The sequence below is a fragment of the Bos javanicus genome, chromosome 8, assembly GCF_032452875.1.
Source record: "Bos javanicus breed banteng chromosome 8, ARS-OSU_banteng_1.0, whole genome shotgun sequence".
NCBI lineage: Eukaryota > Metazoa > Chordata > Mammalia > Artiodactyla > Bovidae > Bos > Bos javanicus.
Window position 1 is genome coordinate 76,817,817 of NC_083875.1, and position 133,495 is coordinate 76,951,311.

At 41.5% G+C, this 133,495-nt stretch overlaps 1 protein-coding gene and 1 long non-coding RNA gene across 4 annotated transcripts; one reads left to right on the forward strand and one right to left on the reverse strand.

The window, feature by feature from the left end:
* Positions 1 to 10,711: 10,711 nt before the first annotated feature.
* Positions 10,712 to 19,454, forward strand: LOC133252960 (uncharacterized). Of its 2 annotated transcripts, none has more exons than XR_009738128.1 (2): positions 10,712 to 10,838; positions 18,947 to 19,454. It is a non-coding gene; the product is annotated as an uncharacterized LOC133252960 (long non-coding RNA). The 2 variants fall into 2 exon arrangements; XR_009738129.1 differs by lacking the exon at positions 10,712 to 10,838 and adding an exon at positions 10,852 to 10,976.
* A 5,393-nt stretch (positions 19,455 to 24,847) lies between these two features.
* RASEF (RAS and EF-hand domain containing) lies at positions 24,848 to 115,612 on the reverse strand. Of its 2 annotated transcripts, XM_061426012.1 has the most exons (17): positions 114,823 to 115,564; positions 79,265 to 79,411; positions 76,188 to 76,278; positions 71,133 to 71,228; positions 65,763 to 65,840; positions 63,563 to 63,678; positions 60,544 to 60,612; positions 57,511 to 57,595; positions 56,328 to 56,416; positions 45,646 to 45,880; positions 45,185 to 45,322; positions 44,921 to 45,068; positions 43,196 to 43,277; positions 41,640 to 41,754; positions 37,915 to 38,034; positions 34,192 to 34,268; positions 24,848 to 28,450 (listed from the first exon to the last, which is right to left on the reverse strand). In XM_061426012.1, exons 1-17 carry the CDS (start codon positions 115,251 to 115,253, stop codon positions 28,345 to 28,347), a joined length of 2,223 nt encoding a protein of 740 aa, XP_061281996.1. In that variant the 5' UTR covers positions 115,254 to 115,564; the 3' UTR covers positions 24,848 to 28,344. The 2 variants fall into 2 exon arrangements, with proteins under 2 accessions (XP_061281996.1, XP_061281995.1); XM_061426011.1 differs by lacking the exons at positions 24,848 to 28,450; positions 34,192 to 34,268; positions 37,915 to 38,034; positions 41,640 to 41,754; positions 60,544 to 60,612 and having other exon boundaries at positions 43,096 to 43,277; positions 114,823 to 115,612.
* Between the last annotated feature and the right edge of the window lie 17,883 nt (positions 115,613 to 133,495).

The following is a 133,495-nucleotide window of genomic DNA, read 5'->3' on the forward strand; positions in this document are numbered from 1 at the left end:
CACTTCTAGGAATTTATCTTAAGGAAATAATTAAGTGTATATAAAAATCCCATGGACAGAGGAGCCTGGTGGGCTACAGTCCATAGGGTCGCAAACAGTCCCACAGGACTGAAGTGATTTAGCACACATGCACACAGAAAACCTTATTACCTAGTATGATCATCAAAAGAAATCATTAAATTTTACACTAGAATACTAACAGGAGGGAAATGGACAAGGCACAACTTTTGAAAGCATGACATAGATAAAACATAAACTTATTAGAATCAAATGGGTCCAAGATGGAAGACAAGTTGACTTCAACTAGACCTTGATCCTCAATCAGCAAGCTAATTGACACACTCAGAGGTGCCATGACAGTTCCAAGGCACTGTCAAAAGACCAAGCAGTGGGCAGTGGCCCAATTCCTGGAAATCCCCATCCTTTCCCCAAAATAGTTGGAATAATCCTCCCACTCATTAGCATATGAAATTACCCAGCCCATAAAAACTAACCATGCCACTGTTTGCCACTACACTTAGCTGTGATGGCCCACACTCTTGTCTGTGGAGTGTGTTTCTCTCTAAATCCACTTCTTACCTATCACTTTGTCTCTCACTGAATTCTTTCTGCAGTGAAACATCAAGGCATCTTGTTGTCTGTTTTTCAAGACAAGAACCTGAGCTTCATTAGGTCCTGAAACCAGGTACTATGGGTTTTGGCTGGGTTTGAGTCCCAGCCATGTGGATTAGAGTCCCAAGCAGGGTTTTGGCTGGGTTTCATTCCCATACACGTGTGTTCAAGTCCCAGTCTAAGGTAAACAATTTCAGAATATATTCACTTAATGCAAAAGAAAGCAGTAAGGAGGAAAGAGCAAAAAAGATATGAAACAGAGAAAACAAACTCAGAATGGCAGAGATAAATCTAACCATATCAATAATAACAGTAAATGTGAATGGACTGTGTAACAGTATCTTAGATGGTAAGAAAGCTGATTCTTTAGCTCCTGTGTTTGATCTGGCTGCCCACTATAAAATTGCAAAACTTGCCTCAAAAAATAAACTTATAGTCCTGAGAGTGAGAGAGCTTTTCTGTTTCACTTTGACCTTTACTGACTTCATCCAAAAATCCTCCTCAAATGACCTATCTGCAGACTTCCTGCCATCAGAATTCTAATAGGTCTCTGATTCAACATGAACAAACCTTTGTTTTCTCATCCACTCATCACATTCTCTCAGTATGCTTCACACTGCATCTCAGGGGACATGCATATCCCATGCCTTAGCAGTGAGCCATCTGAAAATATAACCTATTTTTCAAATATAAACCAGGTTACAAAAGTGGCCCCTGGGGAACCTGGAGTATGTTCAGGTTGCCAATCAAGAACTATTCCAAATATTTTCTCCCATTCTGAGAGGTGTCTTTTTGCCTTGTTTATGGTTTCCTTTCTTGTGAAAAATCCTTTAAGTTTAATTGGGTCCCAGTGGTTTATTTTTGCTTTCCTTTTCATTATTCTAGGAGGTGGGTCAAAAAAGAAGCAACAGACAAACACAAAAAGAAGCAACAGATAAAAAAGAAGCAACAGACAAAAGGTCCAAAATAAACAGCTCATAGAGCTCAATATAAAAAAAAAAATCCAATCAAAAATGGGTGGAAGACCTAAATAGACATCTCTCCAAAGAAGTCACACAGAACATACAGATGGCCAAGAGATATGTGAAAAGATGTGCCACATCACTAATTATTATCTAAATGCAAAACAAAACAATGAGGTATCACCTCACACTGCCAGAAAGGCAATTATCAAAAAACCTACAAACAATAAGTGCTGGAGAGGATGTGCACAAGAGGGAACCCTCTCAAACTGTTGGTGGAAATGTAAATTGATACAGCCACTGTGAAGAACATTATCAGTTCAGTTCAGTTCAGTTCAGTCGCTCAGTCGTGTCTGACTCTTTGCGACCCCATGAATCGCAGCACGCCAGGCCTCCCTGTCCATCACCAACTCCCGGAGTTCACTCAGACTCACGTCCATCGAGTCAGTGATGGAGGTTCCTTAAAAAACTAAACACAGAACTACCATATGACCTGAGGCCCGAGTGGGCAGCTGGCCTTGACAGGAGAGGCAGACCCCGGCCCAGGCCGCTGGGTGAATCATTCCGACCTCCCCAGGAAGGTGGCGGAACTGGGAGCGGCCGCAACCCCCGAGGAGGCCCCTCTCAGACTGTCTCCTCCAGGCAGGCACTAACCTTGCTGCGGAGCTGATGGGGAGCGCCCACAGGGACCCGAACACGCAGCTCATAGGAGCGGGCCACCAAGCCCGGGCCGAGCCACCACCCTCCAGTGGTCCCTCGGCGCCTCATTCGCACGCGCCGTGGCTAGCTGCCGCGCGAGGGCCGAGCGTCGAGGCTCAGGAGGCAGGGCAGGGCGCGCACCTCCCTGCCCGCGGAGGCCGTTGCTCGCGTGCGCACGCGCCGCAGGCGCGCGGCCAGAGGGTGGTGTGCTCGGGCCGCGCGGGCACCCTGAGGCCCCCTCCATCGGCTGCTCTGCCTCAGCGTGCTTCTCTGCCTGTTCCGCCTGCTCGCGTCACTTGGCCAGCCCCGGCAGGCGGGAGACCTGCAGCCCCGGGCTAGCGTCCCGCAGCCTGACCGTCCGGTAAGCGGGGACGGGGGCGGCGGGGAACGGGCAAGCACCATGAGGGGCTGGTCTGCGGGCAGCGGACAGCCCTCCGTGGACTCTGAGGTGTGGTATTGCGGCCGCCCCGGAGCGGTCCCTTTGTGAGTGGATGAACCTCAAGTGAACCTCAGGGGTCCCTGCTTCTACCCTCTGGGAGCGTGCCAGAAGCAGAGCTGCCACACGGGGAAGACCTCGTGTGAATGGAAACTCCGGGGTGCTCTCTGCATTTGCTGCCATGGGGAGGCCCTGTGTGGAGGACGCTAGATGGAGACCTGTGAGAGGGCAGGGGTGGTCTCTGGTGTTGTTTCAGTGGAAGACGATTCGGGAACAGAAGGGAGCCTCAGGACCCTGCACCGTGGGGATGGACCCCGCAGAGGACTGGTATACAGGAGGACCTGAGTTCTGCCCCAGAACTGCCTGGAAGGAATCTAAGTGGTGGGAGGGATTCAGGAGTACCTTCCCTTATGCCCAAAGATCTCTGGCCTTGATCTCCTTCAGGGTTTAATGTGCCCTAGGTTGTGTCCCTCCAACATGGTCGAGAGGCAGGAGCCCTGTGGGGCTGGACTTTTGTCCATTCCTCCCCCAAACTCTGTTAGAATGAGTATGCTCTGTGGTAGCTCAGTTGGCTCCAAGCCGGATGTTAGTGTGGAGGCATTAACTTTGATAAGAGAACAAGGTTAGGGGAGTTGGGGAGGACCAGCGAGTCCTCTGAAACAAAGAAAGGAGATTTGAGACCCTAGACTTGACCCTCAGGAAGAAAACGGTAAAATCAGGTAGAATAACTGACTCTGGCAGGTCCTGTAAAGAAAGTACTTTGAAGGAAAAAAGAAAGGAAATAAAGGTTTATTGAGCACCGGTGTGCTAGGCACTACACTAGCAATGTTTAAACCTATAACTCTTAAAACAACCTTGTGAAATTATCTCTTGAGGGATAATTAAACTGAGACAGATTAAGCAATTTGAGAAAGGTTATAAGGATTAGAATCATGAAATATGGTTTTCAGATTTTATTTGGAAAGAAATATCAAGAGACTGCAACGAGAATGTATGTTTGTCTAAGATCTAGAACTATAAAACTCTTAAGCGAAAGAAGGAGAAAATCTTCATGGTCTTGGATTTGGGAATGGTTTCTTAAGTATGACATCAAAAGCACAGACAAAAATAGAAAAAATAGAAAAATTGGGCTTTATCAAAATTTAAAACTTTTGTTTATCAAAGGACGCTGTTGTGAAAGTGAAAAGACAACCATGGAATGGGAGAAAATATTTGCAGATCTACAGCTGACAAGGGGTTAATATCCAGTTAAAAACAGAAACTTTACATCTCAACAAGAGCAAAAAATCCAACCTAATTCAAGAATGAGGAGAGGACAGGACATGAATATACATTTCTTCAAACAGAAGATATACAAATGGTCAACTAGCACATGAAAAGATGCTCAACATCATTAGTCAGTAGGGAAATGCAATGAGATATTAAAAAAAGTCAAACTGTAATGAGATAGTCACATCCACAGAAGGCTGTTCTTGAGAGAAAAAAGGAATATAATGTGTCTGCAAGGATATGGAAAAATTCGAATCCTGTTGCATTGCTGGTGGAAGTGTGAAATGGTACAGCTACTGTGGAAAATGTTTCATGGTTCTTCAAAATATTAAAAAGAACTTCCATATGACCTAGAAATTCTACTCTAGGATAAATATCCAAAAGAAATGTGATGGGTTATGGAAACTGACTAAATTCCAAAATTTAGTAGCTTTCTCCCATGAGCAGAGAAATCATATCTGTTGTACTGGTTACCTAACATCATCCCTGCTAACCTTCAGATCAGATCAGATCAGTCGCTCAGTCGTGTCCGACTCTTTGCGACCCCATGAATTGCAGCACGCCAGGCCTCCCTGTCCATCACCAACTCCCGGAGTTCACTCAGACTCACGTCCATTGAGTCAGTGATGCCATCCAGCCATCTCATCCTCTGTCGTCCCCTTCTCCTCCTGCCCCCAATCCCTCCCAGCATGAGTCTTTTCCAGTGAGTCAACTCTTCACATGAGGTGGCCAAAGTATTGGAGTTTCAGCTTCAGCATCATTCCTTCCAAAGAAATCCCAGGGCTGATCTCCTTCAGAATGGACTGGTTGGATCTCCTTGCAGTCCAAGGGACTCTTGAGAGTCTTCTCCAACACCACAGTTCAAAAGCATCAATTCTTTGGTGCTCAGCCTTCTTCAAGGTCCAACTCTCACATCCATACATGACCACAGGAAAAACCATAGCCTTGGCTAGATGGACCTTTGTTGGCAAAGTAATGTCTCTGCTTTCGAATATGCTATCTAGGTTGTGCTAAACTTAGCTCACCATTTAGCCTCCACCTCTGAGGAAACACAATGGATATGATGAGCTTGTGATTGCATAGTTTCTAGAAATGAGTTCTGAAGAATCGGTCTTCTCATCCCCCTTTAGCCCACATTGAACTAGAGAGAGGGTCTGACATTGATATAAAAAAAAAAAAACAAACTTTTAGTTTTCCTTACTCATCTTTTCAACATTTCTTCAAGAAAAATTTATTGAATACCTACTCTATGTAAAGCTGTGGGAACTATCTCGATTGTTCCTCCTTCCTGAACTGAAAAATCTGGGGCTCATTTTTCTCTCTGTAAAACCCTTTGTTTTGGGTTGCTTCCCTACTTTTCAAAAGTTTCTTTTGTGTTTTCATTTCTTGGAGAACACCCCTGTGTGGGTGTGCTAAGTCACTTCATTCATGTCCGACTCTGTGCAACCCTATGGGCTGTAGCCTGCCAGGCTCCTCTGTCCATGGGATTCTCCAGGCAAGAATATTGGAGTGGGTTGCCATGCCCTCCTCCAGGGGATCTTCCCAACCCAGGATTGAACCCAAGTCTATTATATCTCCTGCATTGGCAGGCAGGTTCTTTACCAGTAGCATCACCTGGGAAGCCCTGGGGAATACCCTTCCACATGTTCTAAAGATCACTGTTAATTATAATTTTGAGCCTTTTAGGAATGTGTGCATGAAGGCACAAAAGGATAACTTACATTTAATATGCAGGATGAGATGTTTCCAGCCCTATAAGGAGGGCTGCAGGCTCTCCCTAGCTACACGTCTTTATAGAATAAGCTGAGGGAGAGGAGTTCCCTAGATGCCTTTTCCTCTATTTCTTCCCTGGCTCATACTGTGGAATTAGGGTGTGCCTTGCTTATGCACAAATTCCATACTGCAGACATATGCCTTACTGCCTTACAGATGCTTCTCTTTCGTGGTTACAGCAGTGTATTTTCTATTACTGGGTAACAAATTACTGTAGATGTAGTTTAAAACAGCCTACAATTTATTGTCTCATAGTCTCTGTGGCCTCAGAGGATAAGATGGTTAGATATCATCATTGACTCAATGGATATGAATCTGAGCCAACTCCAGGAGGTAGTAGAGGACAGAGGAGCCTGACATGCTGCAGTCCATGGGATTGCAAAGAGTCGGACATGATTTAGTGACTCAACAACAACAATTTCTGTGGGTCAAGAGACCAGCTTGGTCCTCTGCTTAGGGTCTTACAAGGCTGCAGTTGGTGCAGTGTTGTCTGGGCTGTGTTCTCATCTGGAGGCTTGACTGGGGAAGAATCTTCCAGGCTCACTCAGCTTGTTAGCAGAATTCATTTCTTTGCAGTTGTGGTACTGAGAGCCTAGCTTCTTGCTTGCTCTCAACTGAAGACCACTCTCAACAACAACTAAAGGCCACACACAGTTCCTAGAGGCCACCTACAGTTCTTTGCCACATGGGCTTTCCCAGCATGGCCACTTCATCAAGGCAGGAGGTAGTCTGTAGAGTGAGTATGCTAGAAGACTGTCTTATGTAATATAATCATGCAGTGGCATCCCATCACCTTTGCTGTGTTCTGTGGATTAGAATCAAATCACATGTCCACCCATACTCAGGAGGATGAGATTACACAAAGCATGAACACCAGGTAGGAATCATGAGGAGAAGCCACTTCAGAGACTTTTGCTTCTAACATGGAAAGGTTTAGGTTGTCATTGGCTCTCATTTTTTCCATTTCATTCTGCCAAATGGACCTATTCAGCTTTCAGGTTCTACTGTTATTTGCCACCACCTTCCCCTGCCCCTTGAAGATTTTTCTGAACTATTCTCAAGTTACCAGTTTTTTCAGTATTCACATTGTCCCTATGATAGTATCTTCTCTCTCCCTTGATAAGGACCAAGACAGCCTCAGTTGCACCTGTCAGTTAAAGAAGTAACAAATAAGCATTCTTTGTTGAGGCTTTGTTAATTGATTTCCTTTTTAACTGGAGTATCTCCCCTGGGACTTCTGGTATAGATAAAGCTGGTTGGTTTTGTTTCGTGTTTTTTTTTCTCCTTCACCAGCCATTTATTTTTACCCATTGCTAATCACTGTTGAGAGGCAAACCACCTTAGGCCTTTAGGATTCCTGAATGTTCTTACTAGGTAGGCCAAGACTGCAAAACCCTGTTTCCCAGACCATTTCTCACAATTGAATTTGCAACAAGCTGCCTTGACAGATAAAGCAACATCTCCCCTGGACAAAGATTAGGCCTGATTCTTCTTACTATAAAAGCAGTGAATCACCAAACTTCATTGCCACACACATTTGCCTTACTGCCTTACAGATATTCCTCTTGTAACACAGCCCACTGTATGTGCAGGCATCTACCATATATCCTGTGCCAACCCCTTGGTACTTGGTAGGCATGGGAAACTGATGCACAAACCTATGTTAAAGCTCTTGCTATGCCTGTGCTATGAGTAATAAAATCCTTTACATCAGACCCAGGAGTCTTGTGTCTTCTACCAGCATTCATGGAACAGTAACATGATAGCTAGTTAACTTACAAATAGAGTAAAATCTCACTCTTTGTGCAGTACTTGGCAATCATGTTTATCTAGATGGTAAGCTGATTTTGTTAATTTCTCAAGCACCTCATGTGCATATCATGGAGCTTGCAGCCCTGAACCAACCCCTCTCTTGGTCCTGCAACCAACCTGGGTGTAGACATTAAGGAAGGTGACACAGAGACTCGAATGGCTGCACATATGACATGTGAGTAGCCACTTAAGTGTTCTAGTCTGTTGGGTAAGATTTGGGCTTGATGAGCTCTTGATGGAGCCTAGGTGGTATTGGACAGTCTCTGCAGTGGCTGAGGTACAGAGGTGTGTTACACCAGACGTCCTGTGCTGAGGGTGAGGGTGAGGGTGAGGGAGGTGCATGTGACTCCCTTTAGCTTTACTTGCTGATGAGCACAGAGTGAACACACTCTGTGACCAGATCGAGACCTAGAGGAGAGGTGGGGGATGTGCTGTCCATCCCTACTCCCCCAGTGTTGGCAGCCACCTCTTTAGGACAGGCACACGGGCCAGGCTCTGGGGTAGCGGTCCTAGTTGTGGGTTCACCAGTCTGGAAACCCCCACATTGGGAAGAGCCCGCATTCCCTTCAACCCCAGGCCCATTCATTCCTGCTTGATGGGGGTTCCAGGACAACAGATGCTCCCAGCTTGGCAGGCAGGAGCCAGGAGGGGTATGGCAGGAATTTTAGCCCAGAAGCTGAGCTAGTCCCAGAACAAGGCTGGGGGTGAGCTGGGCTCCTGAGGGCTCATACATCTAACAAGGGTCAAAGGACCTGGGTGCACTGGTGCTCCTGAGCTCCCAGCTGAGTACTGAGGCCTCTAGGGATTGGGTGCCCTGATGACTGTGCAGATGTTATTGAGGGAACTGTAGGGTCCCTGGACTGCAGATGACCCTTTCCTTCCTCAGTGTGTGAGGTTTGTGTGCTCAGTGTAGTTGCAGACATTACCCCATGTGTGGCTGCCTAGGGTCAGGGTTAGCGTTAGGACTATGCATGGAATCACACTGACATATCATCACAGATTGCAAGTAAAGAGTGGTAAGCATAAGGTAATGTAAAGATTTTTTTGGTAAAACCTACTAGTATTACCTTGATGGAGTAGGTCTGTTTGGTTGACTCTTCCTTTAGATTGTTTTTCTGCTGCATCGGAGAGACTGACTTAGAGTCAGGGCCCTGCAGCAAACTGGGGACGCTCCTGGGGGTGGGAATGGGTGTGTAAGTGAAGGATGGGGCTGCTGAAGAGGACTAGGGACTCACTTGCTGATTGTGACATTTCTTCAAAGCACACAGCCAAGTTGTTGAAGGCAGAGGTATGCACGTGGATCCAAGACTGTCCTTATTAAAGGACAGGCAATGGGACAGAAATTCCAAATTGGAGTTTAGAGGTGGATGAACAGGCCTGGGCTGAGGTGGCCTAAGAGGATTTATGGAGGAGAAAGACTTTACAGGCTGGATTTGGAATGCATTTGTGTTTGTGGCCTGCAGGATGGGGGCTGTGTCTGTTCCATGTGTGTGGTGCCAGGGTCTGTGGAGCATGTCTGAGGCTGGGTGTTTATGAGTCTCTGGAGGTGTGTTTTCTGAACGTGTCTCTGGCTACTCCGAGTTAGTCTCTGAGTGGCGTCACTGAAATTATGTCCTCTTGTGTCTGTAACCGTGTGTCTTTAACTGCAGTGAGGCTCTGCTCTGGCCTCTCACTTTCCCCTGCCCCTCTCTAATGCACCCCAGCTGCCAGCGCTGTTTACCGCAAGAGATGGTTTCCTTTCCCTTCCTGCTGTCTGGATTCCCATGTGTCCGGCTGCCTGCCCGGGGCCCTGCCCCTGGGGCCTCAGTGTGGGGCCTGACCTTGGGAATGATACACTCTGGAAAGCCCCCAATATGCTCTCTGCCTGGCTGTGGACCCAGAGACGTTCCAGTGGAGGAGGGGGACAGGGTGGGAAAGGGGGGCAGCTGGCAGCAGGCATCCCTCCTTCTGGAAACAGATCGCCTTCTGGCCCCTTCTCAGGCCCCCTCTCTCCTCCCGTGCTCCCATCAGAGCAAGTACACAGGGTCCTGGCCTCACTGTGTCTGTGCCTGGGAAGGGACAGTCTTATCCAAGCCCCGTTAGGGATGGGTCCTCGGCCTCCCCCAGCACCTTGTGTGCCTGCACTGTTCTCACTCCTCATGTCCCCGCCTGCACTCGGGGCTGTCCTCCCTTCTTTCCTCTCCCTGCAGTGGACTCTGTGCTTCCTTCTCCGACAGCCCAGGCCTCTGCCCTGAAGCAGGTGCAGCAACAGGCTTGGCTGACTGGGGAAGAGCAGAGACTCAGCTCCTGTCACATGGCACAGGAAGCAGCATCTCCAGTGGTGTTTATTCCTGTGCCCACCCCGTGTTTGTTGAGGTGGTACAGAAACGAAGCAGCCACGGTCCCTGTTTGCTGAGACTCAGTGTTTTACAGGAGAAGTGATTCTGTGGAGAAGCCATCCCCCCACTGCAGAAAGTTGGTTGCCTGAAATCCTCTCTAGAATTCTGAAAGGCTCTCTGCAGAGATCAGGCTAAGGGCTCCATGTCAGGACGGGGTGGTACCTCAGAGCAGAGAGGCAAACTCCAAAGTTCCCAAGCAAGCACCACTGTATTCCTAGCATCTGCCAGCAGTTCTGGAGTTTGTGCTCTGCCATGAGGGTTTTCATTCTGATTTTAGCTCTTGAGCCAAGGGGGAGCTGGATGGTGGGGCTTGTGCTAGGGTTATAGGATGGGATGAGTGAGACTTCATCCCACTACACCATCCTGCATAAATCCTAGGCTCTGAGCCTGTCTTCTCTCAGCTCTTGATTTTGCTGAGAAATTGAGAATCCTGAAGGTCATCTCTCTGCCCCCAGCCCTTTGTTGCAGGACTTGGTCAGCAGCAGATGCCAGGGCTGGCATCCAGCAAGTAGGATACATCGGAAGGACCTGCTCCACCTAAGCCAGGATGTTTGCACACTAACCTCAGCTTCCCAGTTGATGCTTAGTCAGTTCCCTTCATTTGGGCCTCCCTCTCCTCTCCTCTGTGGCTCTCTTTTCAACTCCCAGCAGGCTGGCAGGATGTGCCTGCCACAAGACCTCCTCTGATCTTTGGGGATGCTTTAGGGAAACAATGGAGGGTGTGGCTCAGCAGGGCTGAGCCTTGTGCCTCCTCCCCTTGGGGGCACAGTATCACCATCCAGAGGGACACTCTTGCTTCTTCCCACCCTGGCTTTTCTGCATCCTGCTTGCAGGACACATTTGTGCTGCATGCTGGGTCCTCACAGAGGAAGTCCTGCCTCCACCTCCTGGTCTGATGTATGTTGAGCCATCCTGGATTTCCTTGGGAATCAGTGAGGCAGGGGCACCCCACAGAGCCCCACACCATATGGCAAGGAAGCTGCAGCACTTCCTGTCCTTACTGCAGCTTTTGGCTCCTCTGTGGTAGGTCAGAAGGTGAGAATGCAGAAGTGTCACCTTGTGAGAGAAACGAGGTGTGCAAAGCAGAGGTCCCTCCCATCCACTCAGGGCAGCCTCTCTGTCTTTCTGTTTCCCAGTTCTCTCTTCCCACCTGCAGACATCCCTGGTTTCTGGCTGGACACTAGGATGCCACGCCTGCAATACTTCTGTGTCTCTAGCCTCATGCCCGAGGCTGCATGCATCTAGAAGATCTCTGCAGTCTTTCCTGCTGCTCCTGCTTCCAGGAGCATCTTCTTCACACATATGATCAGCAACTCAACCACCTTGGACACCTAGTGCTTACGCTGAAATAGTAATTTCTCATGGTAACTTCCAGAATCCATCTCCACCTTTGACATTCAGCTTTGGTTCTTCATACTCCCATCCTCTACCCTCAGCCATGGTCCCTTCCCAGTTCCTCTTTTAAGATTGTAAAAAAAACTTTAAAAAAAAGTTTATTTATTTATTTGGCTGTGCTGGGTCTTCATTGCTATACTCGGCTTTCTCCGTTTTTGGTGAGCGGGGGCCTACTCTATCTTTGCAGTGTGTGGGCTTCTAGTCGCAGTGGCTTCTGTTATTGCAGAGCATGGGCTTTAGACTGTGAACTTCGGTATTTGCTGCATGTGGGCCTAGTAGCTGCAGCACATGGGCTTAGTTGTTCTGTGGCACGTGGAATCCCTTCAGCCTATGAGTCAAACTCTTGTCTCCTGTGTTGGCAGGTGGATTCTTAACCACTGGACCACCAGGGTAGTCCCTCATTTACTCTTGAAGTCTTTGCCCAGGCTGTCTTACATGTGGGAGCAACCTTTCTTCTAATGTTCAAAGTCTATCTCATTAATGGCTTCTTCTCTCTACTAACCACCAGCCAACTGTCTGTGCTTTTTCCAAGACCAGCTCCAGGACTTGGATATTTGCTCCTATCTCCTCATCTCTACACCACCACAGGACTCCAGCCTTCTCTCCTTCCTCTCCTGCAGTATCAGTTTATCACACCTCAACTGCATCATTGATGCTAGCATCCAGCACATTAAGTCTCAGGGTGCTTAGTCTCTCAGTTGTGTCCGACTGTTTCTGAACCCATGGACTGTAGCCCTCCAGGCTCCTCTGTCTGTGGGGATTCTCCAGGCAAGAATACTGGGGTGGGTTGCCATGCTCTCTTCCTGGGGATCTTCCCAATCCAGGGATCAAACCCAGGTCTCCCACACTGCAGGCAGATTCTTTACCATCTGAGCCACCTAGGGGGGTTGCTCCCCCTTTTAAAAAACCCCTCCCAACCTCCCTGGGTTGCATTTTCTCTTATAGCTATATCCTTGTTTTTCTGCACCTCTGTGGAACAAACCTCCTTGAAGGAATTAATTACACTTGCTATCACCAACTGCCCTCCTTTCATTCTCTTTTGAATCCACTCCAGTCATGCCGTCACCTCCATCACGTGTGAGTCTGTTCTCAAAGCTGTGAGTGATCTCTGTGTTGTTAAATCTAGTGGTCAACTCTGCATCCTCATCTTACTTGGCCAATTTGCAACTTTTCATGCAGTTGACCAACTTTGTCCTTGCTATATTCCCCGCTCTTGACCTCCAGTATGCCACACTCTTCTGGATTTCCTTCTTCCTCCCTGGTTACTGCTTCTCAGTCTCCTCTGCTTCCTGGTTCTTCTTTTCCCTTCCAATTTCTTAATGTCAAAATGTCCCAGAGTCCAGTCCTCAGATCTGTCCATTTACACTCTTTCCTTTGGTGACCTTATCTGGCCTCATGGTTTTATATTCCTCTATCTGTCCACCCATCATCTGTAGCCAGTACCCTCCCTGAGCACATAGGGCTTCTGTGTTGAGAATAGACTGTATGGTCTCAGGAAGAAGCAGGGTGATTAGTTATGAAACTACTGCTGCAATCATTGTAGCAGAGGAAGCAAGAAGGGGTTTCATTTTGTTTCTGATTCTGGTTTCATTTTGAAGGCAGGGACAATAGGATTTACTGATGTATTGGAAGCTGATTGTTAGAAACGTAAGTCAGGGATGACACCATTATCTTTGGCCTGAACAACTGGCAAAAGACAGATGCCATTAACTAATGTGGCAAATACAGTGATTGGAGCAGGTTTAGTATGTATGATTGGGTGGTGGGGGTGGTGGGACAGGGATAAACAGTTTTGAGATAAACATTGGACATCCAAGTATATTTTGATTAGATGGTTTGTGCGTATGAGACTTTCTACCCCATAAGATAATGACCTTGGTCAAGGCATGTGTCTTGGTGACTGTTATGTCTGACACAGTTCCTGGCACATGGTAAGTACTCAGATATTTTAATTGTTAAGTGCAAGATGCCTCTCAAGGTCGTTTTTATTGTGACCCCTTTATGCCACCCTACTTTATTTTTTGGGCTCCGAAATCACTGCAGATGGTGACTGCAGCCATGAAATTAAAAGACGCTTACTCCTTGGAAGGAAAGTTATGACCAACCTAGATAGCATATTGAAAAGCAGAGACATTACTTTGCCAACAAAGGTCCATCTAGTCAAGGCTATGGTTTTTCCAGTGGTCATGTATGGATGTGAGAGTTGGACTGTGAAGAAGGCTGAGCGCCGAAGAATTGATGCTTTTGAACTGTAGTGTTGGAGAAGACTCTTGAGAGTCCCTTGGACTGCAAGGAGATCCACCCAGTCCATTCTGAAGGAGATCAGCCCTGGGATTTCTTTGGAAGGAATGATGCTAAAGCTGAAACTCCAGTACTTTGGCCACCTCATGCGAAGAGTTGACTCATTGGAAAAGACTCTGATGCTGGGAGGGATTGGGGGCAGGAGGAGAAGGGGTCGACAGAGGATGAGATGGCTGGATGGTATCACTGACTCGATGGATGTGAGTTTGAGTGAACTCCGGGAGATAGTGATGGACAGGGGCCCTGGTGTGCTGTGATTCATGGGGTCGCAAAGAGTCGAACATGACTGAGTGACTGAACTGAACTGAACAGTCATCCTCATCAGCTGAGTACTTCCTTCTGTGGCAGGACAAGACATACCATAGGACTCATCACACTGATGTATTAATTGCTGTGCTCCCTCAGTCCAGACTTTGCATCAAGTACTATTAAGGTATTGCTATGCATGTACCAGCCACTATTCTAAGCCCCGGGGATACTGTAGTTGTTCAGGAAAGAAAGAGTGAGAAACTGAACTATAAGCAGAGACAGTAAAAAATAGAGGAAAGGGGGGCAACTTGATATCAAAATTAGAACCCAGTGACTGACTTGGTGTATGGTCTGAGTAGATGTATAGTGGCATCCATTCCCTGACATTAGAAAACAATTTGGTGGTGTGGAGGATGTTTGGAAAATTTGGCTTAGTTTGCACTGTCTTTGGAGCAAGACAGAGCTTCCCCTGGCTATTGACTGTACAACTAGAACCCAGAGGAATGGCTAGTGCAGAGAAGTGGCTTTGGGAATTACCAGCACATTAACAGTGAATGATGTTTTGGGTTTGGATATACTGTTATTCTCTGTTTCTCAGATGAAGAAATGGGCTCAGAAATATTAAGTAACTTGTCAAATGTCAGATTCTGACTCTGATGATTTTTTCCACATTCCATTCTTGTGAAATTGACCTTAAAGTCTGCGTCCTCTCCAAGGGTCACACATTTGGCCTGAAAATTGCAAAAACACATGCCCAGGGATTTTGTAATGTTTTCCTTGTGTTGTGATTTTGCTGCCCTTTATTCATGTTTATCATCGTTGTCTGAAATGATTCTCTGGCCACTTTAGCCAGAAGTTTCCTTCCAGAGGGAAAGGGGTGATCCAAATCTTTTACTTATACTTAACCTTAAATTGAGTAGAACAAGTACAGCCTTGAGCTATGCTGTTCTGCCATGAACTTCTTAATGGTCTGTTGTTCCAGTCTTCCTTCCAGGGAGACCAGTTCCTGCTCCAACCTAGTTAACAGGAGAAGCTAGGACAGGGTCCACTTATGCCTCCTCAGGAGGTCAAGGGAATATGAGTATGATGGCCACCATTAAGAGGTCCATTCTGGCGCTTCCTTGGTGGTCCAGTGGTTAAGAATCTGCCTTGCAATGCAGGGAACACTGGTTCAATCTCTGGTCAGGAAAGATTCCCACATACTGCAGAGCAATTAAGCCAGTGCACCACAACTACTGAGCCTAAGTGCTGCAACTACTGAAGCCTGCACATCATAGAGCCTGTGCTCTGCAACAGGAGAAGCCACTGCAACAAGAAGCCTGCACACTGCAACTAGAGGGTAGCCCCCACTCACAGCTGGAAAAATACTGTATGCAGCAAAGAAGACCCAGTGCAGTCCCAAATAATATATATATAGGCTTCCCTGGTGGCTGAAGTGGTAAAGAATCTGCCTGCAATGCTAGAGACCAGGGTTCAGCCCCTAAAAAGAGATCCATTCATGCATTGGGTGGTGGTGCTGGATGTGGGGGTGGGATGCAGGCTGACTGCACAGGAAGTAGGAAAGAGCTCTAGGAATATCTCAGTATGGCAAGTTATTCAAGAGGCTTCCTATAACAGTATGTAGGAGGAACTCCATTCAATCTAAGGGTTTCAGAGAATTTCATGTAATTACATTAATGATAAACAGATATTTCTCTGAAGTATCCAATTATTGGGCATCGTCAGAGAGAAGTAAAGGGGCCATAGACCCTCTTCTGTTCTGAGCATTTTATCTGATTTTTGAAGATTCATGTGTGGCATTAAATTCTAGATTCCTGGCCACTTTCCATGTCTGTTTAATGGAACCAGACACTTTCCAAAGCCTTAAAAGTTTTCTTTTGACAGTCAAGGTGAATCATCTGGTGCTTTCTGCAATGCAGTAAGACATAATCAAGAAATGGGGAATGATGACAGGAGTGAAGGGCTGGAGCTAGCAAGGTTATATGATGAATCTTTGGGGAAAGGACAGGAGTCACCCTCTGAGAGGAAAGCACCAGGCAAATCCTGGCAGGGCCCACAGCTGACTTGAGTTTAGCACCATATAATATACATATATAAATATATACATGAATATGCAGGGAGGCAAGGCTGGTGGGAAGGAGGAAAGTGGAGAAGGATCCCAGGAGTAGGTGGTGTAGAAATGAGACACAGCAGTAGGGCTGAGTATAGGCTGCTGGCAGTTAACTCAACCACAAGGATCTGTTTAGAAAACCTTGTGTTTGTGGTACTCTCCCAGAAGCTTCAGTGCTAAACTCACTGCTCTTTATTACACTGTGGGCAAACACTGAAGCTGAGATTTACTTGCCTTCTTCTTCCAAAAGGAGGACCTTGAGGTGGCTTCCTGGCTCAAGGTTCTTTTGAACCAAGGTTCTTTCGCTGGTTTTAGATAGCAAACCATCCTTTTGTCTTATCATGCCCTCTTCAGGAACATGTCAGTTTCTATCCCAGGTACTCAGACCCCCATCTACACGATCTTTCTTTCTGTTTCTCTTCCTGCCTACCCTTAAGGGAAGGGTCCAGCCCCTTCCCATGTCCTGCTTCCGTGGACTACTTTCCATGTCCCTGATCTTCACTCCAGGTGCCATTCACTCCATGCAGCTGATAGGCAGTGGGAGTGGGATACAGGCAAGAGAGCTACAGCAGCCTCCCAGGTGTGTGCATGCATGCTAAGTTGCTTCAGTCAAGTCCAACTGTTTGTGATCCCATGGACTGTAGCCTGCCAGGCTTCTCTGTCCATGGGGTTCTCCAGGCAAGGATCCTGGAGTGGATTGCCATGCTCTCCTCCATAGGATCTTCCTGACCCAGGGATTGAAACTGTGTCTCCTGTATCTCCTGCATTGGCAGACAGGTTCTTTACCACTGCACTATCTGGGAAGCCCAGAAATATGGAACCAATAACCAACAGGGGCAGAGAGGAGAGATTCTACCATTTGCCTTTGACATTTGATTATACTGTCGTTCAGTCCCTCAGTCATGTCTGACTCTTAGAATTGAAAGACATGACAGCAGAAATTTTTAAAAAAGTAAACAATATAGAGTTTTGTAGATAGATTTGAGGAGTCTTCCATAAAGAAAAGTTCAAAGAAAGAGAAACCAGGAGACCCCCTGGACTGCAGCACACCAGGCTTTCCTGTCCTTCACAGTCTCCCAGAGTTTTCTCAAACTCATGTCCATTGAATCGATGGTGCCATCCAACCATCTCATCCTCTTGTTGCCCCCTTCTCTTCTTGCTCTTATTCCTTCCCAGAAGCAGGGTCTTTCCCAAGGAGTTGGCTCTTAGCATCAACTTCAGCATCAGTCCTTCCAATGAATATTCAGGGTTTATTTCCTTTAGGATTGACTGGTTTGATCTCCTTGCAGTCCACGGGACTCTCAAGAGTCCTCTTCAGCACCACAGTTCGAAAGCATCAGTTCTTTGGTGCTCAGCCTTCTTTATGGTCCAACTCTCACATCCGTACATGACTACTGATTGATTATGTTATCCTGCTTTCCCTGTTGTTTCCTTCTGGAACAGCTAGTTTTGGCTATTATACTTCCTTCCTTCTCTCCTGGTTTCTCTTTCCTTGTGCTTTTCTTTCTGGAAGACTCCTCAAATCTGTCTTCAAAACTCTATATTGTTTACTTTTTAAAAAATTCCACTGTCATGTTTTTCATTTCTAAGATCTTATTTTTTGCTCTATGAATGTTCCTTATTGATACTATCTTGTTCTTGTTTCATGGCTACAGCAGTTTTGTCTGTCTCTCAAGATACATTAATGAAAGATTTTTTTTCCTCTGCATAAGCTCTATTTCCCCAACTTGATATTTCCGTTTTATTTGGTCTCCATTTTCCATGTTAGAACCTTTCCATAAAAATCCAGTGGTCCTTCGATTGTTCAGAGGAGCTAACATCCTAATTGAAAGCTCAAGTGATGGGAGCTATTAACCAATTTTGAACTTTACAGTAGGGTGATGGGGGCAGGGTCATTTCTTGTAAAGGTCTTTCCTCTTATCTGGTCAGTATTCCAGGGGAAAGTCTTTCAGTCTCTGAAAGATAAAGGCATCAATGTCCTGAAAGCTGAGTGGGTAGTATTAGCTTTTAGTGCTGAGCACTCAGATGACATGTCATTTAACTCTCCTGCTTTTTGAATAGTACCAGCACACTCAACCATGCCTTGTATAGCCCCCAATCTAGCATCCTTGTTTTACTGCAGAAAATAGATATCCATACTTAGCTCAGAGTAGTAATGGCATAGCATGAGAGGATATACTTAGGGATAAAACTTATACTTAAGGATAAAACTGCTTCTCAAATTGCTTTCACCCCACCTTCCCTTATACCCCAACCCCTAGTTCCAGAGGTACCTGCTTCTGCCAGTTCCTGAGTCTGTTGGGAAATCTGCAGTGTAAACCTAGATTGCTCAGTTTCCCCACACTACTAGCTTAAGATTCAGCCTTCTTAGGTTAACTCAGTTCCAAGTTTTCCATCTACTTTCCAGCTTCATAGTTTTGTCCCTGTTCTGCCTTTCTGGCTCTGATTCTTTAAAAGAAAAATGCATTTGACTCTAGTTTCAGTGGAGTTTTAGAGGAGAAAAATGATTGCCATCACACCCTGGAAAACATTCAATATTTCTGCTTCTCAACTCAGTTATCCCCAATCTTTATACCTTTCTTAACTTCCTCAGCCCATGTTCATGACTATAAGATAGATTAAATCAGATTTGCTTCAGAGCTGCAGTTCTTTTTTAGTTGTACTCTATTTGTAATATTTAATTTTTTAATTAGAGGGTAACTGCTTTACAACATTGTGTTGGTTTTTGCCGTACAACAACGTGAATCAGTCATAATTATATGTATATCCCCTCCCTCGTGAGCCTCCCTCCCATCCCATCTCACCCCTCTAGGTTGTCACAGAGCACCAGGCTGGGCTCCTGTGTTATATAGTAGCTTCCCACTAGTTATCTATTTTATACATGGTAGTATATATATACATATATCATTGCTGCTTTCTCAATTCATCCCACTCTCTCCTTCCTCCACAGAGCTGCAGCTATAAAAGCAAGAGGTAGACTACAACACATCCCTGCAAGGACGTCATTTTAGCCTTAAACTTCAGCACACTGGATGGTCAAGAACAATTGGCTACATACATTCTTTTTCTTCTGTGAGATCTGGCCTGCTCACATATAAATGGCATTTATAATGTTGGTATCATGCTCCTCTGCTTGGAGCCTGGAGGGGAGTATATCAGCAATAAGTGGTAGTCAGGGGTGCAGGACAGAGCAGGGGGACCAAGGCCCCCTTCCCACAGCAAGCTTCCAGGCTGAAGCAGACCTGAACTGGATCAGGGAGAGGATTGATACTGCTCTGTCCAGCTTTGAGTTTTGATTTCTATGTGAGAATTCTCTTCTAAATAGTCTATGGTTGCAACTTCTCACCCAGGGCAGGGGTTTTTACTTGGGGCCATGAACCTACTGGGTCAATGGGTAAAAAAATCTGTATTTCTACACTGAATGGGAAAAAATAATGTTTATTTACTTACTAAACTAACTGGAATTTAGCATTTCATTTAGTATAAAATGCTAGCACCAAACCCCAGGAGGATTATTGGTATCTGTGACTGTGTCACCAATAGAAATCACAGATATTTATAATTTATATTAGGTTCTTTGCAGATGTCTCAGAATACAATTTACCTTCATCATGATGTCAAAATAATGGTTGTTAATACATGCGCCATCAGTTCTTGTAATTTAATGTGCCAGTAAAGCAGCATCAATACCTGATAGCTCAGTTAGTAAAGAATCTGCCTGCAACGCAAGAGACCCTGCTTCGATTCCTGGGTTGGGAAGATCTGTTGGAAGGGATGGGCTACCCGCTCCAGTATTCTTGGGCTTCTGTGGCGGCTCAGCTGGTAAAGAATCTGCCTGCAATGTGGAAGACCTGGGTTCAATCCCTAGGTTGGGAAGATCCCCTAGAGAAGGGAAAGGCCTACTCCAGTATTCTGGCCTGGAGAATTCCATCTACTGTATAGTCTATGGGGTCACAAAGAGTTGGGCACAACTGAGAGACTTTCACTTTGATAATGTAAAATATCACAACATTTTTATTTAAAAAAAATTTATTTCTTTGAACTTGTTTCATTCTTTTCATTTGTTTTTTTTTGGCCATGTCATGAGGCTTGTAGGATTTTAGTTTCCTGACCAGGGATTGAACCCAGGCCCTAGAACAGAGTTCTAACCACTGGACAGCCAGGGGATTCCCCACAACATTTTAAATAGTTTGGGAATAATCTTTCAATATCATTGGCTTCCTTAATAATCTTATCTATTTTATTTTATTCATTTAAAAACATTATTCCAAGGGGATCCTGAGCTTCAGAGGAGTCTATGACATAAAAAACCCTTGAGACCTTGATCCAGAGGAATATGAAGTCATGAGGCTGCTGAAGTGTGCACTGAGGGTGGGGAAATCTTTACCCCTACTCAGTAAATTCTAAAGGGCTGCAGGAAACAGAAGTCATCCAGCATGTCAGGTACACAGGTAACCTGCTTATCACATGCAGTCTGACCAGGCGCTGTGATGGGCATTGGGATAGAAATCACAGGGGGAGAGGCCCTAGCTCAGATCCCAGGGTTGGGCATAGCTGCTGGGAGTCTCTGAATTGAGATGTACAGGACAGAGAGGAGTTGGGCAGGCTGATGCCGAGAACAGACAGAGTGGTGTTCCATGCAGAAAGTGGAGCTGAGTAAAGGGCTGGAGGAGAGAGAACAAAGCTTGACAGGAACAAAGCTTTCCTGTGCCTGATTGGGGGCTTTGGGGTGGAGAAAGGTGGGGAGGAGGCAGAATGTGGATCTTCTTTGTTTATTAAGTTTGTTGTCAACCCCTACCAGAATATAGTCTGCTTAAGATCTGTCTTACTCTGCTTCCCCTGGGTCTAGAATTGCACCCATGACACAGGCTCAATAAAAACAACTGATTAGTGAGAGAACAACTAGGAGTGAGATCACAGAGGGCCTGAGAGGTCGTGTTAAGAAATTTTTGGATTTCATCTAAGAGTAAATATATCTGTTTCTGAAATGACTGATCAAGAACAGCTTTGTGATGAATTAAAGAGCATTAGTTTTACTCCTAAAATTACACTGGAACTCATAAAACTCCCTTTGAAGAGATGTTTATCCAGCTCTTGAGTTCTACCTTGCTTTACAGCAATGGGAAGATGTACCAGTAAACTGAAATTGAAAAATTTTCAGAAAGTCAAAATCCTAAAGACAGTGAAGGACTCTATAAAAATGTATGCCAAAGGCCATGAAATGTGGTTCCTGAACTGTCAGCCTGAGAGGTCACAAGTCAAAGGTCCTTAGAACTAAATTCCCACTCTCTGGAAATTTAAGAAATATAAATTCTCAAATAAACCTGATCAACAAATGCAGACGAAAAATTAGAACTGGATAGTTATTCTTAAGTTTTGCACTTGAAAATTTATCTTACTCCATATTTTCAAGTTGAAGCAAGGATTTGTGCCTATTTCCTATTTTCAGCTATGAAAACGTCTTACCGTCTAGATCTGGAAAGAAAAGATATTATTTTAAGGCTTGCAAAATATGCTTTGTTGGTGATTCATTCCTATCCTGTGGACTTTTGGATATATACGCTGGAAATCCTTGTCAAGAGGCATCATAGTATATAAACATAAAGGTTGGTTTCCACTTAAATAACCCCAGTACCCACCATCATTTTTATTGTCATGTAGATTTGAAATCCCAGTTGGAGCTCTTCTTCCTTTTAACTGCTTCATCCAGTCACCCCTTAATAAATGGAGGGTCTGCATTTACAAGGATTCCATTCTAGTTTTCAGGCCCTCATTTTTCTCTCAAAAGATTTACTTCTCTTTTATGGTTCTGGTTCAAGATGATGGAGTAGAAAGACATACACTCATCTTCTGTGAGAGCAACCAAAATTGCAACTAGCTGTTGAACAACTATCAATAGGAAGACACTGGAATCCACCAAAAAAAAAAAAAAAAACAAAAAAACACCACGTCTAAAGACAAAGAAGCGGCAATAAGATGATGGAGGGGTGCAACCAAATAAAATCAAATCCCATACCTGGCGGGTGGGCAACCCACAAACTGGACAGCAATAATAGCAAAGAAGTTCTCCCACTGTTGTGAAGGTTCTGAGCCCCGTGTCAGGCTTCCCAGCTTGGGAATCTGGCAGAGAGACTGGGAATCCCTAGGGAGTCTAACCTTGAGGGCCAGTGGGATTTGATTATAGGACTTCCACAGGACTGGGTAACACAGAGACTCCATTCTTGGAGGGTACAAACAAAACCTTGTCCACACCAAGACCCAGGGGAAAGAAGCAGTGACCCCACAGGAGACTGAACCAGACCTGCCTGCTAGAGTTGGAGGGTCTCCTGTGGAGGTGTGGGTCAGCAGTGGCTCACCTTGGGGACAGGGGCACTGGTAGCAGCAGTCCTGGAAGGTGCCCCTTGGCATGAGGTCATCAATAACCCTATCATAGAGCCCACATATGCTAGGGCTGGGTCGCCTCAGGCTAAACAACTAACAAGGAGAGAGTGCAACCCAACCCATCAGCAGATAATTGGGTTAAAGCTTTACTGAGCATGTCCCTGCCTACTAGAGCAAGACCCAGTACTCACCTCCAGTCCCTCCCCCATCAGGAAGCTTACACAAGCTTCTTAGCCTCATCCACTAAAGGGCAGACAGAACCAAAACCACATTAAAGAAAGTTAATCAGGATGAAAAAGCAGAAGGTTATGTCCCAGATGAAGTGACAAGAAAAACAACTAAATGAAGTGGAGATAGGCAAGCTTCCAGAAAAAGAATTCAGAATGATGATAGTGAAGTTGATCCAGGATCTTGGAAACAGAATGGAGAAGATGCAAGAAATTTCTACCAAAGACCTAGAAGAACTAAAGAACAAGGAGAGATGAGATGATTATACTAGAAGTAATAAATAGCAGAATAACTGAGGCAGAAGAATGGATAAATGACCTGGAGGACAAAATGGTGGAAATCACTGCTACAGAGGAGACTATAGAAAAAAAGAATGAAATAAAATGAAGACTGTGTAAGACCCCTCTGGGACAACATTAAACTCACCAACATTAGCATTATAGAGGGTCCAGAAGGAGAAAAAAGGACCTGGGAAAATATTTGAAGAAATAATAGCTGAAAATCCTAATATGGGAAAGGAAATAGTCAACCAAGTCCATGTTGCTCTCTCCAAGCACAGAGAGTCCCAGGCAGGTTAAACCTTAAGAGGAACATGCTGAGATACACGGTAATCAAAAGGACAAAAATTAATCTACACCACCGTTATGGCAGAAAGCTAAGAGGAACGAAAGAGCCTCCTGATGAGGTGAAAGAGGAGAGTGAAAAAGCTGGCTTAAAGCTCAACATTCAAAAAACTAAGATCATGGCATCTGGTCCCATCACTTCATGGCAACAGATGGGGAAACAATGGAAACAGTGACAGACTTAATTTTCTTGGGCTCCAAAATCACTGCAGCCATGAAGTTAAAAGATGCTTGCTCCTTGGAAGAAAAGCTATGACAAAACTAGATAGCATATTAAAAAACAGAGACATCACTTTGCCAACAGAGGTCCATCTAGTTAAAGCTATAGTTTTTCCAGTAGTCATGTATGGATGTGAGAGTTGGACCATAAAAAAGGCTGAACGCCTAGGAATTGATGCTTTTGAACTGTGGTGTTGGAGAAGACTCCTGAGAGTTCTTTGGACTGCAAGGAGGTCAAACCAGTCAATTCTAAAGGAAACCAACCCTGAATATTCATTGGAAGGACTGATGCTGAAGCTGAAGCTCCAATACTTTGGCCATCTGATGCGAAGAGCCGACTCACTGGAAAAGACCCTGATGCTGGTAAAGATTGAAGGCAGGAGGAGAAGGGGACGACAGAGAATGAGATGGTTGGACGACATCACTGACTCAATGGACATGAGTTTTAGCAAGCTCTGGGAGACTGTGAAGGACAGGGAAGCCTGAGGTGCTGCAGTCCATGGGGTTGCAAAGAGTTGGACATGACTGAGTGACTGAACTAAACTGATCAAGGTGCCAGGTACTGTTCTCAGCACTTTCCTTACATACACTTAAGGTACTGTTATCTCTGTTTTACCAATGAAGAAGCTGGGGTACACAAAGGTTAAATAAGCTCCTTATTCACAGTTACTGACTAGAAGGTTCATGAGGCAAGGTTCAAACCCAAGCAGGCTGGCTACAGAGCTCAGACCTATGGCCACTACAGTATACTGCCTGTTATTCTGTTGTGTGTGTATGTCTCTGGGTATGTGTGTCTGCAGAAACTCTGCAAAGCCTGCCTTATTTAAACAGTTTTCTTTGATCACCCATTCAAGCACTGTGTATAGCAGAGGGGAGGCAGCAGCAAACAACAGGGATAAAGCTCAAAGAATATGTCTAGTTAAACAAATATGGGGTCAGTAAGGATGCTGACCAGTTAGAAAGAGTACTAAACAAGTGAGCAGGTAGCCGCATCCAAACCAGGATGAGCAGGGAAACTTCCTGAAGGAAGTGACGTTTAAGCTAAAGCAGAAGGAGAAGCAGGAGTTAGCTAGGCAGGGTGTGTTGCGGGGGGCGTACAGAGGGGTGTCAGAGAAGGGGCCTAGCCCAAGGTCATGAGAATGGCCAAAGTTTGTCCTGCCAGTTTTCTACTAAAGCCTCACTACTCCTATATATCACACCCCAAAGCTGGTCGACCGGTAGCCCTGCTGGTCGAGAGGATGAGATGTGCCACAATACCACACACCACCCTTTTCTTCCCCAGCTAGCTGCCTGGACCAGGGTTTTAGAGGCGCAGTTTCATGTAGGCACATCCTAGAACTAAAATTACTTCAGCAATGCCTGCAGCAAAGCTGGAGGAAATACCAGAAGACCAAAGCAAGTGTTTTTTTTTAAACTGAATTTATGATGCAGAAAATATAATGTATTCTTTAGACATTTGTACTACCATAAATTACACATTATGGGATAATTATTAATGGTTTGAAGAGAAACAGTATAAATGAAATACAGCCAATATTATGAAAATGTAAACCATGTAAATCAAAATCATAAAATAATTATTTCATTACTTAGAGGTCTTCTTAATATATATGTATGAAATTTCTTACACATACATACAATAAAAGCCCACAAAAACCATGACTCTGAAGCTAAGCACTGTACAAATATGAAAATAAATCTTTATCTTTAAGCTCAATTTTATCTTCAGCAAGAGGGTTGTGTGGTTTGGGCCTTATGAAAATCACATTTAGTATTAAATAATCAGATGTCACATATGTTATATAAAGCAGCAAGTGGAAAAAATAAATTATAAAAATGCATGAAGCTAAAAGTTAACAGGGAAAAATGTCTCTATGGCCAGTGTTCTTTTCATGTAGAAACTAAAATAACATCCAGTGTGTCAGGATACATAAAAAAGAGTGTAGTGTGATTGTGATTTTAAAATCTCTACAAGGAGTAATTGAGACAAGATGAATAGAGTAGCAAATTAAGTTCAAGTTAAAAACACTAGCTGTTTTTGTTATTACCAAAAATAAACTCTAAATTTGGGAACAGCTTCATAAAATCAAATGTTGGTAATAACTTAGTTTCCTAGCAGGGCAGTGAAAGAGCTAGCAGTAGCTTTTCTTTAAATAGGATCGCTAACCAGAGCTCTAAGTCTAATTTGAAAGTTGTAAGTCTAATTTGAATTTTGTTGCAAAAATATTTATCCACATTAAGATAGTTAAAGATGTGTGCTTCATTTATCATAGGCACCTATGTAATCTAATCGGTTTGGTTTACTGCCCATATAGTCCAGAAGCAAAGACCAAGATAATACTTCTGTATCAAAGGTATATACTATTATATACATATTGTAAGACAATATAGACACTGGGGGAAAATAAATAAAGACAACACAATAACATGTATGCTAACACAATTTTGTGCAACTGCACCAAACTCCTAAACTTGAATACCATATATCAACACACAGGTCTGTTAGGTCTGTTCTAACCTGGGCTCCACAGATGCCGAGGCAAACAGCAGTGGTAAAACTTTCATCGCACCATGGCACAAAAATAACCATCCCTCCCTGAATCAGTTTGACAGTTCCCCACCAGCAAGGTATTTCTTTTTAGTAAAAAATGTAAACTTTTTTCCCCTCTCTGGGACCAAAAAACAGGAAACAGGAATCCATGGTAGAGTTGTTGAAGACAGAACCAACTTCCCAGTGAAAAAGAACAAAACCGAACTAGATCTCACCAGTAGAGAGAAGGCACACTTTGAAAAGCTAAATGGATGTTGTGGCTATTTATAAGCTGTGTTAACATACTACCCAATTTTCATTAAAAAAAAAAAACAACAAAAAAAAACCTTGGAGAATTTAAGGTCTGATCATAAAAACTGTAAGTAGAGTTGTTTTAATTCCATAAGAGGGATGTTTTTAGCTTACATAGTACAATAAATAAGAGCTATTATTTTTTTCAGCAGGCTACTTGGGGCCTGGACCTATGAATCACGTTAAGTTCAAGTCTTTCTGGTTGGGAATAACTTAGTTGGTTCTGGCCACTGAAAATTGAAACCAAAGACCACGCCTGGCTGACCCACCCTAGGGTCAGATATTGACTCCTTTGGCTCTTGGAGACGTTTCAGTGGGGAAGTCTGGGAGGCAGCACAGCTTCTTAGGAGAGCAAGACCCCTGAGGCTGTTGGTGAGGGTGAGTCCCGAGTCACCTCAGACGAAGGACTGACTCACCTGTACCCTAACCACAATTCCTCTTCAAAAGAGATGATTTTTCAAAACTACACATAACATTTCTTTCACTGTTCATTATTTAAGATGTGAATGCTGGCAGCCAAGGTGTTAGGGTATCTGTTATAGAAAAGACATTATGCTCTTAAGCCATGGGGAGGTTTGAATTTGCATATTTTCATCTGGCAAAATGATAAACTAGTATATTTTAAAAACTATATATATACACATATATAGCTCACATACCATAAGATTCACCATTAAAGTATATAATTTAGTATATAATTTAGTGGATTTTAGTATATTCACAAAGTTGTGCAACATTAGTACAATATAATTCCAGAACATTCTCATCATCCCCAAAGAAACTATATACCCATTAGTACTGCTACTACTAAGTCATTTCAGTCGTGTCCGACTCTGTGTGACCCCATAGACGGCAGCCCACCAGGGTCCCCCGTCCCTGGGATTCTCCAGGCAAGAACACTGGAGTGGCTTGCCATTTCCTTCTCCAATGCATGAAAGTGAAAAGTGAAAGGCAAGTTGCTCAGTCGTGTCCGACCCTCAGCGACCCCATGGACTGCAGCCTTTCAGGCTCCTCCATCCATGGGATTTTCCAGGCAAGAGTACTGGAGTGGGGTGCCATTGCCTTCTCCGATCCATTAGTAGTCACTCTCAGTTACTCCCTTTCACCAGCACCTGCAGTCTCTTGCTGTTTTTTTTGTTTTTGTTTTTTAAGTGAAGTGGGACAACTTTCCTGGGCATTGTATTTTCAGTAGTATGTGGCTTTATATTTTTCGTTAGAATTTTTAGCAGTGAATTCAAACCATGGTCTTTATAAGTACTCTGAGATTATAAAACACCCTCTTTAATATACAAACTATTTTTGTCCCCCAAATGTTTTCTTTATATATAAGACAATAGATTTTTCTATCTCCACGGGAGCATAAAACATTACCATTTTTCCCTCAATTAAATTCTGTTCTTGTACAAGAAGTGAGAAAAATTGATACTTAAATATTTAAAAAGATGAACAACCAGAGTCCTTATAAACTGTGGGCCATCACACTCTCCTTCTCAGTCCTTAAAGAGCTTCAGAGCTGAGAGAGCTGAGGCCTCAAAGGCCAAGCTGCTTGTTTACAGATGAGGAAATGGATCTAATGTGGGTTGGTGACAGGTTCAAGACCAGAAGGCTAGTTTACAGCAAAGGTAGGAAGGTAACCCCCTTTTACTAGTTTTCTATTGGGTTGACCAAAAAGTTTGTTTGGGGTTTCCTGTAAAATGGAGAAAAACCTGAACGAACTTTGTGGCCAACCCAATAGTACTGAATATTGGAAGTAAATGTCATCTACCACATGAATCTAATTATATCAGTGAATTTCTTTTACAGCTTTGATCTGAGCATAAAAATACTTTCTAAAGATAAGGCAGGCATATTTAACCAGGGCGCCCAAATCACTCATCGAAACAGCAAAAAAGAGCTGAGGTTCTGGAGGGACCCAAGAACACAGTTCAGATTCCTCGCACTGTAACTCTCCACGCAAGTGTCTGTAGGATGTACCACTTCACGTAAGAAGCAAATAAGTCATATACATTCAGTACTCTGGGAATGATGGCTTCGTGGGCTGAGGATGTTTTGGAGTTAACCATTGCAGCAGTTCTTCATCTGGGTTGACTTTTTGGAACTAGTGCCACTCAGATTGGTAATGGATTTGCTGTCATCCTCATCAGTTCTTTTTTTCACTTCCCTGGAGACAGAAAGAGAGACATACAGACAGAGAAGATTACTGAGGTATAAAATAGAACCATAAACAACTCTGTAGAAATAAAACTGCACTGCTAAGCACTTGCTGTGTGCCATCCAGACAGGGTGCTAAATGCTTTGTAGGTATTGACATTTAATCCTCACAGGTAGGATTTTACTGTGTCCCATTTTATATGTGAGAAAATGAAGGCAAACAACGTTAAGAAATTTCCCTTAGGTCACATAGCTGAAGAAGTGGCAGAACTTGGATTGCAACCATACAGGTGAGCTCCAGCCATCTGCATTCTGAACAGTAGGCTACACACTCATGCATGTACACAGAAACACATACCCAGGTGCATACACACATGCACACAGGCTACTGTTGCTCTCCTGTGGTCATGCCTGGTGTATAGTCTGCCACACGCACAGCTCATTCCTTAGGACTCTGGAACCTAGCTTCCACCCCCAGCTAATGCTTAACATTAACAAAAGCAATGATGGCTTTATAACCATTTTGTAATAATACTTGATCATGGAGATAACAGCAGATGGTTAAAATCCAAAAAATCTTTTTGTCTCTTCCTAAATTTCTTTTAGAATTAACAGAGGCACTTTTAGAATTAACAGAGGAACATTTCATGCAAAGATGGGCTCAATAAAGGACAGAAATGGTATGGACCCAACAGAAGCAGAAGATATTAAGAAGAGGTGGCAAGAATACACAGAAGAACTGTACAAAAAAGATCTTCACAACCCAGATAATCACGATGGTGTGATCACTCAGCTAGAGCCAGACATCCTGGAATGTGAAGTCAAGTGGGCCTTAGAAAGCATCACTATGAACAAAGCTAGTGTAGGTGATGGAATTCCAGTTGAGCTATTCCAAATCCTGAAAGATGATGCTGTGAAAGTGCTGCACTCAATATGCCAGCAAATTTGGAAAACTCAGCAGTGGCCACAGGACTGGAAAAGGTCAGTTTTCATTCCAATCCCAAAGAAAGGCAATGCCAAAGAATGCTCAAACTACTGCACAATTGCACTCATCTCACATGCTAGTAAAGTAATGCTTAAAATTTTCCAAGCCAGGCTTCAGCAATATGTGAACTGTGAATTTCCAGATGTTCAAGCTGATTTTAGAAAAGGCAGAGGAACCAGAGACCAAATTGCCAACATCCGCTGGATCATGGAAAAAGCAAGAGAGTTCCAGAAAAACATCTATTTCTGCTTTGTTGACTATGCCAAAGCCTTTGACTGTGTGGATCACAATCAACTGTGGAACATTCTGAAAGAGATGGGAATACCAGACCACCTGACCTGCCTCTTGAGAAACCTATATGCAGGTCAGGAAGTGACAGTTAGAACTGGACATGGAACAACAGACTGGTTCCAAATAGGAAAAGGAGTACATCAAGGCTGTATATTGTTACCCTGCTTATTTAACTTATATGCAGAGTACATCATGAGAAACGCTGGGCTGGATGAAGCACAAGCTGGAATCAAGATTGCCAGGAGAAATATCAATAACCTCAGATATACAGATGACACCACCCTAATGGCAGAAAGTGAAGAGGAACTAAAAAGCCTCTTGATGAAAGTGAAAGAGGAGAGTGAAAAAGTTGGCTTAAAACTCAACATTCAGAAAATGAAGATCATGGCATCTGGTCCCATCACTTCATGGGAAATAGATGGGGAAACAGGGGAAATAGATGGGGAAACAGTGGAAAGAGTGTCAGACTTTATTTTTTGGGGCTCCAAAATCACTGCAGATGGTGACTGCAGCCATGAAATTAAAAGACGCTTATTCCTTGGAAGGAAAGTTATGACTAACCTAGATAGCATATTCAAAAGCAGAGACATTACTTTGCCAACCAAGGTCCGTCTAGTCAAGGCTATGGTTTTTCCAGTGGTCATGTATGGATGTGAGAATTGGACTGTGAAGAAAGCTGAGCACTGAAGAATTGATGCTTTTGAACTGTGGTGTTGGAGAAGACTCTTGAGAGTCCCTTGAACTGCAAAGAGATCTACCTAGTCCATTCTGAAGGAGATCAGCCCTGGGATTTCTCTGAAGGAATGATGCTAAAGCTGAAACTCCAGTACTTTGGCCACTGATGTGGCCAAAGGAGCTGATGTGCTAAACTTGGAAAACCGCTGCACCTGAGTAGGAAAGAAAAGGGAAACTAGTTCTTGCTGAAGACCAGTTAATAAATGCTATGGTACACGTTTTCACGTAGTCCTTATTACACACAACACACACACTGTCACGTGACAGGTGAGCATCACTGTCTTCACAGATGAGGAAACAAAGACTCAGGAAAAGGAGGAGGATATACAGTTCAACCCATAACACCCTATAAGACCTGGTTCAGATTTATGACCTCCTGAACTATATTTGTATTGCTTAAACCACTAGGTTAGTAGGAATTTGTTACAGTGACAACAGAAAACTAATACAGCTTCCAAATGCAAAATCTTGACTACCGGGTCATTCAACAAGTGTCCGACTTATGCCAGGCTCTGGGATCCTCAACTAGTGAGCTCTGAGAGCCAGATAATCTAAATAAATCGTTACCAGGTCCTGAAAGCTGCTAACACACAAGCACAGTGGAGCCGACCTACTGGCAGGATAGGGATTCATTTAAAGAGGAAGGGAGGTCACAGCTTGCATAGAGACAAAGAGGAATAAAAGAACCTGGCCATGACTGGAGGCAACCTTGCTGTGTCTAGAGATTATCCTTCATTTGGGAAGCAAGAAGAGATGCAAACAGAAAGGCAGGTGAGATCTGGCTCTGGGGGACTGTTAGCCACTTGCTAAAAGAGACAGGGTTCTTTGCTGTAGGTCGGACACCAATGTGGGGTGCAGGCAGGAAAGTATTAATTGGATTTTTATTTACAAAGATCACCCTGATTAGAGAAAGAATATGGACAGATTGAATAAAAAGTGCAGAGAGGTCACCGAATCATTAGGGCCTCAGAACCCACTAGAGGCAGATGATGAAGAAAAAGGAAGAAGTCAAGACTGACTCTAGGTTACTATTTTTTTTATTATAATGTTAATAGTTTCCTGAAAAGGGGAGTATAGAGTGAAGAACAATTTTATAGAAAACACATTAGGATTTAGCTATGTTGGGTCACTCAGATCTATGGAATTTCCATTTGTTGGTGGGTGGGAACATGGAATTTTAAAAAAGATGGGAGTTAAAAAAAATGGGAGTTAAAAGTATAGAAATTGGAAGTCACCTTCTAGACACAGTTTTAGGAACCATGGGGATGGAAGACATTAGGCAGAGAAAGTAAGAGCAAGAATAGAATCCTGAAATTGCCAGCATTTAAAAGGCAAATCAGAGATTCAGAGTAGTGCAAAGTCCTAATTTTGCCACTTAGCAGCTGTGTCACTTTGAGCAAGCTGATAAAGCATTCTAAACCTCAGTTTTCTTATCTGTACAGTGGGCACAGTAAACACAGCATCTTCACAAGACAACATACATCTCTCTCTCCTGGGAGGTCCAACAGGCCCCTATCAGCTATGCATCATATGGCTGCCTGGTCATAGTTTTCTTTTTTTCCTCTAATTTTAAATTGAACAGCCTATCTTACATACCCTGATATCCCTACAAGGCCTTCATGCTGAGCACTCATAATAATGCAGACATTACTGAACCTTGAAAGCAAATATTAAGGGAGAAAAACAGGCTGTATTTTTCACTTGGCCTTCCGTTTCCTTAAATCTACTCAAAATGCAGGCACTCCCACTTTAAGGGACTCAGGAAAATACAATTCCAAACATCTAAACCAGGTTTAAGGTTGGGAAAACTAAATTACCTCACCCCAAACTGCCATATGCTTAACTGCATTTTAAATGAATCAGTCTTATGGACAGATTTACACCCAGTGAGTTCAGCAATGGTGCTGAACTGATTTTTCAGCCTGAGCTTTTTATGTTTTTCTCAAATTTCAGGCCACTGACCAATTTGATGCTTGTTGTACTTGAATCTATTGCAAAATGTTTAAAGCCTGTGGCTCTAGTGGCGGCAGACTGACTTACTGATGGACAGTAGTTGGAATGAACGTCCTGTCAGCCCTACAGGGAAACTGAATTTCTAGGAACGACTTTTCTTGGAATTGAGATGTTTTTCAAGAAAAGGCAAAGGAATTCAGGTTGTTAACCAAACACTTATGGCCTCCCTTTAAAAACAAACACTGTTTCAGACAGTGAAAATCCATAAACTTTTCTAGATCAGGTTTTAAGACATGACATGGTATGAAATGGAATTATGGGAACTATCTTATGAGATCAAGTCAAGAATTTAATGTTTTGCATTATACACAACGTTTTGAAGGCTGTAAAACTTTTTAAAGTTATCTTACTGGTGGAAACGAAACCATTTTCATTTAAGACTTGGTACTCTGACAAACAATCAGATGACATGGTATAAAGCAAATTAAAGGCTCTCCAGATTTGCTTTATTTATAATTTTCCTATTTAACATATTGTTAACATAAGTAACCTAGAGGTCTCAACAACAATTTAAAGAGCTCTCTGATGAGTGATTCACAAGAAGTGACCTTGTTATCAAAATGCTTCTGCACATAGCTGTTTTAAGTAAAGCTACATTGTAAACAGGGGGGCTGCTAGGCTGACTCAACACACTTATCTATGGACTCATAGGCTGTCAGGACTAGAAAGCCTTACGGATCATTTTCTTTAGCCCCTTCCCTCATTTTACAGATTAGAAATGCCGGACTTAGTCACGACTCCACAGGTGTTCCGGGAAGATTTAAGATTGGACTTTGAGCCTCCTGACACTACACTCCTCCAGCGTGCTGGGCAGAAGCCCTCAGCCACGCAGAGCGCCTTAGCTGGAGCTTCCTTTCCTGCTCAGCTGGGGCAGCAATATAGCACCTCCTACCTGAGGTGAAGGTAGTGCTGAGCCCTTTATTCTACTAAAGTTAAGATTCTTATAAAAACCAGAATCTCACAAATGGTCAGACACAGAACTACATGCCTAAAGTGGTTTTGCTTTGTCAGCAATTAAAATTCATTGGCTGGATTTTGATAACACACGTTTTTATACTTTTTCTTTCTTTTTTTTTATATTTAAACTGTTGGATCAGTAAAGAATCATCTTTTCACTTGTGGCAGAAAACTAGCAGAAGAAATAAGTCTAACAGAAAACACTGTTATTTCCTAAGAATACTGCAAAGATTGAAATACAGTTAAATCCAAGTTCCTCAATGCTGCAGTTTTCATTCTAATCCACATCCCAAAATGTTATTTATTATTAACACCATTGTCTAAGCTTAAAAATTACCTGGATAATAATGTAAACAAAGTGCTTCCAACTGGCATGATATACAATTTGCTTTGTGAAATTTTTTTCCTTTACCTTGGAAAATGTCATAATACATAGTTATATCCATAATGGTCTCTTGTGTTTAAAATCTGGTTCCTGGAAATGATTCATACACGTCAGCTGTTAGCTTTGTGGTGACATTTTGCAGAAATGTCAACGACACCTCAGATGCACCTGCTTTTGTTTGGCAGTAGAGGTATTTTCCCAATGTTCACAGGGAACAAGCAGCATTACCAGTTTTTTCAAAAACTGTTTCTCCAACCACTACTGAAAGACAAGACAGTGTTCCCCAATATAGATTCACTTTATAGTCAATATATTTGACACATACAGCAGCTAAGTGAAAATTCAATCCTACATTCAGTTTTTCAAATATAAGGCAAAACTTTACCGAGCAAGATGGAGAACAGCTTCCACTATATTTGAACCATCTTTGGCGCTTGTTTCACAAAATAATGCCCCATAGGTCTGTAAAAAAACATATATATATGTATATACAATTAAATGAAGGTTTTGATTAGGTTTCCTGGAATGTTCACTTTTAATATCAATAAAATAAAAATATTCCCCTGTTGAGTATGCTAAAAATAATAGTTAAGTAATTGGATTCAAAGTTTCAAGACTTTAAAAAAAAAACACATTTGAGCCTAGTTATTCCAGTAACATTTCCTAGTCAAAGAATTAAAAAAAACAACTTTTTATTTTTTATTAGGGTATATCCAGTGGCACCCCACTCCAGTACTCTTGCCTGGAAAATCCCATGGACAGAGGAGCCTGGAAGGCTGCAGTCCATGGGGTCGCTGAGGTCGGACACGACTGAGCGACTTCACTTTCACTTTTCATTTTCCTGCATTGGAGAAGGAAATGGCAAGCCACTCCAGTGTTCTTGCCTGGAGAATCCCAGGGACAGGGGAGCCTGGTGGGCTGCTGACTATGGGGTCACACAGGGTCGGACACGACTGAAGTGACTTAGCAGCAGCAGCAGCATCCAGTTAACAAATAATGTTGTGATAGTTTCAAGTGAATAGCAAAGGGACTCAGGCATACATATACATGTATCCACTCTCCCTCAAATCCCTGTCTCATCCAGGCTGCCACATAACACTGAGCAGAGTTTCATGTGCTATACAGTAGGTTCTTGCTGGTTATCCATTTTAAATATAGCAGTGTGTACATGTCCATCCCAAACTCCCTAACTATCCCTTTCCCCCAACCTTCCCCCTGGCAACCATAAGTTCCTTCTCAAAGTTTGTGAATCTGTTTTTGTTTTTTAAGTAAGTTCATTTGTATAATTTCTTTTTAGATTCCATATATAAGGGATATCTTATAATTTTTCTCCTCTGTCTGACTTACTTCATTCCGTATGATGCTCTCTAGGTCCATCCATGTTGCTGCAAATGGTATTATTTCATTCTTTTTAATGGCTGAATAATATTCCACCCAGAGAATTTTTATTTTGCACCCCCTCCAAAACCCATCCCACTATACAAAATTTCATAGTTTAACATTCTTATATCCAAAAGTCACACATGCCACCAAATGTTCTCTATCAAATAATTTGAGACAGATAAAAATGATAGCTTAAGGTAACCACACAGGAATTAAATGTCCATCAGAAGTACGTCTCCTTTAGGCCAGCAGCTAACACACCCCTCTTCACCATATCATCCTTTTCTAATGAGATTCAGCAGCCTTTGTGTTGCTAAAACCAATGGACATTTTCTAGTCCTCTATTATTTAACCTCCCAGTGGTTATACATACAGTCACTGATTGTTATCACTCTTCTGCTTCAGACCTTCTGATGTTTCCCATCCCTCACAAGCAATATTGAAACGCTTACCTGGCTGACAAGGCCTAGGTATGCTTGTATGGGGCCCCAGCCAACCTCTCAGTTCTACTAGTGGCCACTCTCCCTCACAACGCTCAAGTTACCCTGGCCATCCCTCTATTTCTCCAATGCTCCAAATTTTCTCCCACCTCAGGACCTTTCTGGGCTTCCCTTGTGGCTCAGTGGGTAAAGAATCTGACTGCAATGTGGGACACCTGGGTTTGATACCTGGGTTGGGAAGATCCCCTGGAGAAGGGAAGGCTATCCACTCCAGTATTCTGGCCTGGAGAATACCATGGACTGTACAGTCCATCGGAGAAGGCAACAGCACCCCGCTCCAGTACTCTTGCCTGGAAAATCCCATGGACGGAGGAGCCTGGTGGGCTGCAGTCCATGGGGTCGCTAAGAGTCAGACACGACTGAGCAACTTCACTTTCACTTTTCACTTTCCTACATTGGAGAAGGAAATGGCAACCCACTCCAGTGTTCTTGCCTGGAGAATCCCAGGGACAGGGGAGCCTGGTGGGCTGCCATCTGTGGGGTCACACAGAGTCGGACACGACTGAAGCGACTTAGCAACAGCAGCAGCAGCAGTACAGTCCATGGGGTCGCAAAGAGTCAGACACAACTGAGCGACTTTCACTTTCAGGACCTTTGCACCTGTTGTTACCACTACCTAGGTTATCCTATATCCTTAGTAACCCACTTCACCAGGCTGACTTTTACCTGCCTTTTCAATTTTTCAGTAATCCTTCCTTGAAGTTGAGAAGGATGAAGAAGTCAGCACTAGGAATTCCTATTATAAAACCTCTTGACATGTATTTTTCCAGCACGGCACTTGCCACAATTGTAATTGATGAAGTGTGTCTTTGTCTAACAAGCTGGAAACAACTCCTTTAGGAAAGAAGGACTGTGTGTGGGGTGGGGCTAGGTATGGTTTACCTGGTTCCTGTGTGGGACTGGGAGAGGATATGATGGATACTCTGGAGCAGGGAGAAAGGAACAACCAAACAATGGGGAAACATTACTGTGAAGCTTTTACTCATGACCCCCTCAATCCACAGCAATGCTAGAATAATTCCCCAAATGAATCTTATTTCTAGTAGAAATGGATAGTTCTGCTGCTGAATTTCATAGTCAGGATGTTACCGGGTGAAATAGAGATGGCCTTAGAGGATGCAGGAGGGTGGTGGACATGAGATGCATAATAAGTAAGCAAACCTTGGGGAACCAATAAGAAATTTTGGAGAAGGAATAAAGTTGGCATGCGGCCAGGAATGATGGCTCTCTAGGGGGGACAAGTGGATTACATAGGTTTAATGTCTGTCTCCCCTAGACAGTAAACTATGTGAGGGCAAGGATGGTCTCTTTTGTTCTCTACCCTTTGCTCAGCTCACAATAAAGTACTTTTCACATGGTAAATACAATTAAATATGTGTTGAATGGATCTTGTCTGTATTTCATTGCCTAGTTTTAATGTTTATCATATTTGGCTCACAGTTATAACATTTAAAATAAGAAATAATTCCAACTTAAAATAGGGAAATTGAAACTTCTTTTTAAAGTTCACTTGTTTGTGTTATAGAGCAGTCTTTTCATTGATGATGATAGACAACAATGTAGCTATGTCAAATGAGACTGTTACGGTAAGAACTTATTTGACCCAAGGGCCATCTGATTCCTTGTTTGGGTAAAACAAATCATAAGAAGGCCACGAAGATTCTGACATAATGACAATGATGAGAGAATAAGCACTGCCCACAATAGTAATCTGAACAAAAATGAGGCCCATTTCTTATACAAGTGCGTAACCAAGAATAATTTTATACTATTCCAACTGAGTACAAATCTTAGAAAAAAGAACATGTCTACCAATTCTCTTCACCCTGTCACCCAGTTAACACCCTGCATCATCCGCTGCTCCTTGGCACAGTGACCCTCTGGAACCAAAGTCAACTTTTCAAAACAGGACACCCATTCTTATCCTTTACCTGGATCCCAGGACTAGAGGAGGGTTCCAGGAACTGGGGAAGAGTGAGGAAGAAGACAGGAGAATTTTGCCTCCTCTTTGTCACTGATACTCAGTGGGGAAAATGATCACATGATTGTTTTACCCCCACAAGGGATTTAATTCTCGTTGTTAATTATTTACATTCATGGGGTGGATAGGGGGCACTGGGAATTCTGTCTGTGTAAGGACAGAAAACCCATCACACAGAGTGGAGGTAGCACACATAGAGAAAAGTGAAAGACCCCTTCTAGTTTGGACCCACTCTTACTCTTACCATGGCCAGTTTTTCTCCAAAGTACCCTGGGACACATTTTTGTCCCTCTGCTTCAGCAGCGTCACGAAGATCAGCCTTGTTTCCTACCAACATGATAGGAATGCTCTCATGGGCTGCATCCTACCATGAAGAAAAGAAAAAATGGTGCATACATGAAACACTGGACAAGTTATGAGGATGATGACAACAGCTGCCATTTCTGAATGCCCCTTGTATACCACATGGTGTACAGACAATATCTTTAAACTTCAAAGTATCTCTAAAAGGACACAAACTTTTCCCCATTTCCAGACCAGAACACTGAAATTCAGAGAGGTTAAATAAGATGTTGTAAGGGTGAGGGCCAAGGTCCAAATGACTCCATCATCCTTGCCACTACAGAAATCGATACAAACTCAAGATGCACGACCCAGAGTTACATTTAGCTGTACTGCTCACATAATTTGCTATAATTTTCACTCCAAACAGAGGTGATAACAAGCCGGCTTCATTATCCCAGGTACAAAACACACAAATATTCCCTCAGCTATGAGGGGACAAAAAAGGAGTCTGAAAGTTCCACACTCACCGCTATCTGGCTCACAACAGAAGCAAAATACAAAGGCCCTAAAGATCAACATATTTCTTGTGAGGAGTCGATGAGCAATCATTCAAAGTACCAGTTTCTCAGGATAATGCTCCCCAATTAGCATGTGCACACTGTCATGGCCTTCACAGAGGAGCTGGCTGACTGACTGGAAGATGTGAGAGGCAGAAGTGAGTTTGAGACTCCACCTCTCCCACCACCTGGCTGCTCACCGGCTGTGACTGAGTGAAATCCAGCAAATCTCTTCCTGTTTCTGACTCCATTTCCCTGTCTGTGAAATGAAGGGGTCAGTAAGCCCCCCTCAGCAGGCTATGATGAGAATAGAAGACTACGTGACTAGAAAAACAGCCTTTTGGCTCCTAAACAAGCGAAGCAGCAGTGGTGACTGACACGTGGGGAAATGACCCTTTGCCGTGCCTAAACAGAGCCGGGTGCTCACCCACTTTGGTGCCACACCTGATACAGCATCAAAAATGAGCCTTGAAACTAAAATTATACTTCACCATTCTCCTCCAACGGAATGCATCAGAATGAAGTAAAAGCAAAGGGGAGAAGGAAATGAAAAGCCCTCCCCCAGCCTAGACCCCACCCATTAATGTGTTGAGTAATTGCATTCTGTGGGGAACTGCTCAGGATCATATGGAAGCCATTAATCAAATATTCACTTAAGCCGGCCAAGACTTCTCAAAGCCACATGGGTAAGTAATGGCACATTCAAGTCTTGACTCAAGTATGACCTCCTGGTCCGACCGGCCTGACTGCACTACCTGCAGCACGCTGCCTCCCCATAAGGCCGTTTATCCTGGCCTTGTTTTGTTTCTACATCTAGCACTTCCTGTCATTCATTTTATTTACCTATGTTGGTTGCCTTTTACATCTCCCTAACTAGAATACAAGCTCCAAAGGGTAGGGCCTTTTGTTTTTGTTAGTTTGTTTGTTTTTTTAAATGGATATACTGCCAATACATGCACAAAACTGGGATGCCCAAAATATTTTTGAATGTGTAAAAGTCGAAAAGAGATCTCATGTCTCAAGTGTCTCCATTCAACTTTTACCCACATATCCAATCAACAAATTATTCATGACAGGTATATGGCCATAATTTTAAGATTTTATAACCCAGTGGTTTTCAAGTGAAATATATTAATTATTAATTCAGAGGGTCCATTCAGCACTGACACTCCACTGCTTCCCAATCCTTTCATGCATCTGAACTATCTCACTGTTAGTTTTGACCCATATTATAGTGGCCATATAAACTGTCCCAACAGAATTTCCCCAAATAAGACAAGGTGAGCCATGGTGAAGACTCACTGAGATAAGTCAAAATCAAATGCCAAGTGACGTCTCATTTTTTCTCCAGTAACAAATTCAATATTTCATCTTGAATACAGTTTTCTCCCTTTTCTGACCCTATGAAAGATAACACCAATAGCTAAATGAATCACTTGCCACAAGTACGTGCTTACTTATCTAGCAAATTATGGCAGTAGGGCACCTGGTATAGGCCGTAACGTCACACAGGGCTTTTTCCAACCCTATGGCTGACCCTGCCTTTTGTGCCTCCTTGTCTTGAGTATAATCCAAAGTCTTAAAAGAGAGATCAAGTCCAAAAGTTTCAACAATAAACAGTTTTGCTATAGATCCTAAATATCTGTGTGTGAGTTAGTTGGGATTATCCATTCTTCTCTCGTTGGTCTCCCCAGAGCTTCCTCTGTTCCCTTGAGTAGATGCCTCTCCTCTAGGCACTACCTACCTTGGAGATCCTTTCTTGATATTGCAGGAGTTTCTCTTAACCTGCTGCTTATTCTGGAGCTTCATCAAAAGAACAACCTGTGTTGAATCAGGAGGTCTAATTCTCCCTTCCACTCCAACCTCTAAATGACTAAAAGCCAGTGTCATGTACTTTCTATGACTCAGGTTTCTCATAAAAAGTGAGAGCAACATTACATTTACTTCCTTTCTCAGATATGTTACAGAGGTGAATATAACATGGAGAAAATTTTGTGAAATAAAAATACTACATAAATGTCAACATGCTTTTGATGTATATATAATTTTCAGTCATGATTTTTCAGTTGAGCAAAATGCATATTTATCATTGAGTCTTATTGCCATTTTTCAGTCAGTCATTTCTTACATCTTTAGTTAGAAAGAGAACATTTTGGTATTTTACAGGGTATGAAACAGGCCCAACTAAAGAATCTAGAGGCTGACTTGAGATCAGACAGCAATCAGTTCTCTGTTCAGCCACCACTGCACTTAATGCCTGTTAAAAATGATAGATCATAGACATACTTGAAAAATTGTATTAGCCACTAGGTTTTTTTCTCTTCCCCCAAGAGACTATGCTGAATCATGGCTTGAACTGTAGTTTTACGGTGATTAATAATGTTGGCAGCACATTAACTGTGGTCAAAATAGTTTCCTACTTTAAAAAATTATTGACCATGAAACAAAGGATATGAAAGCTCCTCAAATGAAAGACACCATCTCATTTGAGCAAAAGAAAGCATAGATAGTAAGCATACATGTTTAAAATACCAATTAGTATGTTAGTAGTACTTTGGGTATGTAAAGACCCAAATCTCTATCAGAAGAAGGCAGAGAACACAGTTCCTATGGAATTTGGACCGGGTGGTGCCAGGTGGTGATGGTATTTCACCTATACTTCTAGCACATGTGTTGGTGTGCTTTCACCTATACATCTAGCACACGTGGAAGCCCCTATTACACCTCCAGTCACACTACACACCCAGCTCCATCACCCTCTTGTTTGTGAGAACTGATTTTCCTTGGGTTGTCTGGATTTTTACTTGCTGCCAATCGGGTTCTGATCATATTAAAACCCAGGACTTCCCCCTCTCCCAGCACCACTCAGAAGCTCACTTTGTTAGTGTCCTTGGTTCTGCGGGAACTGGCCCGCTACTGAGGAGGAGACCAGTGCTGCTCAGTACCATTAGGAACCCTGCCTCCCACAGGTTCTTTCTGAGAGCCTAGATCAGTGGATCTAGGTTCTGTCTGAGATCCTAGATCAATGGTTTCTGAGTTCATTTTTACAAAGGAGAAACAGCATTTCCTGAGATCCAGCCTATAACTCTCCCGTGTAATTTTTTTGTTGTCTGTTTTGATTTCTTACCTCAATCATATCTACCCATTCTCGTACATTAAGAAAGCTTTTCTCACACGTAACATCATACAGCAGCAAAACACCATCTGCTCTTCTGAAGTAAGACTTGGCAATGCTTCTGAATCTGGAAAAAAGCATGAAGGTAACAGTTCTAATCAGTCAGTCAGTTTGGTGTTGCCTCATTCTTCATCTCTTTTATGCTCACTTCCCCCACCCCCCTCATCTTTAAAGCAAGCCTTGGGACTTCCCTGGTGGTCCAGTGGTTAAGAATCTGCTTTGCAATGTAGGGGGCGCAGGTTCGGTCCCTAGTCAGGGAACTAAGATCCCACATGCCTCAGCGTAACTAAGCCTAAGCAAAACTGCTAACCCCTTGTGCCACAACTAGAGTGTCTGTGTGCTGCAACGAAAGATCCTGCATGACACAACTAAAACCCAATGCAGCAAATAAATAAATAAATAAAAATATTAAAAAGAAAAACCAAGCCCAATTGAGAAGAATCTAATGGCAACGTATTTCTGTGAAAGAGTCATCCCAGAGGACTAGAATGACCTAGTGAAAGGTAACAGAAGAATCTGCGCTAGTGATTTAAAAAAGTCAATCATTTTTTCCACCAAACAATCTCAAGGAAGTCTACAAAGCCCAGGGCATAGTCAGGACAAGGTTGAGAGCATAACTTCTAAAACTGTCGGCCTCAGCAACAAGCTACTGGAACCCAGGTGTGGGACACAGAGAAATATGGAAGGAGAGGCACATCCAAGCAAAATTATTTTTTGGGTGGTGGGGAGGGAATACTGTGGGTGGTTGGAAGAAGACCCAACCATGTGGAACACCACAGGTACACACATGGGGTGTGGGGGGCTTCCCAGGGGAAGAGCACACCTCAATCTATATGTCCTAACTCAACCAAGTATAATATTCTGCAAGATCTTAAATAGGGCCCTGTCAACCACACATTTTTAAAATGCTGCTGGAAAATATGAGCTCTGTGTGAGCAGGTATTTGTGTGTGTCTATTCACTGTTGAATCTGAATACCCTAAGTGGCGCCCCATTACAGAGGCTGGCAGGTACCCCCCAAATTTTTGCTCCACAACCAGATTCAGTCTGTTCCCAAAGAGTTAGATAAGATTAAGACCTATGCTTCACACTTCTGTCCATCAGCAATGACAGAAAGGGAGGGAACTGTCTGTCGCCATATGCAGCTCTGCTGTTTAGTTTGTCTCTCTGCCCTTGAACAGAAGAGCTAACAGGTCTTCTTCTGCATCTTCTCTGGAGCCCCAGCTCCCCAGCTGCTCACACTGTTGCCACTTTCAGGAGTGCTGCCTCACCAACATTCTCTCACTAGGAAAGGGTCAATGGGTCACCAGTTCAAAGGGAGCTTAGAAGGACTCACATGACTGATGATGGAAGAGTGAAGAAGGAAAGGATGTGGAAAAAAGTGAGCATTCTTAAAATTCTAACACTATATCAGAACTATATTATCATGAGCACAAAAGATACCAAACGTCCTACAAGGCCTGTCCATGTAAACCCCAGCAGAATTCAAAGCACTGGGAAAGCACTTGCCTCTCCTGGCCTGCTGTATCCCACAGCTGCAGTACTGTCCGTTCTCCATCTACGATCAGCATTTTCATTTGAAAATCAACTCCTGAAAAAGAATATAAGAGAACATGGAGAACACGATGTAAATAATTCCCTTGGATTTTACTTTTCAAGCCCTCTTTAGATGAGACAAAGCCAATAAGGTGAAGTTCAGCGAGACAGAGGAAAGAACCTGGCCATCAATGAGAGTGACCTTCACATAGTAATTATAAGCCAGATCACACTTGTAATCTGGCTTGGAGATCGGCTGGCTTGGGGAAGGATTTAATCTGTGGACAAAAGGAAAATCTATGTTCTGTGTTCACGTAATTAGATGGACTCAGTTTTATGTGTGTGCATGCACACAAATATACCTATGTATATATGCAGGTATATCCATGTGTGTATGCATATGTATATAAGTACATGTATATGGTGTGTATATATGCCAGGTGCTCTAGCAACTGAACCAAATATTTTAGGCTTTTTATGACTTGAAGTGAACTTTCAGCTTTGTTATCTTGAAGGGTTATAACAGTACCATAAATTTACAAAGACATCCATTGTGAAGAGGGTAACCAATCTGTTTTAGGGTTTCTGGTTATCAAAATAAGAGTTCTTTGCGACCCCATGGACGGTAGCCTACCAGGCTCCACCGTCCATGGGATTTTCCAGGCAAGGATACTGGAGTGGGCTGCCATTTCCTTCTCCAGGGGATCTTCCCAACCCAAGGATCAAACCTGGGTCTCCTGCATTGCAGACAGACGCTTTACCGTCTGAGCCACCAGGGAAGCCCAGATAAAGAATAATAATATATGATAATTTGCATGTCTTCTTTTACTGATTATTATGCAAATGTGGAAATGAGGAAACTACTTTTCCTTGTTCTGAGAGGTATTATTCATGTGTTCCATTGTGAGGGAGGGGAGGGAACATACACTTGTCTATAATTCTGACCATGATGACAAACTGGCCATCGGTAAGATCACTTTATCAACATCAAGTGACTCCTGATCAGAAAGGCTTTCCCTGGGCATCCTGTGCCAAAGGGCACTTCTCCCAAACCTTGTTTTTTAAAATGTGTTTCTCATCCATTTCCCTCTTTGTGGGCTGGGATCTAGCTAACTTTGTTTACTGTGTATCTGTGGTGCCTGTAGGGCTTCACTGGTGGCTCAGTCGGTGAAGAATTTGGCTGCAATGCAGGAGACCTGGGTTGGGAAGATCCCTTGGAGGAGGGCATGGCAACCCACTCCAGGATTCTCTTTCCTGGAGAGTCCCCATGAATAGAGGAGCCTGGCAGCTGCAGTTCATGGAGTCTCAAAGAATCGGATACAATTGAGCGACTAAGCAGTGCCTGTAACAGTACGTGGCTCACAGTAGGACTCCAGAAGTGCTTGCTGAATAAATGAATCCGTCATCTCTGGCATTAAACTCGGTTTGGTTGATCTCACTGGGTAAGCAGATACCTTAGTCCCTTGTTAGCAGATACCTCAGTCCCTTGTTAGTCTTCCTTTCCGAAATTTAGGCCTTGGCCAAAGCAGAGGATTATTCTATAGCGAAGGACACGTGAGCACTGACATACACATGTACATATGTATTATACACAGGGAAAAGAGAGAGACCTATGGGTCTGTGAATATAATACCTAAAGAAAATAGAATCAACCTAAAGAAGGTCATTTTCCGGTTATCCTCTGAAAAAGAACCGTACCCAGGGTAGCACTTGTGTTTCCTCGAAATTCATTCTTGCAAAGTCTCATGAGGAAACTCGACTTCCCCACTGCAGCGTCCCCGGCCAGCACAATCTTGTAAGCCTTCTGTGAGCTGGAAGATTTATGGCTTTCATCCACCATGTCTGTCTAGGGGAAGGAAGCCACAGTGGATGACAAAGGCAGTGCCCGCTTTCTTCCTAGTAAGTTATATGACATGAAAATGAAGAGTGTTCATGAAGAGAAGTGTCTCTGAAACCACATACCTGTGGTGAAAGTGCAGAGATGGGCTTTCTTGAGGAACTAATGATACTGCCTTCACTAGCAGATCCCGGGGGCTTCCAGTCCAGGATGGAAGCCACACCTTCTGAGCCATATGTCTCTTCATCCCTTATATCAGGAACCTGTATTTTTTTTTTTTTTAAAGTCGGTCATTAAAAAACAAAGAAAGTCTTTCATTACACATGTACATTGTGAAATAAAAAGAAGAAAAATATGCTGCTGAATCAACAGTCAGTGCTGTTAGGGAACAGAGTGGCCACAAAAGGAAATCTATTTTCCTTTTTCCCTAACTTGGTAGAGAAAAATGTTCTCCCAACTATGTTTCACATGTATAACCTTTAAAACAATGCCTGTGACAGATAAAGCTCAAACAGGGTGGGATATGTATTTCTGTGGAAGAAAGGAGAGCAGGCCTAGGACTTGAAGCAGTGACTTCAGGGCTTACGTCCGTGTCCGAAGCATCACCCCCAAAGCTCTCTTGCATGCCGTGCGACCTCTGGAATCCCCTCTGGTGCTTGTACTCCACCTCCGAGTCATATTCATTGGAATCCCGCAGGGTAGACAAGCCACTATCGAAGCAGCTCTCAGGCAGGCTGTCAACATCACAGTTCATCCTCTGCATGGGATCACAGAGGGCCAGCGAGTCACAGTCCTCATCCATGTAGGAAGAGCGGGATGATCTGGTAATAAAGGAGAGGACTGCTATACCTGAGGGCTAGTGATTCTCAAGATGACACAGCAATGGAATCAGAGAGCAATGCAATCAAGACCAATATTTTTGTTCTTACCAAGAGCTGTAATGTAGTCCAGGATTAAGCATCAGGGGAAATAAAAAACTCAAAGAAACAGTTCATTCTATGCAACAATCGATTAAGATAAAGACATTTAAGTCAAGTCAAACATTTAATTAAGGAAGTCATTTTAAAAAAATCACCTTCCTTATACAAAAAGAATCAGAATGTCCAGAATGTAAATGCAATCTCAAGTTGTGTTAACAAAAACGTATACAGAACATGGGAACATTTTTATTCTAATATGATCGGACCATATTCTGAACAGTGTGTTCATTTCTGGATAATATCTCTATTGTGACTTGAGACTTAAAACCCAACGGTCTGAGAAATGATTCAGTGCACTTGGCTGAAGTTGTAATTGTTTCTTCTCTCCTCAAATACTTGGAAGAGTTGACCCTAAGGGCCAAGTGATAAACTTTTCCGGGAGTCACATCTCTAATCGACATGGTGAAAACTGACAGGCAGTTAGACGTGTATGACCTGGACTGGTTTGGCATATGAGACGAGGTTTCTGCCACGAAGTGTTGACGTGTCTGCAAAGACTCTGATGGCGGGGGCGGGGGGGGGGGAGGGCGTTTCCTAAGAAGGTGCCCCAGAGAAAAACTAGAAATCCTGACTTCGATGGGTCTTTCCACTTGGGAAATGCCAATATTTTATAAATGTATATTTTCTCAGTTTATTTTGCTTTTCCATTTGATTCCCATAAGTATCTAAGTTTATATTGAAAGAAAACAACATATTTAGTCCCTACTACACATTGGGAACCATACTAGCCATTTGATATGATATCATCAGAAAGAGGAAACGGGAAGGAAACATAGATCTCCAGATATGAGAAATATTCTCAAATGAATATTCTTAGACAAGAAAGGGTAATCTTTACAGAAATGTATGCCATATAAACCTGAGAAGTCAAAAATATTTTGGTATCATTAGCAAATGTTTAAAATTAACTAAAAAGGTAATTTAATCACCTAACTTTCTGTAAATATGTTGCTCAATTATAAAGTCTTTCTCCTGGGACAGGAATTTCACACAATATCTCAATCTGCTTAGCTAAATGTGTGTACATTTTTTTAATTTGTCTCATCTTTTATGAAACTCTCCTTCTGACACTGATTTTAGGTCAAGCTGTAAGGAACCTAAAGAAACCATTTCATTATAATATAATGAAAGATATAAAATATATATAAAAATCAGCTCCATGTTATGATTAGTCAGAACATTTTTTTTAACCTATTTGTATTTCTGATTAGGAATGACAGAGAAAAAAATCCTGATTGAAAAGACACCTTCATACAGAATCTAAATTAAAAATATAGGTATAGATCAGACTTTCTCCGGAGAAGGCAATGGCACCCCACTCCAGTACTCTTGCCTGGAAAATCCCATGGACAGAGGAGCCTGGTAGGCTGCAGTCCATGGGTTGCTACGAGTCAGTCACGAGTGAGCGACTTCACTTTCACTTTTCACTTTCATGCACTGGAGAAGGAAACGGCAACCCACTCCAGTGTTCTTGCCTTGAGAATCCCAGGGAGGGGGGAGCCTGGTGGGCTGCCGTCTATGGGGTCACACAGAGTTGGACACGACTGAAGCAACTTAGCAGCAGCAGCAGCAGCAGCAGACTTTCTCAAACTCAACTTATATACATACCCTTTCAAAAGTAAACTAGTCTTTCTGCCTGAAGAATATTTTCACTACAATTAAATATAAAAAAATATAACACAAGTTATTATATATTTTAGAGTTCTTAGAAAAAACACAAAACTAAAACAAATATACAACTTAAAATCCAATAAGGATGCAAAAGCAATAAATAAAATTAAATTTACAAGATGCTTTTGATTAAAAAATTTTAATTGAAGTATAGTTGATGTACACTATTATATAAATTATAGGCACAGAATATAGTGATTCACAATTTCTCAAGGTTATATACTCCATTTATAGTTATTATAATATATTGGTTATATTCCCTGTTGTATAATATATCCTTATAGCTTTTTTTATGTCTAATAGTTTGTACCTTTTACTACCTTATCCCTATATTGCTCCTTCCTCCTCTCCCCTCTAGTAGCTATTGGTTGGTTCTCTATATCTGTAAGCCTACTTTTTTGTTATATTCACTGCTGCTGCTGCCAAGTCACGTCAGTCGTGTCCGACTCTGTGCGACCCCATAGACGGCAGCCCACCAGGCTCCCCTGTCCCTGGGATTCTCCAGGCAAGAACACTGGAGTGGGCTGCCGTTTCCTTCTCCAATGCATGAAAGTGGAAAGTGAAAGGAAGTTGCTTAGTCGTGTCCGACTCTTAGCGACCCCATGGACTGCAGCCTACCAGGCTCCTCCACGGGATTTTCCAGGCAAGAGTACTGGAGTGGGTCGCCAGTGCCTTCTCCAGTTATATTCACTTGTTTGTTGCATTTTTTTTAGATTCCACATATAAGAGAAATCATACAGTATTTGTCTTTCTCTGTCTGATTTATTTCACTTAGCATAACGTCCTCCAAGTCTATCCATGTTGCTGCAAATGGCAAAAAATTTCAATCCTTTTTTTAAATGGATGAGTTGTATTTCACTGTATATATACACACTACTGCTACTGCTAAGTCACTTCAGTCATGTCCGACTCTGTACGACCCCAGAGACGGCAGCCTACCAGGCTCCCCTGTCCCTGGGATTCTCCAGGCAAGAACACTGGAGTGGGTTGCCATTTCCTTCTCCAATGCATGAAAGTGAAAAGTGAAAGTGAAGTCACTCAGTCGTGTCCAGCTCTTAGCGACCCCATGGACTGCAGCCTACCAGGCTCCCCCGTCCCTGGGATTCTCCAGGCAAGAACACTGGAGTGGGTTGCCGTTTCCTTTTCCAATGCATGAAAGAGAAAAGTGAAAGTGAAGTCACTCAGTCATGTCCAACTCTTAGCGACCCCATGGACTGCAGCCTACCAGGCTCCCCCATCCCTGGGATTCTCCAGGCAAGAACACTGGAGTGGGTTGCCGTTTCCTTTTCCAATGCATGAAAGAGAAAAGTGAAAGTGAAGTCACTCAGTCATGTCCAACTCTTAGCGACCCGATGGACTGCAGCCTACCAGGCTCCTCCGTCCATGGGATATTCCAGGCAAGAATACTGGAGTGGGGTGCCATTGCCTTCTCCGATATACACACTACACCCTTTCAATCCATTCATCTGCTGATGGGCACTTAGGTTGCTTACATATTGTGGCTATTGTAATGCTACTATGAACACTGGGCTGTATGTATCTTTTAGAATTTTTTTTTTTTTCAGATACATACCCAGACGTGGAATTGCTGGGTCATATCATTTATTATTTGTGTTCTTTTTGATGATACCCATTCTGACAGGTGTGAGGTAATATCTTATTGTGGTTTTGATTTGAATTTACCTGATAATTAGTGATGTTGAGCATCTTCTCATATGCCTATTGGCCACTGGCATCCTCTTTAGAAAAATGTCTTTAGAAAAATGTTCAGTTCTTCTGCCAATTTTTTAATTCAGTTGTTTGCTTTTTTGATGAAGTTGTATGAGTTGTTTATGTATATTAGATATTAACTCCTTATCGATTATATCATTTCCAAATATTTTCTGGCATTGAGTGGGCTGTCTTTGATTTTCTGATAGTTTCCTTTGCTGTGTAATAGCTTCTAAGTTTAATTAGGTCCCATTTGTTTGTTTTTGCTTTTATTTCCTTTGTTTTAGGAGACAGATACAAAAACTATTCTATGATTTATATCAGAGTGTTCTGCTTACATTTTCCTCTATGAGTTTTATGGTACCTGATCTTACATGTAGGTCTTTAATCCATTTTGAGTTTATTTTTGTATATAGTGTTAGAGAATGTTCTAATTTCATTCTTTTACATAAAAGCTATCTGGTTTTCCCAGGACAGCTACTGAAGATACTGTGTTTTCTTCATTGGATATTCTTGCCTCCTTGTACTATATTTATTGACTGTAAGTGCATGGATTTATTTTTGGATTCTCTATCTTATTCCACTGATCTATATATGTGTCTGTTTTGATGCCTGTAGCTTTGTAGCATAGTCTGAAGTCTGTGAGTATGATTCCTCCAGCTCTGATATTTGTTTTCAAGATGATGTTGGCTATTCAGGGTGCCCTGTGTTTCCACACAAATTAAAAAAATTTTTTTTCTAGTTCTGTGAAAAGTGCCTTTGGTATTTTGTTAAGGATTACACTGTTAGGGATTGCATTGACTGTAGATTGCACTGGTCATTTTAACAAAATTAATTCTTCTAATCCAGGAACACAGTATATGTTTCCACCTATTTGTGTCATCCTCAATTTCCTTCATTGGTGTCTTATAGCAGTAGTCCCCAATCTTTTGGTACCAGGGACTGGTTTCATTGGAAGGCAATTTTCCCATGGACCAGGGTGGGAGATATGGTTTAAGGATGATTCAAGCACATTACATTTATTGTGCACTTTATTTCTATTTTGTGGCAACCTCAGGATATTTTTGCCTTGACTTTAGGGTTAGGGTTCACACTCCTATGAGAATCTAATGCTGCTGCTGACCTGACAGGAGGCAGAGCTCAGGCAGTAATGTGAGCGATGGGGAGTGGCTATAAATACAGATGAAGCTTCACTTGCTCCCCTGCCACTCACCTCCTTTTGTGCAGCCTGGTTCCTAACAGGCTAGAGACTGGGGTTGGGGATCCCTGTATTATAGTTTTCCTAGACAAGTCTTTTACTTCCTTATGTAGGTTTATTTCTAGGTATTCTTATTCTTTTTGATGAGATGGTAATGAAAATATCTTAATTTCTGATAGTTTGGTGTTAGTGTATAAAAATGCAACAGGTTTCTGTTAAATTGATATAAAATTAATATATAAATTACAAATATACAAATTTGTATATATTACATTATATTATAAATTTGCAATATAAAATTACATTAATTAAATTAATATACAAATTAATTTTGTATCCTGGAACTTTACCAAATTCATTGATGAGCCTAACAGTTTTCCGGTAGCATCTTCAGGATTTTCTATGTATAGTTTCATGTCATCTGCAAACAGTGAATTTCACTTCTTCCTTTTCAATTTGAATTCCGTTTGTTTCTTTCTATTCTCTGAGTGTTATGGATAGGACTCCCAAAATCATGCTGAATAAAAGTGGCAAGAGTGGGCATCCTTGCTTTGTTCCCGATTTTAGAGGAATGCTTTCAGTTTTTCATGTTGAGTATAGTATTAGCTGTGGGTCCATCATATATGGCCTTTATTATTTTGAGGTATGTTTCCTCTATGCCCACTTTTTGGAAAGTTTTTCAAATCATAAATGGATGCTGAATTTTGTCAAAGGCTTTTTCTTCATCTATTGAGATGATCATATCGTTTTCATTCTTCAACTTGTTAATGTGGTATATCACATTGAAAGAAAAATCCTTGCATCCCTAGGACAAATTCTACTTGATCATGATGTATAATCATGTATGATCATGATGTATTGTTGGATTTGGTTTGCTAATATTTTGTTGAAGATTTTTTTGCATCTACATGTATCAGTGATATTGGCCTATAATTTTCTTTTTTAGTGATACCTTTGGTCTTGGTATCAGGGTGATGGGGGTCTCAGAGGATCAGTTTGGAAGTATTCCCTCCTCTGCAATTTTTTGGACTAATTTTAGAAAGATAATTGCTAACTCTTCTCTAAATGTTTGGCAGAATTCACCTCTGAAGCTATCTGGTCCTGGACTTTTGTTTGTTGGGAGTTTTAAGATTACTAATTCAATTTCATTACTGGTAATTGTTCTGTTCATATTTTCTTTCTCCCTAGTTCATTCTTGGGAGACTGTACCTTTCTAAGAATTTGTCCATTTCTTTTAGGTTGTTCACATTATTGGCATATAGTTGTTTGTAGTAGTCTCTTACAATCCTTTGTATTTCTGTGGTGTTGGCTGTAACTTTTCTTTTTTCATTTCTGACTTTATTGATTTGGACCCTCTCTCTTTTTTTTTTTTTGATGAATCTGGCTAAAGGTTTATCAATTTTATCTTTTCAAAGAATCAGCTTTTAGTATCATTGATCTTTTCTATATCTTTTGGTTTCTATTTTATTTATTTCTGATCTTTATGATTTCTTTCCTTCTACTAACTTTGGGTTTTGTCTGTTCTTTCTCATTGCTTTAGGCGTAAGGGTAGGTTGTTTATTTGTGATTTTTGTTTCCTGAGGTAAGCTTATATTGTATAAACTTTCCTCGTAGAACTGCTTTAGCTGTGTCCCATAGGTTTGGATCATTATTTTTTAGTTTTCATTGACCTCTTGGTATTTTTTAATGTCCTCTTTGACTTTCTCAGTGATCCACTGGTTCTTTCATAGCATATTGCTTAGTCTCCCATGTGTTTGTGTTTCTTTACGGTTTTTTCTTGTAGTTGATTTCATCTCATTGTGTTGTGGTTAGAAAGATGTTTGATATGATTTCAGTTTTCTTAAATTTACTGAGGCTTGTTTTTGTGGCCCATCATGTAGTCTATCCTGGCAAATGTGCCATGTACACTTGAAAGAATGTGTATTCTGCTACTTTTGGATGGAATGTTCTCTCTATATCAATTAAGTCCATCTGGTCTAATGTGTCATTTAAGGCCTATGTTTCCTTATTGATTTTCTATCTGAATGATCTGTTCATTGATGCGAGTTAAAGTCTCCCCCACTACTATTGGGTTACTGTTGATTTTTCCTTTTTTGTCCATTAATATTTGCTTATATACTTAGGTGCTTCTATGTTGGGTTATGGCAGAAAGTGAAGAGGAACTAAAAAGCCTCTTGATGAAAGTGAAAGTGGAGAGTGAAAAAGTTGGCTTAAAGCTCAACATTCAGAAAATGAAAATCATGGCATCCAGTCCCATCACTTCATGGGAAATAGATGGGGAAACAGTGGAAACAGTGTCAGACTTTATTTTTTTGGGCTCCAAAATCACTGCAGATGGTGACTGCAGCCATGAAATTAAAAGACGCTTACTCCTTAGAAGGAAAGTTATGACCAACCTAGATAGCATATTGAAAAGCAGAGACGTTACCTTGCCAACAAAGGTCCGTCTAGTCAAGGCTATGGTTTTTCCAGTGGTCATGTACAGATGTGAGAGTTGGAGTGTGAAGAAGGTTGAGCGCTGAAGAACTGATGCTTTTGAACTGTGGTGATGGAGAAGACTCTTGAGAGTCCCTTGGACTGCAAGGAGATCCAACCAGTCCATTCTGAAGGAGATCAGACCTGGGATTTCTTTGGAAGGAAGGATGCTAAAGCTGAAACTCCAGTACACTGGCCACCTCATGCGAAGAATTGACTCATTGGAAAAGACTCTGATGCTGGGAGGGATTGGGGGCAGGAGGAGAAGGGGACGACAGAGGATGAGATGGCTGGATGGCATCACTGACTCGATGGACATGAGTCTGGGTGAACTCCGGGAATTGGTGATGGACAGGGAGGCCTGGCGTGCTGCGATTCATGGGGTTGCAAAGAGTCGGACATGACTGAGCGACTGAACTGAACTGAACTGATGTTGGGTTTAGATATACTTACAATTGTTATATCTTCTTGGATTCATCCCTTGATCATTATGTAGTATCCTTTTTCATCTTATGCTATGCTAAGTCACTTCAGTCGTGTCCGACTCTGTGTGACCCCATAGATGGCAGCCCACCAGGCTCCCCCATCCCTGGGATTCTCCAGGCAAGAACACTGGAGTAGGTTGCCATTTCCTTCTCCAATGCATGAAAGTGGAAAGTGAAAGTGAAGTCGCTCAGTCGTGTCCAACTCTTAGCGACCCCATGGACTGCAGCCCACCAGGCTCCTCTGTCCGTGGGATTTTCCAGGCAAGAGTACTGGAGTGGGGTGCCATTGCCTTCTCCGTTTCATCTTATAACAGTCTTTATTTTAAAGTCTATTTTGTCTCATATAAGTATTGCTATTCCAGCTTTCTTTGGATTTTCATGTGTATGGAAATCCTTTTCCCATCCCTTCACATTCAATCTGTGTGTGTCTCTAGATCTGAAGGGAGTCTCTTGTAGGCTACACATATATGGGTCTTGTTTTTATATCCAGTCACTCTATGTCTTTTGGTTGAAGTATTTAGTCCATTTACATTGTTGATGGGGTGATTTTAGCAGAAACTAATGTCTATGGCTGGGGATTTGTTATGTAAGTGAACGTCGAAATGTCTCTTGTCAGTAATGTTTGGGTAACAAAAGACATATAAATATGTCTCTGGTCAATAAAGTAATTATCAATGTGAAGAATCCTCCTGCCAAGCAGGAGACACGGGTTCTATTCCTGAGTCAGAAAGATCCCCTGGAGAAGGAAATGGCATGCCATTCCAGTATTCTTGCCTCAGAAATCCCATGGATGATGGAGCCTGGCAGGCTACAGAGCATGGGGTTGCAAAAGAGCTGGGACTAACTAAACAAACAAACAAAAACAATCTTATTGTCATTTAAACATTAATTTGGTCTTGTTTTGTAGGTATTTTTTCCCTTTCTTCTTCTTTTCTTTTCTCTTGTGATCTGATGACTAATAAGTTTTACATTAGCATCAAAAAGAAAATAAAATATTAACTTCCTATATCAAACTGTAACTCCCCCCTAAAGGAACATCAGTCTGGATCATGGTGGCCCTCTAGTGACTGTTCCAGGTTATGAGCACAGAAGTGCTATATTCCTGTCACTTGGAGGCAATGGGATATGATGACTTTGTCCCTTAGTCATATTGCTAAGGAGCTCTTTGTTTAGTACTACCAGCCTTATTCATGGTGCCCACTATTTTCAAAAATGAATCATGGTGAAATTTCTGAAATAATTTTCAGTAATCTAGCTTTTCCCTTATTCGCTTAGAACTGACCTTAAGCGTCAGTAAAGAAAAATAGCATCACACCCATATATTTTAAAAAGTAGTATCTACTTCTCAAAAACAGAAAAGCCAGATGCCTAGAGATACCATTAAATTGTTTTACTTCACAAATAAGTGAAAAAATTCTGATATTTGGATAAAATTTTATTAAAAGTGATCACCAATAACCTTTGAAAATAGACCTTCTGGAAAAGCTATCTGGCCATTTTGCTGTTGCCAAGATATTAGGTGCATTATTCTTTAGCCCAAAAGTTCTCAAATGAAAAGGGAACGAACATAAAATATGAAAGTGGCATCAGAAGTGGAGGGCCAGAGATCTACAGTTTATGCACTCACTTCTACCATCAAACTTGATACACTACAAAATGAGCCTTCTAAGTAGCAACGCTGGACACGTGTGGTAAATCTCCTACATAGGAACCTTCAAGTTGTGAACTTTCAAAGATGTGAACATGCATTTCATCAACGTCAGGCATGAGTGAAATTGCCCTCCATCTCCTATTGCTGACAATCCTTCAGCTCTACCATCTCCCATCTCCTCTCCTATCTCCATTCAGTAACTCTTCTTACCTGTTCACTCACTGCCAGCCCCTGTATGCCAGCTGCTGTACTTACTACTGTACTTTCCAAGGTACTGGACTGTAAGATTAAAAATGTTCGCTTTATTTTTTGAGTTTACTTTTTATGTATTATTTATGTGAAAATATTATAAACCTATTACAATACAGTATTATAGAGCAGGTTGTATTAGTTGGGTACCTAGGCAAACTTTGTTAGACTTATGAACAAACTAGACTTCTGAATGTGCTCTTGGAATGGAACTCATTTGTATGTAGGATATTTATTATATATGTACACACATGTATACACAAACATAACCTTTTAGTTTTCATTGCTAGATCTCAAGTAATAGCAGGGCCAATATTTCACTTCATTTGATTAAAAACAGAGCTAAATTCTCACTTCTGGAAAGCCTCTGTGACTCCTTTTGTACATTAACTCATAAACATCTACTCTCTACATTTCTATTTGTTTTGAAAGTTTCCCTTTCCTTGAACATAGCTTGCATAATATATACTGAGCCGCTAAACATTTACAGATTGTTCCAAGAATCTTAACATCATACACCACAACATCCCATATGGTAGTTCCACTGGCTTTCCTGAAACACCTCTTACAAAGGGCACTTCTAAGAAATAAGACATAATAGGGATGAAGTAAGGGTGAGCATACATAAAACCAAGTCATGATAACATCTTAAAGAAATCACTTTGGCCTCTCTGAAACATTCTAAAACACTTTAATCTTTACGTGTTTCATGTTTCAGAAATTCACAGAGAGTAGAAAATAAAAATTAGTGCCCTAAATGTATGCTTTTAATTTACCTCTAAGGAAATGTACTTTCCTTTTAACTTTGATCCAGAATTCAAACAAAAAGTTAAAAAGGTGTTAACATACCTGTCATAGCCCAGAGGTTGAGGAGAATGAAGATTAAATTTAGGACTGCTTCTAGAAACTGTATTCCCTGGTGAGATATTATTTATGCGCTGTAATACATAAAATACAGAAGTAATATTTTGTCATTCCATTTAAACATTTTCTATACATTTTAAAAACCTGTAGTACACTAATTTACTAATGTAATTGAGAGTTTGGTATCCTATATGAGAAAATGTAAGCACAGATATCAAGGGAAAAAGTGCAACAAATGCCCAAAGGACTCTCTCTCTTCATCTGAAGTCCAAACCATGCCATATAAGCCCTCAAGGGGCATCCTGGCTCCCAGATTTGCCAGGACCTTGCAGTACCAGCTTTGGATTAGTCTCTTCTCAAATCATCATTTGACTTAGTGACTGACTCATCCACACCCAAAGCTGTGGCACTGGAACCCCAACCTTGAAGCTGACCTCCAAAAGTCAGGGAAGAGGCTTTCTGGCTTTCTGGTTGGGAAAAGGTCCTCAAAATTCTAAATGGGCCTTAGCCTGTTTCTGTAGGAGGGTTTAAAAGCCCAAGGTTTCCACTCTGGTGATCTCATAACCACAAAGAACAACCAAAGAGTCTAAATAAACTCCTTGGCCAGAAGCACTCTCCCTCTTCTCTCTACAGGGAAATAGTTATTTGTACCTCCATGAGACATCTTACTTTTTATATTAGTGGTATCTGTGCACATCTTAATTCCTTGCGTGCGTGCAAAGTTGCTTCAGTCGTGTCCGACTCTTTGCAGCCCCATGGACTGTAGCCCACCAGGCTTCTCTGTCCATGGGATTCTCTAGGCAAGAATACTGGAGTGGGTTGCCATTTCCTCCTCCACGGAATCTTCCTGACCCAGTGATGGAACCCATGTCTCTTTTGTCTCCTGCCTGGGAAGCCCCCTTAAGTCCTTACCATACTACAAACTTTTCCAGGATCCAGGCCACATCTTTTATATCTTTCTCTGGTTTTCTAGAACATTGAACAAAGAGTTGGCAAACATCTACACATTATTCAGAGGAGTGGCATATTTTTTAATTTGGGAAAATGTTGCCTCCTTTTATTATATGAAATTGTTTTCTCATTCTTATAAGTTCTAAGACACGATTTTTTGATCAAAATACTCTACCACAAGAAAGAAGAAATTGCGTTGTAAAATTCTGTGGCCTACCAAGGCTCTGCTGAGCTTGCTGCAGCTGTTTTCAAGGGCACTCCTTAGGCCGTCGTTACTGTCATGCAGTTTCCTGTTAGCTGTTCTGCAGAGTAAATACATACAATAAAGAAGCAGATAAGAAAAGTATTAGTGGGATCAATGTCACCACTTTCTTTTCAGGCTGTGATGTTCAGAACATGGACCTATTACCTCTTGTAACTTTCTACCACTTCCCTTCAAATCTTCTAAACTGAGATGTTAATTCATTACTAGAAGTGCAATTTAACAATGTGTTAACTCTCTTCAAAGGTCTCCAGGCATTTTAGGAGTGAGTCAGTCATGCTGTGGAAACTGCTTCTCCTTCAGGGAGCTCCACTGTTAAGACAGGTTTGGTGCAAGCCTTTCTGTTCCCTAAAGGCCTGAAGCCAGCTTGCCCCACTTACTCTCTCTCCCCTCCATGCTGGGGGATACATCTGGTGTGTTCTGTCACACTTCTTTCTCCTGGTTCCTCCTACTTGTGGCCTGGTGCTATACTGCCAGGACACAAGTAAACCAGTTAAAAGCTCCATTGTTACAGCTATATGCAAAAAAATGAAATTAGAACACCTCCTTACACCATACACAAAGAGAAACTTGAAATGGATTAAAGACCTAAATGTAAGACCAGAAACTATAAAACTCTTAGAAGAAAACATAGGTAGAGCACTTGATGACATAAATCAAAGCAAGATCCTCTATGACCCACTTCCTAGAATAATGGAAATAAAACAAAAGTAAGTAAGTGGGACCTAATTAAACGCTTTTGCACAACAAAGGAAACTATAAATAAGGTGAAAAGACAACCCTCAGAGAAAATGCTCATTTTCTCCCAAAGGAAACAACTGACAAAGGATTAATTTCCAAAATATATAAGCAGCTCATACAACTCAATACCAGAAAAACAAACAACCCAATCAAAAAGTGGGAAAAAGATCTAAACAGACATTTCTCCAAAGAAGACATACAGATGGCTAACAAACACATGAAAAGATGCTCAATACTGCTCATTTTTAGAGAAATGCAAATCAAAACTACAATGAGATATCACCTCACACTGGTCAGAATGGCCATCATCAAAAAGTCTACAAGCAACAAATGCTGAAGAGGGTGTGGAAAAAAGGGAACCCTCTTGCACTGTTGGTGGGAATGTAAATTGATAAAGCCACTATGAAAGACAGTATGGTGATTTCTTTAAAAAACTAGGAATAAAACCACCATAAGACCCAGCAAGCCCACTCCTAGGCATATACCCTGAGGAAACCAAAACTGAAAAAGACACATGTATCCCATTGTTCACTGTAGCACTATTTACAATAGCTAGAACATGGAAGCAACCTAGATGTCCATCAGCAGATGAATGGATAAAGAAATTTTGGTACATATACACAATGGAATATTTCTCAGCCATAAAAAAGAACACATTTGAACAGTTCTAATGAGGTGGATAAACCTAGAGCCTATTATACAGTGTGAAGTAAGTCAGAAAGTTAGTATCGTATACTAACGCATATATGTCGAATCTAGAAAGATGGTACTGGATAATTTATCTACAGGGCAGCAATGGAGAAAAACATAGAGAACAGAGTTATGGACATGGGGGGAGGGCAGGAGAGGGTGAGATGTATGGAGAGAGTAACATGGAAACTTACATTACCATATGTAAAACAGATAGCCAATGGGAATTTGCTATATGTCTCAGGGAACTCAAACAGGGTTCTGTAGCAACCTAGAGGGGAGGGATAGGGAGGGAGGTGGGAGGGAGGTTCAAGAGGAAAGGGACATATGTGTACCTTATGGCTGATTTATGTTGAGGTTAGACAGAAAACAACAAAATTCTGTAAAGCAATTATCCTTCAATTAAAAAATAAATTAATTTTAAAAAAGCTCCAATATTGACTCAGGATTCAAACCCCAACTCAGGCACTTACTTTCCATATATCTTACAGAAGCCATTTAAACAGCCAGAGCCTCAGCAACCTCTAAAATCAAATAGTCTCTGCCTTAGAGACCAGCTACTCTTTCCCTGCTTCAGGTTTATTCATCCTTCAGAACTCAATTCAATTGTTTCTTCCTCCAGAAACACTTTCTGGACCTTCCTGGATAGGAGAATGCCCTTATGAGATGCATGGCTCCCCTTGGCCCCCCTCTCTCCTTTGGCACGTTATATTTAGAAGTACTGATCAGGTTCCATCTTCTTCCCCTAGACTAGCCCATAAGGAGAGAGGCTGAGTGCCTCTCTGAGTGTCAGCTCCTGGTATACCTGAACCATAAAAGGTGCTAAATGAAAACCTGCTGAATAAATGAATAGATGAATTAACAGGATTTTTATAACATATCAACTCTATCAGTGCCACAGGTGAGGCTTAATAAGCATTTGTAATGGTGAAAAAAATCATCAAGCCTGACCTGACATTACCTGGGGGAAGTAAAACCAGAAGAAAATATTGCCTGGGAGAAAAGAGAGAAAGGGCGTCAGGGAAGAGGGAGGTTTTGTCAGTGAGGTCCTCAGAGAATGGATTCTGCAGCTTAGTTGCAGAGTTGACAGAGCAGGTGCAATATTTCCAAGAGATTTTAAAAAAAGAAGAAAAGCATACTGCTAACCAGGCACAATAGACTGAGCGAGAATGATCGTGTATGCCTGGTGATGTGACAAGCACTATGAGGGATGCCTGAGACCTCTCAGTGTGCCAAGCTGCACAGAAAGCTGATGAGGTCAGGGCTGTTGTTCTTTCCAGTATAATAAATCTATTATAAAGATGCGCTGGACATACCAACCTGATTTAAGAGGACTTCTAGAGAATTCTAATCTCGTTCCTGGATTGGAGGAGTTTATGTAGGATGAGCAGCATCAGAAAGCTAAACTGATGTGCTAAAGTCATCATATCAAGAAGGAACATGTGTGGCTCTCCGAACCCAGCCTCTGATATATGGCAACTCGTGTTATATGTGGCACATGTTTTACTAACAAAATGTAAGTTAAATGTAAGTGTGATGAGAAATATGAGAACTTACTGGAGTATTTCAATTTGCCTCTCAAGACTATTTCGATCTTCTGTGTATTCTCGGATTATTTCCAGATCCCTGTAAAATTACATTTTATGTTTGAATGAGCATTAGGTGTTCAGTCCTGCCTTACCTGTACCTACTCTCCCAGACTCCTTTCCACCTCTTCCAAAGTCCTGTGTCCTTGACCATGGTTTCTATCTCTCCATGCTCCTGCTCAGATTCCCTCAGCCCATTAGCAGCCTCTTCTCCCCTGTGAGCCACAAGCATACCCACACCTCTGCTTCCTCCTGCAAGGCTCTGCTTCCTCCATTCCCCTTTGCAGCATCCACAGCTCCTCCACCCCAGCCCACTGCCCTGGCTCTGTTCCTTACCGGGACTGAAACCCTGGTCTTCTACTAAGCCTGCTCTCCACAGGCGCTCACATTACCCATTCAACCCAACTCACTCTCTCACCTCTGACTCTTCTCTGCTCATTCCAAGCCTTACTGCTATTGCTGCTAAGTTGCTTCAGTCGTGTTCAACTCTGTGCGACCCCAGAGATGGCAGCCTACCAGGCTCCTCTGTCCCTGGGATTCTCCAGGCAAACACTGGAGTGGGTTGCCATTTCCTTCTCCAGTGCATGAAAGTGAAAAGTGAAAGTGAAGTCTCTTAGTCGTGTCCAACTCTTCGTGACCCCATGGACTGTAGCCCACGAGGTTCCTCCATCCATGGGATTTTCCAGGTAAGAGTACTGGAAGAGTACTGGTACCATCAAGCCTTACACAACCCCTGCTGCTGCTGCTGCTAAGTCGCTTCAGTTGTGTCCGACTCTGTGCGACCCCATAGATGGCAGCCCATCAGGCTCCCCTGTCCCTGGGATTCTCCAGGCAAGAACACTGGAGTGGGTTGCCATTTCCTTCTCCAATGCATGAAGATGAAAAGTGAAAGTGAAGTAGCTCAGTCCTGTCCGACTCTGAGCAACCCCATGGACTACAGCCTACTGGGCTCCTCCGTCCACAGGATTTTCCAGGCAAGAGTACTGGAGTGGAGTGCCATCGCCTTCTCCGTACGCAACCCCAATCCCAGCTATATTAATACTCCTTTCTCATCTCTGTGCTCCCAGTCCTGCTGGCCCAATCCCAGCTATATTAATACTCCTTTCTCATCTCTGTGCTCCCAGTCCTGCTGGCCCAATCCCAGCTATATTAATACTCCTTTCTCACCTCTGTGCTCCCAGTCCTGCTGGCCCTCCCCTCCCCACCCTAAGCCACAGAGGGATCCACAGAACTAGGCTTTCTCTGTTCACTATAAACTCATGCTCAACAAGTCCTCTGTTGCTTTATTATGAAGCAGTCCTGGCCTTCTCCTTAAAATGTCCATTCAGAACATCAGCCACTTCCCTCCAGCCCCTATCCCACCCCAGCCCCATTTCTAAGCAGACAACCCCCATCACTATCTTCCCCAGACCCCAAGGCTGTCAAATTTTGTCCCTAATAACTAACTTGCCCATTTGCACTCTTGATAAAGCTACAAGTGTCCCAATTGTCTCTAGGAATTTAAGTTCCTTAGCCAAAAATTCTGGGACCTTACATTACAGCCTTAAACTAGTTTTAAAACTTTTAAAATTTTTTAAACTTTTGCCTTTCCATTCAAAATATCTTTTTATGTCCACTGGCCTGACCACTGTTGCCCAAACTAGTCATGTCCCTCCTTATGTCCTTGCCTCTGCTTTGGGTTTTGCCACACATGGAATGTCTCTGAGACTCTTTTTCCATCTGTAAAATGAGGATAAGGAAAGGTCCTATTGCATAGGAAACGGTGACTGAGTTAATGCTAATGAAGTACTAAAGACAGTGTCAGGCAGTTGTCAGTGGGACCTGTGTTACTTGTTGACAAGCTAATTCAAGTGTCTCTTCTTTAATAAAGTCTCCACCTTTCTGAACTAAAAGAACACTTTGTCTACCATCTCACAGCAATAAACGCAACGTGTGACACTGCTGGTGGTATTGTTTCTGACATTGTTGAGTTCTTATACTGTTTAACTCCGTAACCTTTTAGGTTTTAAGTTTTCCAACTAAATTTGAAGTTCTCAAAGAGCAGAGGCCACATCTTTTCTTTTTTTAAAATGTACTCCACACTCATAACTCCTTATCTAGCTCAGGGTGTATACAGTAAACACTTAATAAATGTATGACTGCTTTTCACTGTGCGTGGGCATGCTCAGTCATGTCTGATCCTTGCATCCTCATAGACTGTAGCTCACCAGGCTCCTCTTATCTATGGAATTTCCCAGGCAAGAATACTGAAGTGGGTTGCCATTTCTTACTTCGGGGGATCTTCCCGACTCAGGGACCGAACTCAGATCTCCTGCATTGGCGGGTGGATTTTTTTACCACTGAGCCACCTGGGGAAGCTTTCCATTACAGGATCTTAATTCTGAATAAGGTTGGTGAAACAACAAACAAAACACAAGGTATTTTTCTCAAGTGTACATGTACTAGGGGATACATGCATATAGTCATGCATATAGATGCATTTTCATATTTACAATACTCCTATATAAATATCTATGTGTATCTTCCCTATGTATAATTACATGCCTTTGTGTGTACTAGATCCTATATTATTATGTGTGTGTTAGAGCCTATATTATTAACACCATATTGCAAAACTAAAGCATAGTAAAAATAAAATGACTTGCCTATGTTGCAGGGCTGGAGTTTCTACCTTCAAAGCACCTCAGTTAGCACTACCTCTTGATACTTTAGGTATATTCTTCTGCTCCCATTTAATTCAAACATTTCTAAGCCCTCCACTGTTCTGAGCAGTCAATAATTAAACTAATGAATCAGTTTGTTTTTTAAAAAATTAAAAACATAAGAATCACTAGATCTGACACTAAACATAAAATCTTTAGAAAGCAAAGAAAATATTAGCAAACTTAATAAATAACTCCTTATTACTACATAGCTAAGCTTCATTCACATGGATGTTACCTAAATAAACATTCCATTCAAACTACAAAGTAAAATGTGAAGTTTCATACCTTTCAGAATTCAGACTCTGATCAGCATAATCACTTTTCAAAGAATCTAATTCACTCTGAAGAAAGGCTATGTTTGTCTGTGCTTCTAAAAGATCTTTCTTAACTTTCTGATTTTCCTAGAGGAAAGGAAGAGTGCAGGTCATTAGACTCAGAGTTTCTTCCACAGGGAGACATGAAGTCAAGTACAGTTTAACTTTCCCACATGTCACTCTCACCCCTCCACTGTCTTCAAACCTTGGTGTTCAAAGAACTAATTATCAATTCAAGGTAATTTTAAATTTTAATAAAGTTTTAAAATGTCAAAATTAAATCCTCAAAGTTGTTGTTGTTCTTCTTCTTTTTTAAATACTTGGCCATTTGGTGCCAAACTACAACAGTAAGAGTTTATCATGATGATTCTTTAACATGTAATTGGTAAAACAATGGAGACCAAACATTTAAACATCTGCTTTAATGAGAGCTGTGGAATTACTGATAGTGTGTGGAATTGACAGTATCTATTACCAGGTAGATGGGCTACTTTTCATAATGCATCCTATTACCTAATATTATTAACTTTTATACTTAAAAATAAGCCTGTGTGGTTAGGAAATTTCTATATTTTTCTTAAAAACAAAAGAGAACAAAAAAAAAATCACTGGAAGTTTCTGGTTAAATATGGTAGACTGGGCACATGAACTAGTCTTCTTTCCCTTTTGAGACCCTATTAACATGAAATACCAAAGGAAATAAACTAATAAAAGAATGGAAGAGGGGCCAGTCAACAGCCAAGTGATCTAAAAACATTGCTGGAAAAAGGAAACTGGATGGCAATGCGCTGACAAAGGGAAGAAAGAAGGGGAAAATGGGGTCCAGATGATAGGTATTGAAGGTTCTGCTGTAGAGCAGAGCAGAGACAACTGGTCAGGCAGAAGCCCAGAGAGTGAGAAAGAGGGCTGAAAACAGAGATTAAAATTGTGTATTAAGTCATGCTGCCTCTCAAGCCCATACCTGCTCTTACTCTAGGAAAGAAGAGCAGAAAGCCAGAGCTGATTCCAAAGGCAACAAGTTATTTAAAAATAACTGAATGATTCCCCAGAGGAAAGCTACGCCTTCTCTTTGTACATATCCATGCCTCATGCATATGGTACCTGGGGTTCCACGTTTGACAGCCAGCTTCACATAGAGAGCTCCAAGCAGACTGTCTTTCAGAAGAGAGGCCCTGAAGTAAACAGATCTATTTTCCTAGCTGCACAGGAATCATACATTGGCTACCTGAAATGGTCAGAAATTCCAAGGTGACATTTGAGTAGCAAATTTAAAAAGCAATCAATCCAATAAGAATTGAAATCTCCTGGACTCCAAAACTTCTCCAATATTTTCAGGAGATGAAAAAACAAATTCCATGTACTGCAAAGAATAGATAGAAGTTGCAAGGTATCAGGGATATGAAGATGGCAGAGTTTCTTTTTATAAGTAACCAAAAACCCCACCAAGAGAATCCAAGAGAAGTAAGCAACTCTTTAAAGTCATGATTCAAGCATAAAACCAACTAAGAGGTAGCAAAATCTGGAACTGGTAGTGCATAAATGGATCCTAACCACAAAGCTGGGGGACCTTCTCTTTTTGAGTGACACAGGGATAATAAGTGGAGAGAAATAAATGCAATTCTAGCTCATTCATGCTCACTTCTTGGCTCTGCAGGGGAGAATATTTAGATTCATAATAAAGGAAATATTCATTATTGGCTTTCAGTGTTTGAGTCAACCTAGAAACTAAAGAAAATAATGATGATGAAACAGATATAGATATTATCAATTCTGGGAACAGAAATACTAGAGATATTGTCAGCAGAAGATGGAAAGGGACAGCAAGAGGAAGGATAGGGCAATAAGACCTCATCTTACAAAGCTAGGGAAACAGATCTGAGTTGATGTTATATGAATGCAGGGGTTAACTAATAAATGTTTAAAGGTCACATAATCATTGCTCTGAGTGAAAAATAAAAGCATTTACAATAGGTATTAGGTAACAGACTGAGGGAAAAGTCTGCCAAAAATGTAACACCTTTAGTCAGAGGTATTTCAAAGACTCTCTAACTGTAGTATTAATTTCTCTTTAAGTTTTTATTCCTGGAACACTGAAATCATAGCATGATTTTATTTAAGAAACAGTAGTCTAACAGGAAATACATTACTGAGAATGAAAAGGTAATTCTTACCATTGATAAATCATAAATTTGTTTCTTTAATGCAGCCACATCTTGTTTCTGACTTATGTGTTTTGATTGTTCTTCTAGCTGAAAGAGCAAGTAAAAGTTGAACATTTACAAATTCACTTTTAGTTGGTTCCACTAAGTTTAGGAATATATTCACATTCAGATCTGGGAATTCTAAACGTCTTCAATTTTGAACATTATACAACCACATAAATCATTAAATTAGATGTAATCCATAAGAATTTGAAATTTTGCTTTAAATAATTAAAATCTTTGAAATGCAGGTTTATTTATTTTTTCCAAGTCGTACTTTTAAAAAATTTATTTATTTTAATTGGAGGCTAATTACTTTATAATATTGTGGTAGTTTTTGCCATACATTGACATGAATCAGCCATGGGTGTACATGTGTCCCCCTGTTACAAACCCCCCTCCCACCTCCCTCCCCATCCCATCTCTCTGGGTTGTCCCAGTGCACTGGCTTTGAGTGCCCTGTTTCATGCATCGAACTTGGACTGGTCATCTATTTCACATATGGTAATATACGTGTTTCAATGCTATTTTCTCAAATCATCACACACTCGCCTTCTCCCAGAGTCTAAAACTCTGTTCTTTATATCTATGTCTCTTTTTTTGCTGTCTCGCATATAAGGTCATCGTTACCATCTTTCTAAATTCCATATATATGCGATAATATACTGTATTGGTGTTTTTCTTTCTGACTTACTTTACTCTGTATAAGAGGCTCCAGTTTCATCCACCTCATTAGAAATGACTCAAACGCGTTTTTTTAATAGCTGAGTAATATTTCATTGTGTATATTACCACAACTGTTTTATCCATTTATCTGCCGATGGACATCTAGTTTGCTTCCATGTCCTAGCTATTGTAAACAGTGCTGCGATGAACATTGGGGTACACGTGTCTCTTTCAACTCTGGTTTCTTTGGTGTGTATGCCCAGCAGTGGGACTGCTGGGTCATATGGCAGTTCTATTTCATTTTTTAAGGAATCTCCACACTGTTCTCCATAGTGGCTGTACTAGTTTGCATTCCCACCAACAGTGTAACAGGGTTCCCTTTTCTCCACACCCTCTCCAGCATTTATTGCTTGTAGACTTTTTGATAGCAGCCATTCTGATTAGCGTGAGATGGTACCTCATTGTGGTTTTGATTTGCATTTCTCTGATAATGAGTGATGTTGAGCATCTTTTCATGTGTTTGTTAGCCATCTGTATGTCTTCTTTGGAGAAATGTCTGTTTAGTTCTTTGGCCCATTTTTTTGATTGGGTTGTTTATTTTTCTTGTATTGAGCTGCATGAGCTGCTTGTATATTTTTGAGATTAATTCTCTGTCAGTTGTTTCATTTGCTATTATTTTCTCCCATTCTGAAGGCTGTCTTTTCACCTTGCTTATAGTTTCCTTTGTTGTGCAAAAGCTTTTAAGTTTAATTAGGTCCCATTTGTTTATTTTTGCTTTTATTTCCAATACTCTGGGAGGTGGGTCCTAGAGGATCCTGCTGTGATTTATGTCAGAGAGTGTTCTGCCTGTTTTCTTCTAGGAGTTTTATAGTTTCTGGTCTTACATTTAGATCTTTAATCCATTTTTAGTTTATTTTTGTGTATGGTATTAGGAAGTGTTCTAGTTTCACTCTTTTACAAGTGGTTAACCAGTTTTCCCAGCACCACTTGTTAAAAGAGATTGTCTTTTCTCCATTGTATATTCTTGCCTCTTTTGTCAAAAACAAAGGTGTCCATAGGTTTGTGGATTTATCTCTGGGCTTTCTATTTTGTTCCATTGATCTGTATTTCTGTCTTTGTGCCAGTACCATACTATCTTGATGACTGTAGCTTTGTAGTAACTTTGAAGTCAGGCAGGTTGATTCCTCCAGTGCCATTCTTCTTTTTAAGATTGCTTTTGCTATTCAAGGTTTTTTGTGTTTAAATACAAACTGTGAAATTATTTCTTCTAGTTCTGTGAAAAATACCATTGGTAGCTTGATAGGGATTGCATTGAATATACAGATTGCTTTGGGTAATATACTCATTTTCACTATATTGATTCTTCCAATCCATGAACATGGTATGTTCTCCATCTATTTGTGTCCTCTTTGATTTCACCAGTGTTTTATAGTTTTATATATATAGGTCTTTTGTTTCTTTAGGTAGATATATTCCTAAGTATTTTATTCTTTTCATTGCAATGGTGAATGGAATTGTTCCCTTAATCTATTATGGGCAGTGTGGGGTCAGTTCAGTTTAAGATAGTTCCTTGTTCCAGCCTTTATTTGTTCTCAAGGTCTATAGGCCCCCTCCAATGCATAGTCAATGTTAACTACAGGGTTTAATCTGTTGCACCTGTCACTTCTGGAGCAGTTCCCTCTTGTTTATTTTGCCTTCCTCTGTTTGCAAGTCTCTTCAGTGTCCAATTTCTGCCCTGACACAAGGGGGTAAAAGGGGTCACTTATTTAGGCTCACTTGTTCAGTTGTGTTGTGGGGAGGGAGGGACACTGCAAACAAATATTGCTGGTGTGTGTGTGGGGAGTGCTTGCAGTGTATGGACTAGAGGACCCTGCTGTGATTTATGTCAGAGAGTGTTCTGCCTGGGTCTGCCACAGCTCAAGGCAGCATGTGCTTCCCAGGTCTACACTGCTCAGGCTCCAGGGTGCTCTGCAAGGGCACTGTCTGAAGTGGGCCCTACATTTCATACATTTCCCAGGTCTAAGTCTGTCAGGTTCTTGTGTACTCTGCAAGGGCATAGACATGGATTGGTGTGCATTTTGCACCCTTCCCAGCTCTGAGCAATTCAGGTGACCAGGTGCTTGGCGAGCACACTGTCCTGGGGGACCATGCATCTTAATCACCTCCCTGGTCCCAGCCACTCAGGGTGCTTTATGAGAGCACCATCTCAGCTGTGCCATGTGTCTCCTCTGCGGAGCTGATCTCAGGCTGCAACCCTCCTGGCAGATGTCAACCATCCAGGATCCCATGAAGACATGGTTAGCAACTGGAAGCATGCTCACAGTTTGGTGGAAGATGCTGTCTCTGGGGCCGAGACTGTAGCAGCCCCTTGCCTTCTGGCTCTGGCTGTCACATGCCTGCCTCTGGGAGGATGGGGTGAAGGGGCTTGTGTGCAGCCACCTAGCTCTCCTTTGGTATTCGTTCAATCCATTTTTTTGTGAATGGGCCAGGTGAACATTAGAGCTTTTGCGGGAAAGTTCTTTTTTTTTTTTCTCTCTCTGGTGATCCCACAGTTCGGGTTGCTTACTTCACGTTAGCTTCCTCAGACTGCCCTCAGGCATTCAGGCCCAGTCCTTACTTTAAGCACTGATGATACAGCCCACATCTCCCTGCCCAGTGCCCTGCTCACTGGTGGTAGATGCAGGCGTCTGGGCTACTTCTCCACTGGCAGTTGCGGTTAGGCTTTGAACAAGGTATTAAACCTGGAACTCAATGTCCTCAGCTGTAAAAGTGGGAAACTTATACTTTCCTCAGACAAAGTTTGAGAATTCGATTTTCTTAAATAATGAAGAAGCGGGTTAATAAGCTACACAGTCAATAAAATGTCAGTTATTGTGGTTAGACAGGACAGTTTATTATTAATCCCATTTTACAGATGAGAAGCTAACCATCAGAATCATGAAGCCAATTGTCCCAGGTGTTACAGGAAGGAATTGGCACAGCCTCGATAAAGACTCAGGTCTCATCACTCCTGACTCTTACTGTTCAGTGCCTTTTTGGTCTTCATCATTATGTTGTATGAGGGCAAGAAATTCTTGTGTCTCCTCTTTTTTTATTAAAATATTTATTTATTTATTTTTGGCTGCGTCAGGTCTTAGCTGTGCATGTGGGATCTTTGTTGTGGTGGGTAGGCTCCAGAGTGCTTGGGCTCAGCAGCTGCAGCCTGCATGCTTAGTTGCCCCATGGCATGTGGGATCTTAGTTCCCTGACCAGGGACTGAACGTGTGTCCCCTGCAATGGCAGACAGATTCTTAACCACTGGACCACCAGTGAAGTCCCTCTGTGTCTCCTCTTGCAAACATAATCTTAGTATAATGATTTGGGATGACATGGAAATAAGTAAGGACAGGGACTAGGAGAATCTATGACTCTAGCATAAAGCAAAGGATTGGTCCATTCAAATTCTGTAATACAAGCATTGTATTATGGTCTAATGACCTCTGGAAATCACATACAAGGTTGACATTGATAATACTTTTCCAAGAAGAATGCTGGGGAGAAATCTTAATATGTCAGAGGTTTAAATTACAATAACCCACAAAATACAGTTGTCACTTAATCTCATTCAGTATGAGCACTGAAAGGAGCATTAAAGGTTATCGTATGACCGATCAGAGAAGCAAAGTGATGTGCCCACATTCACAGTGCCACTTGCAGGGACAATTATTTTTTAAGTACCTATTTTCATTTTAGCTAAGATATTTCTATTAATTATAGAGACAATCCACATGCAGGAAGTGAATCCAATACTGTGCTGGAGACAATGTATATCAGCAGGTGAGAGCCTATTTATTTTAAGCATCTCTTCCCAAACTGCATTCAGTGATGTCAACTTGGCAGCTTGAAATTGGTAATGGTGGAAATATTTATACTATGGAAATTGGCAAATATCAGAAATCCTCCTTCTTTCCTCCCCTTTCCAGAACCTGCTTTTTTTTTTTAGGCTGTGCCAGGTGTGGCATGTGGGATCTTACCCCCATCAGGGATTTAACCCACGACCCCTGCAAGGGAAGCTCAGAGTCCTAACCACTGGACCACAGGGGAACTCCTCCAGAGCCTGTTGTTAAACACCTACCAGCAAACCACACAGTAAAATGGACCCTAATCTTTAGAAAACAAATAGAACAAAGGCCAAAACCAATCACACCTTTGCTTTCACTTCAACAGATTCTCTCCCACCCTGTGCTCTGATCAGGGGTCCTCTAGATCTGGAACTTGCTACAGAGAAGAGAAATATTCATTTCATTTAATAAATACCCAGTGAATACATGTAACCTGTAGTAAGCTGGGTGAAGGACTACATGACCAGGAAAGACTGTTGCTGCTGTCATGAGAAGACAGTCCACCAGATACGTGGGACTCGAGGGCACTTGGTAAAGACATGGAAAGAAAACTGAGGTTTGACGGACAACTGTTCAAGGGATCAGAAATATCCATTAGATCTATGCAAAAGATATGCTGCCCTTAGAAAAAGAAATTGAGGCCTTTAAAAAAATTCTTGCCAAGGAGTCCAATTTGATTCTGATATCTGATCCATCCACAGCTTCAATATGATTCCCTATGTTTTTAGTTGCTAAAAATTTAGACACACGGAGATAATGAAGTTATCCCTCAGTCGAGCTGCCCTATATCTACCTTCTTGAGTTTCTTTATCGTCACCTGCAGGTCTCCCACTTCTGTTTCATACTGACGCCTGAGGTCACTGAGAGCTTCCTCAGCTTTGCGTTTTTCCTGGAAAAAAAAAAAAAACACACAACAAAACCAACTTGTTGATTTAAATAGGCTCTTCAAAATACTAGAGGTGAGAAACATTTTGTGTCTAACCAAGAGAGTTGGACTATAAAGAAAGCTGAGCGCCAAAGAATTGATGCTTTTGAACTGTGGTGTTGGAGAAGACTCTTGAGAGTCCCTTGGACAGCAAGGAGATCCAACCAGTCCATCCTAAAGGAAATCAGTCCTGAATGTTCATTGGAAGGACTGATGTTGAAGCTGAAACGCCAATATGGTGGCTACCTGATGCAAAGAGCAGACTCATTGGAAAAGACCCTGATGCTGGGAAAGATTGAAGGCTGGAGGAGAAGGGGACAACAGAGGATGAGATGGTTGGATGGCATCACTGACTCAATGGACATGAGTTTGAATAAACTCAGGGAGTTGGTGATGGACAGGGAGGCCTGGTGTGCTGCAGTCCATGGGGTCGCAAAGAGTCAGACATGACTGAGCAACTGAACTGAACTGAACTGAAGGCTGATCCCAAATCTTCTACACAGAGATGGTGAGAAGGCATAAGGGAAGTAACCAAACTTAAGATGCCCAGCACTTCCAGAATGGAAACCTACAAGAGTGAAGGAACTGAGGAATCCTACAACCTATATACACACATTACCTGGGGTGACACCTCTAAGGCCACTACTTGATTGTGATAGAGGGCTGTAGTGCATTGATTAAGTAGCTAATTAAATACTGCTATGTTTAATGAAAAGCTCTGGCTCAGCCAAGGGCCCCATCACTTGCCCAAGTCCCATCATGTTATCAGGACTCAGGAAGACCTGGTGTGTTCACTGTTTTTCCAAGAGTCTCCCTGGGCTTCCCTGGTGGCTCAGATGGTAAATAATCCACATGCAATGCAGGAGACCCGGGTTTGATCCCTGGGTTGGGAAGATCCTCTGGAGGAGGGCATGGCTACCCACTCCAGTATTCTTGCCTGGAGAATCCCATGGATAGATGAGCCTGGTGGGCTACAGTCCATGGGGGTCACAAAGAGCTGGATACAGCTGAGTGACTAACACTACTACTATACCTTATCTAAATACAAATCACACCAACTGCAAATTTCCATGCAAAGTGCTGCTCACAGGCTGGTACTTCTCTTATGTATTGCTCCTGGTGCAGAGAATGGCAAAAGGGCACCCCTGGAGGTCAGGGGCTGTAGCTCTCATGAGCCTAAATAGCTCTTAATTTTCTTTTTCTCTTAACATATTGTGGAATTTTATATCCTGTGTTCTGTATTCAAATAAAGTTTTAAGTTTATAATGTAAAACTGAGTGTAATAAGACCTAAATAAACAAAGAATATATCAAGTTTGTGGATCATTCATTGTTATTAAGATGCCAATTCTCCTCCAATTGATCTATAGATGCAATGAAGTCCAGCCGAACCCCAGCAGAGTTTTTTTTTTTTTTTTTTAAGAAACTGACAACCTGAGTCTTAGAGAAGGAAATGTCAACCTGCTCCAGTATTCTTGCTTGGAGAATTCCATTGACAGAGGAGCCTGGAAGGCTATGGTCCGTGGGGTCGCAAAGAGTTGGACACAACTTAGTGACTAAACAACAAACAACAACCTGATTCTATGGAAATTGAAGACCTAAAATAGAAACTTTGAAAAAGAACAAACCTGAAGAATTAATTTTATTTGATTTCAAGACTTATTTATGAAGCAACAGTCATCAAGACAATGCAATACCAGCATTGTTGCCATTGCTGTTCAGTCGCCGAGTCGTGTCCAATTCTTTGCGACCCCATGGAACAGAATGGAAAGCCCAGAAATAAACCAAACACAGATAAAAATGATTTTGGACAAAGTGCAAAGGCAGTTCAACTGAGAACAGATAGTATTTTCAACAAATGGGCTGAAACAATTAGATATGCACATGCAACAAAATATGAACTTTGATCCATACCTTGCGAAATGGATCCTAAATGTGAAACCTAAAACAATAAAACTCATAGAAGAAACATGGGAGAAAAATCATTGCAACCTTGGGGTAGGCAAAGATTTCTTAAATATCAAAAGCAGGATACATGAAAGAAAAAGCTGACAAACTGGACTAAAAAAAAAAAAAAACCAAAAAATGTCTACTTTTTTAGAGACACTGTTAGGAGAATGCAAAGATAAGTCACAGTCTGGGAGGAAATATTTACAGATAAGAATATATAAACAACTCCTAAAACTCAATAATAAGAAAACAACCAGGGACTTCCCTGGTTCCCAGTGGTTGGCACTTCATGCTTCCACTGCGAGGGGCACAGATTTGATCCCTGGTTGGGGATTTAAGAACCCACACATTTTGCCCTGTGCATGGCGAAAATAAAAAAAGAAAAAAGAAGACAACCAAACGGAGTTTTAAAAATGAACAAAAGACTCTGACAGATGCTTCACTGGAGAAGACACCAAATGGTTCTGACAAGGAGGGGCCGAGAGGGAGGCATGACACAGAGGCATGGAAACCAGCAGTATGTGAATGTAACCATTACCTTGACTGTGATGGTGGTTCCTCAGTATATACATAAATCTCATCATATTCTACTCCTTGAGTATATACAGTTTATTGTCTGCCCATTACACCTCCATAAAGCTGTTAAAGCATATTTTTTTAAAAAACCCTAATTGACACAATGGGATAAACACTATCTGTGCAAGAGGAGTCAAGGTCAGGAGGAGGTGAATGTGGCTGGAGGACTATGGCAGGGCACTGGGGAGAAGGGAAGACTTTCTCTGAGCTTTGCAAAATTTAGGAAAGTGGAAAGGAGTCATCAAGGCCAAGAAAACAGCTGGAGTGAAAGCAGAGCAATGAGCCGTGGAGAGCCAGGCGAGACATGCTTAGTAGAGGTAAGTTACGGAAAGTCTTCAATCAGCCTAGACGTGTTATTCCAGACAGACTAGGAGACTGGGACAGACTAACAAACAGGTGTCATCCCACGGTCAAAGGAGCTCTGTTGGCAGCGTGTGCTGAGGTTTTCAGAGACTGTGTCTGTGCAGTGACTCACTGGCTGTGTATGCCATTTCTGTGGAACACAGCAACGCTGCTGTGGATGCCACGTATGCACCACCCCTGTACCAGAGCCAAGGAAAGAGAGGAGATGTTATAATGAACAAAACATGAAGTTATAACAGGTGGTCTGTGGTCAGGTATCCACTGTGTGCTAGTCTGTGCTTAGTCATGTCTGACTGTTTGCGACCCTATGGACTATAGCCCACCAAGCTCCTCTGTCCATAGAATTTTCCAGACAGGAATACTGGAGCAGGTTGCCATTTCCTACTCCAGGGGAGCTTCCCCACCCAGGGATCAAACCAGCATCGCTCTGTCTCCTGCACTGGCAGGAGGATTCTTTACCACTGTGCCACCTGGGAAGCCTGGGTATCCATTACCAACAACCAATTTGGGAAATGCTTAGCTGGATGAGGCAGAGATTTATTGCAGAACAAAACATGTGCTTGATATGTGCGATGAATGAATGAATGCAGATTAAATGGCTGGAGAGGGGAAAGGCAGAAAAATTAGGATGTTATTGTTTTTAGACTAGAAAGATAAAGGGCTAACAAAAGAATGAGATAACCATTACATTAACCCTGGATCATGGACTCTGAGCCATTTACATGATATCCAAACAGTTATTAAATGTGTTATTAAGAGATAGGAGAACAAAGAGACCTGAAGGCATATATGTGGTAAAGCAAAGCAAGGTGAAGAATCTGAAAGATCATAAGGTATACAGAGCAATGGGAAAGAGGAGAATGGTAACAGCCATGGTGCCCCTACCACACCTCAGCACTAGGCTAGGCATGCATATAGACCATCAGGCTCCACCCTCCTTAAAGCAGGTTGGTGGCTTATCCTATCAAAAGTTGAAACAACAAAGGCTCAGAGGCTAGGTAATTTTTCCAGTGCCACTTAACTGAGATGGGGCAGAGCCAGGAGGCAAACTTAGGCCTGCAGTTAAGTTGCTAAGTCCTGTCTGACTCTTGTGACCCCTGGACTGTAGCCTGCCAGGCTCCTCTGTCCATGGGATTCTCCAGGCAAGAATACTGGAGTGGGTTGCCATGCATTCCTCCAGGGGATCTTCCCAGCTTAGGAATCGAACCCAGGTCTCCTCTATTGCAGGTCTATCAGAGGCCAATACCCAGGCCCTTCTCACTCAATTTTCTCCTTCTCAGAGTTAATGGGGAAAAATGAACAGAAAAAAGAGAACGTTCAACCTAACATTAGCTACTCAAAGAAATACGTCTCTTTTCTGTTTGCAGTAAACATTAATCACCCAAATATATTTTATAAGGAAGAAAGACAATTATTTCTCCTATGAAAGTCACTAAACGTTAACACCTAACTTCCAACTATGAGAGTTCCTGTATTGATAAGTAAAAGCATATCCCACCATGACAGTGTTTTAACTTCATTGTAATCTAGATTTATTTAATTTATATTATTTATTTATTTGACTGCCCTGGATCTTAGTTGCGGCATGTGGGATCTAGTTCCCTGACCAGGGATCGAACCTGGGCCCTCTGTATTAGAAGCTTGTAGCCTTAGTCACTGGACCCCAGGGAAGTCCTTGCAATCTAGATTTAAAGCAGTAGTGGCCATGGGCTGAGAGACAGTGGTATTAAGGGTGAAGCCAACCTCCCCTATGAAGACGGGTTCAGCCTTCTCCTTTAGGCCTCAGCTCTCCTGTCCCCTCTTCAAGGAGGCTCCTGACCTCCAAGTCTGAAGCAGCTTAGCCCCTTTATTTGACTTCTTATTGTCTCTCTCTTTTCCCCTAATCTATCCCCCTCAAAACCACCACCAACAAAGCCCTTGTTGAGAGTGCCTGTGGCAACCTGGATGTGCCATAACCCAGAGAATGCCCCGTGCCCTGTACACAAAAGGTAGTCCAAGGATTCATCGCGTAAACAGGCCAGTCCCACAAACTCACATCTTTCCGTGTCTTGTGTTCTGCAGCCTGAATCCTCTGATCCATTTCCTCTTCCAGTTCACTCAACTGCATGGCTGCCTTGTCCTGGGCTCTGAAATTCAAGAGGGTACACACCTTTTCATTATACTCTTGGCCTTGTAGCATGAAGAGAAAATTCTGACCTCAGCTATTTCAAGCTATTTTACAGATTCCTTCCACATAATAAAGTGAGATTGGCAATTTGACCAGCTGGGTGTAAAGGGACATTGAAACTAGATATTAAATAAATGGAACAGAATAGATTAAGTGGTATTAAACTATACTGTAGCAAAGAACAGAGAAAGATACCAGATTACTGAGAGCTCGCAGTAAATTCTGAAAAGTTTTTTTGCTGCTGAGCTACAACACTGAAAATCTTTTTTGCTGCTGAGGTACAACACTGGATTAAAAAAAAAAAACCCTCCATGGATAGACACAATTCTGAAATTTTATTACATGAAACACACAATGCTATATGCTACAGTTAAACAGGAAAAAAGATCTCAAAAATTATTTCTAGTCAGTTTCCTAAAGTTTTGCAATGTAGATATTGTTGCCCTTTAGAAAATTCCTGTTTCTTTTATGAATATAATCAATAAATCATATTTCTATGGGGGCAGAGCATACTGAATTGCCAAAAGTTAGAAACAGGACAATTTCTTTGAGATGATGTTCAGATAGTTTTATTTAATAATTGTCTAGTAAGAAGACATCTGTCACTTTACAATAATTGAGGCTTCAGATTAAGCCCTAAAAATTTTTTTGTTCAATCTCAGCTCGATGTCCAATTATCTAAATTTTCACATGCATATGTCTTGCCTGCTCAACTAGATTGTGACTTGAAAGCAGCCACCATGAGACTTAGAGTCAATTTACTTGCCCCAATGATATGGTGTTGATAAAAGGAGAAACAGGATTCAGTAGAAGGCCTTCGTCTTCCAGTCTAATGGCTTCCACCACACCATCCTGCTGCTGCTGCTGCTAAGTCACTTCAGTCGTGTCTGACTCTGTGCGACCCCATAGACGGCAGCCCACCCGTCTCTGCCATCCCTGGGATTCTCCAGGCAAGAACACTGGAGTGGGTTACCATTTCCTTCTCCGTTGCGTGAAAGTGAAAAGTGAAAGTGAAGTCGCTCTGTCGCGTCTGACTCGTAGCGACCCCATGGACTGCAGCTTACCAGGCTCCTCCACCCATGAGATTTTCTAGGCAAGAGTACTGGAGTGGCTTGCCATTGCCTTCTCCACCACACCATCCTACCTGCTTCTAATTCATTTACTCCCTCTCATACAATCTACTCGTTAGTTTAATTTCTACATAAGGTTCCAAACAAGCATTGATGGGTGGAGGGAAGACCCCAAAGTAAAATTCTGGGTGACTTATAACTGTTTTCTGCTCCCGTTAACTTCCTCCTCACCTTACAGCCCGCTGAGGTTATGTTAACCAACTCTGGACTGTCATCTAGTTTTAGTCTGTTTACAAACACTTGCTATTTCAAATGCAGGCACCATGTATCTCCACAGAGACTTTCAGGTTTTATTGGTCAGCTCTGGGACTGTACGTAGCTAAGCCACACATTTGTTTCTCCCTTTATATGTTCATTTTCCTCAGCCACCCAGTGCCAGACATCTGGGCACTCAGGACTGCTCCTGAATGTGTCCTCTTTGCCTTCTTCACTTCTGAACAACTCTTTTTTTCTTTCATTTTTTTTTTTTTTGGAGGGTTAAATCAGGGTAGTCTATAAAGACACACTGTTTGCCCCATAAGACTTGGTCAGTCACTCAGTTTAGTCGCTCAGTTGTGTCCAACTCTTTTCGACCCCATGGCAGAAAGACTCAACTCCCAGTAATGTGTCCAGCATGTTGGGAATGCCCACTTTAACCTTAGTCCAGGACTCCTACTAGAAGGGAATCCCTTCTTCAGATGCAAGGGTGGAGTGAAAAGACTGAGGCCCTCCCCCAACCCAAAACACATGAGGACAGATGGTCCTTAGTCAAGAAGGTAAGAGAATGTTTACAGGAGTCACCTAAACACCTCAGTGAGGTTTCTGTCAGCTCAGAGAAGCGGCCTTTAAGAGGCCTTGTGCTTAGACCAGATCCCACGCACAGAAGTAGAGGGGAGAGACGCCCCAAGAGTTCCACTCCCTCTACAGCGGAGAGCAGCCTGGCTGGGAAGGAGAACAGAGGGGAGAGAATGCCATTCTTTCTTCCTGATGGGTTTACACAGGACTATCCTTACAGGCCACCTGTGTGAATGTGTGTATATCTATGTGTGTCCCATGTATCTGTGTGGGTACATGTATATACAGGGAGTGAGTGTGTTTTCGCTGATGTTTGGACTGTAACATATAAATTATATTGCAAATATAAATTTTTCTTTGGCACTGCATTGCTGTTAAAACCATTAACAAAGTCTGTGTGAGCCAGCTGTGGCTTTCATAAACTGTCTGATGAGAGTCAGGGGCTAGAGGTTTTCAGACTTTCAGTTTAAGCTGGTGAGGAGGGCTAGAGAGAGGGAAAGGAGCACTGCTGAGCACTCGCCATGTGGTAAGGCCAGTGCCAAGGGCATCACCCATGACTCACCCATGAAGTCTCCACACCCTGAGGATGTGAAAATTTATAGCCTCACTTTGCAGATGCAGAACCTGAGACTCAGGGAGAGTAAGTAACCCACCCAGAGTCACTCTCCTGTTAGTGACAAGGTCAGGCTTCAAATGAGAGACAGGCTCTGCCTGCCTCTCTCTGGATGAAAAGTTTCCTGTAGGTTTCAAGTGGCTGGATATAAGATAATGAAACTCTTTGAACAGTTCTGTATGGATCACAGCCCTTGAAAGGTTTATATGATAGGATCATGGGGACATGCTGATGGACTGCTGGCTGATGCTACAAAGTACTGCCAGACTCAGCTTCCCTCATGCTGGCTTAGTTCAGAAGGCTCCAGATTCCTCAGGTTTGGGCAGTCCCCCCATATCATAACATAATATGTTTCATCTTTGTGCCACTCAGTCAGAGAGCCACTTAAAGGACCCCTTCTGCCATGGACAGAGGAAAGACTTTAATACCTCTTCACTGCAATGGCAAGGTTTTCCATTTCTGTGCTCTGAAGTTTGATCTCACGGATAAAGTTCTTTATAACATGTTCATATGGTTGAATGAGTCTTGGCTCCACGAGGTTGATGTTTTGATACAAGGTACTGACTTGCTCTTTTCTGTCCAAAAAAAAATTAAATTAAAAATTAAATAAAACCAAATACAAAAATTCAAATTTCAGAATATGTCTCAGAAAGAGATACATAAGAACCAAGGAAGAAAAATGTAACAACAAAATGACCAGAATGGAGGGAAAACAGAAGTCAGAGATGCTAATACATTATTCTACATATTATTATTATTTTTTAACAGTGAACAGCAACTTCATTTTTTCCCAGCTTTATTATGATTGACAAATAAAAACTGTATATATTTAGGTTGTACAATATGATTATAAAAGGTGTATAATGTGTACAAAGTGGTGATTTAATATTAGAAGATGAAGGCCTTCTTCACAGGGCAGGTCTGATAGGGAAGGATATTTTTTGTCACTGCTGGCTATTTCCTTTCTTTCACACATAGATTTATAGAAAAAAATTAGGCAACCAGTTAATTACTTATAACATGTTCTACCAACCCCTATAAGATGTATTTCAGACTTTATGATCATAAAAGTACATATACCTATCATTTTATAGTCAGTTAAAAATTATTTCATTTATTATTTTTCAATTTGTTAATGTGGTGTATTACATTGATTGATTTGCGGATATTGAAGAATCAAGATAGCTTTGGCTATTCGAGGAAATACAAAAAACCTCGAATAGCCAAAGCTATCTTGAGAAAGAAGAATGGAACTGGAGGAATCAACCTACCTGACTTCAGGCTCTACTACAAAGCCACAGTTATCAAGACAGTATGGTACTGGCACAAAGACAGAAATATTGATCAATGGAATAAAATAGAAAGCCCAGAGATAAATCCACGCACATATGGACACCTTATCTTCGACAAAGGAGGCAAGAATATACAATGGATTAAAGACAATCTCTTTAACAAGTGGTGCTGGGAAATCTGGTCAACCACGTGTAAAAGAATGAAACTGGACCACTTTCTAACACCATACACAAAAATAAACTCAAAATGGATTAAAGATCTAAACGTAAGACCAGAAACTATAAAACTCCTAGAGGAGAACATAGGCAAAACACTCTCCGACATACATCACAGCAGGATCCTCTATGACCCACCTCCCAGAATATTGGAAATAAAAGCAAAAATAAACAAATGGGACCTAATTAACCTTAAAAGCTTCTGCACATCAAAGGAAACTATTAGCAAGGTGAAAAGACAGCCTTCAGAATGGGAGAAAATAATAGCAAATGAAGCAACCGACAAACAACTAATCTCAAAAATATACAAGCAACTCCTACAGCTCAACTCCAGAAAAATAAACGACCCAATCAAAAAATGGGCCAAAGAACTAAATAGACATTTCTCCAAAAAAGACATACAGATGGCTAACAAACACATGAAAAGATGCTCAACATCACTCATTATCAGAGAAATGCAAATCAAAACCACTATGAGGTACCATTTCACACCAGTCAGAATGGCTGCGATCCAAAAGTCTACAAGCAATAAATGCTGGAGAGGGTGTGGAGAAAAGGGAACCCTCTTACACTGTTGGTGGGAATGCAAACTAGTACAGCCACTATGGAGAACAGTGTGGAGATTCCTTAAAAAACTGGAAATAGAACTGCCTTATGATCCAGCAACCCCACTGCTGGGCATACACACTGAGGAAACCAGAAGGGAAAGAGACACATGTACCCCAATGTTCATCGCAGCACTGTTTATAATAGCCAAGACATGGAAGCAACCTAGATGTCCATCAGTAGATGAATGGATAAGAAAGCTGTGGTACATATACACAATGGAGTATTACTCAGCCATTAAAAAGAATACTTTTGAATCAGTTCTAATGAGGTGGATGAAACTGGAGCCTATTATACAGAGTGAAGTAAGCCAGAAGGAAAAACATAAATACAGTATTCTAACGCATATATATGGAATTTAGAAAGATGGTAACAATAACCCGGTGTACGAGACAACAAAAGAGACACTGATGTATAGAACAGTCTTATGGACTCTGTGGGAGAGGGAGAGGGTGGGAAGATTTGGGAGAATGGCAATGAAACATGTAAAATATCATGTAGGAAACGAGTTGCCAGTCCAGGTTCGATGCATGATGCTGGTTGCTTGGGGCTGGTGCACTGGGACGGCCCAGAGGGATGGTGTGGGGAGGGAGGAGGGAGGAGGGTTCGGGATGGGGAACACATGTATACCTGTGGCGGATTCATTTTGATATGTGGCAAAACTAATACAATTATGTAAAGTTTAAAAATAAAATAAAATTGGAAGATTTAAAAAAAAAATTATTTCATTTATTATTATATGACAATCCTCATACCTGTTATTGTTTGTAAAAGCCAAATATTTTGGGGTCATTTCAAAAGAAAAACTGGCAAGACTGGGCAGCTGACCTGCTAGGGGACAAAGGACTGAGTCAGTGAGGCTAGTGGTGTCCTTGACCCAAGTATGGGAGCTCACATGCTGAGTAATACCAAGGGAAGACCATGTGAAGACATGGTTAGATGGCCAGTGACAAGTCAAGGGGAGAGGCTCTCACCTCCAACCCTCCAATACCTTGATCTTAAACTTCTAGCCTTCAGAATTGTGAGAAAATAAATCTCTCTTGTTTAGGCCACCCAGTCAGAAATATTTGCTATCAGAAATACCTAGACAACCATAGCAAACAGTGAAAGTTTCCAAGGTCATATACTGATTGAATGGTGGAGTTGGGATTCAAACTCAATTTGATACTACAGATCACATGGCCAACCATTACATTATATGGCTTCCTAGTGGTGTCAAACATCTGAAACTTGGCAGAAGAAATGGGATTCAAACTCGTTCCAATAACTATGAAACACTGCAAAGTGTCAGGTATATATCAACCCGAAGCTTAGTTAAGCATGGCCCTGAGGTGTGTCCATGTAGCTATAAACTCTCCCAGGGTTTGCTCTTAAAAATAAACTGCTTGATGTGTGTAGAGGCCAATTATGATTCAAAAGAATGGCTCATGTGAAGTATTATTAATAAATCTGCAGGAATATGTCAATTTATTTGGTGATACGAGGTACTCATTCCTATCAGAGCTGAGTACAAACACTGCCCACAGTAGTGAGCCTTATATTAAAGGGCAGCAAAAAAAAAAAAAAGTCTACTTTTAGATTGTCCCGTACTTTAATGGATCACTAACTTCTTTACTGACTACCAGTGGTATACAAAGCATTAAAACTTTCTTGTTAATAGGAACCTGCCTGTGAAGGATGGCCATTAAGATGGTGCTCTGTGACAACCTAAGGGGTGGGATGGGGAAGGATGTTCAAAAGGGAGGGGACATATGTATACCTATGGCTGATTCATGTTGATGTATGGTAGAAACCATCACAATATTATAATTATTCTCCAATTAAAAATAAAATAAAAAAAATAGTCACCAAGAGTCCTTATCTCTTGGATAACTGCACAGCAATAAAATGTTCAGAAGTAGATGTCTCATAAGATTCCCTGAATTTCTGAAAATTTCTAAAATAAGAAAGAAGCATAATGTATGTACATTCTCTTGGGTCCTTTGCTGGTCCTGGTATTATACAGAATGTCAGGAATAGTTTACAGTGAAGGGTACAAATAGGTTAATTGTAGGAATGTCTGCCATTAGCAGGAAATATGTTACATGGTTAACTGTTGTATCAGGGACTAGCTGAGATCTACCCTGCTTCTTTTTTTTGTTTGTTTGTTTTGTTTTAATTAATTAATTTTAATTGGAAGCTAATTACTTTACAATACTGTAGTGGTTTTTGCCATACATTGACATGAATCAGCCATGGGTGTACATGTGTTCCCCATCCTGAACCCCCTCCCACCTCCCTCCCCATCCCATCCCTCAGGGTCATCCCAGTGCACCAGCCCTGAGCACCCTGTCTCATGCATAGAACCTGGACTGGCAATCTATTTCAGTTCTAATGAGGTGGATGAAACTGGAGCCTATTATACAGAGTGAAGTAAGTCAGAAAGAATAACACCAATACAGTATATTAATACATATATATGGAATTTAGAAAGATGGTAACAATGACCCTGCTTCTTTTTATAGGGGAGAACTGATTCTTCAGCACCTTAGGCAGGTAGGTGGGAGCCATGTGACTAGTTGTGGCCCATGGAATGGGAACAGAAATGATGTGTTTGCCACTTCTGTGCTTGGTTGCTAAAATCCTTTGTAAGATGCTAGCTCGAAGCTAGCTGATATTCATTCTCATTATCTCTTTCTTGTATCTATTTTGTTTGCACTCTCACACCCCTGCCCTCTCTCCTCCCCATCCCCACCACTATCTGTCTCCTCCTTTGTCTCTCTCCTCCTTTCCTCACCCTCGCAGCTGAAGTGAAAATCTCTAGCATGGCCAAATATGTGATGAAATGTGTTTGGATCACCTCACTGAAAGACACTGCCTGACTACATCAATCTTCCCAACATGAGAGAAAGAAGTTAGTATTTTGTAGAGCTTAAGACTTGGAAGTTCTTTGTAAAAGTCAACTTGGACTTAAAAAGTTGGCATTACACTTTCCTATTTTGTTTTTTTAATCATCATCTTCCAGATTAAATTACCTTCTTCCTTCCTTCCTTAATAGCTTCATATTAACTAAACAATAAAACTGCTATGACGAAGGTAAATCTTTACTGCCACCATCTACTCTCTTCCAAAGGAATAAAAGACTATTCTGAAGCATTTATATAGTGAAGCAGACATTTATTAAGCTCCTTGTATATGCAGTCCTGGGGTGATCTCAGCATTTACATGTACTAGTCACTTAACGTTCATGACAACACTATGAAGACGTTACCACTGGTATGCTATTCACCACAGAGGAAAGGAGGTGAGTACCATCCTGGTCTCAGAGCCAGGATTCCAATTCACCCCACCTGGCTCCAGAGTCTAGCTCTCAGGGAAGAACTATCTCTAGGCCTAGAGTAAGCACTAATGTGCTGTTCAAGGGTCCGAAGGGCATACTTCCAATAAAAAATATTGATGTACCAAGATGTTTTGAAAATTATTTTAGAGGAGGATAGGTATTACCACTATAAGGACCATCTATATTACAAAGGGACTCCTTTAAAGAATGAAGGCATGACTAAGACTAAGATGAGATAACCTTACCAATACTTATTTACCTAAAGCTATCTGGGGAAAGCACTACTGTACACAGGGGGCACACTTCCAACTCCCGCTCCTTTTGCCTGCTTGCTTCATCTAGTCCGTATCTGTGAAACTAGAGAACCACTGGGATTATGCCAAGAGACTGGAATGAAGTGCAGTTGGAGATTTTCATACCTGATGCAAAAAACAGAACAAAAACAAAAAATACTTTATCTGAACAAAAGATGATACGTGGTCCCTTTATGTAAGACCCTGTACAGGCAGCTAAACACCTACGGATTCTTCAGTTCAGCAGGCTGGGCACCATTACTTGGTGCCAAGACAGTCTTTTGTTCTGCTGCCAAGAGGACAGGAGTCCCCAGCGTCCTCACTCCTGATGTCAAAGGTTAGACAAGCAGACCGCATGACAGTGTATACATAGCTCTTGTTTTCTCCTGGCCCTGACCCAGGGTGGTACCTCTGGGTGCTAAGAAGGGTGCCCAGTAGTGACAAGGCTCTGAACATTTTGAATTCATTAAATCCAGGGTCTCATATAAGACAACTGGGCTTGGATTCACAAACGCCGTGCAGACCTGTTTACAGGTGTACTGGACAAATACTGGGTAAAAATTCAGGGTTGCACTGTATGTGTTAATTAGCCAAGATGAAAAAAGGTTTTTTTCTTCTGTTCAGAGAGAGTTACTCACTAAAAATTACCTAATTTATATGTTAAGGAAAGAGATCAAATGAAGTGAGAAAAACACGCCCTGGATTACCAACTGGTTTTAGATGTCTAAAATCCGAGCCTTTTCATCTTCTTATTCGATAAATTACAAGACTTTGTATGAAAGACAGTGCTAGAGGCAAACTGCTGATGAAAAAGTCACAACTTAAAAATGTAAAATTATCCCTGGAAAATAGACATTGTAAATTGTAAATATTTCCATTAAAGCTGAGAGGGAAATTGTCTGAATTTAGGAGAAAAAAATTGGTTATCATAAAATGGGTAAAAAAATTTAAAGGTCACACACTTCCACAGGATTAACGTTTTACATATTTAATATTACATATTAACATAGCACATATTTGTCTATGTTTATATATTGGTAATGTAGTAGGGCCTCAGATGGTGGAGAATCTGCTTGCAATGCACGACACCTGGGTTTGATTCCTGGCTTGGGAAGATCCCCTGGAGAAGGGCACGGCAACCCAGTCCAGTATTCTTGCCTGGAGAATCCCATGGACAGAGGAGCCTGGTGGGCTACATACAGTCCATGGGGTCCCACAGAGTTGGACAAGACTGAGCAACTAACACACAATGTAGTAAGGCCAGTATTCAGAATGCCTGGACCCCTTTAGTCTCAGGACAACCTTGGGAAATAGTCAAGTACAGGCAACACCACTCTAGGCTAAAGAACATGGTGAACCAGTAAGGTTGGTAGGAAAAGTTGGCCCTTAGATTCCACATCTTGCTGTTTTAAGCATTGAAATACAGAGCTAAACTACTTATTTAAACTATAAGTTATATATATTTAAAACTTTAAATGACTTTCTGTAGACAAAAGCAAAGAGTATTCAATGCCAATGTCTACATCATTCTACATTCAGTTCAGTTCAGTCGCTCAGTCGTGTTCGACTCTTTGCGACCCCATGAACTGCAGCACATCAGGCCTGCCCTGTAATCATTCTACATTAGGGATGGCTGGAAGACTGATGCTATGACCCTAACATCTGGGCATGGGAAATGAAATACCCACACAATCCAAAGGGCACTATGTTAGATCCTGGAAATAAAATGCTAAGAAACAGACTGAGTACCTTCCCTTATGGGGCTCACAATGAAGATTAAGTATAAGATGCTCTGACAGCCCAGAGCAGGTGAACGAGACCAAGCCTTGGGAGATGATGACCTGAAACATGACTAGATGTGAATGAGGCAGAAGTGGGGTATAGGTAACTTCTCCCAGGAACCAATAACCATAGGCTGAGGGAGAAGCAAGGGAGGGGCCAGAAGAAGTTCCTGTAAATGGAAGAGGCTGGGGAGCTTGGAGTAGGGGAGGGGCCAGCAGCATTAGATTGGGAGAGGTATTAACAGGAGCAAGGGACTGTACAGAGACTGAAAGCATGGTAAAGATAAGACATGCAAGGGAGCAGTTATTTTGAGAGGGTGGTAAGACACTGGAAGGTTTGAAGGAAGAGATGACACGATCAAGTATACATCTTAACTATTCCCATCTTCACAGAGTTCTGGCTGAAGCAGAGAATTAAGCAAAGGATTGTGAAACAAGTTTACAGATACAAAGGTAAACCTCAGTCTACTGTAATTTAATCCAGCAATGTGGGGCTTCAGGAATTTTCATGAGCTTCTATTTTCCTTTATTATAGAACATGTAAAATTATAGACAACTAAATGGCAGAAGTGAAGAAGAACTAAAGAGCCTCTTGATGAAAGTGAAAGAGGAGAGTGAAAAAGTTGGCTTAAAGCTCAACATTCAGAAAACTAAGATCATGGCATCCGGTCCCATCACTTCATGGCAGATAGGTGGGGAAACAGTGGCTGACTTTATTTTTCTGGGCTCCAAAATCACTGCAGATGGTGACTGCAGCCATGACATTAAAAGATGGTTACTCCTTGGAAGGAAAGTTATGACCAACCTAGACAGCATATTCAAAAGCAGAGACATTACTTTGCCAACAAAGGTTTTTCCAGTGGTCATGTACGGATGTGAGAGTTGGACTATAAATAAAGCTGAGTGCCAAAGAATTGATGCTTTTGAACTGTGTTGTTGGAGAAGACTCTTGAGAGTACCTTGGACTGCAAGGAGATCCAACCAGTCCATCCTAAGGGAGATCAGTCCTGGGTGTTCATTGGAAGGACTGATGTTGAAGCTGAAACTCCAATACTTTGGCCACCTGATGCAAAGAGTGGACTCATTGGAAAAAGACACCGATGCTGGGAAAGACTGAGGGCAGGAGGAGAAGGGGACGACAGAGGATGAGATGGTTGGATGGCATCATCGACTCAATGGACATGGGTTTGGGTGGACTCTGGGAGTTGGTGATGGACAGGGAGGCCTGGCATGTTGCGGTTCATGGGGTCGCAAAGAGTCGGACATGACTGAGCGACTGAACTGAACTGAAAATCTGATTGTATAGACAAACACATCAATGGAACAGAAGAGACAGCCCAGAAGTAGACTCACGTAAGTACAGTCAGCTGAACTTTGACAAAGGAGCAAGGACAACACAATGAAGCAAAGATAGTTTCAACAAATCATGCTGGCACAATTGGACAGCCACATGAAAAATCATGAACCTAAATACAGATTTTATAATCTTCATAAAAACTAGCTTAAAGTGGATCACAGATCTGAATGTAAAATGCAAAGTTATCATCTCTTAGAAGAGAAGCCTAGGAGAAAATCAAAATAGGCTTGGATATAGCAATGCCATTTTAGATTAACACCAAAGGCATGATCCAAGAAAGACGTAATCAATAACCTAGCCTTCATTAAAATAAACTGCTCTGCAAAAGACAATGTCAAGAGAATGAGAGGATAAGTCAAAAGCTGGGAGAATATATTTGTAAAAGAAACATTTGATAAAGTTATCCAATATATAAAAAGAACTCTTAAACTCAGCAACAAGAAAAACGACCTGATTATAAAATTGGTCAAAGACCTTAATTGATACGTTATCAAAGAAGATATACAGATGGCTAATGAATATGAAAAAGATACTCTACATCATATGTCATCAGGGAAATACAAAAGATAACAATGAACTATAACTATATACATATTACAATGGCCAAAATCCAGATCACTGATAGCACTAAATGTTACTGAGGATGTGGAGCAACAGGAATTCTGGTTTGCTGCTACTGGGCATGCAAAATGGTATAGCCATTTTGAAGACAATTTTGCAAATTGTAATAAAACTAAATACTCTTTTACCATATGATCCAGCAATCGATTTCCTTGGTTTTTATCCAAAGGAGATGAAAACATAAGTCCACACAGATTTATTCTTACAGCAGACTTATTCATAACTGTCAAAATTTGGAAGTGACCAGGATGTCCCTTAGTAGGTGAATGAATAAACTGTGGTATGTCCAGACAATGGAATATTATTCAGCAGCCAGACAACGGAATATTTTTCAGCATTAAAAATAAATAAGCTATCAAGCCATGAAAAGATAGGGAGGAACTTTAAATATATATTACTAAATTATTGTTGTTGTTCAGTTGCTAAGTTGTGTCCAACTCTTTGTGAACCAATAGACTGTAGCATGCCAAGCTTCCCTGTCCTTCACCATCTCCTGGAGCTTGCTCAAACTCATGTCCATTGAGTCAGTGATGCCATCCAACCATCTCACCCTTGGTCGCCCCCTTCTCCTCCTACCCTTAATCTTTCCCAGCATCAGGGTCTTTTCCAATGAGTCAGCTCTTTGCATCTGGTGGCCAAAGTTCAACTACATGACGTTGTCAAAAAGGGAACATTTCGAGGCAGTAAAAGTATCAGTGGTTGTCAGTGGTTGGAAAGCGGGGAGGTATATGAATAGGTGAAGCACAGAGGATTTTTAAGGCATTGAAGATACTTTGTATAATACCATAAAGAAGGGTACACATCATTGTACACTTGTCCAAAGACACAGAATGTACAACAGCGAGATTGAACCCTAATCTAAAATAAGGAACTGGGTGATGATGTATAAATATAGGTTCATCAACTACAACAACTGTACCAATCTGGTGGGAGTTGTTGCTAATGAGGGAGGCTGTGTACGTGTGGGAGCAGTGCGGTATATGGGAGATCTCTGTATCTTCCTCTTAATTTTGCTGTGAACTTAAAACTGCTCTAAAATATAGACTTTTTAAAAATCTGATAGTTATTTTTCTCTGGGAGTAAGAATAATAAATATATTCCTATTCAGGTAACACCAGCAGATGTTTTTAGTTGCCTTGAACAAACCAGACTGTCATATGTCAATTGAGGGGACATACAAGTTAAATGAAAATGAATGATTTCAAAATGTATTTTCATTACATAGTACACGTACTTTCAGAATAAGCCCAACTAAGTGGAAAATAAATTCCAGCAGCCAAACTCCAGCAGTGCTGCTAGAACAGGGCAGCATTAGTTCCCGGCATTAATTTAAGGCTTGCTTTCCAGACAGGATATGCCTCTGCCTGCTAACAGCCTAGCGCCGGCTGCCTGTAACTGGAAGTGATTCGAGTCTCTGTTCTCACAATAGGTTTGGATCTTCATTAACTCAGTTACAGAACTGTGACTGGCTCTCCCTTCTAGAGAAAACAAACAATGGTCTATTCCACCTGGTGCTGCTCCCCCCAGACTGGGAAAGACATCCAGCAGTTGCCTGGGCTTTTTCCAGTTGTTTTGATGCTACAGAGTCAGAGGATGACCTGGTCCAGGTATTCAACCACTGTTGAATCCCTCAGTTCCCCCAGCCCGAATACACCTCCTGTAGGTAAAATTCCTCCTGGGTTCATGCCACCCTCAAAATATCTTACTTGCCTAAGTACTTACAGGCAGTGAAAGGTCCCTGGAGGAGGGCACGGCAACCCACTCCAGTATTCTTACCTGGAGAATCCCATGGACAGAGGAGCCTTGCAGGCTACAGTCCATGGGGTTCACACAGAGTTGGACATGACTGAAGCAATTGAGCATGCACACAAAAGTACTTATTTGGGTAACAATTCCTCGTAAAGGCTTAAAATGGAAACTTCTGGAAGAACAGCCTGTTAACGAGATGTATTAAAAGTCCAGAAATATTTCAAATTGAAAATTGCTTTCTATGTAAAATCACTGAAATTTAGTTTCAATGGGAGTTTGCCAATGGAGGGAGGAAGACAGAGCCAGCAAGAGGCACTGTGCTGAAGGTTTAGAGATGGCCCACATCTAACAGCTGAGGGCTTCTGAAGTCAGGAAGGAATAGCGCATGGGGTATGCCTGACAGCCTGGCTAAATTCAAATGCTTCCTCAGCACGTCCTGGCTTGACCCAGGGCAAAACACTTAATCTCTTGAGCTCCAGTGTCCTCAGGTACAATGTGGGTATAGTACTGGAATCTACCATGAAAATGAGGATTAACTGTACTGAAGTACACTCAACAGCACAAGGCACGCTGTAGGTAATTGGTAAATGTTAGCCATTGTTATAATCTGTTATACTTTTTGACTCTTCTACTCAAATGAATTAGACAGAAGTAGGTGGTAATTTCCTGTCTGCTTCTATCAATACATTGTGTTTTGGAAAAAGGCTGAAAGGAAGAAAGTTGTGTGGTGTGGAAGCCCCTTGGACAGAAATGTTGTCTTCTGGGACCAGTGCAAAGGAAACTGACAAATGAGAGCTGGGTCACACTTGAGGTCAGTCTGCAAAGCGTATATAGTCCAGGGGTCAGTACAGATATAAAATATTACCATCTTTGCTGTTACTACTTAACTCTGCTATTGTAGCATGAAAGCAGCCATAAACAACAATCAATGAATGAGCTTGGTTGTGTGCTGATAAAACTTTATTTATACTAACAGGCAAAGGGCCAAATGGGCCTTACTTTGATTCCTTTTATAGTCTATTAGCATAAGGCCCTGAGCACAGGAATGGGGATGGGGCAATGCCCAGGAAAATAAGCCTTTGCTCACATCTTGATCCTTGGTCCATACCACATTTTTTCATTTATGGACATCACATTATCAATGTGCTTATATATGCAGACAGTAAACAGGGCTTCCTTTGTAGCTGAGTTGGTAAAGAATCTGCCTGCAGTGCAGGAGACCCGGGTTGGATTCCCGGGTTGGGAAGATCCCCTGGAGAAGGAAATGGCGACCCACTCCAGTATCTTTGCCTGGAAAAATCTCATGGACAGAGGAGCCTGGTGGGCTGCAGTCCATGGGATAGCAAAAAGTCAGGCACGACTGAGTGACTAACACTTAAACAGGCATATGTGGGAATATGCACCTTTTAATTTCAGAATTCTTAACTTATAATGCACATCCATTCTCCCAATATTTCTCTTCTATCAATTTACCTCAAGTCAAGTAAAATGTAGGCATAATCTAGTAATGTTAGTGCAATTAGGTGTATTATAGTTTTTTTTCACTGAAAATGTCTATTTTGGCAAGAAAGAGAGGGATTGGGAAAAAACTAAAGAGTGTTATGTCAGTTTCTATGCTAAATTTTCCCTTCAGATGACATCTATCACTTCTCAAGTTTGCCAGGAACAATTTCAGTTTAAGCCTGTTGTCCTGTATTCAGTCCACTTTAGTATTTATCATTTCGCCTTTTCGGTAATCAAAAAGTTACATTAGCAGTAACTGTTATTATACCGTACATTGAAGTTATTAACAGCTGTGTTAAAATAAGCCAAGATGAGTTGGTGGATGTGCGCTTTACACCTTTGCCGTTCAGCTGGTAGTGAGACATCCATGCAGTTGGAAACATTCTCATTAATGTGCAGCTAAATCAGAAGACAATCAGTGATAACTCATCTCTCCTCTCCTGACTCTCTCCAGACACAAGATAACCACGATTTTCCTTTCAGGAGTGGGGAAACAGGAATACTCACTGATAAAACAAATTAAGCATAGACAAGAGAAGCCGGAGACAGATCACTCCTACTGGTCTCAATGCTGATGAGAATGATGGAGAGGGTTACCCTGCAGGCCACCGGGAGAACCTGCCCGTTGTGCTGCTACCTGCAGATGCACAGTGCTGCAGGGCAGCCTTTCAGCCAAACTGACAGGAAATTAGGAAATTACAGGCACAGTGTATGTGAAATGGGTAGAGAAAACAGAGGGTGGAGAGTCCTGCTACAGAGCAACAGACAGTAACTAGAGCGTCCTTGCTATTGTGATTTAACCATTTTTAGTATGGCTTAATTGTATCAGTAATGCTTTTTATATTTGGAAATAAATCCTTTTAGAAGCAATGTCTTCACAAAACAAATGTGCATGCCTAATGCACCAAATTTCCTGTCTTTAATAAAGATGGTGATAAATGTATAATTCGCTTGAAATATTTAACTATGACAACTAAGTATAATGTGGTGCCCTGGATGGAATGGGAGAAGGCAATGGCACCCCACTCCAGTACTGTTGCCCGGAAAATCCCATGGATGGAGGAGCCTGGTAGGCTGCAGTCCATGGGGTTGCTAAGAGTCAGACATGACTGAGCGACTTCACTTTCACTTTCCACTTTCATGCATTGGAGAAGGAAATGGCAACCCACTCCAGTGTTCTTGCCTGGAGAATCCCATGGATGGAGAAGCCTGGTAGGCTGCAGTCCATGGGGTCACACAGAGTCGGACACGACTGAAGGGACTTAGCAGCTAGATGGAATGATGGAACTAAAAAAGGACACCAGGGAAAAACTGAGGAAATCTAAATAAAGTATGGACTTTATTTGCTAATGATGTGTCAATATCATTTCAATGACTTTAACAAATGTACTACACCAATGTAAGATGTTAACAATGGGGGAACGTGGCTACAGGTTATATACGAACTCTCTGTACTGTCTACACAATTTTTCTGCAAATCTGAAAAGATTCTTATAAGCATCTTTAAGATTCTATAAGCTTAAAAAAAATGGAGAAGGAAATGGCAACCCACTCCAGTATTCTTGCCTGGAGAATCCCGGGGACAGGGGAGCCTGGTGGGCTGCCATCTATGGGGTCACACAGTTGGAGATGACTGAAGCGACTTAGCAGTAGCAGCAGCAGCAGCAAGCTTAAAAATAAGCTTATAGGGGCTTCCCTGATGGCGCAGTGGTAAAGAATCCACTTGCCAATGGAAGAGATGCAGGTTTCATCCCTGATTTGGTTTTTTTGTTTGTTTGTTTTTGTTTTTTTGTTTGTTTTTTTTTTCATCCCTGATTTGGGAAGATCCCACATGCCACAGGACAACTAAGCCTGTGGGCCATAAGTACTGAGCCTGCACAGTGCAACTACTGAAGCCTGAGCACCCTAGAGCCTGCGCTCTACAAGAGAAGCCAGCACAATGAGACGTCTACACAACGCAGCTAGAGGGGAGCCCTCGCTTGCCTCAACGAGAGAAAAGCCTGTGCAATAACAAAGACCCAGCACAACCAAAACTAAATAAATAAAATAGAAAAAAATAAGCTTATAAAAAAGTCTGTCAACATTTATTTTCCATATGAACCAGACGACACAAATCAATCTGAAGAAGCATCAACATCAACATCTTTTAAATTTACACCTTGTATCAAAATAAAATGAATTTGAAAAGGCCTATAATTTTGAAGCATCTACGTATGGGAAAACATTCAAGGGTTTTCAATGGAGACAACTTACTTGATAAGTCTTGTCTCATAAAAGCTAAGAAACTTGTCAAGATATTTGTCAAAGAAAGTACTTTGAAGGGAGGCAAAAACATAGAATTTGTGACAATCAAGGGCTGAAATATTTACAAAAGTCAATATTTATACATGTCAATCAAAAGAAAAATAGAATTGAGAATATCTTCCATTTTGTAGAATTTGCTCTAAGCTTATCACATAATTTGCTCTTAAAGTGCTCTTTAGTCCTTGTACAGAGAATACTTTTCTTAATTAAAATATTATGACCTACAGAGAAGAGTCAATTGCTGATTCCAACAATTTCAAGTTTAATAATCATAATATATAACTCTAAAAAAGATTATAAGCAATTTTATGGGGGAAAAAGCATGATAAGGTCACATTGAAAAATATTTATATTCTTCAGAAAAGTATTAGAGGTACACATGAAAAAGTAACTGATTAAAACACTTACCTGTTTTCCAAAACTAACTATTCTGCTTATGTAATTTTAAAATATTCATGGAATTAACAAAAGATTTTCTTTGTGCTAATACACCTAAAATTTTTATGTTTAGAAATAACTATTTTTTATTTATTAAAAAACTTTTTATACAGAAATCTTTTAAAGGACAACATATATAATAAAAATAATTTGTCAGACAATAATATAATATTTAGATAATATTAGATAATTTTAAGTATATTAGTCCTTCTCATTTTATTCATAGGAAAATTCTGGTTTGGAAACTCATTCTATGGCCACTCTACTTGCCTATCTCATCTACTTCAACTTTCCCATTTTCTAAACACTCTTAGGTGCTCACACTCCCAAGTATTTTGCACCATGCCCAACACACAATACATAAATTTTCAACAAAGGCAACAAATGTATTATCTTAGTTGATTTCACATTATCCCATCCCTTAACATTTTTTTTTTCAATTTTTGAGACTGAAAAGAGTTGGGAAACAGCTTTATCTTTTAATATTACTCTATGACCAAAACCCTAACTTTTTGCATTTCCTACCTAGAAACCAAACCCTGCTTATCAGTCAAGGCTCTCCCAAAAGTCACCGCTTCCATGAAGCATGCCCTGACTGATTCAACCACAAGAAAATTCTTCCCCTGCCACATTTTATCTGAAACTCTATGTACTGAGTTTTTTGTGGATGTCTTATATCTTTCCATATCTCTTGAAGCACTCAGAGATCTGACCAGCAACAGATCCTGCATGAATGAGTGAATGAGGCTGGAACCTGGGGAAGGAGGACACAGTGGGAGGTGAAATAAAGAAGGTAGAGCTTTGTTTGGATCTGAGGCAGGTGAAGGACTCTGTCTTACGGAGGGCAAAGAAGACAAGTGGTGAGGAGGGATCGGAGGGGACTTCAGGGCACAGGATCAGGAAGGAGACACACTATGGTGAATTTGATTGCCAAGCTGAAACAGGTCAATCCCCTTCTGAACACAGTGAGAAAGGAGAGATTCTAGAAAACACACCAGACTGCATCTGAAATCTACAGGCAAGAGATTTCAAAATCTACACTCCTCTTCAACCTGCTGGCCGCCTTTTGCCTTGATTTGATTTTCACCTTTTTCTTTTCACGTGGTTTCCAGCAGGGGAAGTGTCCAATATTTGCTATGTAACATTTACTAAGAAAGCTGAAGAGAGTCAGAAATGGTCAACTGGAGAAACTGTCCTGGGAGGATTTCTAGTATTTCTGATACACAGAGGCCCTTTCATTTCCCTCCACCTTGGACTTGCGTTTCTGTGGGTTGAGGATGCTGAAATCAGAACTCCAAGCTGAGTGGGCTACAACAATGCTGTGAATTCCAAATACATTTCAAGAAATTAAACTAGGATGCATCTTAAACAAAGTAATATTTATACTTAAGTTTATAAATACTATTACATATATATGTGAATTTCAAAAACATGAATTAAATCACATGATTTAATGAAGATCAACATGGACTTAAAATATTGTATTACATAGATAACTCATCACGTTTCTATAGAAGATAAGGATTGGCTTGTCTTTCTAAAATCTCCCAAACTTCTTAACATACTCCAGAATCATGAGTTCCAAGAAAGAACTCATTTTCTCTCCTAAAATTAGCATATTCTGGGATATAAGTGTATTCTGTTACCTCAGCAGTAAATTTATTTCTTGAATTCGTACTTTAACATACATTGAATACCTACTACTAACTACTGAATGACTAGCATTTCACTCTAAATTATTATTGATATTATAGAACTGTTAGGTGCATAAGCTATAGTCACATTTTCTTCAACAGTTAAATCTCGACCTTAAGCTTGAGTATACATCATACTGGCAAGAAGATCTGTTGGAGATTACACACGACTTGCTCTGGACTTCTTTAAAGTTTTTCTCACAGGTTGTAAGAATCTGCTCTGAAAATCATGTAATTAAATGAGAATTTCTTTTCTATTAACATGGCATCTTTGAACTATCTTAAAACTATTTGTAAACATTAAGTATTTTTTTTAGTTATTGTATAAAAATAACACAGAAGAATTTTTAATCAACTTTTAGAATCATTGCCTTTACCTACCTACCTTGCAAGATAAACCAATAATGGTCTTTCAGTCTCTCTGTGCAGAGGTGGACCAAGAAATATTAAACTGAAACAAAATTAGTTGTAGAGATTTTCTTACAAATCTTCTTGAACACACTTCCCCTTTAAAATAAAATGTTGTTGGGACTTCCCTGGTGGTCCAGTGGTTAAGACTCCCTCTTTCAATGCAGGGGGTAGAGGTTCAATCCCTGGTTGGGGAGCTAAGATCTCACATGCCTTGCAGCCAAAAATCCAAAACATAAAACAGAAGTAATGCAACAAATTCAACAGACTCTAAAAATTGTCCACATTAAAAAACCTTAACATAAAATGCTGACATCTTCAATTTCAACATTCCAACAGTTAAAACCCTTTGAGAGGTTCTTGGTCTCATTCAACAATGCCTGGGGTGTATTCTCCACAAGGTGGAAGTTTCCTGAGATAAGAGGAGGAACTTTGCCCTTCATTCCTTCCCTAGCAAACTGCAGGAAAGTTTAATTACTTTTCATTTGGTTTTCTGAAGAACTATAGGGTGATTTTCTGAAATGTGATTTAAAAAAATGGTAGCCAAAAATCCTGTTGAAGTGTGACTTTCTTACACTATACCAGGATCGGTTGTGCTGAAAAGAGTCTACTTTTGTGCTCCCAGAGCCACAACCCATGAAAAGAGCAAATGATCTGCAGATTCTCAAATCCTATCTCCTGATGGAATCTAACCTCAACCACTCAGGAGAGCCAAGCAAAGAAAAACCAGTCTTAACTGAGTCATCATCTTAATTCACTGGTTCATTAGATCATGAAAAAGCAATTTCAGTCAGCTGTGCATTTACATTTATTTCAGTTTACATTTTTCACACCAAACTTTTATCCTTCCCTGTTTTCCAGGTCTTGTTCCTGAGGTATGAGCTACCCTCTCTCAACAAGGTGGGCAACATCCCTTCTCAGCAGTACAAATAGCCTAATAGCTACAAAACAAAATGGAAATAAATGCTGAATGACTGCTTTAAATACAAGTGATACTGTATTTAGTATAACTAAATACAGTAGGAGCTGTAAAAAGGTTATTGCGATAATCCACAAGTGGCCAAGAGGAACCCACACAGCAGTAGTATCTGTTTACCTCCATGTATAGTTTTTGTAGCATTTCCCCAACACTCAAAAAAAAAAAAAAAAAAAACAAACATTAAAAATAATTTGAATAACAAACCTTCGGGCTAGGGGCCCAAGATCCAGGTGCAAGCTCACATCTTTTCAGACTCCTGTGGATTCATCTCAGCTCTCACATGTATTCATAATAATATAAATGCATGTTTTGTGCTTACTTTTCTAGATGGTATAACTTCTACAAAGACAATTTAGAATTGCAGTGTCTACCTTGGGGAACTTTCAGAATGAATACAAGGGGGCAAGGAGTTAAAATATAAATAAAAATGGAAGAGGAACAACACTACAAATAATAATAATTTTAAACAAGGGCAGCATTCCAGCTATCTGAAACTCAGGTACCTGGCACCATAAAGAATTCAAAAGAAGACTGAAAATCAAGAAACTGTGAACAGCAGCCTATGAGCCACTTCGCCTTGGCACAGGAATAACCTGCATTCAAAAGGGGGTTTTAAAACACAATTCTAGTATATCTGATCATTTTGCTTTTCTGCATCTTCAGCATACTAAGGTGCCCAGGAAGGACGGAAGGAAGGAGGGACTGACAATAGTAAGTGCACAGAAAATGCACACAGGAACTCAAAGAGCCAAGCTGGACTGCCATCCCCACAAATGCTGGGGACACGCTACACCAAAGTCCAGGATGAAACTTGACTCCATAACGATGACCCTGAGTTAGCAAGGAAAGCTGAAGTTATTTTGTAAACAGTTATTGAAAGCAAGGCATTGGGTGGGGTTTCCCTGGTGATCCAGTGGTGAAGAATCCTCAAGGGACACCGGCTTGATCCCTGGTCTGGGAAGATCCCACTTGCCACGGAGCAACTCAACTCATGCACCACAGCTACTCAGCCTGTTGCTCTAGAGCCCAGGAGCCACAACTACAGAGCCCACGTGCCCTAGAGCCTGTGCTCCACAAGAGAAGCCACCGCACCACAACTGCGGAGTAGACCCCACTCTCTGCTACTAGAGAAGGCCCGCATGCCGTAGCGAAGACTCACCACAGCCAAACATTAAAAAATAAATCTTTTTAAAAAAGGAAAACAGAAAGCAAGGCATTGTGTGAGCCCATGTGCTGACCAAAAGATGTGTGCCAGATGGCCCACTGCAGCACGATATGTAATAGCCACAAAGTAGAAATGACTCAAATGGCCACGCACTGTGAAGTGGATAAATAAGTTGTATCTTCACACAGTGAATACTCTACAGCAGTGGGAATGACAGAGCTACAAGCACAACGTTGAGTGTGAGAAGCCAGACCATGTAAAAGGAAAAACACATAGGAGATCAGGCCCGGAGGTCAGGGAGGGACTGTAGTGATTGGAAGGGAGCACAGAGGCTTCTAGGTAACATGCTGTTTCTTTTTTAAGTTCTTTTTAAACATTATTATTTATTTTTAATTGGAGTATAATTGCACTACAACGGTGTGTTATTTTCTGGAGGGAGGGGATGTATGTATACATAAAACTGATGCACGCTGTTGTTACAACATGCTGTTTCTTGATCTGGATGCTGTCAATGTGGAGTCAGCAAGCTGTACACCAAGCTCCATGCACTTTTCTGTAGGTTTATTTGTCTCTGAAGAACACATTGCCAAAATAATACACAACAGACTTGATGGAAGTATAAATTTCTTACCTTCATGGGGAATTCAATCACCAACATGTCACAATTCAGATTTCAAGTTCAGAGGCAACCCAAGGCAAAAATTTTGAAGCAGGTGATGTTTATCTTTTCTACCTCAGTTCCACATTCTCTTTCTGGGGCTTTTCTATGTTGTTGTTTTTCATCATTTTTACTTTTCTGGGGTCGTGCTGGGTTTTCACTGCTGCACGCAGGCTTCCTCAAGTTGCAGAGAGCGGGTGCCACTCTCTAGTTGTGACGCATGGGTTTCTCATTGTAGTGGCTTCTGTTGTTGTGGAGCACAGGCTCTAGGGCATGCAGGTTTCAGGAGTTGCATCTAACGGACACTAAAGCACAGGCTCAGTAGTTGTGGCACATGGGCTTAGTTGCCCCATGGCATCTGGGAGCCTCCCAGACAAGGTATCAAACTGATGTCCCCTGTATTGAAAGTGGATTCTTAATCACTGGATCACCAGGGAAGCCCCTTTACCTTTTTAACAGGAATTCTCGACCACATCCCACACACTAACTTCTCATTTCTTTATCAGAGTTTAAGACATACAAATCACCCAGGGACCTTGTTAAAGCACAGATGCTTCAGTAAGTCTGTGGTGGGGCCTAGTGTCTGCATTGCTAGAGAAGCTCCCAGGGGTGGCCAGTGCCCTTGGTCTGAGGCCTCAAGCTGCAGAGAAAAGACATGATTTAAAAACCAGTGTCTGCCGAGCTCCTGGGAGCGGAATGCCTGGTCCTGGGAATCTGAGCATGGAGCTCATCGCTTTCTTATGGCTGAATTTTAGGACCTAGATCCGGTGGAACATTCTGGGCTTCCCTATGCCTCTTGGCTTGCACCCCTGTTATTAAGCTACCAACTCAGAGTCAAGAACTGGTAGCTGGGGACAGTAAAGTAAGAACTGTTCCTACCCTATGGAGTTTTGTACTGTTTCTCATTCAAACATCATCTTTGGACTTCTGAGTACAGTGCTTTTCCCACAGCTTGTGCAGAAGGGAGGGAGGAGGGGAGGGAATAAAGGAGGGGAGCAGGCAGTTCATTTGCCTGAGGAATTGTAGCAATGGTAAGTACTGGTGTGACTTGCTAGATAACTGAGGCTGCTTAAATTCAAGATGTGTCTTCCATGAGGGGCTCAGTGTGGTTACGGACATTTTAATGAGTGAGATTGGAGGGTGAGCATGGAGGGGTAGACACCAGGGTGAATAAGCCCTCTTCTCCCAGGGGGTCATCTCGGAGCCATGAACACAAGGAGGCAAAGCCTTTCCTTGGCAGATAGAAGAATGTTAATAAATTTTAAAGCTGCCCCAGAAAATTGGAAGTGTTTAGGCATTTGGAAACAGTACAAGGGGAATATAATGTAGGTGGGATTTTTTTTCAGATTTAAACAAATATTTGAAAATTTTCTAGTGCACATTTTATAAGTTGGAAGCAATAAAAAATGCTCTCTGATCTCTCCAGAGGTGATTCCCATAAAACAGGGAATCCCATAAACAGAGTATCTGGAGAAGTTTTTTTTAGCAGCTGTGATGGTTAATTTTATGTGGCAACTTGGCTAGGCTGCAGTGCTTAAATACCTGGTTATACATGTCTGGATGTTGCTATGAAGGTCCTTTTTAAATTAAATTGATTTTTAATTGAAGGATAATTGCTTCATGAAGGTGTTTTGTACATGAGACTAACATTTTAATCTGTTAAGACTTTGAGTACAGCAGATTACCCTCCAGAATGTGGGCAGGCTTCATCTAAAGAGTTGAAGACCTTTAAATGAAGACTGAGTACCCCCAAGGATGAGGTGATTCTGCCAGCCCACTGCCTTGGGGCTCAAACTGTTGTATCACATCTTCTCTAGGTCTCCAGTCTTCTGGTCTACCTTGCAGATTATAGACCTGCCAGCCTCCACAATGGTATGAGCCAATTCCTCAAAATAAATCCAACCCTGCCCCTCTTGCTCCTTCCACACTCCCCATACTGTTTCCTAGCCACTACATCTTATTGGCTCTATTCCTTTGGTGAAGCCTACTAACACAGTGGCTTATATCACTGTACTTTCACTGGGGTTAATCACATAAACAAATGCACCAGCTTTGCAGTGAATATATGTTAGCACTGCTTAAAACAGTTGAATCAACATTGGATTCAATAAGAACTGAATTATTATTCAGTTGTGGAATAAGAACCTTAATTTTAAATATTACTCAACAGAATAGGGCACTTTTTAATGGTCCAAATGCTCACCTACAACATAATATTATAATAATTCTCATCAGGGTTCATTAGGATTGTAACAGCCTATCTAACAGATCTGTGGACTTTTGTGGACGGATTTCTATTCGCCTGAAGACAGCTTATTCACTGTAATCTTTCAGCAGACAGGCAATGCATTATCCTTTTTAGTTCAGTTCAGTTGCTCAGTTGTATCCTTTTAGACCAATGTAAAACCTCTGGACTCATGCACACAGAATCAATCTAACCCTCATTTTTGGCTTGGTGCCTTGCTTTAGTCTCCCATGAATTTGTATTCATGACTAGGACTGCTCAGACACAGTGCGTGTTCCTACAGCATCAATTAGCTTTCCCCTACATTAGTAGGTGAATGATTAAAAGACGCTTACTCCTTGGAAGGAAAGTTATGACCAACCTAGATAGCATATTCAAAAGCAGAGACATTACTTTGCCAACAAAGGTTCGTCTAGTCAAGGCTATGGTTTTTCCTGTGGTCATGTATGGATGTGCGAGTTGGACTGTGAAGAAGGCTGAGCGCTGCAGAATTGATGCTTTTGAACTGTGGTGTTGGAGAAGACTCTTGAGAGTCCCTTGGACTGCAAGGAGATCCAACCAGTCCATTCTGAAGGAGATCAGCCCTGGGATTTCTTTGGAAGGAATGATGCTAAAGCTGAAACTCCAGTACTTTGGCCACCTCATGCGAAGAGTTGACTCATTGGAAAAGACTCTGATGCTGGGAGGGATTGGGGGCAGGAGGAGAAGGGGACGACAGAGGATGAGATGGCTGGATGGCGTCACTGACTCGATGGACGTGAGTCTCAGTGAACTCCGGGAGTTGGTGATGGACAGGGAGGCCTGGCATGCTGCAATTCATGGGGTCGCAAAGAGTCGGACATGACTGAGCGACTGATCTGATCTGATCTGATGCAGAACTGGAAGTTGCATTTCCCAGCATGTCAATGCTCTGCGCCCAGGTAACAGCCACCCAATGCAAGCCCATTACTGCAGCTGAAGGCAGCTGGCTGCAAGTGGACATGGTGCTAGACACAATGCCCACTCCCTGGGCTCTTCTTGGCACAAACTATCCACATGCTTTGTCTTTGTGCATTTTGTCTTGTCCCCGTAACTCAGCAACCACAACTCATATACCTCCATCCATGAAGCTACCTTCACCTTAAAAAATAGGCTGCAAAATGCTATACTTTCATTGTTTATAACAGTAACAGTTTTTCTGTACTGATATTCTGGACTGTTGCATGTTTCTATTAGGCATCTAATGTGACTTTTTAAAAATTTTGCTATTATTTTTTTTTAGTTTTATGGATGCAAATCTGTATAGATACAGAGAGATTGGCCCCATCCCTATTTTCTCCCTCATACATCCTTTGTGTGCTTGCAGAACATCAGGTTCTTCTGAAATACAGATACTGTGTTAGAGCAGAAACGTGTGACCATACTTCATTCATTAACATCCCCAACCTAACTATATCTGCCAGACTGAATTACATGCCATGCCAACAGATTGTCAAGGAGGAAAAGAAAACATATTTGGATCATAAACATGAACACTAGTTTATGGCGAGTCCATTACAAACATGGCATACAAATGTCTTAAAACATAGATTTTTTTTTTTTGTCTTTAGATATTTATATTTTCAAGTCTGAGAGGATATCCAGGAATCTGCAGTTTTTTTTAAAATTAATTAATTTAATTGGAGGCTAATTACTTTACAATATTGTGGTGATTTTTGCCATACATTGACATGAATCAGCCTCAGATGTACATGTGTCCCCCATCCTGAACCCCTCTCCCACCTCCCTCCCCATCCCATCCTTCTGGGCCATCCCAGTGCACCGGCTTTGAGTGCCCTGTTTCATGCATCGAATTTGGACTGGTCATCTATTTCACATATGATAACATACATGTTTCAATGCTATTCTATCAAATCATCCCACCCTCACCTTCCCTCACAGAGTCCAAAACTCTGTTCTTTATACCTGGGTCTCTTTTGCTGTCTCGCATATAGGGTCGTTGTTACCATCTTTCTAAATTCCATATATATGCATTAATATACTGTATTGGTGTTTTTCTTTCTGACTTACTTCACTCTGTATAATAGGATCCAGTTTCATCTACTTCATTAGAACTGATTCAAATGCATTCTTTTTAATATCTGAGTAATATTCCATTGTGTATATGTACCACAGCTTTCTTATCTATTTGTCTGCTGATGGACAGTAGGTTGCTTCCATGTCCTAGCTATTGTAAACAGTACTGAGACGAACACTGGGGTACATGTGTCTCTTTCAATTTTGGTTTCCTTGGTGTGTATACCCAGCAGTGGGATTGCTGCATCATAAAAACATGGATTTTCTAAGCAAATGTTGGTTGACTCCTCAAGAATTCTTCCACCTCAGCCAGGGCAGACTGTCACTCTGTTCTACAGGAGCAAGAATTATGAGGTCGCACCTGGAGATAAAACTGCAGCCATCATGCCCAAGAAGATGGGCAACAGGCCAGCACCTGCCACAACCTCCCACCACTCCTCCATGTGGGGACCAGGCAGTCACAGGAGGCTTACAGCAGGTGAGACTTCCACCACTGCATCTGGATTCAGAATAAAGAACTGATTTGTGCTTGTTTGTTTTCGAACCAGACATTAAAAAAAACAAAACAAAACACTCTAGGTCAGAGGTACCATTGTAACAAAATGGCCACTTGAGCATGCTCCATAATTGTAATGCTCACGAGGGGGTATCATGGCTGAACATTCCCATAAAATGTCCCCCAAAACTAAAACTGAAGAGAGTGGTTGTTTTCAGTATGTGTGGTGGGAAGGAGCCCCCAGAATGTGTCATTATCACAAATATTTCTGCTCGGTTACCTAAACATGACAGGTGTGAGTACATTTAAGGGACAACCCTTGAGGGAGCCTATATTTGGGACTGATCCAAGTAGATATGAGACATAGAGCCTTTGTAGCTATCCAGATCTTTTACCTCTGTAAAAAAAAGAAGTTTTACACTCTACATGTTTGCTTTTCTTGTGGTTAAGAAGCATATAACATAAATCTACGTCCTTCACAAACTTTGAGGTGTACAGTGTTGTTGCCTACATGCCTATTTTCACGCAGAGCCTTTTCCACGTCGAACGACTGAAGTTCCATAACCCACTGAACAGCAGCTCTTGATTTCCTAATCCCTGGGCCCCTGGCAATCACCATTCGACTTTCTAAAAGTTGTCTACTTTAGACACTTCATATAAGTGGAACTGTACATTATTTGTCCTTCTGTGACTGGCTTACTTCACTCAGCATAATGTGCTCAGGTCCATCTGGGTTGTCACATACTGCAGAAATTCCTTCTTTTTGTATAGCTGAGTAATATTCCATTGAAGTATATAGCACATTTTCTTTATTCATTCATCTGTCAATGGGCATGTGAGCTGTTTGCACCTGCTGGCTATTGTTACTAATGCTGCAATGATCACAGGAGTGCGGATATCTCTTCAAGATCCTGATTTCAATTTTTTTGGATATACACGCAGAAATGAGATTGCTGGATCATATGGAAGTTCCATTTGTACTTTTCTGAGTAACCTTCATACCATTTTCCATAGTGGCTGCACCAATTTACATTCCCACCAACAATATACAAGGGTTGTGATTTCTCTATATTCTCAGTAGCACTTATAATTGTTTTTTTGATAACAGCCAATAAGTGGCAATTTCCATTGCAATTAAAAACTTATTTATTTTTAATTGATGGGTAATTGCTTTACAGCACTGTGTTGGTTTATACCAAACATCAACATGATCTATTGCAGTTTTGATCTGCATTTCTCTGATGATTAGTGATGAGCATCTTTTCATCCTCACAAAAATCTTTTTTGACTGCAGGACAAAATATTCCAATAATGTAAGGATATACCATTATGTTACCAGAAAATATAACCTCTTATCACTAAATTCCCTTATTTTCATTCCATACCAATTGATTTTTTTCCATGTCTTAAATCTGTGACAAATATGTTCAGTTTCAAATGACGAGAAGGAAAGACATCAGGGTAAAAGGTGTTTTGGACATCTCGGTGCTTTCAGAGCTCAGCCCTCCTCCCCCAGGGACGCACTTACCAGAGCAGCATAACCGGGAGATAGAAAATACTGTACAGTAACATCTGATGGGCTTGAACTTGGTAACTTGGGAGAGTACAAGAACATGCAAGAGCAAAAAAGAGAGTCAAGACAGACTAGCTTTGGGTCAAAATACTATCCCACAAACTTGGACGGGGCAGAAGCAGCATGGTTAAGGTTCTAAGCTACAGTGCCATGGAACCACATGTTCACATCAACACGACCTTCAAAGCAAAGATCACATCTGACACTTGAACTTACCACTGCACGTTCTCAGGCAGGAAACAGGGGCTGCAAACTGGAAAAAGTATCTTTCCCACTTTTGTGCTCTGTCCTTCAGAGAGAACACAAAACTGGAAATTCCTACATAAAATCTGGATATCTTACCATCCTTTCTAAGTTGGCATCAGTGACAACACCAGGCCTACCTCCTGCATGGCAGCACGTGTGTCTATACTAGTAGATGGTGCAGAGGTGGGTACTGGGCTCCAACTCCTTCCACCGGGTCAATGTTAGCTGCCTAATCCCGGAGGCCTCGGTGTCTGTGAGCTCCCAGTCCATTACATTAGTCACAGTCCACAGGGGGACTGAGGGGATAATCTGATCAGAGCCTAGAGTCTCTCTTGTTGGAACTGTAACACTAACATGCAAGATAACTGCTCTACTAAAGAGAAGAATAAACTCCCTGAATTTAGTTCATCAGCTTGTTTCCTGACTCCCACTGAGAGCTGGACCCAGACTTTGTGATTTTCCCTCTTCATTATCTTCCCTGGTGCCATCACCTCTGGAGAGAGAGCAAATGGCCAAGAAACTTTGATTTTTTGACTGGATATAATTTTAAAGCACCCAGTTTCTAGTGCAGTCCCAGGCACACATAGATTACAAAAGTATTTTAAATGAAACAGTGAATGAATGACATAGGAAAAAGGCAAGAAGAGTTTCTTCTTTGGGAAAATAACAAAAATGGTCCTTAAGACTGAGAGCAATTTAAGTTGAACTTCTTCCACAATATTGATATTATGCCTTCAATTTATTATTTTTTAAATTAATTAATTAATTTTAATTGGAGGCTAATTACTTTACAACACTGTAGTGGTTTTTGCCATACATTGACATGAATCAGCCATGGGTGTACATGTGTTCCCCATCCTGAACCCCCCTCCCAACTCCCTCCCCATCCCATCCCTCAGGGTCATCCCAGTGCACCAGCCCTGAGCACCCTGTCTCATGCATCGAACCTGACCTGGCGATCTGTTTCACATATGATAATATACATGTTTCAGTGCTATTCTCTCAAATCATCCCACCCTCACCTTCTCCCACAGAGTCCAAAAGTCTGTTCTATACATCTGTGTCTCTTTTGCTGTCTCGCATATAGTGTCATTGTTGCCATCTTTCTAAATTCCATATATATGTGTTAGTATACTGTATTGGTGTTTTTCTTTCTGGCTTACTTCACTCTGTATAATAGGTTCCAGTTTCATCCACCTCATTAGAACTGATTCAAATGCATTCTTTCTAATGGCTGAGTAATATTCCGTTGTGTATAGGTACCACAGCTTTCTTATCCATTCATCTGCTGATGGACATCTAGGTTGCTTCCATGTCCTGGCTAGTGTAAACAGTGCTGCAATGAACACTGGGGTACACATGTCTCTTTCAATTCTGGTTTCCTCAGTGTGTATGCCCAGCAGTGGGGTTGCTGGTTCATATTATATCTTCAATTTAAATGACAGACAAGATTGATATGCAATGAAAACCAGGGAAGCTAATGTTTTCCATCTTATATAGTTCTTAAGGATTTCAAGTCCTTTTGAAACAGTATTTCTCCCACTTGATAAACATGTAGTCCTTACTAAAGAAAAGGTGACATAAACATTATTTATATCATGTTACTTAACTATGAACAAACATAAACCAGATATAAACTCCTTATACTTACAGCTCCCAAGCATTTATGTGACCAGCACATGTTTGGAGAATCAAGGGAGTGAGAATGAGAAACATTTATTTAATCTGACAAGGGACACTCCACTACTGAAACTACAGCCCCAAAGCCAAAAGCACCATGGTCCTTGGAAGCCTGTGTGCTGCACTCTTCAGCCACACTCACAGGATCAAAACCCTGTTCCCCAATCACTTTTCAACTGAGAACGCAGACAACCCAACACTCTGTGTTGCTGGTCACTTTCAATTTACATGGACACGTCTCTACACTAGGCCCACAGCTGTGCCTTCCTCACCAGCCCATGACAAGAACAGCGTGCTGTGGACGCCACACAACCTTAAACACCACACGGGCAGGTTCTCAGTCAGTCAAATCTGTCACGGCACAGTCATCTAGGTGATCCCAAATCTGCTCAAATTAATTTGTTTTATATTATCAGATAATGATAACATAAAATGAAAACAAAACTGTTTAGTCTTCTAAGATTCCCAAGCACACATGTAAAGACCCAAAGGGTCCCCAATTTGAGGAACTATCTTGCCATGAAATTTCTACATTTTGGAGATGTGCCCAGAGGCATTTTTCTGCATATATTATACTGCATCTCAGCTCCTTTGGGTGTCAGAAACTCCTAGGTATTCAAAAAGGTGATAAGCTCCTTGAAGGTCAGGGTCAGGTCTGTAAGGGAGTCTCTCTAGTGCCTGGGACACTGGCAGGCACATGAATACTGGGGGAACTAGAGAAAGAATGAAAAGAAACATGCCTGAGCTACTGCATCTATATGTCTTGCTTTTATAAGGCATATAGATGAAGGCCTCAAGAGTTAAAATTCACCTTTCTCTTTTTATAATTACTCTGACAGAAGCAATTATAATTTGGAAGACCCCACATATTTACCAGTTGAACCAATGAAACTGTTTTTTTTTGAGGAACTAATATCAAAGAAGTCATACATATCATTCCGTCATTACAACTTTCCTATGGGAAACAGTGTTTACTTTCCATTTTATAACCTGATACGAGACTAACAGTTAGATAGGAGCAGCCCGAATACCCATGATAAATCGTCTCTTCCCATTTCTTCCCTCCAACAATAGACTGCAGTCAGGTACAACTAAGCTTTAACAAGCTATATGGGAAGCAAGAAAGTATTTTCTGTATATTCTCTTAGGAGAAAAATGCAGACATCTGAATCACCTTGGCACCCTAACCTCACCATCTTCTAAAGGCTCTGCCATCAGCCTCTATGCTTCCATTCCAGGAAGATTAGCCAAATTTGGCTACTTCTGTTTTACAAATAAAATCAAATCATATAACCTGGGAAGAAATCCAGAAACAGGTTTTACATGCTCAAAGTGATAGGAGTAGCACAACTGAATTTCAACAATGATTTAGGAGAGGAGTAAATGAAAAATTCAGGCTAAAAGACAGGCTAGAGAAGAGTCTGTAGTTCTTGGAGAGCAGCCTTCCAATGGCATCCTGTCTTAGGCATTTTACTTGGTACCTACACCATAAGGGCAGAGCAAACAATCTCTCCTCAAAACCTGACAGCAGTGCTTTGAACAGTCCGTGAGATCCGAGGTTCAGAGCAGCCCCCTGTCCATATGGCCAAAGCCGGGAGTCCTCTAAGGTTGGGAAGGCCAGAATACCTTTCTGGGGCCAAGAGGCCAAAAAGAAACTACCCTGAGATGAAATTCCAATATCAGAACCAGAAGGGGCCACCACCAGCAAGCAGAGCTCATAAAAGGTAAGCCACACAGAGATGCCTGCTGGGCCCAGGAGGAAGGTTTGGAAGGTTCAAGGAAGGGCTGTAGTCTTAACAGACAGGTTTCTCCCACTCAGCAGTAGGGTAATGACACAGATAATTGTGAAAAGAAAAAACAAAAAGCAACAGACAAGCAACAGTTAGAAATAAAGACATATATAATCTATATAGAGATATACAGACACATAAAAATATATAAAATGTATGTATTATACACACACACACACACACACACACGTGGGCTTCCCAGGTGGCTCAGAGGCAAAGAATCTGCCTGTCAATGCAGGAGATGCCAGTTTGATCCCTGAGTTGGGAAGATCCCTGGAGAAGGAAATGAAAACTCACCCCAGTATTCTCATCTGGGAAACCCCATGGACAGAGGAGCCTGGCAGGGCTACAGACCATGGGGTCTCAAAAGAATCAGATATGACTTAGTGTCTAAACAGCAACAACACTATACACACACACACACACACACACACGCACACACAAACTCCCAGGTCTGAATTAAGAAAAGTCAGAAAATCTCTGGAAAGCTTGTGGCTAGCACTGATAGGCCCCAAAGTTAGTGCCAAAGGTAAGTATCACACACAGTCAAACACATCTCTGAACGTCTTCCAGGACTGAGGTCCAACCCACTCTGGTACCTCAAGGTTAGAGCAAATCTTTATTTCTGGATGAACACCGGACATGACTGGTCACATGAGTGACAAATATGTTTATCTTTAAACACTACAAACACCATCCAAAGCACCAGATGCTCACATATGGAAGATACTTTTAAGAGCTGTGCTCAAGCAGAGAAGAGCTAATTTAACTCTGGCACCTCAAGCTGGCTCAGGGCCAGAACCACACTGAGTGGGCAGAGAGGGGAAACTGAGGCACTACCTAATCAATCATCAGTGTCTCTCCATCTGCCTGCTGGTCTTCTGCCTCCTCTCACCCTGCCTTCCTCATGCTGGGTCTCCAGCCCTCTCCCTGTGTTTACCTCTCTCTGTGCATCCCTCTCTCCTCTCCCTTTTCCATCTTTCCAAGCACCACATCTTGAAGTGGTGAAGTGGGCTTAGGAAGCAACTGCACTGTTACAAATGAAAATGATCAGAGCCCAAAGTGGACCCCAAGAAAGGGAAATGTAAAGGAAACTATGCCTCTGCCTACTGTAGCTTCGTCCTACAAGTTAAGTGGGATTGGTGTCAGCCGTTGTATTTCCACTCCATTTTAGCTGTCATCCTCATAGTTATACAGACATGCTGAAGCAAACTGTTTTGATGATCCACGTGACAGTTCACATGTGGGTAGTTCTGGTTCTTCTCAATTAAATTTCTTGTTTCTAAGCCATTCAACAAAAGACTTCTTCAACACTGCACACAGAAAGGGCACAGACGATGTGAAACAACTGACCACGTGGGTCTAATTTTGGTGCCTGAACAAATCCTACCCTAACCCTGTCTGGCAGGTCATCAGCTGTGCGAACCCTTATTACACCAGAGGCACCCACTCTGGGTCTGCTCTAAATACCGTGGCAAAACTCATGCCCGTTCACAAGTCCATTATGGTTTTGGTGCCGGCTGGACCCTTGTACTTCTGTTTATGAGAATGTGGGGTTCTAAATTATTAAAGTTAATCAGTCCATAAATGAAACTCAGAATTTCTACAGATGGGACTGAGAACACTCTGAAAAGTTCTGGCTCTGACTAGACAAGAGAGATGAATTCCTGCCATGCCCCCTCCTCGGTCAAATGGTCAATGCATGCATACACACACACACACCTTGTATCCTTCTCTCCTTGCTAATCTCAGGACACATGAGCTCTCATCGGGAACTTGCAAACAAAGGGAGGGAACCAACAAAAGAAATGAAGAGAATGCATACAGCACGAACTAACTGCATTCTCAGGATATGAAGCAAGGAATCAAAGAACACTGAACAAATATTTACTGAGTACCCACTGTGTAAAAACCTTCCTTTCACCAAGATAATGCCTGGGGCCCCAGAAATGGGCTCCACTAGGTGGTTACAAGTCTGGTCTCTGTTTCTCCCCAGACATTCTCTCCCCACTTCATGAATTTTTCTTGGCCTGATGCAACCTTCCTTCTGGAATTCTCTTACATAACTATACTGCCTTGCCCATTCTGGTTTCACCTGCCGGCTGACCTTGTTCCAGCTTACCAGGAAGTGGCAATGGCCCATTCTGACCCTCTGGACCATTTACACATGTCCACCTCAGGTGAGCAGGTCACGCGGCTACTTGGGATGCTTCCCTCCCCAGGCTTGAAGGCAAAGACTCCCTCAGTTTTCTAAGGGAAAACCAACTTATGAGGGTATTAACACATATCTCAGAGACTATTTTTATTCTTTCACAGTACAAATTATTTTTCTCTAATATCACAGTTATCAATGATTGAGGAGTTTAACCCAAATTTGCTTAACATTTTCGTCTAAGAGCTTGAATGATCTTTGAAATGGAAATCACCACCACCAGTTTTGCCTCTATAGGAACCAAACCAATCACTCCCAGTTTTGCCTCTATAGGAACCAAACATTCCTATATCTGATATCTGTTCTCCTCAAATTGTACATGAATAGTCCCCAAAGACAGGCATGGGACAGGGTGCTATCCGCAGGAAGGTGGAGTGCCAGGTGGGAAATTAAGGCACCAGGTGAGAAATTAAGGCACCAGGTGAAATGGCACACCTTCCCAGAGAGACAGTTTTTTCTCTGGAAGAAAATATAATATTTTATATTTTAAATATAAAATATAAATTTATATATAAATACATATTATATATATATTATTAAATATATATTATTATATATAATAAATATATATTTATATTAAATTTTATATTTATATTTATTATATATATTTATATATAGTAAATATAAATATATATTAAATAAATTATATTAAATAAAAATATATATTATATATATTTATATTTATTTTATATTTAAAAAATATATAAATATATATATATAAATATATATATATAATATAAAATATAATAAAATATATAATATATATTATATATTAAATATATATATTTAATATATATATCAAATATAAATATATTTAATATATAATATATATTAAAATATATTTTAAATATAAAATTTAATATAAATATTAAAATAATATTACGTTAAACCAATTCACAAGATATTATACAGTAAAATGAACAAATACATGACTTATTTTTTTGAGATAAAAATTCAAAACTTCAAAGAAAGTTCCTGCTTGCTGGCAGTCTGTTAGGCTATGCCCACAATTCATGGCATGCTAAGTCGCTTCAGTCATGTCTGACTCTTTGTAACGCTTTGGACTGTAGCCCGCCAGGCTCCTCTGTCCATGGGATTCTCTAGGCAATAATATTTGAATGGTTGCCATGCCCTCCTCCAGGGGATATTCCCAACCCAGGTATCCAACCCCAGTCTTGTGCAACTCCTACACTGCGGACAGATTCTTAACCACTGAGCCACCAGGGAAGCCCACAATACGTGGAGTTTACTGCAAATAATTTTTCTGCTTTTACATGCCCTCTAAGGAAATTTTTGAGAAATATTTTACTCACACTATGAACTTCTTGAGGGCATGAACCACGGTCTCCTGCTCTTTGTCTCTAGGGACCTAGGACAGTACCTAGGACAGTGGTTGGCACAAAGGAGGCACTCAATAATGTTTGCAGAATTAAAATAATGACAACGGCACTGTCAATAACAACAGATTTTTATCAAATTTGAGTGGGAGAAAGAGAAGGTGAACAGCTATATGAGGAAGTGGAATAGAAGGAACCCAATTTACCCGAACAGCTAATGGCTGCCATAGAAACAATCAGATGAAGCGACTCAGTTTAGTTCTTCAACAAGTACAGGAAGGCAAATATTGTATTTGTTAATCTCTCAGAAGGCAAGGGTGGGGCTTAGGACACAAGTCTATCAGGTGACACTGGTGCCATTAAATTTAATAGGTTCTCAAGAATTGGAAAGGCACAGTGATAAGAATAATGCCATCAATAATATTAAGGCCAGGTTGTACGCTGATCTTAACAAGATCATTTTGATCATTTAGAGGCTGAGTCAAATATCTGCTGCTGAGACTTGACAACTCTGAAAAGTAGTTTTGTGTGTGCGTGTGTGTATAAAATATGGTGCGGGTGTACCTTTTCTTATTCTTAATATTGTTACCTTTTTTACCTAGCTGGACCCAAACCAAGTTACAGATGGAAGCTGATTCAAAGTGTATATATATATATATATATATATATATATATATATATATATTTTTTTTTTTTAATTCAAAGTGTGTTTTTTTTTTTTTTAACTTCCCTGATGGAGACACTGCATTTTCACTCATTTGTACATAATAGGAAAGATGGGTATCACACCCACTTTCTCTACACAATTCCTCTTATACTGCAGTGAGTCACTTTCCATGCCCAGTACTCCCTGAACTTTTCAAACTGGAGGGAGAAGAAGCTGGGCGGTGGAGGAAGTGAGAACTCCTAGCCCTGTAGGTGTAAGCTGTGAATGGGTGAGCCAGGTCACTGCTGCCTTCCAGAGCTATTTCCTTTTCTCAGTCTTCCGTCTCAGATATGTGAACTGCCAACCAAATGATGCCTTTCAGATCTTCCCAACAATGACAGCCAGAGACCCATACAATTCCAGAGAGCAGAAAAACATAGCATTAAGATGTTTGTGGCGCCCAAGGAAGATGTGCGAATGGCTCAAGACATACAATGACTAGAAGCAGAGACAGATGCAAATTAATCTCAATAAAACCTGAGTATCTTTCCCACCAAGTCCTGAACCTGCAGGCATCCCCCTTTTGCCTGAAAAGTAACTTGATCCTATGCTATTTCTGTCAGAGCCACAAGAGTAGTTTATTGTGTGATTTTTATCATTTTATTCTGTGGTATTAAAAGTGAGAGTTTTTCAGTTCACAACATCTGGGATCAAATACTGCTCTTTCAGCAACTGGACAAGTCCCTTAACGTCTTTAGGTCGAAATTGCTCCATCAATCAAAGATAAGAAAGTCCACCCCCAAAGTTGCTCTGAATATTAAACAACCTTGTAAAATGCTCAGCACGTAGCAGTGATGAATATTTGTGTGCCGCAAAATAAATGCACAGCAAGGTTTTGTTTTCTACGTAGTAGGAGAAAATACCAAAAACTACTATAGAGAATGCCAAATTGGCTAGCGGCCCGGGTCACCGCTCGGGGCTGCCGCTGCGAGTGCAGCCTGGAGGCCAGGAGTAGGAGACGATATAATCAAGTCGCCGAGGTTTGGGGAGCACTCCTAAACCAGTGTCCTGGAAGAATCTCCGGGCGCTGCGGGTTTCACTCTGGCCTGTGTAACTAACAAAGTGCCCTTTGCAGCTGAGAGGATTCTCGTTCCTTAAAGGGTCTCATCTGGGAAAAGTTCAAGTGAATCAATAAATGGAGACAAGGGAGAGACAGGATCCACGGGGTCTGCACACTCCGAAGGTAAGGGGGAGAGATGGCAGGGTCCCGGGAAGGACAGGAAACAACACCACCACCTCCCGCCCTCCAAACCACACTCGTACCTGGGGATGAACTTGACCTCGTCCCCGAGTCTCGCCTGGAAGTCCTGCCAAGCCTGGCCGGAGCTCGCCGGGTCCCAGGGAGCGGCCAGAGCCGCTGCCGCGTCCTCGTCGCCCTCGTCCTCCTCGCCAGACCCGGAGTCGGACCCCACCTGGGCCGCGGCGGGCGCGGGCTCTCGCGGCCCCCAGCCCCGGCGCGGACCCCCCCGGCGGGCCCCGCGAAAGCCGCGCGCGAACTCCTGGAAGGTGATGGCGCCGTCGCGGTCGGCGTCAAGCCGCTGGAACACGGCCTCGGCGTCGGCCGGCCGCACGCGCAACTCCGCGCACAACGCGCGGAACTCCTCACGCTCCAGGCGCCCGGAGCGGTTCGCGTCGCAGGCGGCGAAGACGGAGCGTAGCCGGGCTAGCTCCTCCAGGTCCCCGTCCGCCTCCATCCCGCTCGCGAGGGCTCCGGGGCGCGTGGCCCACCACGACTGCGGCGACGGCGGGGAGTCCGGGGCCACCTGCTGCCGCTGGGAGCTGAGGCAAGTTCGGCGAGTCGGGCAGGTTAGGCCACTGGCGCGGACGTCGGGGCGGGGCGAAGCGCCTGAGTGGGTCGGTACTGTGCGCTCCGACGCGGCTTCTCGCGCCGACCTGTGCCGGCTCTGGCAGTCCCAGAGCCCTGCGAACGCGCCTCTGGCCACCCTCGGCCCGCTCAGCAGCGCCTGCCGCGACTGACAGCCCTGCGCGGCCGCACGCACTGGCCCGGAGGCGCCCGGCTCCGCCCCGCCAGGAGGAGGAGCGACTGGCTCCAGTTCCCACGCTTTCGCGTGTAGGGCTCTGGAGCCTGGGTTTGGGGCTTCTGGAGTTGGGGGACCCGGTTGGAACTGTGGGGAGGCAGTAGCGTTGCCAGGCCCTTGGTGTAAACAGTGTTTGCTCGGGTAAATCGAGCGCTGGTATGAGGAGCTAACTACTGGATAGAAAGAGGAAAGGAAGGTTAGGGGTAGGGTTGCAAATTAGTTAACATTATGTGTGTCTTATTATTTTCTGATTCTGGAAAATCGGTAAACATCTGTATATCCCAAACCAAAGTGTGAGATTTACCAGAAGACCCCGTTTTCTGATATTACGGGCTTTCTTTTTAAAAAACATTTATTTTTGACTGCTCTGGGTCTTCGTTGCTGTGTGCTGGCTTTCTATACTTGCCAGGAGATGGGGGTTTCTCATTGCCCAGGCTTCTCTTCTTCGGAGAACGGGCTCTAGGATGGGGGCTTAGTTGCCCTGGGCATGTGGGATCTTCCTGGACCAGGCATGGAACCCGTGTCCCCTGCCTTGGCAGGCAGATTCTCAACCACGGGGCAACCAGGGAAGTCCCATGGCCTTTCTTTAATGCATGTCGGTCCAACGTCGAGGTCCAACTAGTTAATGCACATTAGGAATCACATAGATCTTCCAGATCCTCAAATCCAAGTAATTTTTCTCAGTCCTTGTCTCCTCAACCTGAGAGAAAATTAATAACCAAAATCTTTCAGGCAGCAATATTTAAACAAGGACTGAGGTATTGATAGCTTTTTTTTTTCTTTAAACAAATCTTATGGAAATTAGGCAGTTGTATTTTATCCTTTGATCTTAAACATTTATTTCAACAGTGCCATTGTGTCTTTGATATTGGCTGCTTCCTGGTTGTGGAGAAGGAAATGGCAACCCACTCCAGTATTCTTGCCTAGAGAATCCCAGGGACAGAGGAGCCTGGTGGGTTGCCGTCTATGGGGTCGCACAGAGTCGGACACGACTGAAGCGACTTAGCATGCATGCATGCATGCTTCCTGGTTATCAGATCTTTAAAATTCATCTATTTTTATCCTTAAAAAAAATCTTGTCTTATTTCTGAGAGACCCTCACTTTGTCATATGACTTACGTGTATGTGTACTTTGATGATTCTCACAGCCTGTGAAAATGCATTTGGATAATTTTTACTTTATTCATATAATGTCCCTCCACTCTTAAGACATTCTTTTATTTATTTTCACTTCTTTTAGTTATGACTCTGTATTTCATTTCTTTTCATTCTCAGTTCAGTTCAGTCACTCAGTCATGTCCAACTCTTTGTAACCCCATGGACTGCAGGATGCCAGGCTTCCCTGTCCATCACTAATTCCTGGAGTTTACTCAAACTCGTGTCCATTGAGTCAGTGATGCCATAGCCATCTCATCCTCTGTCGTCCCCTTCTCCTCCTGCCTTCAATCTTTCCCAGCATCAGGGCCTTTTTCAATGAGTCAGTTCTTCGAATCAGGTGGCCAAAATATTGGAGTTTCAGCTTCAACATCAGTCCTTCCAATGAATATTCAGGACTGGTGTCCTTTAGGGTGGACTGGTTGGATTTCCTTGCAGTCCAAGGGACTCTCAAGAGTCTTCTCAAAACAAAACAAAACAAAACAAAACAAAAGAGTCTTCTCCAACACCACAGTTCAAAAGCATCAATTCTTCGGTGCTCAGCTTTCTTCACAGTCCAACTCTCACATCCATACATGGATGTGAGAGCTACTGGAAACACCATAGCTTTGACTAGACAGACCTTTGTTGGCAAAGTAATGTCTCTGCTTTTTAATATGCTGTCTAGGTTGGTCATAACTTTTCTTCCAAGGAGTAAGCGTCAATTTCATGGCTGCAGTCACCAAATGCAGTGATTTTGGAGCCCAGAAAAATAAAGTCTGTCACTATTTCCACTGTTTCCCCATCTATTTGCCATGAAGTGATGGGACCGGATGCCATGATCTTAGTTTTCTGAATGTTGAGCTTTAAGCCAACTTTTTCACTCTCCTCTTTCACTTTCATCGAGAGGCTCTTTAGTTCTTCACTTTCTGCCATAAGGGTGGTGTCATCTGCATATCTGAGGTCATTGATATTTCTCCAGGCAGTCTTGATTTCAGCTTGTGCTTCATCCAACCCAGCATTTCTCATGATGTACTCTGCATGTAAGTTAAATAAGCAGGGTGACAATATACAGCCTTAATGTACTCCTTTCCCAGTTTGGAACCAGTGTTATTTCATGTCCGGTTCTAACTGTTGCTTCTTGACCTGCATACAGATTTCTCAGGAGGCAGGTCAGGTGGTCTGGTATTCCTATCCTTTGAAGAATTTTCCACAGTTTGTTGTGATCCACACAGTCAAAGGCTTTGGCTTAGTCAGTAAAGCAGAAGTAGATGTTTTTCTGGATTCTCTTGCTTTCTCGATGATCCAGTGGATGTTGGCAATTTGATCTCTGGTTCCTCTTCCTTTTAATTTCTCTTCTTTTCATTCTGGATTCTCTTTATTCCTATCACGTTGATTGTTTTCAATATAATACAAATAGAAGATTTGACGGACACACTTCCTTAAGCAGATGTTCTTAAACAGAAAGCTAAGTGCTAAGCATCTGAGGAACTGTTTCTTCTTGAATAGTACAATAGATAAAGTCAACTCACAACATCTGTCAAGCTGTAATTACCATCTATAATTTTAACTGGTAAATTACGTGTGCATGTGTTTCTTCAGTCATGTCCGACTCTTTGCGACCCTATAGAATGTAGCCTGCCAGGCTCCTCTGTCCATGGGATTCTCCAGGCAAGAATACTGGAGTGGGTGGCCATGCCCTCCTCCAGGGGATCTTTCTGACCCAGGGATAGAACCTACATCTCTTAAGTCTCCTGCATTAGCAGGCAGATTCTTAACCACTAGTGCCACCTGAGAGGCATTGCATTAGAAGCCCTGGCCTTAGCAATCTAATTACTAAGTGAATATAGTTCTATACAAGTAGGTGGTAGTACACTGAAATGAGTTTTATTATTAGTTCAATATAGATTGTTACTGATTTTGAGTTTATGTGCTTTCTTGCTTATTCTAAAGGTTGATATTTTTTTTTCCCTATTAAGAAATGGCTAGCTTGGTAATGCCTTTAAAGCTTTATAAATATACCTAAGTTGAATGTTTGAAATATTATCATTATTTTGTTAACAATGAATAAATATCTGTATTTTTCAAAATAAATAAGTTAATGATATTTTTTACTGCTTAGGCAGAAGTCTTTTTTAAAGACTGCTCATGCAACTTCCTTCCTTAACTCACTCTGATCTTTGCACTCAATTCTGAATTCCTGTATTGTTTGTCCTGCTGTCTTTCCAGTTAACCCCTTCGTTGAAAAGTCATTAAGAAACATGGATTATTACAAATGTCTGTGTACGTCGTCTCATTTCCACTGATTCAAATCTATTCCAGACCTACTGTAACAATTATCTCTCACTACATAACAGCACAGCAAACACCTAGTGATTTAAAATATCAGCCATTTTATTTATTCATAATTTCATTGCCCTCAACTTGAGCAGGGCTCCAGTATAGGTGGTTTTTCTGCTGGCCTGCCTAGAATCATGTAGTCATGGTAGGTTTATCATGGCTGCATGGTCTTAGAGTGCGTCATTCATATGTCTGAAGTTGGTGCTGGCTGTTAGCTGGGCATACGTCTTCAGGAGGCTGGCACCAGCTTTGTCACATGGTGGCAGTGTCTCAAGAGAGTTAAGTCCCAATGCACAAACGCTTTTCAAGCCTCAGCTTGTATCATGTTTGTTGATATTCCATCAATCAAAACTAGTCACATGGCCAAGCCCTAAGTCAGTAGAGGAGGAAATTATACAAGGTCATGGGTACAGGAAGATATACTTTATTTGGGGCCCTTACTGTAACAATATACCATGCCCAGCCTCTGATACATTCTCTCAGGCTCCTGTCCTGCTGGTCTCTCTCTTCATTCTATTGGGTTGACCAAAAAGTTTGTTCAGGTTTTTGTTAGATATTATGGAAAAATCCAAATGACCTTTTTGGCCAACCCAATACAAACACAGCTGGACAGTCCTTCTAAAATGCCAGTTATTCTGTCATTCTGGAGCTCAGTGGTTCTGAATTAGTGATCATTTTGTTCTCCAGGAAACATTTGGCAATATTTGGAGATATTTTTGGTTGTCACACTTCAAAAAGTGGGAGATCCTGCTAGTATCTAGTAGGTAGGGGCCAGGGATGCTGCTAAACATCCTAGGATGTACAGGGTCAGCCACCGTTAACAAAAAAATAATCTGGTCGAAAATATCAGTAGTCCTGAGGTTGAGAAAGCCTGCACCCTAGCTCATCAACCCCTAGAGGGGTTCTCCCAATAAAAAGAGAATCCAAGGTAGTCTCTTCATCTGGGCATCCCAAATCCGCTACAGTCTGGCCCCTTACATATCCAAACATCTTTCCCTTTAATCTCCATCAGGGCTCCTACTGTCCCCTAGATATGCCACACTTGATCATATGATTAACTTAATAGCTTCTCATTGTCATGACAAAGTGAAAATATCAAACATCGTTTAGTTTTTTTCTCTTCTGCCAAATCAAACCATATCTCAGCCTGAGGGGAAGGGTTGGATCCTGCTTTTCCTACCAGAGTTTCTACAATTTCATTGTGACCTGTCACTTATAAGGACACTGCTGAGCATATATTACGTCAGCTCAGGCCACAGAAATGCTTACTTTTTTAGTCTTTTTCACAGTTTTATTTTTCATATTAAAATGGGTTCATCTGGAATTTATTTTGTGTCAGATGTGAATTGTAGGTTCAACTTTATTGTTTTCTGACTTTCTACCTAGTTTATTTCTACACTGTTATTCATGGATTTAAATACCACCTTTAGCATATACTAAATTCCTGTACATATTGGAGTTATTTCTGGACTTTATAGTCTGTTTGTTGAGAAATCATTCTCATCTTAAGCTTATAAAAAGATTACTAAAGGAGCCCTATTGAGTTGCCTTTTGTATTTTCAAGTGTTTAAAGTACCTCACAAAGTACTTAGGAATGCTTTTGAATATTTCTAGCAATATACTCAGGGGAAGGCAAAGGTTATATAATCTGTCTCTAATTTTTTTTTTTTTTGAAGAATTAGGGGAAAGAGAGGAGCAGAAAGAAATAGGAGGCATTTCTTTTCAGTTTTAGTGTCCAGAAACAGCTAATGAGGAACTGGAGATACAGAGCAGCCTTTGAGAGCCAGTGAATTGGTAGGTAAGGAGAGCTTGCTTATAGCTATCAGCACGACTTTTTAGAAAGATCAGCTTGCTTTGTGGCTGCTCAAGGATTTTAAAAATCAGAGATAATCTTGTTAGAGCATGTTTCTCAAAAGAGTGAAAGATACTATTGTGATGAAATATGTTTCTAAAACACAAATACATTTGGAAAAGAGTCCTACCATATCCCTTCTAAGATAAAGAATGCCGTTTATACTTGTTTAATATTTCCTAAATGTATTTGACTATGGAAGCTTTTAGGTTTGGGTTTTTTTTTTTTTTTTTTTCAATTTCTGTGGGCTATCCACAGAATTAGTGCTCTTGGGAACATACTTTGGGAAATCTTGTGATAGACAATGACAAGCATAATGAGTAATGAGAAATTATCCTTTGCCACTACATCCTAAATAGACCCAACTTCCTATAACAGGGAGTGAGCACTACCCCTTATCTTTTTCATCCAGTAAATGGGAGAGGCTTTTGTTGGAAGCCTGTTGTAATCGACCCGCAAGGACTCTCCTTGCAGGTACAAGACCCTTCCTCAGAGCTTGACTTAACTCTGAAGTTACTCTGCCCCAGAAAGATCTGATAAGCCTATTAAGATGGAACTAGATATCCAAGTAATGGCATACCACTGAGGGACCAATTAGTAGGTTTAGGAACTCTCCTAAACAAACACAGCCCTGCAAGAACTTCTGAGTTTTCACATGAGTATTTACTCAAGGCTTCTTATTCCTAAGGAAGTCATAAGGAAATTTTGAAAAGTTTACAAAGAAGACTGTGTCAGCAAGTTTACATCACAGTGATTTACTCAAATTTGCTCAAACTGTAAAGAGTAAGTGTGTACTCATATCCCACTGTGGTCTTAATTTACATTTCCCTGATGGCTGCTGATGTACACTTTTCATATGCTTAGCCTATTCTTGTATCTTCTTGAAGGGAATGTCTGTTCAAATTATGTGCCCATTTTTTATTGACCTGCCATCCTAATAAGTTGTAAGCATTCCTCATATATTCTAGAAACAGGTCTTCTGTCATCTATATACTTTGAAATTTTCTCCCATGCTATGCTTTGCCTTTTCCTTTTCTTAATGGTGTCTTTTGAAGAGCCCATGGTTTTAGTTTTGATTAAATCCAACTTAATGTTTTATTTTATGGTTTATATTTTTGTGACCCGCCTAGGAAGTCTCTGTCTACCCAGAGTTGCAAAGATATTCCTTCTGTTTTTTTTTTTTCTAGAAATAAAGATTTTTCATTTTCTATGACACCACCCTTATGGCAGAAAGTGAAGAAGAACTAAAGAGCCTGTTGATGAAAGTGAAAGAGGAGAGTGAAAAAGTTGGCTTAAAGCTCAACATTCAGAAAACTAAGATCATGGCATCCGGTCCCATCACTTCATGGCAAATAGATGGGGAAACAGTGGAAACAGTGTCAAACTTTATTTTTCTGGGCTCCAAAATCACTGCATTTGGTGACTGCAGCCATGAAATTAAAAGATGCTTACTCCTTGGAAGGAAAGTTATGACCAACCTAGATAGCATATTAAAAAGCAGAGACATTACTTTGCCAACAAAGGTCCATCTAGTCAAGGCTATGGTTTTTCCAGTAGTCATGTATGGATGTGAGAGTTGGACTATAAAGAAAGCTGAGCGCCGAAGAATTAATCCTTTTGAACTGTGGTGTTGGAGAAGACTCTTGAGAGTCCCTTGGACTGCAAGGAGATCCACCCAGTCCATCCTAAAGGAGATCAGTCCTGGGTGTTCATTGGTAGGACTGATGTTGAAGCTGAAACTCTAATACTTTGGCCAGCTGATGTGAAGAGCTGACTCATTTGAAAAGACCCTGATACTGTGAAAGATTGAAGGCAGGAGGAGAAGGGGACGACAGAGGATGAAATGGTTGGATGGCATCACCGACTCAATGGACATGAATGTGGGTAAACTCCGGGAGTTGGTGATGGACAGGGAAGCCTGGCGTGCTGCGGTTCATGGGGTTGCAAAGAGTTGGACACAACTGAGCAACTGAACTGAACTGAACTGAATCTGCCTCTCATTCCCGATAGTCTATTAGTGAATGAATAGACATGATTCTGTTTTTGTATAACTGTTCTTATTCATTTCTGGGCCTAACCTAGATGTCAACATAAAAACCTCATTATTGCCCCCAGAGAGTGCAGACAGATTTCTGCTGAGGGTTTTCATGAGCACAAGACTGGTGCTTCTAGGAAAACAAATTCGCTAATGTGAGAAATGCAATGAAAGGACAGGTTTTATACTGCTGTAACACTTTTCTCTCACATTATTTAATGGCCACTGGAAGTTCCCATCACTATCACTTTTAGAATAAAACATTCTTTTCTCTCATCATTGAGTAAATCCTGCTAAAATTAGCCAGGCTCTGCTCAAGAGGTATCATGGCTCCAAGAGTTGTAGTAAAACAATGAGGCACTGATGTTCCTGAGTGCCTGACATACATTTATCTACTCAGTCACCGCTCTGTAAATTAAACTACTGAAGTACTGGCTTGGGTGCAATAAACAATACAGTGTACTTGTTTTGAATGAACATTTGAATCAACAGGATGGGAGTAAAATATTGGGTTGGCCAGAAAGTTGGTTTGGATTTTTCCATTGCATCTTGCAGAAAAACCTGAATGAACTTTCTGTCCAAGCCAATATAAATGCAAGATAACAAGGAGGCCTGAAATACTTTGAGAGTTCCTCGAAAGCCAACAAAAATGGGGATGTTGCCATAGTTTCCAGGAAACACACACTGCCTAAAATCTCAGTATCAGAAGGAAACTGAAAATGCAGCATAATAAGCTCTAGAGTCAGGGGTTATTCTCTCCTCTGTGCTTTAATTAGTGTGATCTTGGCCTTTGGAGACAAGCCACAATGGAAAAAAAAAAAGTGTCTTCAATTCTACCTGTTGGCAATGTTCTATCCTTATGAAACTCTTTGGAGCTTCTGCTGGGTAATGAGAGACACAACCTCTGTCTAAAATGAAGATGATTTCCTAATTAGGGAATTGATGGGAGCTTCAAAGCTCAGCACTGTCCGTAACCCAAGGAAACTGTGGTTCTAGCTGAATCACCCTTTTGTTAGTTCTCCATCACCCAAGGAAGCTACTTTATCCCAGAGACAAAATCAGTAGTAAAAATCTAACAGTGGCTTATCGTTAGCCCCAGCATACCCCATATTCACTTTTTTCTTCATTATATGTTACTAAGATAGTTATAAGTGAAATTCAAGAATGTATAACAAGTTCATCAAAGAGATCATAACTGCAATCTTTATCCAGATAGTCACAGATGAAAGACAAAAAGAAATGCAGAAAGAGAATTTCCATCTGTAATAGGGCTTAAACATAAATAACAAGTTGGGCCTAAATTAAAATGAGGCTTCAGAGCTATAATTGTGTGCATGTATGCTCAGTCACTTCAGTCATGTCCAACTCTTTGTGACCCTATGGACTAAAGCCCATCAGGCTCCTCTCTCCATGGGATTCTCCAAGCAAGAATACTGGAGCAAGTTGCCATGCTATCCTCCAGGGGATCTTCCCGACCCAGGAATTGAACCCATATCTTCTGCATCTTCTGCATTGCAGGCGGATTCTTTACCCACAGAACCACTGTAAATTTATTATATCTTTCTTTCTATTTACTTTGATTTTTCTCATATAAGAGTTTGCAGGACTCAGAAGTTTACTCCACCTACCACTTGCTGCATAAATGATGGAGACCATGGATGGAAGTATAACTAGAAAGAAGGGCTTCCCTGGTGGCTCAGAGAATAAAGAATCTGCCCACAGTGCAGGAGGCTGGGTTTCAATCCCCGGTTCACAAAGATCCCCTGGAGAAGGGAATGGCTACCCACTCCAGTATTCTTGCCTGGAGAATTCCATGGACAGAGGAGCCTGGCGGGCTGCAGTCCATGGAGTCACAAAGGGTCGGACATGACTGAGTGACTAACACTAGCATGAGCATGGTAAACAGCAGGGGCAGCATACCAATTTTGTAAACCCACCAGGGTGTTGTGAACATACTAATGTGCAAGCACAGGGCTATGTGTGTGCAGTAAATACCTCTATGGTAAATGAGTGAAAAATACCTGAGTAGTTTGATTTCATGTCTCTCCAGTATGGCCCAGTTTTTTTCCCCATTGAGATCCATTCCTGGACCCTATATCTAATTAAACACACAGTTCCACAGGCAGAAACTAAGTACAATCATTTTCTTTGTTCTGGAATATCAGTGGATCACAACTTAAATGCCCCCTTAGAGCATGTGAGTTCTGTAAGAGCTTTGTCTGTGACTCTTGAATTGATAAATGATTATCTCACATATTATCTTTAATTAGAGATTTTCAAGTTTAAGAGATTTATGTTTTTATCATTTTGACATATCTAAAACCATGTATACTTTATATATCCTCATATGCTATGCTATGCTAAGTCGCTTCAGTCGTGTCCGACTCTGTGCGACCCCATAGACAGCAGCCCACCAGGCTCCCCTGTCCCTGGGATTCTCCAGGCAAGAACACTGGAGTGGGTTGCCATTTCCTTCTCCAATGCATGAAAGTGAAAAGTGAAAGTGAAGTTGCTCAGTCGTGTCCAACTCTTAGCGACCCATGGACTGCAGCCTACTAGGCTCCTCCATCCATGGGATTTTCTAGGCAAGAGTACTGGAGTGGGGTGCCATTGCCTTCTCCAATATCCTCATATATTCTACCTTAAAATATACTCAATATATGAAGAAAACCCAAGAGAATTAACTGAAAAACTTTTCATAAATGATATACTTGGACAAATACCTACAAAATATTTGAAAGAACAAGCATTAATACCCTAACATTAAAAAAAATATTTTATTGAAGTACAGTTGATTTACAATGTGTTAATCTCTAGTGTATAGCAAAGTGACTTATTCTTTTCCATATTCTTTTCCATAAATAGTTTATCACAGGATATTGAATCTAGTTCCCTGTGCTATTCAGTAGGACCTTATTGTTTGTCCACTCTATTATATATACTAGTTTGCCTAACATTTTTTGAAAAATGCAAATCTATGAAATAGGTGTATGTTTGAATAGTTAAAGGGGCCAAAAAAATCCATACATATACACACACAAAATAAAAACAAATCAAGAAATACAAAGGGCCAGTAACAGTATTAAAAAATTAATGCCAAGAATCATCAGCAAAACAAATTAAAATAAGACACTCTTGACATAATGTTGGCTAAATATTTGACAGCACTGGAGTCCAAAGGTGCGGCAAACTCAGGACCTTCATATATCACTATTAGAAGAATAAAATGTATAGCCTTTCTGAGGGCAACATAGTAATATTCACTTGAGATCCTTTAAGCTGTTCATTTTGTAACTTTTGAACTAGAAATTTTGTTTCTAGGGCTTTATACAAATTAAATAATAAAATATAAACATGCAAGGGTATTTTTTACTGTTATATTTTTCATGAGTGAAATCAGAAGCAATCTGTATGTTCTCTATGTTCAACAATAGGATAATATTGAAATAAATAATATCAAATTTCTATAATGGAATAGCAAGCATCAAAACAGTGTTCTTGAAAAAATAATGAATAAGAACATGGTACAAGTTCAGATGGAAAGAGAGAGATACAAAACTATATTTACAGCATGACACATACTTAAGTATATTGTAATAATTCCATATCTTAATTTCATTACAATAACCTAAAAATGTTTTATTTGATTATGAAAATCCTAAATCAGTGGTCAACACACTTTCTTAAAAGGCCACATTGTAAATAGTTTAGACTTTGTGAGATTTAATTTGTATTTGATCACAGGCTAAGAGGAAAAATAGCAAAGGTATAATACAGGTTTTTATACTTTTATACAACCATTTAAATTATAACCATTTAAAGTTGTAAAACAGAGAAGGCAATGGCAGCCCACTCCAGTACTCTTGCCTGGCAAATCCCATGGATGGAGGAGCCTGGTAGGCTGCAGTCCATGGGGTCTCGAAGAGTCGGACGTGAATGAGCGACTTCACTTTGACTTTTCACTTTCATGCATTGGAGAAGGAAATGGCAACCCACTCCAGTGTTCTTGCCTGGAGAATCCCAGGGGTGGGGGAGCCTGGTGGGCTGCCGTCTATGGGGTTGCACAGAATCGGACACGACTGAAGTGACTTAGCAGCAGCAGCAAAGTTGTAAAAACCGTTTTTAGCTTGTTCAGTTCAGTTCAGTCGATCAGTCGTGTCTGACTCTTTGTGACCCCGTGAATCGCAGCACGCCAGGCCTCCCTGTCCATCACCAACTCCCGGAGGCCATGTTAAATAACAGGCAGCTGACTACAATTTTCCATTCCTATCCCCACATTAGTAACTAACTTGGTAAGCTCTCAAGTTGCTTTCTGGTTTAAAATGTCCTATTCAGTAGTTGGGAATATTAATACTTGCCTGATGCACTTCGCAGGACTGTGCCAAGAATCTGTTGTGTAGGGAAGCTTTTGTCAAATGTAAACTCTAATACACACTTCATATATATATCTCTCTCTCACAGTGTAGAAGAATTTTCTGTCTTCTGGAGTTTCTTTTCCTTTTTTCTGCCTGCCTAAATCCTACCAGTCCTTCAAGGTTAAACCCTTTCCCAAAAAGCCACCTCCACTCCTAAAGCTCTAACAATCTCTTTTTTCCTTCAAAGGATGTGCATGCCATTTAGATTTCTGTATGTGTGTGTGATTTTCTTTTTTCTCAAATTAGATGACAAGTACCTTGAGGGAAAGACTTGTCTTGGATATCGTTTTCTATCCCTCACTACAAATAGCTCATTGTAATTATTTTGAATTTATTATATATTTAAAACACATCAGTTAAATGAAATGACAGGAATTGGACTATTGCATCTGTTTCAGAATACTCAGCTTTGTGGTTCCACAAAGAAGACAACAACAATGCAGTCTTTTATTTGAAATTTTAAAAATTGTAACAACAAATAGGTATAAGAACATCATTTAACTTTCCAGGACAGCAAAATTGTCTCCATTAACTCACAGCTACCACCATGCCCTCCTACTTCACTGAAAACTAAAAAGTAGTAATGGTGATAATACATGGCATCTAGGGAGTCCATGGACTTCTTTTAATTATAGGGAGTTGATTGTCTATATTTAGCTATTCTAAACTAGTATCATTTACAGATATAAAATCTCCATTTTCACAAGATGAAATCACTGAAGCACCATTAAAAAGAAGCTGCAAAACTTCAAACAGTAATTAATAATGTGCATGAGATGCTTCAAACTGCACACATTCCAAACGGACACCTCTTCTATGTTTCTTATTTAATTACTAGACATTATTAGACAGATTTCTGCTTCACTGACTATGCTAAAGCCTTTGATTGTGTGGATCACAACAAACCGACCACCTTACCTGCCTCCTGCGAAACTTGTATGTGGTCAAGAAGCAACAGTTAGAACCAAACATGGAACAATGGACTGGTTCAAAATTGAGAAAGGAGTATGTCAAGGCTGTATATTGTCACGCTGCTTACTTAATTTATATGCAGAGTACATCATGCAAAATGCTGGGCTGGATGAAGCACAAGTTGGAATCAAGATTGCCTGGAGAAATATCAATAATCTCAGATATGCAGATGACACCACCCTTATGGCAGAAAGTGAAGAAGAACTAAAGAGCCTCTTGATGAAAGTGAAAGAGGAGAGTGAAAAAGCTGGCTTAAAACTCAGCATTCAAAAAACTAAGATCATGGCATCTGGTCCCATCACTTCATGGCAAATATATGAGGAAACAATGGAAACAGTGACAGACTTTTCTTGGGCTCCGAAATCACTGTCGGTGGTGACTGCAGCCATGAAATTAAAAGATGCTTGCTCCTTGGAAAAAAAGTTATGACCAACCTAAACAGCATATTAAAAAGACCTTTGCTGGCAAAGGTCTGTCTAATCAAAGCCATGGTTTTTACAGTAGTCATGTATGGATGTGAGAGTTGGATTATAAAGAAAGCTGAGCACTGAAGAGTTGATGCTTTTGAACTCTGGTGTTGGAGAAGACTGTTGAGAGTCCCCTGGACTGCAAGGAGATCCAACCAGTCCATCTTAAAGGAAATCAGTCCTAAATTTTCATTAGAAGGACTGATGCTGAAGCATCCATACTTTGGCCACCTGATGCAAAGAGCTGACTCATTGGAAAAGACCCTGATTCTAGGAAAGGTTGAAGGCAGGAGGAGAAGGGGACGACAGAGGATGAGATGGTTGGATGGCATCACTGACTCGATGGACATGAGTTTGAGCAAGCTCTGGGTGTTGGTGATGAACAGGGAAACCTGGTGTGCTGCAGTCCATGGGGTCGCAGAGAATCGGAAATGACTGAGTGACTGAACTGAACTGAAAATTACTATGTTGAAGCCCTAACTCCCAATGGGACAGTATTTGAAGATGGGATCTTTGGGTAGTAAACATTAGATGAGGTCATGAATGTGGGACCATCATGATAGGATTGGTGCCCTTATAAAAAGAGACACCAGAGCATTGCAGTCCCCCCATCCTCCCACACCCCCTTTAAGAATACAGCACAAAGGCAGCAATCTGCAGGCCAGAAAGAGAGCTCTCACTGGAACACAACACTGCTGACACCCTGATCTTGAACTTCCCAGGTTCTAAAACTGTGAGAAGTACATTTCATTGTTTTCTTGTACTGAGTCTATTTTGCTATAGCAGCCTGAGCAGAGTATTCACATTCTATGTTATAAGGCCAGGGAGCACTGGTTCTGGATATACCGATTCTGGGCTCTGGAGGTGAGAAGGGTTTGAAATAAAACAAAAAGAAGATATTTCTAGAAACTCCAAGAGATGGTAAAATTGAAAGAGCTATATCATTAGGAGTTCAAGAAACCAAATGGAATGACTTTTTAAAAGCTATGCCCAAGAAATAGAAGGCTTTCCCTAACTCCTAGAGAAAGAAGTAAGTGACCGAGGCCCCAAAGATAATATCAGGGAATAGCAGAGTGGCTGAAATCAGGAATAGTTCAACTTGGCAGTTTGGGTGTCCAAAGAGAAAGAGTGGTGGCCCCATCACCATGGCAGGTGGAAACTAGGAGAAAAAAGTGGAGGAATGGCATAAGCAGCCAGAGCAAAGAGACAGCAGAGACAAGGGCAGCTGCTGGACTCTGCACAGATGGACACATCACTGGGTCTTCTTTGAGAGACACAAACTATAGAAGAATGGGAGTGCAGCCACTTGGCTAGTGGGAATTACAAATCTGGCAGATTTAGGGGCAGTCAGTTAAAGGAAACTTCCCCAGGAGACATGAGCTAGCAGAATGTTGGGCCCATTAAGATTTTACTTCATGGGGAAGATCCACTGGAGAAGGGAAAGTCTACCTACTCCAGTATTCTTGGGCTTCCCCTGTGGCTCAGCTGGTAAAGAATCTGCCTGCAATGCGGGAGACCTGGGTGTGATCCCTGGGTTGGGAAGATCCCCTGGAGAAGGAAAGGCTATCTGCTGCAGCATTCTGGCCTGGAGAATTCCATGGACTGTATAGTCCATTGGGTCGCAAGGAGTCGGACACGACTGAGGCACTTTCACTTTTACCAGTCAGTGTACGAATAAAAACATCAGGTTTGTAGAGGAGGCATTCCTTTGTGATAAGAAATGATAGTTTACCAAGAAGATACAAAAAAACTCCAGAAAACCAAGTTTAAATGCACAGCTATGTCATTTTATAAAGGGCTAAAGAACCCTATGCACCTTTATATCCTGCAAGGCCTCAACCACCCATCCATGAGTTGATGAACAATTATGTTGCTTCTGTATCTTGGCTATTGTAAATGACAGTGCTGTGAACACTGAAGTGCATGTATCTTTCTGAATTAGTGTTTTCATTTTTTCTGGATGTATATCCAGGAGTGGAATTGCTAGATCATATGATAGCTCTGTTTTTAGGTTTTGGGGAACCTCCATACTGTTTTCAAAAGTGGCTGCAGCAGTTTACTTTCCCACCAACAGTGTATGAGGGTTCCCTTTTCTCCACATCCTCGCCAACATTTTGTTATTTATGGTGTTTTGATGATAGCCATTCTGACAGGTGTGAGATATATCTCATTGTAGTTTTGATTTGCATTTCTCTAATGATTAGTGTGCTGAACTCCTTTTCATGTACCCATTGGCCTTCTGAGCCACCAGGGAAGCCCCATTAAATTTACCTAGTAGTAAATATTTACTTAACTACCAGTGCTCTTTGTTTGTTTCTATTGATTCACATTACTCCTAGATAGCACATTGAAAAGCAGAGACATTACTTTGCCAACAAAGGTCCATCTAGTCAAGGCTATGGTTTTTCCAGTAGTCATGTATGGATGTGAGAGTTGGACTGTGAAGAAAGCTGAGCACCGAAGAATTGATGCTTTTGAACTGTGGTGTTGGAGAAGACTCTTGAGAGTCCCTTGGACTGCAAGGAGATCCAACCAGTCCATTCTAAAGGCGATCACCCCTGGGTGTTCTTTGGAAGGACTGATGCTAAAACTGAAACTCCAGTACTTTGGCCACCTCATGCGAAAAGACTCTGATGCTGGGAGGGATTGGGGGCAGGAGGAGAAGGGGATGACAGAGGATGAGATGGCTGGATTGCATCGCTGACTCGATGGACGTGAGTCTGAGTGAACTCCAGGAGTTGGCGATGGACAGGGAGGCCTGGCGTGCTGCAATTCATGCGGTCGCAAAGAGTCGGACACGACTGAGCAACTGAACTGACTGACTCTTTATTGTCTTTTCATTTAGCTCACAGGACTCGTATTGTTTCTTGTAAAGTAATAATTTCTAATTTTACCTTCATTTTTAAAGGATAGTTCTTACTGGATTTAGAATTTTTGTTTGAGTTTTGTGTGTGTCAGTACTTTGAATATGTCACCCTACTAACTTTTGGCCTTCAGAGTTTTTGGTGCAAAATCAGCTCTGATGCTCATTTAATCTTAATGAACATCATTTATAGATGATGAGTTTCTGTCTTTTTGGTTTCAAGCATTTCTCTTTGTCCTAGTCTTTAAAGAACTGAATGATGATTTATCCACATATGGATCTGTTTGAGTTTATACTACCTGGAATTTATTGAGTTTCTTGGATGTACAGATTAATGTTTTTCATCATATTTTAGAAATTACGGGACATTAGTTCTTCAAATATACTTTCTGTTCCTTTCCTTCTGTAACCCCCATTATGTGTATGTTGATCTGCTTTAAGATTCCCGGCAGGTTTCTCAGGCTCTGTTCATTTTCCTTCATTCTCTTTTCACTGTTTTCCTCAGACTAGATACTCTTAGTTAATGTATCTTCATGTTCATTGATCCTTTCTTCTGCCTGGTCAAGTATGCTGTTAATTTTGCATTTCAGTTATTATACTTATCTATTGCATAGTTTCTATTTGGTTTCTTTTTACTTCCTTTTATTGGTATTTTCTAATTGACATGAATATTTTCTATTGATATACACATTGTCATCAGACTTTCCCTTTAATTCTTTAGACATGGTCTTTGAGTATATTTAAAATAGCTGATTTAAAGTCTTTATCTAGGAAACCCAATGGCTGAGATTCCACCAGGACAGTTGTTACTAGTTGATTTAATTCCCTTTGTATGGGTTTTACTTTTTTGTTTCTTCACATGTCAAATAATTTTGGTTAACAACTGGACATTTAAAATAATATAATAAGGCAACTTTAAAATTCAGATTCTCCCCCTCTCCAGAGTCTGTTGTTGATGCTATTTATAATTCTTGTTGGCATTTATTGTTTAGTACTTCTATGAAATAATTTTTTGAATTCTGTATTCTTTATCATTTGCAGCTGCTGAAATCTCTGCTGAGTTAGTTTAGTGCTTAGCCGATGACTTCACAGAATGTTTCCTAAACGTCTGGAACCATTACATTCTCCAGGGGACTCCCTGTGTGAGTTGAAGCGTGCCGTCAATATTCAGTTAGGTAGGTAACTCTGCCTTAGTTTTTACTTCATATTTTCACAGAGCCTCAAGGTCTGTGAGTATTGTGGGCCTTCTCAGGTATTTTTTGAGTATTAACATAGCTTTGCACATGTACATCTCTTTCCTTTTGAGCTTTTTGGTTAGTGTATTATTTGTGTCAGCTGTTCTCCACTGCCTCAAGCAGCTGTACTGTAAAAATATTTCCCAAATGCTCTCTCAGGAGATGCTTTTGGTACCCAAGTTTGAATGAGGCCAAATAAAAACAAAACTTTTGATTGAGGTCTTACAGGGAATCACTGGATAGGTGAAATAATAATTCTTTGGGAATGAACTCTTGTCTGCTCTTTCTAGTATCAGGAATGTGGACTGTTATTTTCCGGGTGATCACTAAGCTGGGGGTGGGGAATTGGAAGTGAGAAATAGATTTAAGGGCCTAGATCTGATAGAGTGCCTGATGAACTATGGAATGAGGTTTGTGAAATTGTATAGGAGACAGGTATCAAGACCATCCCCATGGAAAAGAAATGCAAAAAAGCAAAATGGCTGTCTGGGGAGGGCTTACAAATAGCTGTGAAAAGAAGAGAAGCAAAAAGCAAAGGAGAAAAGGAAAGATATAAGCATCTGAATGTAGAGTTCCAAAGAATA

Excerpts from the sequence above, each read along its gene's own strand:
- RASEF (XM_061426012.1), bottom strand. The coding sequence starts at position 115,253 with ATGGAGGCGGACGGGGACCTGGAGGAGCTAGCCCGGCTACGCTCCGTC. Across the intron at positions 45,323-45,645 it reads GTGATGCTTCGGACACGGAC|GTTCCTGATATAAGGGATGA; the intron begins GTAAGCCCTGAA and ends AAAAAAATACAG. Across the intron at positions 38,035-41,639 it reads AATGGGTAGATATGATTGAG|GATGCAGCCCATGAGAGCAT; the intron begins GTAAGAAATCAA and ends TCTTCATGGTAG.